General features: G+C 39.8%; 3 protein-coding genes across 12 annotated transcripts; 2 read left to right on the forward strand and 1 right to left on the reverse strand.

The window, feature by feature from the left end:
- The first annotated feature begins 1,194 nt into the window (after positions 1-1,194).
- Positions 1,195-61,246, forward strand: REV1 (REV1 DNA directed polymerase). 5 transcript variants are annotated; one of them, XM_063339588.1, is made up of 24 exons: positions 1,195-1,437; positions 2,248-2,508; positions 15,360-15,426; positions 16,253-16,385; positions 17,721-17,889; positions 24,040-24,189; positions 26,316-27,031; positions 27,758-27,865; positions 29,352-29,468; positions 34,178-34,310; positions 35,246-35,374; positions 36,050-36,204; positions 38,527-38,646; positions 40,916-41,136; positions 42,143-42,315; positions 46,680-46,782; positions 48,956-49,112; positions 49,476-49,678; positions 52,238-52,471; positions 56,543-56,651; positions 57,733-57,944; positions 58,123-58,279; positions 59,268-59,370; positions 60,824-61,246. In XM_063339588.1, the coding sequence occupies exons 3-24, from the start codon at positions 15,370-15,372 to the stop codon at positions 60,933-60,935; spliced, it is 3,771 nt and encodes a 1,256-aa protein (XP_063195658.1). In that variant the 5' UTR covers positions 1,195-1,437; positions 2,248-2,508; positions 15,360-15,369; the 3' UTR covers positions 60,936-61,246. The 5 variants fall into 5 exon arrangements, with proteins under 5 accessions (XP_063195658.1, XP_063195675.1, XP_063195666.1 ...); XM_063339605.1 differs by having other exon boundaries at positions 34,181-34,310; XM_063339596.1 differs by lacking the exon at positions 2,248-2,508.
- Positions 61,247-64,837: 3,591 nt separating this feature from the next.
- On the reverse strand, positions 64,838-103,336 carry EIF5B (eukaryotic translation initiation factor 5B). Of its 2 annotated transcripts, none has more exons than XM_063339641.1 (24): positions 103,179-103,336; positions 87,430-87,555; positions 87,257-87,341; positions 86,210-86,858; positions 85,536-85,756; positions 85,205-85,355; positions 83,564-83,659; positions 82,292-82,378; positions 80,747-80,830; positions 78,127-78,422; positions 77,382-77,489; positions 77,124-77,234; positions 76,182-76,249; positions 74,876-75,017; positions 74,058-74,189; positions 73,226-73,408; positions 72,937-73,098; positions 70,868-70,999; positions 69,382-69,513; positions 69,191-69,267; positions 68,905-69,069; positions 67,817-67,955; positions 66,546-66,707; positions 64,838-65,628 (listed from the first exon to the last, which is right to left on the reverse strand). In XM_063339641.1, exons 1-24 carry the CDS (start codon positions 103,211-103,213, stop codon positions 65,521-65,523), a joined length of 3,651 nt encoding a protein of 1,216 aa, XP_063195711.1. In that variant the 5' UTR covers positions 103,214-103,336; the 3' UTR covers positions 64,838-65,520. The 2 variants fall into 2 exon arrangements, with proteins under 2 accessions (XP_063195711.1, XP_063195706.1); XM_063339636.1 differs by having other exon boundaries at positions 82,292-82,384.
- A 191-nt stretch (positions 103,337-103,527) lies between these two features.
- On the forward strand, positions 103,528-114,786 carry TXNDC9 (thioredoxin domain containing 9). 5 transcript variants are annotated; one of them, XR_010071742.1, is made up of 6 exons: positions 104,432-104,599; positions 106,335-106,551; positions 108,651-108,769; positions 110,672-110,926; positions 112,560-112,699; positions 113,246-114,786. XR_010071742.1 is itself a non-coding variant. In XM_063339682.1 (5 exons), the coding sequence occupies exons 2-5, from the start codon at positions 106,363-106,365 to the stop codon at positions 113,361-113,363; spliced, it is 681 nt and encodes a 226-aa protein (XP_063195752.1). In that variant the 5' UTR covers positions 103,528-104,307; positions 106,335-106,362; the 3' UTR covers positions 113,364-114,786. The 5 variants fall into 5 exon arrangements, 4 of the variants coding, with proteins under 4 accessions (XP_063195752.1, XP_063195735.1, XP_063195761.1 ...); XM_063339682.1 differs by lacking the exons at positions 104,432-104,599; positions 112,560-112,699 and adding an exon at positions 103,528-104,307; XM_063339665.1 differs by lacking the exon at positions 112,560-112,699 and having other exon boundaries at positions 104,436-104,599.
- The last annotated feature ends 7,795 nt before the right edge of the window (positions 114,787-122,581 follow it).

Raw genomic sequence — 122,581 nt, forward strand, 5'->3', positions numbered from 1 at the left:
CTAATGAAACTCGTAAAGCTTCCTATTGCTGAGGCTGAGATCCCTTCGTCAAACGGGGCTGAAATGGCCACCAGATTTGAAAGTTACCAGGGAAGAGTGGGTAGCACCGCTGCACTTCTTTTAGAAACCTGGCTAATTAAAAATGCAGAATGGCAGGCAAGGAGCCAACGGGCATTCTTCCCTTACCCTGGCAGTGAGGGGCACAAGCAGGCCTTCTTCCTGCGGGAAAAATCCCTTCTACTGGGAGGTTGGCGAGGCCCAGACCTGGCTCAGCCCCACTTCAGCCGGGGCAGGGGCAGGGTCGGGGCTGGGCCATGACCCACCCCCGCCGACCCCCCATCCCCTCCAAGGGCACCGCTGGGGCGGGGAACACTGCAGCGTCGGCCTAGCGCTGGCCCGGCAGCGGCTCGGGGAGCGGACCCCGCCACAAGAGCCGCCGCCACGACCCAGCTCGGGCCTCCGCCGAGCGGCGGCCGCGGGAGCGACAACGGCGGGCGAAAGCGGAGGGGGAGCACCAGCCCGGCCCAAGGCAGGCCGGCCGGCCGGCTGTGCCTGTGCCGGGGGCAGCGGACCTGCTAGCCCCCGCCCCGCGGGCCGTCCGCCCTGACCGGGTCCTGCCCGCCGCCTGCCGCGCTTACGGGAGATGCGGCCGCACTGCGGGAAGGCGGGCGAGCGCGCTCGCCTCCGCCGGCCGCTCAGCCAGCCGACGGCTTCCGGCGGCCCCCTGAAGCGGGAGGGCCGGGCTAACCCTCGGCACAACGATCCTCTCCGCCCCCGTCCCGTCCCTGTGTGAAAACGCCGGCCCGCCCCGCCGCTGCAGCAGCAGCAGCAGAACCCGCATCCCCCCACCGGGCCCGCTTCCTGCGCCGCACCCCTCGGACCGCCAGGGGGCGCCGCCGCCCCGCGCCCTCCGCAGCCCACCCAAGGCGGAGCGGCTCGCGAGCCGCTCGCGCCGTGCCCCGCCCCGCCCGTCACGTGGCCGGGGTGAGCCGCTTCCCCGGCCCTCTCGGCGGCGGCGCCGCCGCCGCACGCGACTTTCCGCGGGGCGCCGACCGCTAGGGGGCGCCCCAGGGGCGCAGCGCGCGCCGCTTGTTGACCGAGCGGCGGTTGGTGGCGCGAGACTCTCGTGACGCGCTCGCAGGAAGGGCGGGGGGGGGGGGGGAGAGGGGGAGGGGCTGGCTGCTGGGGACACCGAGAGGGGGAGGAGAAGGAGGGGGGAGAAAAGGGAGGAAGGAAGGAAGGAAGGAGGGAAAGGGAAGGAGGGAGCGAGAGAGAGAGAGCGAGAGCGCGGCCGGCGCTGAGAGCTGAGGAGGAGGAAGGCGGGCAGGAGGCGGTGGTTGCCCGCGTCCGTACCGGGGGGGGAGCCGCCATGTGAAACACCCCCCCCTCCCCCCACGGCCCAGCAGGGCGGAATGTGCGCCTGGGACGCGACGAAAGGTGAGCGACGGCGGGGGGCTGCCGGAGCAGGCGCCTTCCCCCTCACGGCGCGACACCTTCCCCTTCCCCCATGGCCGCCCGGCGCTAGCGAGCGCGCCCCCGTGCGGGGGGCGGCTCGGGGTGGGGGGGCGAAGGAAGGAGCAGCCTGAGGCGGGGCGGCGGGGCCGGCGGCTCCTGCCCGGGGCCCGCGGCCCCTCCCAGGGCCCGCGGCCTGGCCCTGCGCCGCAGCCCTTCCCCGGCGCGGGGGCTCGGCGGGGCTCGGGGAGGGGAGTGGGGGGGGGAAGGGGAGAGGGAGGGTGGTGCGCAGGGTTATGTAACCGGCGCGGGGGGCCGGCGCGCGGGGGGTGGGGGCCGGGCCCCTCGGGCGGGCGCGCGCCGGCGGGCGGGCGCGAGTGCGCGCGCGCCCCGCAACTTGGCGCGGGTGTGCCAGGTATGTGCGTGTCTGGGTCAGCCCGGCCTTCACTGTTCCCCCCCGCGTCGCCCGCCCGCCGCACCGCTGCGTGCGTACGTCTGTCTGTCAGTCAGTCAGTCAGTCAGTCACATGGGGCCTTCGCCGCAGACACAACACGGCTCCCCAGGCAGAGCCGGAGCGGTGCCGCCGGTGCGTTGCCAGCCAAGGGGTCATTGCAGGGAAATGGGTTGGAGGAGGAGGAGGAGGGAGGGAGGGAGGGAGGGAGGGAGGGAAGCCCAAGCCCTGGTGCAGCCTTGCCCACTTTGGCACGCCGCGGGGCTGGGCTGTAGCAGCGTGTACAAAAAAAACCCTGCGGTTTTCCATCGTGTTTGTCACAACTTGTATTTGCTGAGCAATAGTGGCGGGTATAACCCGTGTGCGGGGAGGAGGAGGACCTGTGCGTGATAAGCGAGCCTGTGCGTTCAAACACCGAGGGATGAATGCGATCGACGATGCTGCTTCGCCTCTTCCCCATCGAATGTTGATGCGTTTCGCTGTATATTTACCATTGATTTGACCTGCGATACTGAGCAAAAAGCCCCTGATGGGAGATGCACGGTAATAGCGTGTTAACCTTAAGAAGGAAGAGAAAGATAATATCACAAGCACGCAATTTTTTGGTAAGAAACCCGTGTGTTGTATGCTGTAGTATTCTATTATTTCTGATGCTTTAAAATCAAAGTCCTCAGAATGACAGGGCTGTGAATACTCTGCTTGTGTTAATGAGAGATTTTCTTCTTGAAAAGCCAAGTTGATGTGTGTTCTGCATCTTGATTTAAAATCCAAGTCCAATCTCAAATCTGATGCTGTAGCCCAAAGAAGCAAAACCAAAGGATTGTAATTTTAAAGTCTGAATTTTTTATTCATTTAGATGCTATTGTTGCTCAGATAGAAATGTTTTAAACACTTGCCTAATTACCATTAGTTGCAAGAGGTTATAGTTAAAATTTATTTCTGGGATAGTTCTGTCGTACTGTTTATGACATTTAACACAGAAACCTAGATCTCTGACAAATTCTTTGCCATCTTATTTCAAGTGTGTAGCTATTACCCATTCCCACCATATTGGTCTTTCCATTTCTTCCACTGGACAAGGTACCAAATCCCTGTTAGTAAATAATCCCAAGCTGTCAGACTGGAGGTCATTGGTAGGACAGTATTAGTAGAGGCACAGTGCAGACACCTGCCTTGTGACTCCCTGATGTTTAACTAGAATATAGATGGTTTTAAAAGTAAAGCTCTAATAGAAAAAATACATTAGCATGTTTCAGCCCTTGATAGTAAACTGGTTGTACGTTTTTTTGTGTACAGTATACGTGTCTTCAGTACATTATTCAGCCATTGGCCTTTCAAACGTAGCACCAGTGCATCTTTCTGGATAGCATGTATGTACTCTTCCTTAGTCACAGCCTGTTCTGATGCAGTGATAGTGTGTTGGAACTGAGTGCTGGTTTTGATTAGTCTTTTCTGATCTCTTGACCCAGATGTCTTTTTATAAAGAAGTTTCATGGCAAATTTTCCATGTTTCTACCATCCCCTTTCAGGTACTAGAGAGATTTTAAAAAAGTAAGAATGATTCAAACACAGAAACCTGGATTTGAGTAGGTAGAAAAAAATAGTATGATTACACAGACCTTTTTTTTTTTTTTTTTTTAATAAATCAGTTGTTCAGGACAAGCAGGAAAAGAATGGCTTGCCTGACCCTGATGTTTCCCCATTTAATTTGTTAGCTAATGTTTTTATTTCATGAAGAGAAAATTTTTTTGTATTGAATATTTTTCTGTTTTAATTAAAGGTGTATATTATCACTGAGATCTCTGTCAGCTCTTAGCAACATCTTTGGCTGGTGTAGATATAACAAGGGAGCTAAATACCCAAATGTTGAAACCCTCCCTCAAGAATACAGTGTAGATTAATTTGGTGATAGTGCTATGTGTTTACCTAAGCACAGCGAAATGAGGAAAAACTGGAAGCAAATAGAAAGGAGAGTGGGCATAGAGTTACAAAGAAAGTTGAAAGTAAGGGAGCAAATCTAAATGGATGCAAAAAAGCATGTCTAATATAGTATACTTGTGCAAGTGCCTTTTTTTTTTTTTTTTTAAGAGATAAATTTGCCTAATGCTTCTTCCTGAGAGCAGCTTTCTGCTCTGTTGTGGAAACCAGACAGCGTTTTAATTGGAGACACAAATGTTTTTTAGGGAGGAGGGCCTCCTATGTCTGTGGTCCCCTGGCTTCTGTATTTCATTTGGAATAACTGGTGCTCGTAAGATAGAAGTCAGAATTAGGAAACCCTTCTTCTTTCTCATTTTTCAGTGGAAGAGAGGTGGATGTGTAGAACGACTTTAAGTTCTGGGCAGCGATGATAACTTCCATTCCTGTGGCTTGTATTTTCAAAACTAGCTGAAGGACTGCTGCTGCTGTAGTTAAGGAAATCTGTGACTGTTAAATTAATCTAGAAGATGCTTTTAGTTTGGTATACCCGTAGAAAGGATTGTTTCATCTTCTATATTCTTTGCTGTAAATGCCTAAGCAGACTATGGTCCCTGAAAGTCAGTGTTAGCTTTCAGGGAAAGTAATTATATTTTTGGGAACGGAGCGGGGGACACAGGCCTCTCTTCCTACCTCAAAGCTTCAGGTCTCCCAATTGGCATTCTACCTACTTAATAGTGCTGAAGCTGCTGTTTCAAAATTTAGTTGCTTGCATAAGTAAAGCTTAGCCATATTGTCGTTCACTCTTCTGTGTTGGTTTTGCTTTCTCTTCCTAGTTATTTATAAATACTTTAACCAAATCCCAACGTAAGGAAAATATCGCCTGTAACCTCCTTATTTGGTGTGCTTGATTTCATGCAGACCTTTTCAGCTTCTTGATTTCTAAGCAAATAATCCTGAAAAAGAGAAAGCTAATTTTGCTTAGGAGAAGACACTGCTCAGGTACGTTGCAGAGTCATTCTTGCAAATGCAGGTGAATTGGTTTGAATGCCAAAATGTGAAAGCAGTGCTGAAAATGCGCAGAGTAAGGCTGAGAACTGCTGTAAGCTTTTTCCATATTGACTTAGAGGCTGGCAGTATTCTGGCAGGGTGAGGTATGTGGTGTATTTTGGCAGGATTCTGGGGACTGTTGCTAATATTTTTGGTCATGTTCTAGTTGTCAGTGAATATCCAAAGTAAAATAAAGTTCTGTCCACCATGTCCATGACTTCATCTTTTTGAGGTGACTCAGATCAGCTGTTAGTCCAGAGCATGATGAGTCAGCACCTTGGACAAATGGTTGTACTCCACTTACATCACTTTGGAAACCTAGGAACTATTGCTGCTTAAAGGAAGTAATGAAATCGCTGGTAATTTTTAGGAATAGGAAAGCCAATGACCTTGTGGCATGTAAGGTAAATGATTAATGCCGTTTACCAAGTAAAGTAAACATATTTTACCATTTTGTGCTTTTGAATGCAATTCCCAGTTGAAGTAAAGAACTAAATTAATGGTCTGTATTGAAAGGATACTGTTCCTGGTTTCTGAATCTGCCTGTTGTTTTCAGGAAACATTAGAGCATTGGGAAACTGTAGCGAGGGGCTTTTCAGTTACTATTTCCTAGACTTCCATGCTGAAGTTGCATTATTTGGCAAGCAGTTCTGAGAATCCTCTTATAAAACAAACATCAGGGGGGAGGGGTAATGACTCTTCACTCTAATTTCTGGCTGATCAGGAATTTAAAGTTGAAGGGTTTCCCCTCCATGATGATTCCCATAATTTCTACGTCAATTTTTAACCTAAGTTCTACAAACATTATGTTTGCCTGGGGTAGGCCATTTTTCTTCTGTGGCCTTTTTTTATCAATCTGTCTCCACTAAGTAGCAGTGTAATGCTGTTTTTTCGATGTCAGAGGTACTTAAAATACTAACTTAAAACCACTTCAGGCCAAGAATGAAATTTAGATTTGAGTTCTATTTAGGGATCCTAAAGAATTAGAGCATTTCTGTTTTGTCCTAAGAACTTAAAACTATGTTTTTCCAGGAAGACACAGAAACACTGTACTCTGTCTTTTCACTCTCCTCTAAGTCTAGGAGGAAACGAGAATATATTGGAACAGATCAAAAGTTCACCTAGGTAATAGTAAAGAAACATACTGAGATGCTTTGCCTTTATATTCTGAGTTCCTGTAGTTTGTTACCAAGAAAAAAAAAAAAGAAAAAAAAAAAACCCAACCAGAACACAATCTTTAATGGCTTTTTATTGTATTCATGTGTCCAACCCATATGGACTTCTAGCATCCTTGGTGTCCTGTGTCAGAGAATCCACCAATAAACTAGGCAACAGATGAAAAAATATTTCCATTTGTTTTGATTTCTCCTTTTACTAGTTTCAGCTGATTCCTCCTAGTCTTGTTGATCAGAGTTGATGATAAAAGTAATATCCATGGACTAACGAAAGATGTAGAAAACTTGAGTAGAAATTTAAAACTTCAAGGCTAAGCATAGAAGGCATATCTTGTGAAGATTTTACTTCAAAAAAGATTTTGCAGCTTTGAGAGTTTCAAAGGCAAATCCAGAAAAACATTTGGGAACATGACTATGCAATGTCAGTTGGAATTAAGTAATGTCATTCAAAAGCTTCTATGAACAGAAAATCTACATCTGTAATCATCAGTACTTTTGCTAGTAAAGTTACTTGTGTTCTTAGAATTTTGCTGCCGTATATGTTCAGTGCTGCCTGTATGTGAATAGGGAGATGGTCCTCCTTAGTATCTGGCATCAACTACCACTTGAGATTTGCAAAGTGGATGTCTCGCTGCTTCTTTTTCCGCAAAAAGCCTGGCCTGATCAGAACCTGCTCAGTGTACACCAGTGACGTGGAGTTGAGCATAAAGCACAACTGCCTTGGGCACTTCTGAAAAAAAAAAACAACTTGTAGAGAAGTAGTGCCATCTCATTACATTAGGTAGAGCATTGGCTCAGAGAGCAGATTTGTTTCACATGTGTGCACACACAAACACACATATATACACGCACATGTATACAGAAACATATATATAAAATCAATTAAAAATATTTAGTCTCTTGACAAGATTTTGCCAGTCTGCTGGCCTGAAGTCTAGGGAATCTGGGGAAGCTGAAGGTAGTGTATGTGAGGTTTTCACCGACACAGTTCCTCTGAATTTGATGTTAAAAAATTCAGAGCATTTACAGATTCCTTGCTTTGATCACCTCATGAAAAATTTCCGGTTATTTATTTTGATCGATTATACCGCTACTTACCTACTTTTTCTGCCTTGTGAAGTTTTTCTTTAGCTTTACAAGGTCACTTCCTTCTGTTGTGCCTAGGAAGTCTTCGGAAGTCCTAAATCATTCAGCAGCAGCAACTCTTTCCATTATTTGGGAGGAGAGATGATGGTTTACTTATGCTACCTACCGACTGCTTAACCTGCACCTCAGCATAGGTTTCTTGTTTAAGACGCAAGTTGTGGGACTGGATTGTCATCAGACTGAGGATTGCACAAACTAAAAACTTCCTAAACAAATTCTTACTGATTTATTAGGTAGAAAAATGAACATCCCACTCTTCCTTCTCAAAGAAAAGAGTAATACAGTTCTCTGTTCTCAAATACTATAGACAGCTGAACATAGGGGCTTAAAGACTACCCAACTCATACGGTCATCTTGTTTATTGTTTCAGATACTCAAGTCCAAGAGAAAGTTTCCTTTTGGTGGTTTACAGTCCATTCACTGTGTTGCTATTGAGAATCCTAACTCCACAAGCTGTGCTTCTTATTCTGATTTTACTTAATGGATTTTATTCTGGAATCTAGGCATTTAGAAGCTGGCATAAAGATTGTGAGTGTGCCAAGTCCTCTTGAGGTTGAAGCCCCAAAAGAACATAAGTACAGAAGAGCAATAATGAAGCCGATTGCTGAAGTGTGCTGAAACTTGCCAGCGTGTTGTGGCAATAAGTATGGTTATATCAAACAGGTGATATTTGAACTAAAAAGTGAATTGAGCTACGTGGTTAAATATAACAATGAAAATTTATGAAGAAGAGCCACTCATCACTGAGGAACTCTGAAGGAGGCAAGGGGAAACTTTGCCAAAAAATGCAGAAATGTTGAAACTGAAGCCAGAGTCTTTTGTGAGCAGAAGAAAAATTCAACCAAGTTAAACCACTATTTGTGACAAGCTCTAAATGGACTGTAGCTGCTACTGAGTGTTATTCCTAGAGGGGAATGAAACATTGACAGTTGGTCTCGAATTGAATCTGGCTTGCTATTTTTCAAAGAACTAACCATCTCAAATGCCATGTATAAAAGCAAAAAGAGTATCTTCTTGAAAACAGATTGCTCAAAGTTGGTGCAGACTGTGCAGTGATGCTGTTTTCTGTACCTCGTGCTCATGGTTCCTTAAGTTGTGACAATTAAAACAATTGTCTGTCCCAGACTCCATGTCAGTTGTGAAAAGGTCTAAACACTTTTGTCCTGAACAGCTGTCATATAAATGGTCGCCTGCTGTACAACTGCTTTAGGTCATTGTGATGATTCACCAGCAAAAGAAATTTATATCTAAGTTGTTACTTGTATGTAAAGTCCTTGATGTTAAAGTAAACTGATCCGAAATAAAGACCATTTTGAGTTGCAAAAATAGTCAGTTTGGAAACTGTATTAGTTGAGCAAAGAGTTCCTGTGTCTTTCTGGGGGAGTGATTGAACTGAAGTTCAGAGTAGCATTTCTTTGCTGTCAAGCTCGAATGAAAGTATGCACGGAACATAGAATAGTCATCTACACATAAGGAGTTGATTCTAAAGGACTTGGATTCTTCCATGCTTTATGTGGGTCCTATGGTATTTCACCTTTCTAGCAAATGCCATGGATGTGCATATTTTAGAAGAATACTATTTCTGAATTTCTCACACGCACTTACAGGTTTGTGTATAATATTTAATTTGCCCAGGATTTTAATGATTGTTGTTTTCTAATTTATACTCTTAGGTTTACTCACAGAAGACGGGGGTTGTGTTGAGTGTTTTTGGGGACAAACTTTTTCAAGTGTCCTTCAGCTAATTTCATTTCTGTTGCTTTAAAATATCATCAAAGATTGAACTGCAAAACAGAACTTGCTGGTTGACCCTGTAAAATCAGGTGCTTGTAGTTAAAAGTAATTATCCTATGGGCACATGTGGCCTAAGATGGGGGGCTGTTTGATTGTAACTTTATCTGAAAACTCTTACCCTATGGAAAAGATGAAGTAGCCTACCCCTCTTGTTTATTGGGGGGGAGGGGAGGGGGACGGGACCATAAGCAGGGCCAGTTAGTGAAGAATAACTAGCTCATTGCAGCTCTGTATCCATATTTACACCACAGCTAGTTGGTTATAGCCATGACCCTGAAAGTCAGTTTCTACAAATGGCTAAGATAATCTTAAGATCTGACTGGTAATGAAAGGAATGGTCCCATACATTCTTTTTTTTTCTGGCCTGTCTGCTTTTTTTGGCTTTGTCTGCTGCTTTTGTGAGTCAGTTCAGCTTGCTGAACTGGCAGGAAACTAATCCATAAAATTATGGCAATTTTCTGTTGACTTAGTTAGCTGAATTGTACATAGCATCAGTATGAATATGGGGGTCATGTGAGTTCGGAGGTAGTGCAGAGGTTGGGAGGAAGGGATAAAGCCTGTGAGGCTGGCTGAGGTTGAAGAGCAGAACCATCCCTTTTGGTGGCAGTCAGCCATCACATTTACTCAACCATCTTATGAAACTTCACCCTGAGAGGTTTTTTCCCACCTAGAATAAAATTCAGTTGCTTTGCAACATACTAATAAGTTCATTTTAATATGGAATAGCGTTAACTCTGAAGTGTGTAAAATCACAGGAATTTAAAAATACAGTATCTTTAAAAAAGTTTTGAACTATCTTTTTATTTTTAAGTTCTTTTGCTGGGTTCTGAGCTTTTCAATACGTGGTAGAAAAAGGCTTTAGACACTGTAGCAGCAGCTCTTTTCCAGAAGACTCAGCCAAGGTCTCTTGTGCTGAGAAATGTGTAAACACGTAAGACAGTTCTTTCCTCAAAGAGCTTACAGACTGGTGCCCAGTAGGGCAGTGAGTTTCATGTGGGAGCTGGAATGTAGATTCATGAAACTCAAACAGGCCACAAAATACCCACTTGATGGAAACAACTTTTAAGCCCTGCTGAGCTGGGATGGATTCAATCTACAGTTCAAGCAAAAGATTCTGATACTCATTAGCAGTGGCCCAAGATATCATACTTCTGTTAGCAGTAGAGTTACACCTTCAAGAATAAGACTTGTGGTGTTTGAATATGGTAATTAAATCAAGTTCTTCTGCATTACAGGACATTGAGGGGAGTTTGTTCTGGTCAGAAATGCAAAATAGCTGCTACAATGTGTTACGCTTTCACTCAGCTTTCAGTTACCTGAAATTGGATTGTCTGGATTAGAAGTGATTTGTGCCATGTATTTAGACAGAAGTTTGGCAGGGTTTTTTGTTGAGTCACAGTGCAGCCTCATTTTGTCTATGGATATAGTTCATATGCTTTCCTGTTGTATAGAGCCATAAAGTGTATATTCTGCCAGATTCGAGTTGGCTACTTGAAGAGGCGGCAGAAATGTTTCTGCACCGTATACCTGATAAAGGGGATGCTGAAGAGTATGGAAGAGACAACTCAAGTTTGGGCAGGACTACTACTGACCCTGGAATTAAAAAAACCCACAAGGATCCATGTTCACTTCTTACAGAGTCATTGAGATATGAATTTCATGCTCCCAAGCATTTTTCCCCATAATACCTGTGGGTTTGGTCCGTGTTTGTCTGTTATCTGTGTTATCCCATCTGCCCAAGATAATGGAAAGCCACTTGCCTTACAAACACACCTTCCTGTATTTAAAGTATTTTAAAGAAATAACTGTCCTGCATCAGACTGTGTGTAACAGGTGAAATTAAAACAAATATTAACATCAACATTCACATGTACATTCCTTGTTTTGCCATCTGAAATCTCACAGTTGCTGTGCAGCTCTTTTATACGCACAGACATGTTTATAGAATTCATAAAATGTAGACTTAACATTTCATTACCTGATCTGTAGGCTCTGATTATCAGTCTTTAATAATAGGATTAAGTGTTTGCAGATTGCGAAGTATAATGCCAGGCCTATGAAGCAGTGTTACATATCTTTTTCCTAGTGGACTGTATTGAGTATTTCTGAGCTGCCAGTCACGTACAAAGCATCGGAACTCTTAGTTTCTCTTCAATTTTTAAAAGGATCGCCCAATAGAAATTTGAATTTTAGTTAAAGAACCTTATTTCGTAGAACAGTAAGATTTTACCATTCAAATGTGGTCTAGAAAGAGATGCAGGGACAAATTATGTTAATTTTGATCACTAGAGTTCTTACTTTTTTTTTTTCCCCCTTGAAATGTTGTTTCTCTTGCACTAAAAACTTGGATTCTGTTCCTAGGAATACTATTTCTACCTCTACAGGCTTTTGTGCAGTTCAGGGTTTGTTGGGATTTTTTTTTAATTATTGCAGAAGATTTCTTTGTGTTCAGAGGTCCAGAGTATGAGCATTTCAATGTATTTAAAAAGCTTTTCTCTGGGTGAAGGGTCACTTTATAGCTTGTCCTTCAGGCTCTAGAGATATCCTGAAAACTAGTAACTATAGTGGTTCACTTTCCCTGAGTCACTGTTCATTAGTGCTCTTGAATTTGTGAAAAAAAGAGAAGACTGTTCTGAAACAAGTTGGATACTATAATCATAAGAAAGATGAACTTTTGTCTGAAATTGGCGTGCTTGTGATGGGTGTTTAAGTCCCCTGTCTTGATTTCCTCCCCCCCTCTCTGGCCCCACTTCAAGGGTTCTTTACAAAGCATTTCTCTTTCTCATCCCTTCACCATGATTCCTATAGAGTGTCATATCATCCTTATATTTCTTATTTCATGAATCAGTGAGCATGTTTCAAATCTTGCTTAAATTCTCCTCTGATTTAATATATCCTGTGCAAGATGTCTCTCATGCTCATTTCTTCCTTAGGTTTCAGTAAGGCAGCTATAGAGGTTATCTTCCTTCTCAAGGAAAAATTCGCACTGTAAACACAATTCTTTAGAAGCGGGGATTCTCCTTAGTCCAGAAACCTCGGTTCATCATGCAGTTCCTGGAACGACAAAGGGAGAAATTAGTCTCCCAGGTTTTTCATATCAGCATTACGAAAATAATCCACAGCTCTCAAGACTTGAGCCAGAGGCATCTAGTAATCACTGAAGTACCATCTTCCTAACTTGTGTGTTTAGAATTTAAGTGGACTGTCTGAGTCAAAAATCACATCTGCCAAGGAAATGGTAAATCATTATCAGATGTTGTAAGTAGGCATTACAGACTAGCTTCTCTAGTTTTGCAGGCTCTGGGAAGACAACTTTTGAGCAGTTGATATGTTGTGGTTTTAACACACTAACCTAAAGTAGTTTTGGTTTTCTGATATCTAGTTCTAATCAAACTAGGCACATACCCATGATTCTGATTTTGGTTGGCCCCACTGTTTGTGGTGTTGTGATCTAGTGGCTTTTAGACTAGAAATCTTTCTTCCTCACATCCCCGTACCCTGAATAAAAACTAAACGTGTTTCAAGGTTTCAGAAAAGCTTACCCTCATAAAGGCAGTTCTCCAGTTTTTCAGGCATTAGGTATTTTAGTTTAAGCAAGAAGTTGTCTATATAGAAGTCAGAGTAACTACCAGTCAAATCCAATCTTCTCAAGAACTTGGTGATTGGAAGAAAAAACATCTTTCTTAGACTGTTGTTGTTGTGACTCATACTGTGCTTTTCATACAGTCTTGCAAGGTTGGTTTTTTTTTTCAGAGTAAGAGTTTCTTTTCATATGAGATTTTCTTTTTGATAGACTTAGAAACATAGAACAGTCTGGATTGGAAGGGATCTCAAAAGATTGTCCAGTCCAGGCTTTCATGGGTGGGGAAGCCTAGATGAGATTATCTAGCACCCAGTCCAATTGCAGTTTGAAAACCTCCATTGATGAGGGCTCTACCATGTCACTGGGGAGGTTGTTCCAGTGATTAATTGTTCTCATTGTAAAAAATTTCTTTCTTATCTCAAGATGAAACCTCTCCTGGTGCAACTTGTACCTGTTGTCTCTTGTCCTCTTTATGTGGCTCCTTGTGAAGAGAGAGCCTCTGTCCTTTTTGTAGCCACCCTTAAAGACTTTGTTATCCTCTATTAAGAAGGAGAAAGGGTAATCAATAGTTAAAATTCTGTTCTCTCTTTGATACCTATAATATCTAAAACCACCAGATGATGTTTTCATTACTTTTTTTTTCTTGAACTTATATTTTTCTGTTTTCTCCAAGAACTTCTTTGCCAGAAGTGGTAGTTTTGAATTACAGTTGACTTCAGCTGATGGAAAAATACATAGTTTCCATGTGAAAGAAATCATCTAACCATTTCCAGTATGTATTGTCCCCTACAGGAAAAAAGTCAGTTTTGTATTTCATGTGGTCATCTAGCTCATCTCCTCTCATTTTTCGCACTGCTCCTTAAGAGTTCTGTGGTATCTATTAGACATAATCCAAACCACTAAAAATTAATTTCATAAAGCCCAATGTCCTGGAAATTGGTCTCTGGGTAAGAAATGCAGGTACCTAGAGTGAAAATACAACATCCTGAGCAGGGGGTTGCTTTGTTTTGGTTGTTGTTGTAGAGCTCGTCTCCTTGACATGTGATTAATCTTCAAATGTGTGTAGGTTTTCTATCAAATATGTATCAAACAGCAAATATAAGAAGAATAGAATCGGGTGCATCATGATCTTCCTGTGTTTGCAGAGATCCTGAAACATATAACTGAAGCTTGTCTTTCCAAGGTAGTTATACCTGCTTTGACTAGAATTCTCTGGTTGCCTAATTTGGCATATTTGCGGTATTCCATGAAAATGACCATATTTATGAAAACTTCCCTGCAGCTGTATCTTGTTCTGCAATCAAACTGGCCTGCAATCCAGGGTGGTTTAACAGGATTTCAGGGTATGCCTGCATGATAGCTGTAGAACAAGAGGGATTTGAGACAAAAGCTGGAATTCAACTTTCAGCCAGGTTCAGAGGAAACAAAATTTCAGTGTGATAAATGAGGCAGTCTCCAGAACAGTGCAGTAGAAGAATAGAAAAATGACCAAAATGCATTGTTTACTCCATCCACAGCTGTATGCGTTTTCTGGTAGGCTGGAGACTGAGTGAAGCTTCTGTGCTCCATTACTGGACGATGCTATGGATAGTCCAGGGAATATGTGTCTTCTCAAAAGCAGACAAGGATGAAAACAACAGTTCACTTCCTTCTGTGAATTAACTGCAGTTTTGTGCATTTTTATGGAGGATAAAGGAATAGAAATTAGATAATTCATAAAATAAAGGTGACTGGCTTAAATCTTCTTCCTTTTAGTTTCAGAGTCCTGTCCTCACACTCTTAAGAGCTGATAGCCCTAAAAGACAGAACAGTGTTTTTATTTAGGGAACTGGCTAGAGTAGAAAGTGAGAGATGTAATAGCAGGCAGTGACCTCATGATCTTATTACATCATTAATCAATATTTTAAAATCATTGTTACAACTATAGTTAATGTGAATCACTTGGGTGCAGTGAACAGCTGGCCACAGTTCAAAACATTTCTTTTTCTCTCCACCAGTTCTGTCCTAGCCAAATAATAGCTCATCTGGGGACACTGCTATGTACAGCTCATGGTCCAGGGATAATTGTCTTGCATAAAGGAAAACTGCAGTTTGGCTGGTTGGGTATATTTGTTTATTATTAGGCAATACAAACAAACAAAAAAGAAAAACTCAAATCACAAATCTAGCTATAGATCATACTAGGTCATTTAAACAACTAGCTTTTCATTGAACATAAGATGCCTTTGGTGGTTTTGCTTTTATGTGATGTATGGCATTGGAGCAACAAGTGTTTGGACATTTTATGATTAGCTGTAAATCCATTGATGAAATTAATCCAGTCTCTAGTACCAGGAGATGTTTGCCTGCATCCTGCCGTATAGATAGTATCAAATAGGAAATAAAAGATTGTTCCTGACTCGGGCAATATTTTGCATGAACAGTAGCAATTGTATTTAAGAACCTTTTATTACTCCTTTTTGTAGGAGATGTATGATGAACAGGAAGAATTTAATAAATTGTAACGGAAACCGAACATTGTAATGAGTTTTTTGTGTTCTGTGTGAACAGAAAAAAATGTGCATGTGTGGTGTTTGGTACATAACAGGAGCTACAGTGTGCATTACTACAAAACTGAGCGACTGGGTTTTTATTTTTCATTTCTAGGTTAACTGTATAACTCATATACTTCAGTGAGGCCCTTTGAAAAATGTAATCTTTGTGATAATCTGTAGATGGTCTGTAATGTATCATTGAAATGCCACTGATGATGTTACTAAACATTTAATTGATCAAGCCTTTTTCTTCTATGCAGAAACTTCAGTATGAGGCAGGGTGGATGGCGGAAACGGGCTGGCGAGGGCGATGGCTGGGGAATATGGGTATGTTCAAAACCAAGTGGCTTTTTTGTTGTGGTTTATTTTTTTTATAGAGGTAGATGGCACTGTGGTTAAAAAGGGTTTACAATTTTGTTATATATGCTAAAGGCATGCTATACATTAACCCTTCTGCTTCATTTGAAAACACATAATTAAGTTCAAAAGACAAAAAGATGTTTTTAAAATTACCCAGTATTTAAGTCTTTGTTCACAGTAATCCACTAAGTTGCATTATTAATATGTGCAGACCCTTGAATAGCTTTACATCACCATTCAAAAACTAAACTAAATAGTTTTAAAAATATTTATAGTTGTCTCCAGTACATTCTATGTAGCCAGACAAGCAATAACTGAGGTGCCTAATTTACATAAATATTTACGATACTACTGTCTCATGTATATTTAAGAACTGGAAATACGTGGAGTTTAATTAATATTCTCTACATTGTTTCTTTAGGCAACGAGCCTCCAATTTAGCATCGAAACTTGCATCATTCCCTTATTTCTTTCTTCTTCTTTCTTTTTATTCTGTAAGAATTTTTATATAGATAGAATCTTTTTCTTATAGAATAAGATAAAAGAAGTATGAAATAAGTCTTGCCATGTTGGTAACAAGATGCAGTTATCTTGTACATAAGAAATTAGGTTGGGGGATTTGCTATTTTTTATTTGGAAGAAGAGTATGTCTTTTGTACGTCAACCAAAATCAATTTGAAGGAATGCTGCTTACCTTTCCAGTCTTATAATTGACCGGTTTCTCTCGGTAAACTTCAGAAAATAAGACTAACATCATGAGTTTTGTTTTGTTTTGTTTTAACTTAAAAACTAGGGTGGGTACATGTCAGCAAAGGTTAAGAAATTGGAGGATCAATTCCGGTCAGATTCAGCCATACAGCACCAGAGGGATGGAAATTCATCAAGTATCTTTAGTGGAGTCGCCATCTATGTCAATGGCTTTACAGGTGAAGCTTTTATTTTTTGAAGGATCTGTTCTGTTTTGTTCTAGAGTCTGTTTACCATCCTAAATGGAGTACGGAACTGTAAAACACATGAGTTTGCAGCTAAGTAAATAAATGGCAATTACTGTATATGTTTTGTATATTATGTTCCTTTGTATTTCATGATCAAGGTTTTAAATATAAAATCAGATTTAGGTTCTGAATATAAGTATTAGTTCACTATATCATTTACATGAATGGTCACTGATACAAATAGTAAAGTTTTCCACTTTTCCATGGTCTTTTTATTTGAAATGAAACCTTTTAACTTCCTCCGTACTCCTACATAAATTTTTAATTTTCCAAACTGCTGATGGTTGCATTGGAGTTGGAGTGTATGCATTAATTTTATGTTTGGGTGGATATGTTGGGGTTTTGTTGCTCAGAGTGGCGTAATGCTTGAGGCAGTGAATCCGTTAATAGTGGAAGGACGAACAAGAGAAGAGGTAAGACATACATACGCATTGTCTGCGATGGACTGACAGTGCGTGTTAACTGGAGTAAGATTTTTTAATCTGCTGTACTTACGTTCATATTTCTCCTGGGTTCTGTAAAGCAGCTTAATAACCTTTTTGAAACTTCCCAGAAGCCTTTTTCAGGGACGTATGCCAGGAATCTTGTGATTATTGCATAACTGATGCATACAGCTTCTGTGATACGGAGTAGTGCTGGCTTGAGCCAAGGGCTCAAACGGACTGAAAAAGTTTAAGGTGGACATGTTAAACTATTAATACATCTGAATCAGTTACTTAATACAGGCAGTTTATTTAGTGAGAATCTAGCATTTGTGTATTCTTCAAGGTTCTAGTTCCTAAATAGAGTGCTTTTTTTTTCCCCACCTCTGTTTGAAAAAGTTCCCGTTTTAACGTGATTGAGGGGATAAGATGTTAGTTTTTAAGGTATTCTCTGCTCCCTGTAACAACTGAAGAATAACGTGGTAAGGAATCAGTGAGTTAACTGCTTTAGTGAATCAGGAATTGTATAGTAGGAGTTCTGTGCTGTTACTAAACCCTGTTGATATTAATTCTTTTCTATTATTTCTGGGTATAAACTACTCTCCCAAGCTCTAGTGAGAAGATGAGTGAGTTAATCTAATACTTGATTTTTTTTCTACAGTTTTCTACATTACTTCAGAAATGCTTTTCAGATTTGTTCGCTGAAGAACTAGTAAGGTTTTTCAGGAGAAAAACAATGGTTTGCACTCTTTCTGATCATGGCATCGTATTTCTTAATTAAAGTTGTTTTTCTTGCTGTATTTGCTGACAGAAAACAGGAATATTTCTGGTTTTAATTTTATAGATCCCTCAGCTGATGAATTAAGAAGGCTAATGATGTTGCATGGAGGCCAATACCATGTGTATTATTCCAGATCAAAAACAACTCACATCATTGCCACAAATCTTCCAAATGCCAAAATAAAAGAATTGAAAGGAGAAAAAGTAGTTCGGCCAGAGTGGATCATGGAAAGGTAAGTTTAGGTCTATTGCTTTTGCAGATTTCTCCTTTTGGAAAAAAAAGAAGAAAAATCTGGAAAAACAGCTTTATAGAAGATTGCATTTTGAGATTATGGTTTAGTTTAAAATAAATCTACCCTTGCAACAGCTAAGTAAAAATACCACTGTTACACTGAAGATATTCTTCTTGGTGATTGTTTCTTAAGAAACTTCACTAAGGACATTCAGAAAGTCTCAGGCATATCAGGAAACTGAACATTATCCTGTTGATTACATTGAATATCCAATTAATTGACCACCCTTCATCTCAGTATGTTTAAATGAGTACCAGGTGATTGTTTTTTAACCTCTTGCCTTGTGCATTTCATTTCATCTGTAAATAATGACTGTAAATTGAAAATCATTTTCATAAAATTGAAATTAATCCATCTAAATATTTATCATGTTGTGACTTTGTCACAAAACAAAAACAAAATGAAAGAAAAACCGCAGAAGTTTTATTTACAAAGAATTTATATTCTTTGGTTCCTCCATGCACTGGAATATATAGTATCAACTGAAGTTGTCCTCAGGTCCTTGAAAAAGATGATAACTGGGCTGAGAGAAGTTAGTCTGGCTTTCTTCTATTTTCTTCTATCTGAGGAACCCCTGGGAAATAGAACAGGCAGGAATATGTTCTGGAAATGATTCTGTCAGTGTCATGCTATTCTTAACTAGCCTCTTTCCTAGATGACCAGCAGAATCAGGCAAGGAACTTTTCTGTATACATACTTGTAAAATCCGATTTGCAGTTCCTATTTTCAGTTTGCTGATTCTCAGTCCTTTGGATTCAGCTGTTTCATGTCATGTATGGTTAAGGTAAATTTTTTTAACTTTAGTCAGAAACACTTGAAAAAGACTTTTGCTACATTTTTAAAACAGTTTTAGGGCTTCTCCCATGAGTTTAAGGACTCGGAAAAGTGGTGATAGGTGTGTTTTTATTTTAAAGGTGTAGCTGTTTTCATTGGTGCTGTTAAAGCTTGTTATGATTTTAACCAAGTTGGAGAAATCAATTTGTATACATTCGGTAGAGAACTGCTAGAACCTAACATATGAAATCTCCTAAAGTTTTCCTTATGATGTCTTGTGTTTAGGTTCTGCATCTCCTGGTTCTGGAAGGTTGTACTGTAAAATAAGTCAGAAGAACTGAGTATAAACAGACACATGGGGTTGGCCACAAGGAGATAGGGAACTCATTGTCTCAGTAGAACAGGGTTCATGTCAGAATCTGGAATAAAAGCTAATTTCACAACAATCTCTCATTTTTCCCTTCCTCTCAACAGTATTGAAGAACGTTCATTGGTTAAATACTCTATCTCTGTGTATGGAATAACAAATTATGTTCTCCTCAGTAGATCTGTTGGTGGAAATCAGTGCAGTGGATGTAGAGGTTCCAAATTTGTTGAATATTCATGTGCACATCATCATGTTAGTGCAACATGATGGGTTTGGGTTTTTTTTTAGTTTGGTTAAGAATCAACCCTAAAATGTTACTGTCACAAATTGCTGGTAAAGCAGTGTTGTTAGATCTTTAGTCTTGTCATCCAAGGTTGCAAAATGAAAAGGTCGTTTGTCTGTGGAGCTTTGATTTATTTCTTTGTGTGCACACATTATGATTTAGTCCATAATTACATGATCACATGCTATCTTTTTTCACTATGGTACCTGCCACGTTTTCTTCACAGAAAAGATTGAATTCAGGTTGCAAATTGCTAATTCAGTGTCTTCTTTTTCGCTTCTTGTCTCTGTAACCCTGTTCCTTACTTACTGCATACGATTTGAATTCTTTGCTGATAATGGAATGAATAATTAATTCCTGTCTTTTATTGGTGCTTATCAGTATAGCATCTGTCTGCTTTCCAAAGATTAATGAACATACCACGGCACTTATTGCAATGGCTATTATTTTAATTTTTGCTTGAGAGTCACCAAAAAGTCTCTTTTTTTAGAAAAATAATCTTTTTTTACCAAAAAGATTTTTGGTAAAACACCAGAAATTTCAATAATTTGGAATATTCCATGTGAACTATCTAAGATAAGTTTTTTTCAGTTACTTACACGAGAACGGTAAGGCATTTGTTGAAGTTTATGCTGCCTTAAAAGCTTTGCATATTCTTAACTGTGAACATTCTGAACTATGGTCAAAAGTCAGACACTTATAAACCTGATGTTAAATGCAAGTAGCTCTAGAATTTTGCTTTAATTAGCATCACATAGAGATCCTGTGGTGACAGGAGTTGCAAAATCCAGTACTGCAGAGTAATGTGTGGTTGCTTTAGCGACGAAATCAGTCTTTCTGCACTCCTCTTGTTGCATGTTTTTGCTACCTCTCTATTTCTGCAACAAATGAAGGAAGAGACTTATTGGCAGACCTCCTTTCTAAATCTTTCTTCCTTTATTTGAAAAATACATGACACAATTATGTAGCTTGTAAAGGTGGTTGTGCTATGTCCAGTGGAAGCCAAATTAAGGTTACATAGGTGGTTTGACATAAACTGTTCTGAGAGCTTGACTTTCAAATTTGAATATTCTTTTAAGAAACATTCTTTGACATTTATAACAAAATCACGTTTCAGAGGTTGAGGATAACTAATGACTAAAACGAGCTACCAGTAGAATTTGTGGATTCCTTATTTTGATGAGAATTCAGAATGCAAAATACTTGAATAAATAAAAGCTGCCAGTCTTCACACAGTATAGCTTTCAGAAGAGATGCCGTATTAATTTAACACAGTAACCTTTTTTGGAAACTAGCAAAGCATTGAAGGGGAAGGCGATGGCTTTTATAGCTATATCAGAAGCAAATGAAGCAGGCCTGTAGTTGAATGGTGGGGCAACCTCATGACAAAGGATACGGAAAAAGCTGAGTTACTCAATACCGCGCTTTCTTCAGTGTTTAGTGGCAAGATCTACTTTCGTGCCTTGAAAGCCTGTGTGCCTAGTGGTGGCAGAGTTTGTAAAAAAGAAATACTAACAAAGGTATAAGAAGCATAAGTTATGGTTCACTTCAGGAAACATGACGTATACGACTCTACAGTACCAGATAGAATGCATCCAAGGGAGCTGAAGAAGCTGGCTGATATCAGTGCTACGCCACTCTCTGTCATCTTTGAAAATTTGTGGAACTCAGATTTTCCAGAAGACTAGATAAAAGGCAAATGTCATGCCTGTCTTCAGAAACGGAAAGAAGAAGGATCCAGGGAACTGCACTGTGATCAGCTTCACTACAGTTACTGAAGACTATGGAAGATACCTTCCTGGAAGCTATATCTAGGGTAGCAAATCATGCCTGACCAGAGTGGTTGTCTTGTATGGTGAGATGAGTGGACAACAGGAGAGCAGTAGATATCATTTGCTTTGACTACAGTAAGGCTTTTGACACAGTGCCCCATTGCATTCCTTTAGGCAAGTTGGGGAGATACAAATTGGATAGTGGGCTGTGCTAGCTGGGTGAAGAACTAGCTCAGCTGCCTGGCTCGGATAGTAGTGGTCAGCAGTTCAGAGTTGAACTAGCAAGTGGTTACAAGAGGCATTTCTGAAGGGTCCATACTGGGGCAGATGCAGTTTAATGTCTTCGTTAACAGCATGGACGTTAGTGATGCAATGGAAAGTGCCTTCAGCAAGTTTGTTGATGACAGGAAATAAGAGAACAGTTTATGTACTGAATAGCAGGGCTGCTCTTTGGAGAGTCTCAAAAGAGGGGAGGAATGGGATGACAGAAACGTCATGAAATTCAGCAGTCAACTGCAGAGTCCTGCACATGGGACAGAAGTAATTCCAGGCAACCAGACAGACTGGAGACTCACCGGCTAGGACACAACCTTGTAGGGAAGGACTTGAGGGTCTTACAAGTTGACCATGGAGTAGCAGTTGTGCCCTTGTGGAGATAAAGGCTAAAAGCATACTGGGTTGCATTAGCAAGACCATAGCCAGCAGGTCAAGTGAAGTGATTCTTCCAATCTATTTGGCACTTCTGAAGCTACATCTGGAGTTCTGTGTCTGATTTTGGGCTTCTCGAGTACAAGAAAGATACTGGCAAACTGGAGTGAGTTCAGAGGAGAACCACCAACATGAATAGGGGCCTGGAATATGTGATATGACGAGAGGCTGAGAAGGCTGGTTTTGCTCTGCTTAAGAGAGGTGGCTAGGAGGGGGTCTAATTGTTGTCTTTTGTTAACTTATATGGAGGTTACAGAGAGCATGGAGCCAGGTTTTTCTTCAAGATGCACAGCAAGAGGACAAGAGGCAATAATCACAAGTTGCAGCAAATAAAATTCTGGGTATAAGGAAAAGATTTTTCACAGTGCAAGAGAGTAAGCAGTGGAACAAGTGCCTAGAGAGGTTGTGGAATCTCTGTCGTGGGAGATACTCAAAATTTGGGTGGACTCAGCCCTCGGCAACCTGTTCTAACTTTAAAGATAACGCTGATTTGAGCAGTGTTTGGACTAGAGATCTCCAGAGGTCCTTTCCAACCTAGTTTTTTTAGTGATTATAAATTCTGTGATCCAGGGAGTGTGGAGTGGGGAAAGATGTTGCATGATGCATCTGAAATAGGATTCCTATTGCTGCATCTTAATACAGTTTGAAAAAACCAAACCAACTGTGTATTGATCTAATAGTGCAGTTACTCCAGTAGCTAAAATCTTAGCATGAACAAGTTCTTAAATAAGTGTGGGGTTTTATCATCTTGAAGTTGTGGTAATGATTTTGAAGTATTACTTGGGTGGTTATGCATCCAGGTTCACACAGTGATACGAGAAACAGTCTAACTAGGCTTAGTTGCCTAAAAAGCATAGTTGCTGCATCACCATTTTCTGTACAAGAAAGCTTTGGAACTCTACCGTGTGTATTTTTAACTCTGGCAATGTTTAATGTAAAGGATGTTCCTTTATGAATGCTATATATTCATGTATCAAACAATATTTAATTGATATATTTTTAAGGCTGTTTTTACTATCCCATTCCCATAGAAACCTTGCCAGATCTCTGTGTATCTGCCTAACTAGTTTTAGTTTATCTCATTGGGAAATGCAGTTCCCACTATGTTCTTCTCTAATTGCAGCAAGAAAGCTCCTGAGGGCTTTTGTTCCACTGTCCTGCTCCCTTGACAGTACTACAGATTTGAGCTAGTTAAAAAGCACATCTCCAAGAGAAAGCACTCAGGTGTTAAAGAACAGAAAACAGTATCTGTCACTCAGCTAAATTATCTTTAAAAATTTGAATCCCATTGTATCTTCAAAACTGAATGCTAATATTAAGCTGCTTTGATATGAGAGAGGTTCCTCTGCTGTAAGAAGTTTCAGCATCTCTGACTCAGTCCTCAATATGAAGAGTTGTATATGAAGAAGTGGTGAAGTATAGGCTGGGAAGGCTGTTATCTCTACTGCCAGCAACAGGCGTTGTGGTGGAGAGATGAAATCATCCTGTGGTGTATTTTTGAGAGGATTCCACTTCAGAGTCCATGACATCCCTAAGGAATTTAGCAGCTACTGAAGTATAATTGCAGTTTCAGTGGAAGAAGAAAGAGAAGAGCGAGACAGAGTGGAACATGTAGGACAGAACCGTAATGATTGTGGTAGATATTTATGGGAGGTCTATTTGGAAATTATTCTTCAGTGAATTTTCTCACAAGAAGGGGTAATTATCCTTTTGGAATGGAAAAAGTAGTTTTCTTTGTAAGAGTGAATTGTGTCCTAGCTAACTTCCTTCAAATTCTACCCAAATGTGCTTGGAACACATGCGTTTGCATTGTTCGAAGTTAAAGAGCTCAGTCAGCATTGTTCAGTTAGAATAACCTGGACCATTCATGTGGGGTTTTTGACTGGGCATTGTTTATTTTGTTTTGGGTTCTGTGTGAGTCAGTTGGAGAAGAGAAATGGATGTAGGCAACTGACCGACACAACTGTGCAAATACCTTTTGTAGTACCAGTCACCACATCACAAATGACTTTTCAGTTCAATCCAGTTAGTAGTGGGAAACGGTATGTAAGTACATGTAGCAGAACAGCAAAAGGTAATGACCAAAGTAATAGTTTATTGTACATGAGGTATTTTTTAGCATAGAAGGTTGGGTTTTTTTAAAAATGTCCTAAGTAGTAACTTGTTCTTTTTTTTTTTTATTTCAGCATTAAAGCTGGACGTCTTCTCTCGCACATTCCGTATCAGCTATACACCAAGCAGTCAAGTGTTCAAAAAGGTCTCAACTTTAATAGCATATGCAAACCTGAAGATGCCGTGCCAGGTCCAAGCAATATAGCTAAAGATCTCAACAGGGTGTAAGTGTTTCTGATCTCGTAATGCAGATGTTAATCATTCACCCATAATGGGTTTGCATTTATAACGATATAGCATTTTTAAAATTAATTTCAGCTTTATAAGAGGGAAGTTCTGAGGCACCGAAACTTAAAAATAAGTTATAGCTATATAAATAGTTGAGGACAGAACTACAGTTACCTTGACTCCAAGCCTTGTCTCTAGTCTTTGGACCACACTTTGTTTGATAACGTGACCTAGGAGTCCTAGGATGTAGCATATCTGTATGGAAGCAACAGGCATACATTAAAGGATTCTGACTAGTGACACTGAAAAGTAGGTCTTTATTTCAAAACCAAAAAACTTACATGATTTGATTATTGTGGTAAAGGTGCCTAGGAACAAAGGTAAATGCATACTAGCTGTTAAGTTCTTTCTTTAGCTTCTTTTAAAAAAAAGTCACAGCATACCTTATGTATGCTAACACCAAGGTTTAAGTCACGCTTGAGAGAGGAGTTGTATTAAAAAATCCAATTGCAGTATAAAAAATTCTCCTAAAAGAGCATAAGAAGGGAATAGAACAGAAAGCACCAGAGAAACTCTTAAGTGGCAGAGGAATTGGAATTTGGAAAGAAACCTTCCACTTGTGCTGTAGATTTTTTTAAGAGGATTCCTGCATCTTTTTCAGAAGCACGTGTTTGTTGTTTAGAGGCAAGAATCATAAAATTATAGAATTGAGGTTGGAAGAGACCTCTGGAGGTCATCTGGTCCAACACTACTGCTCAAGCAGGGCCCAGGACACTGTACGAGATGCTATAATTTTTGATTTGTTATGGTGATCTGTGTTCTTCCACAGTCCACTGATCTATTTAAAATCCAGTTCTGCATAATGGTGAAGGGACTTTACCACATGAGTGGGATTTGTCTATATTCAGGAAAAAAAACCAGTGCCACAAAATGGATATCCTAAGCAGTACTTCTTACCCGTATTTTAAAAAGAGTGATATAATCACCTTCATCTCTTATTATTGCATTGTTAATGTTTTTTAAAAGAGAAGAATATTCAGATTTCCAAAAATATCAATTTAGTCTGAAAAGCGTATGAATTTAAAAGCCTGCTCTATGCACTGATACTAAATAAGTACCACTGGATATACAACTTTAAGCCATGCAACTCCTCAAAAATATTATGTTTAATATAATTTATGGTTATGATAATCTTAACCAAATTGTTGTCTCACAGTTAATTGGCTTCCTGTTTTCACTGGTATACCGGGTAGCTAATTATTTCCTACCTGTGTTTTTGTGTACTTAAATTGCTAGCTTTGGGAGTTGGGAGTGATGGTTGGTTTTTTTTCAACAGATCAAGAGTATGCACAACTCTTGAGGGCTTTGGTTTTAATTCCACTTAGGGTTTGTTACAGAGTTAATTTTTTGAACGAAAGCTTTGCCTCTACACTGTCAGAGTAAAAGTAAATTGCCAGTGAACTTGCGGCAGAATACTTTGTTTTATGTGCTTAAGTGATGAAAAGTAGTTTGGGTTTTTGTCAAAAGCTAAGAATATATCTGATTTATAGAGCTTGAAAAGATTTTTCGTCAAGAGAAGATAAAATAAATCTTAACACATTAATCTAAAATAATTTTCTAAAAAATAGAAGTTTTCTATGTATAGTTTCTTTTTTTCTTTTTTTGTTTATTTGTTTGTAACTAGATAAGGAAAATGACATCTCTTGATAAAAAGATAAGTCCTTGTCATGATTTGCATATTGCTGCACCATTCATGCTGCCATGGTAGTACAGTTCTGCTAACAAATAAATAATTATTGTGATTTGATTGGAGACCGCTGGTCAAATTAAAGGCCTTAGAAATAGCTTCTCTAATGTGAGCATGATTTTGGTCGCTCCCATAAACTCCTAGTAGTGCTGCATTAATACACCGAATCTGTGAAATCTTTTGTACAGCAACACAACATTTTGTGACGTTGAGAGGACATGGCTCAGAGTTTGAGATAATTGTCTTGAGAATGTAAAAACTACTCAAGTATATACTGATAACAATTAGGAAGATAAATACATAGCACTTGAAATGACCTGTAAATGTGCCTTTTTAATAAAAGATAACATTATTATATAATCGTATCTGTTTCAGAAATCATATTAAAAAGTGTGAGATGGAAAATGAGATCACAACCAATGGAATAAGTAGCTGGAATGAAGACGAGGAAGAAGAAAGTGATGATTTTGGATTTACGGAGCTGGAGCAGATCCTTCCTGGACGGAAACAAAATGGGATTCAGTCTCATAAAGACAGCACTGCCATTTTTAACGGACACACACACACTTCTACCAGTGCCTTAAAGACGCAGGATTGCTTGGTGCCCTCTGGCAACGGTGTTGCAAGTAGGTTCTCTCCAGGCCCTGTGCAGGAGGAGGGGAAGACTGAAAAAGGCATGGTTGACTTTAGAGACTGCACAACGCAGCAGTTGCAGAAAAGCAACAAAAATACAGACTTTTCGTGGAATCCACATAGGACTATGAGTAACTCATCCTCATCTTCATCTTTGCACAGTAATGCTAAAATAAATGGTGCTCACCACTCCACTGTTCAGGGGCCTTCAAGCACAAAAAGCACTTCTGTACCTACTCCTCCTTGCAAGGCAGCTTCCTTACATGTGTCCAAACCTTCAGATTGTAGTTTTATTTCTGACTTTTATTCACGTTCAAGACTGCATCATATATCAACATGGAAGTGTGAATTGACAGAGTTTGTCAACAGTCTGCAGAGAAAAAACAGCGGTGTCTTTCCAGGAAGGGAAAAATTAAAAAAATGGAAAGCAGGCAGGTCTGCACTTAAAACTGACACAGGTAGATACTTGTTTAAGAGGGTTTTTGTTGAGGAGGTGCCTTATATCTTTCTTTGTACATTAAATGTTTAACCGAGACTAAGTAGGTTAGTATTGACATTACAGATAGTATTCACATTCACTTGAAGAGCTTGGTGATTTCGATGCACTGAAAATTAAGCGATGCAACTGCTTTTGGTTTTGTTTGGGTTTTTTAACTTAAAATGTGACATAATGTGATACTCTGGTTTATATTCAGTTTTTCCTTGCAGAAATAATATTCCTGACTTTACCAAGATGTGTGGACTGATCAAGGGGAAAAATAACACTATACGCAAGTCTGTAGTTGCTGCGTGAAAATCTAAAGGGAAAAAACAGAAGAAAAAACCTTGCTGCTTATAGTTCAGTGTGAAAATTTAGAAGATGAGTAACATTTAGAAGTGAACTAAAATCTAATTTTTTTTTTGTTAGTAAGAGTTTTATATACCTTGTTAGGTAGAAGGTGTTAATTATGAGAAAATAAAATAGAAACTTTAAGTTGATGCATTGTTTTAGGCTGTTTGTCTACTATTAACATTCACATTTCTCAGAATTTTGTAAATGTAAATATCTTCTTGGTGAGAAGAAACAAAAATCTTTATAATTTAAGGTGGTAAAAACTCGATAATAGTCCTTGATGACTACTGTGAGTTGTACCAAAGTATATAAATTAGGGTTCAAGTTTTCTATTGGTGTATCTTCATACTAGGTAATGTGTCTGTTGCGACCTCAGCCAAGCCACAGAGCTGTATAATGCACGTGGATATGGATTGCTTCTTTGTGTCTGTGGCTATCCGAAATAGACCAGATCTCAAAGGTCAGTATTTAATTCTACATGTTAAGCCTTTAAAAAAAAAAAAAAAAAAAAAAAACCAAAACCAAACTTGCACACTTACAAAATGAACTTTGCATGTTCATCTCTTTTTCTGGCATCTTTGGTAGACCATACAGCTTTCATATTCCTGCTTACTTTCTCAAAATCCAAAAGCAAGTGGAAGAAAAAAATGGAATTCTCCTTGCTGTCTCCTTTCAGTATCTAAAGTAAGAAGAGAGAAGTAAAATCTGGAGTAACCATTCTCTGTAACATTGCACATGTCTTACTGAGACTTAACATATTAGAAATCCAGAGATCAAATTCTCGTTGTACCAAAAGCGGGTTTTGATCACTCTTTGTTTAAAAAAAAAATAAAAATGAATGAGATATCCTAATAATATTCCTGAAGTAATGTAGGGAGATTTGTTTAACTAGAAAAGTGGAAAGGTTAAGTCTGAGAATTAATTGCCTCTTTGCCTGATTCATCTTTTTCAAGGGAAATTTGCTTTGCCTTCCATTTTCTATCTAAGCTCTTGCACATGAAGTGTAATAAGAGCTGTAAGATGAACATTGGCATTTAGAAGTCTGAGTTGTGTGATCATCCTTAGAGCATAGGAAGAGTTAGTGGAGCTCCTTAGCAAGTTTTGGTGTTTTTTTTCTGTAAGTATACCATTCAGAAATGGAGATGCTAGTTTTTCTGTGCTAACGCTGAATTCTGGTGATGCACAAGTCTGAAGATTTTGTGCAATGGGGACCATCTGACACCCAGCTATTGTAGACCTTGGGAAAGAAGAGTAAGCTGTATATAGGATTCCTTTGCTCTCTTCTGTTCAAAGGCAGGAGCAACTGTATCAAAGATACTGCTGGTACGTTTGGGTCTTTAAAACTTTATTTCCTGCCAAGTTTCAAATGCCATCACTGGAATATAAAGAACCTAAGGCTTTTCTGCAAATACTTTTTCTGTTCCACAGAAAAAGTTCCTCTAGAAAAAATACATAGGTGTTGATATTGCTAAAAAGTCAAAAATTTACTAAAGATTTTATTTTGTGCAGTTATTTAAACAAGTGAAACTTGAGTGTGTTCATATGTGTATACTCTTCTCATTTACTTAAGCTAATAAACATGATGAAGTATTTAAAATCAGTAGTGTTTGCTGTGTCTTAAACTAATGAATCATTAGGGCATTGGTGAAGTTTCACAGCTTCCATTTATACTTGTTATTGAAGACAAACAAGTGTGGCTGTATTTTCACTCTTAAAAAGCTTTACTTATTTACACTTGACTGCAATTAAGACAGCAAATTCATAGTCACAATGGAAAGTCACTTTCATAGCTGTTTCCGCCTTTATGCTATAAGAGCGTATAAGCTTGAAAGAAATTATAAAAAAAAAAAGCAGACATCTTTATGATCTTACCCTAGTTGTGCTATTATTAAAATGTAAGCTGTTATAGATGTTGACTTACAAGTACCTGCATTTCTTCTCCACAGGAAAACCAGTAGCTGTAACTAGTAACAGAGGTGCAGGAAAGGCACCGCTGCGCCCTGGTGCAAACCCCCAGCTTGAACAGCAATATTACCAGAATAAGCTATTGAATGGCAAAGCAGGTACAGATAAGTCTGTCTGTCTGTTTGTCTGTATGTTTTTAACTTTTGTTATGGAAGACTTTTTTCTTAAAATTATTAATAAAGTACATGGTGGATAAATTAGGTTTTTTTTTCATGCGGGGAATTTCAGAAAAGAAATAGCTTTGGAAAACACGGTGCTCTGTGGCCTCAGTAATAACATGCCAGTGTGACTTCTTGCTAACTTTGCTCAGTACAGGTGAATTACTTTAGAGTAATTTTAGGTTTTACTCACTTCCATTGAAGTTGAGTGTAAAGTATAATGTTAAGTAATTTTTTTAAAGTAAGAAATAAGTACAAATTCCATTCTGAATAAGTCTATTATAGAGAAGAAGGTACAAAATAAATTTTAAAATGCTACTAAAGTTTTTTTACTGTAAAATGACAGCACATGGCCAGTGAGAAATTGATTGTTCGAAGTTGGCTTTGGAATTGCATGTGTACAATATCTGTGTACAATGAGTTAATTTGGGTGGTACTTAGAGCATTTTAGGTTTCTGGAAAGTCTGTGCAACTTCATGAGTTCTGTCTCTCCAGTACTTTGTTTCCTCAAAACCAGAGCATCTGTCGTAGTCTGAGAATTCCTTACTTCCCTGCAGTAATTCAGAAATTGGTTACTTTCTGTGTCTTCAGGAAGTAGTATACTAATGTAAACAAAACCTACTTTTACTACCAAGTTTTATTATTATTATACTGCCTGAACTGCATTTAATATGAGAAAAGTATATTGCTAAACATTGGCGACTTGTTTCTCTTTTTTTCTCCAACAGTCTGATTAATCATCTTGAAACTTAGTTTTTACCACAAGGTTGGTAAAAAGTACATATACAAGGGACAAAGGAGAAACTCAACTTCCAAATCTAAACTGAAATAGCAGCTGTCCCTCATATACGCACTTTTTACCAACCTTGTGGTAGCAAGTACTATTGTTGTAAAGTTTACGCCTTGGTGAGATACAAGAGGTAGAAAAAGACAGGTTGTTCTTCCATGGTTATTTCTGAAAGGTTAGTACTTTATAGAAAAAATCAAACAAACCTCTAATAAATTGACATTTTTCAAAGACATTTGGAGACAATGTATTGCAGGAGTTGATGCTATCTTATTTTTATTTTTATTTTTGCTGTAGTTTAAGAACACTTCAAAACTGAGGTAGAACACATGTTTGTGAAACCCGCTGGCCTTTAACATTTTAAGGACTTTTCAGGATGCTCCAGACTTAGCTTCTGCTGTGTTGTTTGCAGTGTCATGTAGAAGTGCGTTACAAGGATAGCTGTGGCTTTTATGGAGTTGGATTTTCTGTAGTATAGCTTGTGTATGAACTAATTATTGGTAGTTCAGTTTTATACAGTGACTTTGTAACTTTTGTTAGGACCTTATACTGAATAAGGGTGGGACTTTATACAATCAAGTGATGTTTGGAGAGTGAGGCAGTTAAATTACAGAAGTTAAGCTGATATCTAGCACATTCTTTGCAATTCACAAACTCAGTAGTATCTCTTCCACTATATTTATTGCTTAAGGGTACAGCAGATTTCAGCCTTATTGTATAACAAACTCAGTTTCTTACTGCAGCAGCTGTTTCTGGATATCCTCACATTCATTTCTTTTACTTCAGCATCCAGTCTCACTGGCTTGCACGCAAGCAGGCAGCTAGCTCTTTCTTTCTTGATACTTAGTCTGATTGTGCAACCTGTTGTTTTGGTGAAAGGATTTTTTCCTAACACTCTTTTTATAGTCTCTATCTCATTAGCTGCAGTTCAAAAATTTTTTTTCAGTCTCTTTATTAATTTTTATCTCCATGTACAATGTTTTTATCAACACAAAATATAACCTATTGTTTCTGCTTGCATTCTCATAAGTACATGGCTTGTCTTCCTTTTGGGGAAAAGAAATTACAGTTAGTTATGGTCTTAGACAAAAAGATGGAATTGCAGGTTAGGCTTCTCTAACATCACAGTATCTTAGTGTATGTGAAACACTTCACAGCATGCGTTTAATTGTGTCATGCCAGAGGTAAATATGGTCCAGTAGGCACATGTATCACATGGAAAAGTACTTTTTTCTAAAATATAAAAAATACAGAATGCTAAATTGTGCTGTTAAACATATACTATTCTGTTTGGGGACATGTTACATAAATGAAATCAGAAGGTAGTTGGGACCAATTTTGAACGTGAGCATATTTTTACATCCATGCTTCAATGTGGAACCCACTTCATTTTTTGATGCTTCATGCTTTCTAGGCTGTTCTCTGATTTTGCCTTCTCCAGGTCTTGCTTATTAAGAAAAATGTTCCAAATTAAAAAAAGAACCAAACCAAACAAAACCAAACATAAGCAAACAAAACCAAACCCTTATGAATCATTTTGACCAAATACTGAATTCTGCTGCTTCAGCTACTTCTTTTTTTGCAAATTACTTCTTTAGTGATACTGGTTCCCACCTTTGATCTGCGTTGTAGGCAAATATCTAGTGTCAATAGAATCTTGAATCTTTTATGAAATACTTTCTTTTTCTTGTTTGAATTCATCCAAAAATGCATAACTTTTAAATTTAAAAACTTGCTATCATTCTCACCCTAAATCTCCAAATTGGAGATAGCCTTTCCAGGTAGTAGAAATTACTTCTCTACATACGTGCCATCTTTAACATTCATGTTCTAAAGATAGAAAATTAACATATGTTAATCAGGATTCATAGTCTGGGGTCTCTTTTCCATGGCCAGGATGCCCAAGTTGTGAATGTTTTCTAGGCTTCCTTTCCCTCAACCCTAGTATCTCCCTTTTTTCATTCTAAAGAGCAGCAGATTTTAACCATCATATTAGTCACAGATTTATTCTCAGCGATTTCTTTTTCACAGACTTGGGTCCTGGCCTCTGATTTCTCCATCCGTTGCTCCACATTCACCATGTGCCTGTCTAGTTTCCCAGCTTTTGATGAGAGGTTCTCTACCTTGCCTTCCATTGAGGACAATGTGTTCTGCATTGCCCTGAATTTCACATGAAGTGGCTCCATCAGCTCATGGGGGGATCTGCTCTGCTGCGATGTGGAAAAAGTCGACGAGTCCAGTGAAGATAGACAAGATGACAGCATCATCTCAGGCCAGGGCACAGGAAGGCATGGACGAAAGAAATTGTTCTTGTCATTCTTATCTTTATTTGGGGCATAATTTTGCTCTAATTTTCAGTTGCAGACATCTTAGGTAACTTACTGAGCTCATCATAAGTTAAAATATTTAAGACCTAAAAAGGTGCACAAATTTAGCAGAAATTCTGAATAAAAGCAGTTTTTCACATGAGTCAGGCTCTACTCCTGCTGTCTCCACTCACTCATTACAACACTTCCTCTGGTCTGATATGTGCACATAGCGCACCACGTTTCCTTTCAGTCAGATTGTCAGTGTGCAAGTTACCAGTACCATGAAATATGATTAGACATTGTGTCGCTCTGAAGAAAACTCCCTGTTCATTATATTACAGAGGTGTATGGTATTAAATAGACTACAGTAAAGAAAATAAGCTATAACATACATACTATATTTCATTTTAAGTAAATGGAAACCTTTGGTCTTTAATAATACCTTGTTGGTTTGATTCTGATGGGGAGTTTGGGAGGGCATAGTAGTTTTTGCATCTAGTCATGTTTTCAGGCTGATCTATATGTATCTTTCAAGGTTTAAGTACTGTGAAAACCCAAATAGAAAGGCACAGAAAATGCTTTACATGATTCCGGTATTCAGTGTCATGGAATTCTGCTTTAGTACCTAGTATGCACTGGGCCTGGAGGACACTTTAAAATTGATCTAAGAACATGCAGTAAAGTTGTATAGAATTAGGGAAGGTCTGTCTCATTTTAAGTCTGGGGTTGCAGTATTTATAGTTGTGTCATTTTGATCCAAGATAAATCTATGGTGATACTTGAAAGAATGTGACGTATCCTAGTAAAAGAATTACTCGGAAGTAACAGCAGTTGTTTTGTCAATTAATATCCCCATAAGAGCGTTAAAGGAAATATAAGTTTCTAGCTAGTGTTTTCTAATTTAAGCTAATTAGCATTCTGGTTATTTCACTTCTTAAAAATCACTTTGTAGTATCTAGATTATTAGAAAAATAGTTTTAAGTCAGAGGTTGTAAGTATGATAAAAAGTGGGTTTATATTCTGAATTTAATTTCTGTGTTCTTGTGGTGGTTGTGCTTTTTATAAAAAGGAATGTAGCAAAGTGTCCTCTTGTTCAGCCAAGCGGTTGATAATAAATTTTTGAGTGTCTTGCATCTGTTTGCAGGATATGGTTCTAGCAGTTAGCCTCAAGTGTTTGATCATTTTTATTGTCATTAAAGCTAACTGAGATCAGTCTTATTTTACAGTATGGTGTATGTAGTCACCAACAAGCTGTTGTCTATTTGGGAGGAAATAATATTTTTCTGTAGCTTAATATTCTTCTCAATAATACGTACAGACCTATCTGCAGAGAGAGATTCCAGGGAGGGAAGGGAGGTGTAGTGTGTCTGTTGTTTATGAGTTTTTTTCTGAACCATGTTGTGAATCAATATAGTTTTAAGAACCTCTTCATCAACAGGTAGCAGTATAGAAATTGTATAAAATAAAATCCATAGGTTTTTTTTTGTTCACGTTCATTCTGTTAAACTGTTAGGAAAAATAACATTAAAAAAATACAAATGTTATTTTCCAAGCAGAAATTAGAGTACCTGATAAGCTGGACTCATCAGGCTGGGAGCATCCGGATTCCACACATGTGAATGGAGCTGACTTTGATCTCACTGTTCTGTCCATGGCTGAAATAGCTTCTTGTAGTTATGAAGCCAGGTAAGTAAAAGTTACCTGTCAGGTTCCTTGAAAATCTCATACAGGTAGGCATAAAACGTCCAAAAGTAGCAGTTGTTAAGTCAGTTTCATTACATTTATTTAGAGAGGAGTTCTTTTTTATGATTTCAGAAGTTGTAATTGTTAGAATTTAACACAAGATCTTCCCTATAGATGCTGCTTTTATGGGATTAAGAACACTTTGTTACTGAAGGTTTTAGTTAAAATCAGACAGTAAGTGTGATTACTAAACTTAAAACCATTTCTTGGGCAGATTATGTTGAGCATCCCCAATAGCATAGATAAAAAATGTTCAGAATATGAAACAACTTCTTATAAATACAAGCACAGTGTTGGAAATACAGTTTTCTTACCTTATGGAAATAATACTCCAGAAATTATTCATAGAACCATAGAATGGTTCAGGTTGGAAGGGACCTTAAAGATCATCTAGCTCCAACCCGCCTGCCGTGGGCAGGGACACCTACCACTTCATTCATATTCAGAACCTTTTTCAAGCGTGCTAGGATAGGCAGGCTTATATTTGTATCTTAAAAAGTTACGAGTTTATTTATTGCGGGAGCATAATTCTGTAAGCTTGCACAGTGGAATGTAAGACCTTAGTCACTGTAATATATGTGTGTTTTAATTTGAAACAGAAGATAGCATGTAGTGCTTTCTGGAGACTTTGTCTTAAGCATGTTCTCAAAGGCAGGCTATCCATGGTGCATGCCTGAATATTATACAGCTAATTCAAATACTTTATTTGCAGTTAGGTTTCTTACCTATTACATTGCTAGCAGTTGGACTAAATTCCTTGTCATTGATAATTCATTTTTGTGGGAAAAGAGAATGACTTCATTTGGAAATACTCCATATTAATTTGTTGAAAAGTTGGTACTCTATTTATTTGGTGTTTTTTTATTAATTCATTTTAGACAAATCGGCATAAAGAATGGAATGTTTTTTGGACAAGCAAAAAAGTTGTGTCCAGATCTTCAAGCAGTTTCATATGATTTTGATGCATACAAAGAAGTTGCACGGACAGTATATGAAATATTAGCAAGGTAACATGTAATATTTGTTTACATGATCTTTCATGGTAAGGTTATCAAGCATATTTCACTTGGCACAGCTAAATGCCATTATTCAGTTTTTAGTATTTTCATCTCCGTGTTACTCTTTAGCTTCAATGAAGCCATTCCTATCTGAGATCTTCCTTTTGCAGTATTTTGGTTATTTTGAGCACTGTGCTGTTTCTGAGCATTCTCTTCTTTTAAAGACAAATCCTGTAAACAGTAAAGATTTGAGTTCCAAAGGAGTCATTGTTATTTTTTTTACTGATTACACTATGAGAAGCAGATCCCTGCTTATTAGTGAGATTCTTCCAAGAGGTTTTTTTGAGTAACTTAAGAATGGGTTATTGGTGTAACATCTATTAGAAACTACTTTCTGGTTTAAAATGCACTTGAACAAAACTGAAAATTTGTTATTGTCAATGATAAATAAGTATTCAACTACGCCAGTTGTTCCTTTATAATCATGATGCATGTTGAAATTAGTCCTACATTAGTAATGTTACTGTAATTCACTGGTTTAGCATTTTTAATATGTAAGTGATGTGTAATACAAAATAAGCAGGGAAATGCCACCACAAAAGGAAGACTTTATTTGCTACATATTTGTTTTAACAGATGGTGAGCTGTTGCTGGTGTTTCACCTCCTTTACTTTGTATTGATAGCTATACTCATAACATCGAAGCAGTCAGTTGTGATGAAGCACTAGTAGATATCACTGAAATCCTTACAGAGACCAGACTGACTCCTGATGAACTTGCAAATGCTATCCGCACCGAAATCAAAGCCCAAACTAAATGTACTGCTTCGGTTGGGATGGGTAAGTACTTTATTTCGTTTCTGATTACAAGCAGTGCCTGCTATTGTTAGGTGTATGAAAACTATGTAAGATAATAAAAATCTAAGTGCTTTTGCGATGTGGAATATTATTTCCATTTACATTAAATTAGTGTAAATAAAAACGAAAAAAAAACTTCATCAGTGGAAGGTTTTAAGCAAAAATTGCTGTCACTTCTCCTTTGTTGTCTGAACAGCATGCTAAAATTCCATCTATTATATTCTTACATTAATTTTTATGAAATGCTACCATATTTTTCCAGTGGAAAACTTCCGTTTTTCCAGATGGAAAATTGAGCACAGATTCTGTTCCTTATTGGAGATAACAGTAAGAGTTACAGGATGGCATGATTTAGGGTAATTATTAGAAAGTATTGAGAGCAAACAGTTGTGTGATTTGTAATAGGTATTGTATATGAAATCACACATCTGTAAGGACTTCCTTGATTTCTTTTCACTTAGCCCCTTCCTTTCTCCTTTGGTTTTGTCCCTAATTAATACTATTGTTGAGTATCTGTAAATAAATATACTGAGTTTATATAAGTGTGTGAAATCCACTTGTGAGACAAGCTGAAATCCATTACTGTAAGCAGAATTCTTTTATTTCTTATGATATCAGAGTACAGAGACTGTAATTGCCTGGATTCCTGTTTGTGTCTTGTTTTGACTTGAAACACGTTTGTAATCTCTTTTATATGCTTATTTAGGGTGTTTGTTTTTTCTATAGAAAGAGTGGGATTAGTTTTTAAACCATTATTTTCTAATCTGATATCATAATTCTCTTACTGATTGAAAGAGACAAATACCTATAAGCAATTTTTTTTTCTCTAATAATCAGTTTGTGTGAAATACTGGAAAATAATTTCAGTATCCTTTCTAGAAATTCATGTGGTAGGTACACAACAAGGACTTTGTCTCTTCACTCATAATTCATCATTAAGTAAAAAAATCAGAGGAAACAATTGTACTCTTACATTTGTAAGTACTGTACTATTACATGAATGTAGAGACCTTATTTCAAAAACATAGTCTGCCAGAAACATAAATCTTGTGTAAGTGATTTATATGTTGCCCAATGAGAAAGTTGTACTAGTATAATAAAATGTAAATTTGAATAGATACTGTTATACTGTTGAGATCTCGAGAGCTCTCAACACTGTTGTCTGATTAGAGATAAATTAAAGAAGGACATGCTTACGGCAGTTGAATAAATTTAAGTTTTACCCTAGAGATTTTAGTGGCTAAACTGGTTTAAAACAATGCTAGTGAAAGATTAAACGCTCATCAATAAACATCCTGTATCTTGGCTTCTCATTTGTTAGGTGAGGTGTTAGTTTTTTTCCTACTTTACTTCAATGTTGTGGGAATAATACGTTGCAGAAGGTAGATCACTGAGATTTCATGGTATTAGAGGCTATGTTGGTACGTTTGATAGATAAGAGGATCAAAACTCTTCAGTACTCTATAGACTAAACATGGATCCCCAAAGTTAAACAGGAAATTGAATGAGGAATCTGTCATTAATTGTTTCATCAATTTAACCTCTGAGGAGAAACAGTGCACATAAAACTCTGTTACTGTTCTTATTGACTAAAGTTTTAGAATAGACAAAAGAATGTGAATGTAGGTGGAGAACATAAGAAGAAGAGCAATAGTAACACACAGTGCTGTGAGTTGTCAATTCCTCTGACCTTTTATTAGTTTGCTTTATCTTAGAACGGGGTGTTTGGCAATAATGAATGTGTTTGGGTATCTTTTCAGAGGTCTTACTGGCTGGGCATGAATAAGCCTATGAACAGGGAAGAAAAAAAAGATTAAATAGATCTTGTTCCCACCACAGTTTGAGTGCATGTAATAATTTAATAAAGTCATTGGATCTTTTTAGTGACTACTCAGGCCCAAATATTAGCTTAATTCCAGTATTTTGCATATAATATACTCGATAGAATTGTCACCTAAGTATTATTCACATTGACCACAGTGGATTTTTTGAAGTTCCACAGTGTTAAAATATTACACTTCGAAATTTTTTATCCATTTGCACGTAAGTGTTTATCTGTGCCTCTGTATGTGTAGAACACAACCAAGACAAATAAATTCACTGTTCCTAGTGAAGTGTCTTGCACTTATTTAATGGTTGTTTTGGTGGGGTTTTTTGGTTGGTTGGTTACCACTACAGTTACACTGCTGTGAAAGATAAAGAATTTGACTGTACTTTCTGTATTTTTTCCTTGACTGTTGAACTGCAGCATTCTTTCTGAGAAGACAGAATTTACCACAGACATACTTTAATTTGATTTTACAGGTTCCAATATTCTGCTGGCCAGAATGGCAACTCGTAAAGCAAAACCAGATGGACAGTATCACTTAAAACCTGAAGAAGTGGATGATTTTATCAGAGGGCAACTTGTTACCAGTCTTCCAGGTACTGCTTTCTTTTAGAGGACACTAAAAGTTCAGCTACAAATCTGTGTTCTGGAATAAACATGATTAGATGCTAATCCATGGTTATGATCCGAAAAAAAGAAGATACACTGATTTCTCAAAACTACTGAAAAGAATTTCTGTGACCTTTTTGTACCTTTGAGAGACATCCTTTTTAGTAAAGAATTTTATAGATTCACACAGCATGATCTATGGAAGAAGCTCAAAGTTTAGTATGTTAGGCAGCCTTTTATTCTTTAATCAAATTATTTAGATGAGTCATTTTAACTGAGTACTAGCTTGCTGTATCATAATGAATTTAATAAAATGAGTAACATCAGGTACTTACCACTGAGAGAGGCAGGGTTTGCTTAGAACTATTTTTTTGTGTAAGGATCTTTAATTAATGGTATACTGCAAGCTGTGACAGAATGTGTTGATTCTTTTAAAGAACAACAACAGCTTTATGAGATTCCAACTGGTTTTTGCCTAGCTGTCTGAGGAACTTATTATAGCAATGATTATGATTTATAATTTTCAAATATGACAGTACTAATAATTTTATGAACTGTTTGGCAGTTTCAGCTAAATCTTAACTGAGAAATAGAAGTTCTAATGACATAATGTATCCACATGTTTTGTGAAGAATGATAGCTTGACAGAAGAGAGTGACCCAAATGAGTACATCCTTTGAGGGACAGGCAGGCAAAATTCAACTATTGTACATTTTGGCAATAGTTCCCACTCATTGTATGTATAGCCACAGTACATGGGTTTTGTCCTGCATTTCTTGGTCAGATGGGAGAGAGAAGGGTATTTCAGTACCGTTCTCAGTCATGCTCAATGGAATGATTGAGTAGGGTGCCTGTGGACGAGAAGACCTAAGAGAAAGCTTGAGGTGAGGAAAGAAGCATTTTTGGCCCACAGATTTTAGGGAGGTTCTTCAAGGCATAGCAGAATTCACAGAGACATGGCAGGGAACTGGAGTTACGGTGATGGGAGAGTGATAGACCGGGAGGACATACCAAATACACCTGTATGAAAACAGGCTTTATTGTATTTTTCTTATTGTTCCAGGAAAATACTTAAGAGTTCTAAGCTAAAGAGTTTTCTGGCATGTAACTCTGTATTATGTTGTCATTCAATACTTCAGTAGTATAATGTGACACAGACATAGTGCAAGAAGTGCTGGGTAAGCACTCATTTATGCTTTCTATGTTAGTCATCAGCTGAGCTCAGCCTGCCTGTGTACACACTTACTTAGTGTTAAATGTTCAAAATAGTATGCTTCCATGTTTAAGGGGGAAAAAAAAAGAGAAGGGAAACAAAAAATAGAGAGCAATAGATGCTGAAATGGAAAAGTGGTAGGAACAGCATACATAGAAAGGTGCTTCCATGGCCAAACATCATTTACAGCACAGCACCATTTCTTTTTGGCATAACTTATGGGAGATATTTTTCCTACAGAGAATTATTCATATAGTACTTTGCTATGACTTGAATATTTTAAAGTTTTCAGACTTCACTTGCATGTTCATAGTAAAAAACTTGTTAGTGTTTGTGTCAATAATACCACCTAGACAAAGAAACAGATTATGAAAGGTAGAAGCTGATTACCTGAGATTTCTAACTTTTGCTGACTTTGGTGTAGTGTAAACTCATAGGACTAATATTTTTCAGAAGTAACAGGCCACCTCTCCAAAACCCAGAAATACACTTAAGTTTATCACACTTATGGTATGTGCTGTTGCCATGGATACCTACAATTTCCAGTGCTTGGTAATTCAAAGCACAAGTGATACAGGTATGCTATCACTTCTACTTGAAATATTTTTCTACCTAGGAAGCAGTGGAACAGTAGTCAAAATATTTGTTGTTTTCTTTTAGATTAAATCACTTGTATCTGATGGCAAAACATATTACTTGCTGTACACTCTTTTTGGACTGAGTGTTGTGGTGTTCAGAGCTATGTACTCTGTAACAGGCAGTACCTTATATGTCATTCACATTTTACCCAGAAATAAAGAAACACGCTGCAGTATAACATCTTAAACTAAATATGTAGTACAGATTAAAGAAACAGAGGTGAAGACAGCAAAACTTTCTGTTTGAACCATGTTTCATTTAGTGGAATTTATTTTTTACAGTGTATATTTATTTATTAATTTGATATGACCTAATGTAAGTTTAAAATGACAAATTGTATTTGTTCAAAATGTGACTGGCTCAGAGTTGCGTAGAGCTAACAGAACTAATTGCTTTGTTGTTAGGAGTTGGCAGGACAATGGAATCTAAGCTGGCTTCTTTGGGAATTAAAACCTGTGGAGATCTGCAATGTGCTTCAATGTCAAAACTGCAAAAAGAATTTGGTCCAAAAACAGGACAGATGCTCTATAGATTTTGTCGTGGTTTGGATGATCGACCGGTTCGTACAGAAAAAGAAAGAAAATCTGTTTCAGCAGAAATCAACTATGGAATAAGGTTTACACAGGTAAATTCAAACTTACTTTCTTTTCTGCAGTGACTTCTTTCAGCTGTAGAAGAGTCTTCTCATATTCTGGTTATTTTCACTTACACTTTGATCTGTTAGAGCACCATCTTAGCCACCAAATAGAAATGAGGAAAATGAAGAAGTAGGAGACCAAACGATAAAATGGGAAGAGAGACTGCAAAAGTATTGGACTGAAAAGAAGCTTGCACAAACTTAGCTGGCTATTCTGCATGCATTATACAAGTCTGGTACAGAAAAAGAGAACTGCAGTAGGTTTGCACCTAGCATTCTCTTTCATTTAAATTCTGATTATTCAAAGATGGCAGTGCTTAAAACCATCACCAGGTGCTTCAGTACAACATTTTTATTAGACTTATTTCAAATAATGTAGGGGTAGAGTGTTGTTGATAAAATTGTATTAAAAAATAACTTGGCTCTTTGTTGAGAACTTAAGCGTTCATAGAAATTGTTGAAAAATCAGGTTGGGAGACACTGCGTGATGTTGTATAGTCTAGCCTTTTGCTCAAAGCAGGGGAGGCTATGAGATCAGACCAGTTGCTCAGGAATTTATCCAGTCTGGCATTGGAGACCTCCAAGAACAAAGACGGCACAAATTCTCTGAGCAACCTGTTCCACTTGCTTGACTACACTCATAGTGGAAAAGATCTTCCTTATAAGCCCTGTGCTTCTCATCTTCTAGGTGCACGCTTAAAGTTTGACTTGCAATTCTGTGTTGGTGTTTCTAAATACTTCTCAGTTTTTTTAAGACTTATTTCCAAAAGGACTTAGTATTTCCTACTTATTTCAGCATTAGGACAGGAATCTACCTTCTTGCCTAACTTCAGCAACCTACCATGTAAACGAAACACTTTAAGTAAGACAGTTGCCTCTGTGAGTCAGCTTGTTCTTTTCAGCTTACAAAATCTGGGTTGCGTTAACCCTTAATGATTTACCTTCGATATTTGAAAACTTGTAATTATCTAAACATGTTGATTTTCCCCTTCAGCCTAAGGAAGCAGAAGCTTTCCTTCTGAGCCTTTCAGAAGAAATCCAACGTAGACTTGAAGCTGCTGGTATGAAGGGTAAACGATTGACCCTTAAAATTATGGTCAGAAAGGCTGGGGCACCAGTAGAGCCTGCAAAATATGGAGGTCATGGAATCTGTGATAATATTGCAAGGTAACTATGCATGGGAAAAAGAATGATCAGTAGTAGGTGTAAGCACACTTTTGCAGGATGTTGAGCACCAAAACTTATAGGAAGACAGGACAGAAATTTTAAAGTCCTTAGTACCTCTTTGTCTACATATCAAACCTGTGCCAAAATCAGGAGTATTATTACCAAAAGTCCTCTGTGTTTGGGTACGTATGTGGTCTTTTGCTCATCAGCATGGAATGTAAATCCTCCAATGATAAAAAACATACTGGGAGGAGAAAGAAGGAAGAGACTAAGGTGTCCAAATAAGAGAGAGAACAATTTTAACAGTTGTCTTTTGCCTTTGAGTTTCTTCAAAGAGAAGGATGGGGAGGGAAAAGAAGATACATCAGAAGCTGAAAAGTTTTGGGGCATAGAAAAAACAATTTGTGGTTTTCGGAGGAAGCGGGAATGTGAAAGAAGACGACTGCACAAGTGCATTCTTTGTGGTTTGAAATTGCTTTCTTGAAGGAATGTACTCTTGTGTGTCTGTAGATGCTACTTAAAAATTAAAGTAATTTAGTGAAATATTTTCAATGATTTATTTTTTTTCTTCTTCCTTTTTGACTTTAATAATCTGTAGCTTAAGGTTGACCTAAACTTGATAGTAGTCTCATGAAATAACTAGCTAATAAAGGTGTTTGATCTTTTATAGGGTTTGTCTTCAAACAGTGATACACGTATATTGTTGGCATACATTTCTCCAGCTTGCACAATATCGGAGCTGGTTTTCCCTTTGCAGCACTTGTAGAAGACATTTTTACATCCTGCACTATGACATGCATGCAGCAGCATTTTAATTTCTTTCAGTGACCAGCTGAGTTGAAATGTTCTACTGCTGCAGACTGTTTTCTTTTTTTGGAGCTGTGTAGTGTTGTGTACTTTATTTTTGCTCGAGGGCCTTTCTGCTGTCCCTTGATAGTTTGTTGATCACATGCTGATTGTGACAGTTGGAGTCAGTTCTCAAAGAAAATTGCCTTTGTACTTATCAAGAAGCGTGTCTGATCACTACTGTTCTCCTACAAGTCTAGAGCACATGAGGACTATAGAATCATAGAATGTGTTGGGTTGGAAGGGACCTTTAAAGCTCATCTAGTCCAACCCCCTGCAGTAAGCAGGGGCATCTTCAACTAGATCAGATTGCTCAGAGCCTCATCAAGCCTGGCCTTGAATGTCTCCGGGGATGGGGCCTCCACCACCTCTCTGGGCAACCTGTTCCAGTGTCTCACCACCCTCATTGTAAAGAACTTCTTCCTAATGTTTAGTCTAAATCTGCCCTGCTCTAGTTTAAAACCATTGCCCCTCGTCCTATCACTACATGCCCTTGCAAACACCCCCTCCCCAGCTTTCTTGTAGGCCCCCTTTAGGTACTGGAAGGCCGCTATGAGGTCTCTGCAGATCCTTCTCTTCCTCAGGCTGAACAACCCCAACTCTCTCAGCCTGTCTTCATAGGAGAGGTCCTCCAGCCGTCGGATCATCTTCGTGGCCCTCCTCTGGACCTCCTCCAACAGGTCCATGTAATTCTTGTGCTGAGGGCTCCAGAGCTGGACACAGTACTGCAAATGGGGTCTCACAAGAGCAGAGTAGAGGGGGAGAATCACCTCTCCAGATCTGCTGGCCATGCTTCTTTTGATGCAGCCCAGGATGCAATTGGCCTTGTGGGCTGTAAGCACACATTGTTGGCTCATGTCCAGCTTTTCATCCACCAGTACCCCCAAGTCCTTTTCTGCAGGGCTGCTCTCTATCACGTCATCCCCCAGCCTGTATTGATAATGAGGATTGTCCCGACCCAAGTGTAGGACCTTGCACTTGGCCTCGTTGAACTTCATAAGGTTTGCTTGGGCCTACCTCTAGCTCATCTAGGTCCCTCTGGATGACATCCTGTCCCTCTGGCCTGTTGACCACACCACTCAGCTTGGTGTCATCATCAAACTTGCTGAGGGTGCACTTGATCCCACTGACTAGGGCAGTAGTTGCAGAATTACTTGCTGCAAAAGACTGAGAGGCCGCTCAGGATCCTGAAGATTGGAGCTGGCATCAAACACCTTGGGCTGCAGTTGTCCGGCTTAGCACAGACCTGTTTCTTTGTGTCAAATCTGTCTTTCCTGTTGTTTCACCACTAAGGCTGCAGAGATTTTTTTTGGTCCTAGAAGAGAAAAGACAATGAACATCCAAAGTGGAGCTAAGAAAGTTGAATCTCAAAAATCTCAAGGTCAGAGACTGTGTCCCATGTTTCAGCTGTTGAAGAACGCAACTTGTTCTTGTCTCGTGACCTTCACAGTTACGTTTCTTCATATAGTCATGAGTTCCTCATCAGAACTGCCTTTCTTTTCTTGTGGATCATTATCAATGTAATAAAGTCTCTACTTGGTCTCACTGCAGCCCTGTTGATCTCATGGAGATGCTACCTGTGGTTGGCTGCCCATCCCTGGTGAAATGGGATAACCCAATTACTCTGCCTGTGTAGTCAGTTGATAGGTCACTGTCAAAGGAGTAGGGCCTTCAGCTTCCACAAGCAGTCCTGTTACTTTTACCCATTATGTATTTCTGATTCTTCTTCATTTCCTATTGTTCGACTGGATGATGTTGACTAAAGGTTTTTTTATCTCAAATTTGTTTATACGCTTGCATACTGAAAACACAAGAATGAAATCTAGTCATAAAGCATCATGTAGTTATATGCTATTTCATATAAGTTTGTCTCAGAGCCTTCTAAATACGTGTTTATTCTTCAGGCAGACATTTCTGTGTCAAAGCAGTTGTTCCTTAGGCAAAGGGATGATCCTGGCTTTTGTATGACGGTGCATTTGGCATCTTTGAAGCTAGGACTTTTCTGCTGTTCCCTCCATGTCAGGTTGTTCTAACAGATGACTCTCTCCTGAACCAAAGGGTCATTTGCTCAGGGTGGCTGATAACTGAAGAGGTGGGTGCGTTCTTTCAGTAGGTTAGAGTTCAATGGTAGGACTTGCATGCACAGGGTCTGTCTCATACTTGTGAGCTTGTGACATACAATTCAGCTGTGTTAAAAACTGAAATTACAAAATTCACCTTTCACTATCAGAAGCTCATCACCTTTTGGGATTGGTACATCAAGAAGAAAATCTAGCAGTCTATGCTTTTGTCTTCTGGCTATCCTAAATTTTTTGAGCTGAAGATTTACTCTTAACAGACACTTCCAAAATCAAATTCAACTTCTGAGATATTAAGGTATTTTTACTGCATAATTGATATCAAGTCCTGATAACACAGCGTAGACCTTTGTAAAATATTCTTTTGAAATGGTGTGTACCTTTAGACTCAACCTGCATTTCTTCCTAATATTTTGCATAGCTGCATCTTAATTGTGATACTGATCTCCTTTTTCTTAAAAATGTAACCTGTAAAGCTCAGGGAGGTCTTCATATCATTCACAGCAGGAAGGTTTTTCCTTTTCATTTTGGCAGAGCCGGACCTTTCTGGAAACCACTTGGCTATTCATGTTGGTTTCTGACAGATTCAAAAACAGAGTAAGAGTTAAGGAGACACCACCAAAGTGTTTAGTAAGTTGTTAGGATGTCACCCTGTCAGAACACCAATGTGGAACTTCTTTTTTCTATCAGAGTTAAACCAGCATCGGTTACCTCTGTGAAAAGACTTTACATCACTCACATACTTTTGATTAGCTACCTGAAATTCTGTCCTTATCTGTCTCAAATGTACTATTAAAGAATCCAGATCTACCAAGCACTATTAGTGCCCTGCAAGCTCTCAGGCGGCAATTTGTAAAACTCACAACCAAGTAATTTTGTGAGAGAGCTGTTGCAGAAAATTGCCTAGAGCGTAAGATGTGGATTTGGAATGTTGTTTGTAGTTACCATTAAGACAGGTTATTTGTAATCCACATGCACGTGCCTATATCTGCTTCTCCCTCGGAGTTCATTCCAAAACTCTTGCTGTAGACATTTAACAATTGGCAACTGAAATAATACTGAGCAAAGTCTTTATGAACCAAGCTTGAGTGAAGGATAGTGCATGAGTGCATTTCTATGAGTACTATAAAGTGAGACATTTTTGTATTGCTTTAATATATATATGTATACGATATTTGACAAATTGATGTGTGGACCACACACTGAGAATGTTCAATTAGTAAGTAATCTGGGTTTTTTTCTGTAGAATGTGCCTAGTTCTAATTACCTTTGAAAAGAAACCACAGAACAAGAGAAAGAACAGTGTTCAATTTCTGTATGCCAAGAAATTATGATCTGTCTGTCTTTGAAGTCCTGTCTGGAATAAATGCAGAATTGTTGTTGTCTTTAGAAATTGTGCAACAGTTTCCTTTTTAACCATACCTTTTTATTCTTTATTAGGACTGTGACTCTAGACCATGCAACAGACAGTGCAAAAGTAATTGGGAAAGAAACACTAAACATGTTTCACACAATGAAACTGAACATATCCGATATGCGAGGGGTGAGTTAATGGGAAAACTGAAATTTTTTCTCTTTATCAGTCTTCTTTGTGGTCTTCCATAAATTTTCAGTTCTCCAGGGTAGACGATAACCAAACTTAAGCAAAAGTGTAGATAATACAAAGGTAATGTAAATTAGGCTGTGTAATCATACTAAGTTTTGCATGTTTACCGTTAAGAAACATGGTTACAAAGCCATAAATGTAAAAAAAAAAGATTTTATTGTGGTCTGGATTAATCGACAATTTAAAACAGACTGAGGTAACAAAGTTAGACTGATCTTTTACAGTTCTGTTAGCACGTGTAAGTTTTATTTTGTCTTAAAATTTTTCTGTAAACTGTTGCACAGTTATTAGTTAAGTAGCTAATATAAATGCTGCTTGTAATGCCAATCAAAGGAGTTTTTGCTCTTGTCTGCAAGTCTTGGAGCCAGAAAAGTTGCCAGCCCATGGTTTTGCCTTTGTTTGAAGGTGAATTGCTGGCTCTTTTGAATCATGGTTTATTTTAGAACACTCTTGCTCATTTCAGTGGTTTTGTCATAGCAGTGTGAACCCATGATAAGACTATTTTGACATCAGCCATTTGTTACAATGGAGCACAGAGGCTTTCTAAAACAAACCTGCATCTGTTGGTCATCTAGATGTAGAAGTAGGGGTTTGATTCACAATGTTGCCTTGCAAAGTCATCTCTGTGGCTTAGGTTTCTTCTTGGAGTTGAGGAAGTATTTATCATCCTCTTCCTGTCTTTTTCTAGTTTCTTGTCTGTCTGTCTCCTTTGCTGTCTTTCCTGACTTCTTGCTTCATTCTGTTTCACTTGATTTCTTTAGTTCTTGTTTTACAGGATTCTTCTTTAAAGTTAGTATTCCGTGGGTGCTGCATATGTTATTTTGCAAAACAATGTACTAGTTCTGACCATGTCGCTCTGTTCAGTTCTGGAAGGGCCATTCAGTTCTAGATTATGTAATAAAGTGCAGACATATCTAAGGTCCCTCAGTGGTACTCCTTTCAGCTGACTTTAGACACATCCAATGTCTGTGTCTATACTGGAGCTAGTCCCCTTAAGCTTTGCTTGTACATGAAGTGAGTCATGCTTTAAAGTGTCCTTTTTCTCACAATACCTAGAAAAGGTCCTGAAGTGATACACTTAGCTGTGCCAACACTTGGGCAGATGAATCCACTCACTTGTCCCGTAGACTTAACATTTAAATGCTTGTCCTAAAAGGCCAAAAAAACCAAGGCAAAGTTGTACAGTGCAACAAACACAACATTCCAAAGGCTTCTTATAAGTTCTAGAACTCAAATCTAGAAATATTTCAAAGCAAAAAAATTAAAATGCAAAGAAAACCTTTTTACAATGATGTTTTAATATCCCATTAATTGCAACTAAGAAACTGTTAACAAAATCCTTGCTATGTAATTATAGAAGACAAACTGGTGGAAATACATACACTCGCTCCTTCATGCTTTCTGAGTCCTGTATACAATTTTTTTTAAGTGTTGTTTTTTTTCTTAATAATTATGGAGGATTAGAAATAAACTCGCACAATGTACTAGTGCATTCTTAGCTGGACACAGTTTTTGAACCCCTGTTGATTTGGTATTTAAAAGTTAATGGAAAGTAAGGGTGTCGTTCAAAATGAGGAACACCTCATCTGATAAAGACTACTTTTACCAATGAGACTTTCATCCATTGAGACTTTGCAAGAGCCATGTCTAGAAGGGAAACAACATTATTTTTTCATTTGTAGACTGAAGTGATGGGTTTAGTATAGATTCTCCTCAGGAAAAACATTCCTTTCTTGTACAGGTAGCCAGATTTAATATTAGTCATTTCCTGGTCAGTACTTTTATATTCGTTAATGTCTAAGAAATTTCATAATAAACACATTGTTTCATGATACTGTTGACAGCAATTTTCTATATCAAATAAGTTAAAATGTTTTTATCTTTGTAATTTCTTAGTTGTTGGATTGTGGTGTATAATCCATGGATTTGTTTGGGATGCTTTTAGTGGCTATTTATGTATATTACAACATACTTTTATTCAGTCTCTCCCCACCCATAACAGGCAGCCAATTTCAGAGAAGGCAATGCTATTATGAAATAATTACAGGTATTTTTTTTTATTTTTTTTTTTTTACTTCATAAAATTAATGTATTCATGTTTTGGATTTAGGTTGGAATTCAGGTACAGCAGTTAGTTCCCATCAGTAAAACCACTTCGGCTTGCTCAACAGTGCAATCCGGACACTTACCTGGAGGATCACATTCAGTTATTGATCTTTTTCATGTTCAGAAAGCAAAAAAGTGCTCAGAAGAAGAACATAAGGAAGGTGAGTAAGCTTTGTGCTTCGCATGTGTGATAATGATGAGTTCTGAAAGGCTCCAACATAGATAACCTTATGGAATACTTATTTGATATTATACCATTACAAATTATTGAACATAAACTCTTTGAGAATGGATTTGGCTGCTGCAAATGAAAATGCTGCAAATAAAACCTTGCATAGGATTATTCCAATCATTTTGTAAAGTTAATAGTAATAAAAGATACTTTAAAATAGGAAGTGTTACAGTTATGCTGCATATTGATGAAATAGCAAGGAAAACTGGAAATTAGCTTCACTGTATCTTGACTCTTCAGAGTATTTTTAAGGATTAGATTATCATTCTGTATTTTGTTTTCCTATGTATAGTATTTGTCGCTGCTATGGATCTTGAAATATCTTCTGATTCAAGAACTTGCACTTTGCTTCCATCTCGCGGTACCCATCTTGCATCTGGTCTTAATTCTAATGTTAACAACACTGAGTCTGCTGTCAAATGGAATGGCGTACATTCTCCTATCAGCGTAAAATCCAGGCTTAATTTGAGTATTGAGGTTCCATCCGCTTCCCAGGTAAAATCTGAGAACATAAAACATATGCAATATATTGGAGTAACTTGGGATTGTTTGTCTTATTTGGATAGAGAAAAAAAAAGAAGTTACTTTACACTTTTTTTTTTTAAAGAAAAAGAGCTCTAGTAGAGTATGATGCAGAGCAGGAAACTGTTGTTGATGCAAAACTATTTTGCCTTAATAACAGGATTTTTACAGAGCAGTCATTTTTAGACTGACTTTAAAAAGTTTACATTTTTGCAAAGGAAAGAAATTTAATTTTCCAGTGTCTTTTTCCCTTCCTATCACTTGCCAAAGGATTGGGATGGAACAGGAATGGAAAAGATACCAAGGATAAAGTATTAAAAAACATTACCTTCCACCTTTCAGAACCAAAGCCCAGGCCCTAATTATAAAAACCATGAAATATACAGGAAAACTTCTGTCAGAGAAATTAGACATATTCTATAGTTAATGCTCAGTGTTCATATGACTATGATATGGTGCAGATTTGTAAATGTCCTTTTCTTATCGTGGCTCTTAAAAATTATTTCTGATTAGCTTAGTCACTGATGAGTGGCTCAAGAAGAATTTTGACTAGTACTTGGTGTCATTTTCATGAAGACAGAACTTCTGAATGTTTTCCATCCGTCTTTATGGCAGCAATATTCTTTGCCACAGATGCTAATAAATGATAATCAGGTGGTCTTCTCCACATAATTTCTTAAGTCATATGTTCTATAAGTCTTTAAATTGCACTATAAATCTGTCTTGAAGCTTTAGTCAGTGAGAAGGAACCGAACAGCAACTAATCTTATGCTATCCCATATACTTCTACAATGGCTGTGCTCTAAGTTGCTTTCTAAAAGAATGTCAAACTTGTATTTAGATTTAATTATTCATCTTCCTGTGTTTTTTCAAATTTTCTTCAATTGGGACTAAAATGCACATTTAACATTTGTACAGAACATCACCTTTTAGATGAGAGGAGGACAGTCTTTAAGTAAAATATTTCTGTGTGGTTTTGGGTGGGTTTTTTGTGTGTTTTAAGAAAGGAAGAGCCTCCGTATTTCCACCCCATATGTTATTTAAGCAGATATCTGTTACAAGGGTCTGCTGTGAGCAAGGTGCACTGAATTCTGTAGGTATCTTAGGTAAAAGTAGATTTACATGCTTTTCTGTAAAAATCTGTAATTTAAATTTTCGTAATTTAAATCTGTAAAAGCATTTGTTGATATTTTGTAAACAACTTTGACAAATAATTATACATTTTTAGAAGCCAGTTACGCTTTTGTCAGAAAACTTTTTTTTCCATAGTGTGATACCCAAGCTAGCTCAGGAGCTAAAAGCAGCTTGACTGAACAACGTGAAGCTTCATATACTCAGATTCTCCTATACAAGGAATATGTATGAACAAGCGAAAAACGCACTAACGGTGCAGTAGTTCCTAAAGCTTTGGTGGCCTTATGGCACAATTTGCTTATCTTTCCTTCTGCTTTATAAGCATATTATAATATGGAATATAATACAGAATTCAGTACAGGGACAGAGTGGTGCGAATTAGTCCCATACTGCTGTGTACTGTGTGCTAGGAAAGCAACGGCAAGATAATTTACACCCAGGATTTCCAGAAAACATTTATGGAGGTATATATGTAGCAAATTTGAAATGAGGGAACACAAACAGAATGTAGAGATTAATAATACAGACAGCTTTCATCAAAATGTTTCAGTTACCATAAGCCAAGTATCTTTTCGTAGATAATTTGTAGTTCTTCTCTGTAAATCCAGAATCTGGTCATAAACTCCGAATTTTCTTCTTAGAGGTAAAAGATAAAGTTTTCTAATAGTGCTATGAAGTCTTATTTAGCAGAACTTACAGGCAAATATTAGCATTTATCTACATAGTTTTACTCAAATTTTACTTGTGAGAAAAATGATGCTGTAAATCTGCTTGTCAGTTACATTCATTCTGTCACTTGTGCAGCTGTCATTGTATACAGCAACTTCTAGGTACCGAGGGGTTATTTCAGTTGTTTCAAGTCAATAATTGATGGTAAGTACCAATTACGGCAAGCAAAAATTTGAATCTGAAGCTTAATTCATTATCAAAATCTATGACAAGAGTCTGACAGTATGCAGACATACATGATACCATTAAGGTAAATTAGTAACATGTATCCTAGAACTATATAAAGAAAGAAATTAATTGCTTACTGCTCTGTACCAGGTAACAATTTAGTATTCGTATCAACATGTTGCCGATATAATTTGAACTCAGAATTTGGGTTTCCTTTTCATTAGGTAGTTGTAGAGGAAGCTTTATATATGATTTGTGATGAGAACACTGAGCATTGTGAAAAGGTAAAACTGAGCATCCATATTTACCAAACTGTCTAGTCTTGAATGATATTTTTACATTTTGCTGCTGCAGAGTGTAACTGTCAGGTTCATGTTTGCATACACTGATTAAAATGAATTATTTTTTTTCTAAAATTCAAGAACTGTAGAACTGTTTTTTGAGTAAAATACTCTGTTATCTATTCCTCAGAAAAATCTAAAAGCTTTTATCTATTTGCAGCTAGATAAGTCTGTGCTAGAAGCTCTGCCGCCTGATCTCCGAGAACAAGTAGAGCAAATATGCGCCATTCAGCAAGGAGAGAATTACGGCGATAGCAAGAAAGAGCCAGTAAATGGATGTAACACTGCACTTCTGTCACAACCAGTTGGAACAGTGCTTTTACAAATACCAGAGCTCCAAGAACCAAATACCAATACAGGAATTAACGTGATAGCCTTGCCAGCTTTCTCACAGGTAGGATGTTTGCAGGGTATCAATAAACATCAACTTTCTACCTATAGGAAGAGTTAACAGCTTTTTCTTGAGACAGCATTACTAGAATCTGTGACCAACATTATTTATGATCCTTTAATATCTTAAAAAGTCTGTGCTTTTAAATGTAACTTGATCTATCACAAACATAGTATGATAGTATTTATTAAAGATTTATAGTCATCAGTATGCCTACGTTTTTGCTGTTCTTTAATGTAAAACCTCCTCATTTACGCTCTGCTTTGCAATCCAGTGTGTAAATAGCCTTTTTTCTGCATTGCAGCTGAGTTACACTGCACCATCAGTCTGAAGCAGTCCTAAAATCTGTTTAGCTAGTCACAGGAGACTCACTCTGTTTAAGTGGATGTTTTGATGGTGTAAAGCCAGCCTCTACTAGCTTCGGTAGTTGTGATTGTTTATATCACATTTATGGAGAAATGTGGACATGGCTAAAGATTGTGCATATTTCCGTAATTTTTTAAATGAGCTCATATACAGCATGTCCAGGATGAGGAAAGTGCAAAGTTTTTTCTCAAAATAGAGGCCTTAAGGGGGAGCAGGTAGCAGTAACGATGCTTCTAATGATATTCTACCCTTCAATCCACAATGGTGCTAAGCAAATGTAGGGTTAAAAAAAAATATCAAAGATTGGGTTAACCAATGATGCATATGCATCATTTACAATAGAGAAGTATTTTTATTTTTCTATTTGCTATGCCCTTGCTCCACTGCTGTTCTCAAATGAAGTGATGTAACTTAATCAGATTTATAGAGAGATATTTGTTGCTGGTTCTAAAGTATAATGCTGCTTAGCTGACAAGGAATCCAAGAGAAAATTAGATAGAAATTCCTGACCAGTTTTCAGTAAATGGCAGTTAATGCATAATTGTTACTTAGAAGATGTGTAGTCTGTTCTGCTACTAAAATTTCTTCACCTTGGTTCAAGTTCATTGGTTCAAAAACAGTTGTGTCAGTTTTTATTCCTGAACTGCAAAGTTGAGTTTCCCTTATGGAGATATTGTGCAAATAGTATATGAACTCTCCATACCCAAGCTGTTCTAAATTCTGTAGTTACCTTCATTCATAGGCAAGAGTTTCTCTTGGACTTGTGTGTTAAATTATGCTGTGCTTTAAAGTACAGCCCTCCACACTTCCTTTACCACTCAGTACTCTTTTTCAGGGTAAATTTTAACTGCATATGACTTTCTATGAAAATTACATTTAGTTTGTGTTTATGCTATATCTGTCTATTAATTAGGTAGTTGAGAATGGATTGTTGGGTTTTTTATATAACAGCATTGCTCCTTGAAATTGTCTTAGAAATACCTAATTTACACATTCAAATGCACTGGCTTTCTGGTTTCTGTCTCCTAATGCATTTTGTGCCTCTGTTACTTGATCCAAAAATGTCGGCTTAGCAGAGCAGCCTTTTTGTTTGAAGATGTAGTTCAAGAAGAATTGGCTACTTCCTATTTATTTGTCGGGGATATCCATACTATCTATTTTAGAATGCCTTTTGCTTGTACTCCAGATTATCTCCTGAAAACCATTCACCTTTCTTTATTGGCAAAAAGAGAACTAAGATTTAAAATGTTCATTTTCTGAGTTAGGTCCAAGTTTAATACCTAGAATAATATGGTTGAATAGCTTCCTTAGGCTGGGAGAAAAAAATGCTAAAACCAGTTCATTAATACAGGAGGATGTTTTTTTGTGTTAAAGTCAAACGTGAACTCAATTCAAAACTATCATCTCTGTTTCACACAGTTTTTTTATTGTTAAAGTCTTTGTTGAAGTGTATATTGTATGAGTGCACACAAACACTTAAGATTACTTTCTTTCAAATGGTGCAGTGAACTTAGTAATAGGTTTCAGGTATAGAAGTATTGCAAGCTGCTCCAAATTGAGTAATTTAGCTACATTAACTCAGCAAATGTAAATGATGCCCTGCCATCTTTCTATAGAGTAATTAGGTTTGTTTTTCAACCCTTTATTCCTTTTGTCTGAACTGTGTTTTTATGACCAGGTGCCAAGTTAATTGCCTGATAGTGATTTATTCATTAGAAAATATGTGGAAAATGTCCTTTGTTGCGTGAGTTTCTCCCATAAAAAGGATCCTGATATGTTGCATTGATTTCCATCAGTAATCTTAAAATTTAGAAGAGTTGTACATCTCTGTAGCAGCTGAATCTTGTAAAAGCATAGGATGCAAGAAGATTACAGATGCTTAGAAACGAATGACATTTGTAGTAGTGGAGTTAATTACTGGTGCCATATTTGCATCTCGTCCTTAGACTGTCTTAACATGGTATAGATTCCTTATAAGGAAATTTATACAGCACATCAAAAAATACAGATAGCTGTATGCTGAGGTAATACATGAATCAATAAAATCAAGGTTCTCCATAACGTGAATGTGATACAGCTAGAAGAAAGCTATGTTAGGACGCTGTGGCTGTACAGTAAATTACCCAAAACACCAACTAATTAGTGTAGAATTGATATGAACTTGACTGATGGCTCTTCTAACTAAATTTTTACGTGTTACACTTTCAGAGGGAAATGATAGGGGGAATAACAAAATGATGTCCAGTTCCCCGTACTGCATTATTTCTGCATGAATTATAAGTGGTGTATACAAAAAACAGCGTAAATTCAGGGCCTCCCAAATTCCTGACTCTCGAATGCTTAACCAGAGAACACTAACCTTTTAAAAATAGTTTTATTAAATAAAATCTATATTTTAAAAAGTAACTTAAGCTGCTGGACTTAATTAGCTACATTCCACTACAATGCTTTGTTCTGCGCTGTGTATGCAGTCATTGAGGTCAGAGTCGTTCCCATTTCCTCCTTTAATTAGTGCATATTTTGGGTGCTGAAAAAATTGTGTTGGCACATGGAGTTCTAAAAAATGGAAAAAATGTTGTGGGACCATGTTCATGTTTATTATCTATGTAATTTAGGCATCATATGTGTGAATAACACAGCCTGCTTTCCTGACATAACATACATATTTTGATTTAAAAAAAAAAGATCAAATCTCTATTGAAAATAAGAGGTAACTTTTAAGATATATGCATACAGACATATAATAAATATAGTATCTCAGATAATGGTAGAAATTGTATTGCGCCCTTAGAATAGTAATACTAGTTTTGAATAAATTTTTTTGGTTTGTGAACATCTCTGAATTTTACCACTGAAATGAAGGGCACTCTCCCACTGAGCAGATTTAATCCTCTAAATGATAGGTTTGCTTTTTTGAATTAGATTTTGCAGATTATGAGCTGAAAACACTGTCAAATAATATTGGGAAACTCAGAATACAAGCCTAGTCTGTCGCTAATTTCTCACTTCAGGCACACAGTGAGTTAAGATAACTGATAATACATGAAATTTTATTTTGTCCATATGAGTGTGTATGGCAGTTGGGAACACATTGTTTCAAGCCCATAGGAGAGTTGGAAGGGACTGTGTTTTTATCAGTCAAACAAGGGGTGGACAACTGTGGAAGAAAGAAATGAAACCCTTTTGCACTAGTTCAAAATATGAGGTAGCTGGATTTGTATTTCCTGTCCTTTAAAGAAGCAAGACTATTTCCAAGGTTATTTTGTTTGAGGAGCATAGCAGCTTCCAGGAAATAGAAGCATCAAAAGAAAAGGAGGAACAAAAGTCCAGTTGCCACAGTGTTTGAGTTTGGAAATTTGAAGAGAGTGTTCTCTGAGTTAGGCTTAATTGTGCTGTTAATATAGCTGTACTATATACTGAATATAATGGTGAATAAAGTAGGTGAATAAGGATGGTTGGTGTATTATAGGCCCATAAATAGTAATTTTATAAAGTAATTAGGTAATATTAAATGGAAAATGCTATGGGTTTTACAAGCTAATGTAGATGAAGAAAACATACAGCATGTTTTACAGTGTTTCAGTTATATCTCGTTTATTTTTGCTTGGCATAAAATGTAAATACCTCTCTCATGTGAGTGATGTAGAGCAAAGCACGCAGTGTTGCTTACTGTTAGAATAATCAAATGAATCTTTTGTTACTGTTCAGGTGGACCCTGAGGTTTTTGCTGCACTACCTGCTGAGTTGCAAGCAGAGCTGAAAGATGCATATGATCAAAGGCAAAAGCAATCAGAGCAGCAACCTGCTAACACTTTTGGTGAGTATATATAGCTGTACAGTAGTTCTGTATAGGAGCTGTTTACTATTCAGAGTTATGCAACCCTAAATAACAAACTGGAAAATATAACTAAAGCTTCTGTGAAGATGCCGTATTAAATCGAATTTCTGTATTTATTTTTGACAGGCTGTCAGTTACAACCAGCTGTGGTATCATTTTGCAAACAGATGCCTAGCTTTACTTAAATGGGTAATTAATTCAATTCATGGGGACTGTGGCACTAAACTTACTCGTGTCCATATGTTTGCAGAATGGAATCTAAACTTGATATGTCTTGTGATTTAAGCATTGCATCTTCAGTACCTAAGTTAGTTAAACTGTGTTCAGATAGCGTTCTCATGGTTCCCTGAAATGCGTAGCACTGGTACGGATTTCAGGCAATTAGAGATATGATTCATCTCACCGTATGTCTGATAGTCAGGTGGTTTTATTCTGAGCTGATCGCCCAGGTCTCCTTTTTATAATCTGTAGAAAGAAATAAGATTAATTCCGTGTGAACGTGCTTCCTCATAAAATAAGTATGAAATATCATTGGGTTCATTGACAGTTAAGTACTGCATTATTATAATCAAACCTTGATTTCATAGTCAGTGGACTAATGCAGATATAGTTAGTATGATGGAAGGAGAGTGATTTCCTTGGTAAACTATGATAAAAGCAGGTTTGGAGGGGTGGCTTTTCACTGCTGTTTTGCTGATAACCACTGGTGGGAAGTCTTAGCAGGCATCTAGGCAGGACAGGGCTCTGACTGAGGCAAAGCAATTTGTGCAGTAGGCTTCAGATTTCACCAGCTGTTCATATTCCAGCACTGAAATGCTTGATATTTAAAGGCTTATGAATAGTTGAGTATCTTCTGAGCACACTAATGTCTAGCGGTGCTTTTCAAATACTAAAAACATTGACCATATCTGGAATGGCATTTGAGGGTAAAGTCGCTTTATCTAGGTTACGTTCTTCCAATTGATCCATAGATTTTTATGGAAGATACAGAGTCCCCCTTTCAATGGAAAAGTATTACATTTTAAATGTATCAACCACTGACTATTCCTGTGTTTTTCAGTTTCAAAAAATCCTTTCCTACACCTGAAGCATGCAACAATGAAAAATAAGAAAAAAATCAGAAAAAAAAATCCAGTCAGTCCTGTAAAAAAGAATCAGAGTCCTTTGAAAAACAGACTCATTGGAAGCCCTGCAAAAAACATGCCAGCTACATCTGGAAGCCCGCAGAAGCTAATAGATGGTTTCTTGAAACAAGAAGGAACAGCAGCTCAGGTAATTTTAACACTAACAGCTTTTGGTCAAGCTATGGGTGTTTCTTTAGACTTAGCCCATATTCACAAATGTAGCTTGTTTTCTTTACTGGATTCTTTATTAGACATTTAGCTATGTATATATGTGGTGTTACCATACTTGTCAGACTGAGCATTATCAACTTCTATTTTTGGAACAGTCGGAAGCAGTTCCATCAACTTCAGATTCTTCAGGCCCATCAGCTCTGCAGGCTGAACAGCCTGGTTCATTTAGGCCACAAGCACCCAACCTGGCTGGAGCTGTTGAATTCAATGATGTAAAGACATTGTTGAAAGAATGGATTACAACTATTTCAGGTACGGCACGTCATGCTAGTGGTGATTTTGCATGCATCACAAGGAAAACTGTTCGGTAGGCTTTTTGTACTTTCTTCCTTCACTCTACCTTTCACTGGTTATTTTTCACACTAATCTTGAAGTCTTACTTCCTTGCAGTCTTGGAGTAACTTGGTTCTTCCGTGTTTTTGCCAGCTCCTGTTTCTTGCTTAACATCATGAAAATCTACCTGCTCTCTCTTCAACCCATTTGTCAGGCCCTTGTCTTGGGCCTTGATGTTACTTGTATGGGAAGTTTTCCTTATTTTGTCCAACATGTTACAACCACTAGGATGAAAGCTATTGAAAGGGAATTCCTCTTTTATGAAGGTGCCATTTTAGAGACAAAGGAATGCAGGTTTTTTTCAAAATAACTGCGGGAAGAAATTACAGAATAAAGTGCAAAACTGTAACAGCATTGCTCAGTTGTGATTTGAATTTTAATGTTATGTCAAACAATTAGTAACACTTTAATATCTTGGGAAATCTGACCTGTGAGATCCTTTGTGCCCTGGATACTACTATTCTCCTTAGAGTTTCAAAGCAGCCATTCCATTCTAAATCCCCATCCCTGGAAGTGGTCAAGGCTGGATGGGGCTTTGAGTGACCTGGTCTAGTGGGAGGTGTCCCTGCCCATGGCAGGGGGCTTGGAACGAGATGATCTTTAAGGTCCCTTCCAACCCAAACCATTCTGTGATTCTTTTCCCTTTGGTTAATATTAGCTTTGCTGTCATTTGTTCTTACTAAATTAAAAGAAAAGGTCTGCGAGACAGATATTTTGCGACCTTGCAGTCCTTTTATGTATACAACTTTTGATGTTGGGGGGAGGTATGGGAATACAGCCATTGTCAGATCGGTCCCTGATGCACAAGAACTGTAGAATTTCTCTCTATTATTTTCCAATTATTCTATGATTATATTTGAAGTATACTTAGAGAAAAGTTCTCTTTTTTTTTATTTTTTTATTACAGATCCTATGGAAGAAGACATTCTACAGGTTGTGAAGTATTGTACTGATCTAATAGAAGAAAAAGATTTGGAAAAGTTAGATCTGGTTGTTAAGTACATGAAAAGGTAGCTTAATTGCTAGTATTTCTGACATGTAGACAATTTTTGATAGAATTTGTGCACTGGATGCTTCAAAGTGAGGCCACAAGCCCCATGAGAAATTCCATTGATGAATGAAAATTTTTAAGCTTAAATTTTATACAGAAGCTGGGGAGGGGAGAAGTTGGGCTGTTAAAATAGATGATTTGTGAAAAATTAAGAGTAGCATTTAATAGTATTTGCTACAAAGTCTTTTGTTTCTAGACAAAAGATTCAGATTTGTCAGCATTGTCCCTCCTCTTCATCCTGTTTTCATTCATTTTTTGTGGCATCTTAGATCTTTCCTTTGTTTCATCCGATTTCATCCTGCTGCTGTATCCAGATCCTCTCTCACCTCCAACCTATTAAATCCTTTCTTATTACTTAGCTATTGCGCTCCTATTATTTTTCCTGTGACTCAGGAGGCCCAAGTTCCATGTATGACTTGCTTACCAACTGATACTTAACTATGGAGCTCAGCTTTCCATGTCTTAGGTCTGGAAAATACTTATTTCACAGAATTAATCAATACCCAAAAAACCACAGCAATGTAAAAACTTCACTATGCTTTTGTATTATGGGATGTCTTTAGACCTCAGAAAATGCAAACCGCACAGTGCAGTTAACTGTTTCATAGAAGGCTGTATAGTAAATTCTTTATAAAACTCTTCAAAAAGGATCATGTCCTGGTCCCTGTATGTGAGATTTGCACCGACGGCACCGTGTCTATCCAAAGCCTGTTAACAAACGTAGGAGAAGGAAGCAGGAGTTGGATGGTTCTCACTTCTCCATATGATGCTGATGTCAGGTCTTCCAACGCTGTATGTGTAGGAACCCTCTGCTCTCCTGTAATAGTGATCTATAAGGGGATTTTGAGAGTACAAAGCTGCTTTGTTTTCCTTGGACATTTCCTTAAATTGCTTCTAGTAGCAGCTGAATGGTAGAGGTAACTCATACCTCTGTGCGGACCCCATGATTTGGTTACATTTTTAGCAATAAACACAATATAGTGCCCCGAAAACCTGTTACTTAAACGTCTTAATCACCCTTGGCATTCATGGGAAGAAAAAAGTAGCATGTATGTCTTGGGATGGGGAAGGAAAGATCAAGATCCAGAAGCTTGCCACTTTCATTCTTCAGTATGAGGTTGGTAGAAGGTCACCACTTCAATCACAGGCTTAAAACCACTGCAGAATGCTAACATTTACAAGTCGGTGTGGCACCGTTCAAATTGGAAATTTCACTACTGAATGGCAGATCAATCTGTGGCATTAGATAAGACTTGGTGTATTTGAAGAGGTGGGGCTTTACCAAGGTTGCATCAAAATACCATTCATAGTGAACTGTTGTGATCTTGTTTTCCAGTATGAAAACCAAAACTCAGTGTAAAAAGGACTGGTTCTGTAATGGTAATTTTCTCCCTCTTCCTTTTCCCCTTCAGGTTAATGCAGTCATCTGTGGAATCAGTTTGGAATATGGCATTTGACTTCATTCTTGACAATGTTCAGGTAGTTTTACAACAAACTTACGGAAGCACATTAAAAGTTATCTGAACTTGTAGTAAAGAGCTTGATGAGAGCCTGGAGCTCTCTGCTAGCTGTGCCATAAGTGCTTGTGAGGTATTTGCAAAGTGCATGATAGTAATGCCCTGAGTTTTTATAATTTCAGATTTCTTTTTAAACAACAAAGTGTTTTGTACATTTCTTTTCAGAAAGTGCCAAATTTGTCAGTATTGCATGTAAATAATTGTGTTAAAATTCTTTTATTGTAGTATAGAATCTATTTACAAAATGTTTGTTTATAAAGTTTTATGGATTTTTACAGTGAAGTGTTTACAGTTGTTTAATAAAGAACTGTATGTATATTTTTGTACGGATTCTATTTTGTGATGCTTCAGTTTGAATTTAGCTAACCCCTTTTATTAAAGCCACAGCTTTGATTCATTTCACAAAGTTTTACACAGTGACACTGCCTCAACATGCGTAGGAGACTGCTGTGCATTCACCTGGCTGCCTTCTGTTTCTCCTCCACAGACTTTATTACAGATTTTAAGCCAAGGGAAGAATATTAGCTCGTTTTCAGTGTCATCCTTCAAAGACAGAAACCAGTGTGGCCCAGCCACTTCCCAAAGCACACACGGTGTTAGCTGAAGCGTAGTTGCTCTCTGAGCTCTGTGTATTCAGATGTATTGTCACTTCTGGAGACGAATGCTGGGGGAGGAAAACAAATGGAGACCTTCAAACAGTTCCCAAAAGAAGGACTGTGCAGGCGCTCGGGGCACGCTGGCGTGGAGCACTGTTTAAGCCCGTATCAGTCCTCTGCGTTGCTCCTACTCAGGACAGAGCCACCTCCCACTCTGACAGTACCATAGTTCTCCCCAGCCTGTGACGCATTTCCTTTATGCAAGGTAACAAATTATGTTGTAGTGAGTAGCAGAAGTCTTTCAAATGTGGCTGTATACCTGAAATAAAGAGCCCTGTCTGTTTGTGTCCGTGGGGGTGGGGGGGGTACGCTTACATCTCTACAGTTTGTGTTTTGGGCAAGTTTTCTTTTTCCAGATGTGCACCAGCCTCATATAGTCATATTTGTCCCAATACATTGAAGCAAGGCTGTTCAGGTGACTGAAAGGACGAAGACCACTTCAAGAAAACTCAGGTGGTAAGAAAAATTTTTTCATTTTTCTGCAGACATGATGGAGGGGGAAGGAAATCAGAAGCACCCCACAGAACCCTGGGTGGGTTTGGAATGGAAAGCTGGAATGCAAACTGGAGCTAGCCTTGGAGCAGGATTTGCACCACCAGCTTAGCTGGCAGCATCTCCAGTAGTGCAGGACAGGAGGTGCAGCACAGCTAGAGCAATCACTTCACTGGCTGCAGCACAGGTTACAGCATGTTTTGGCTTCAGGTCGTGCCCTTGGCTTCCCTTGTAAGGCACGCTGGGAGAGGTGCCCACTTGGCAGCCTTCTACAGCAAGGCAAGGGATGAGGCAGGGGCAGTAGATGCTGTTGCCCTTGACTTCAGTAGAGCTTTTCATAATATCTCCTGTAACATCCTCATAGAGCAGCTGATGAAGTACAGGCTAGAGCAAGCGGCATGGATTGAAACCGAGCTGGGCAGGCAGGCCCCAAGCACGGTGATCAGTGGCACAGAGTCCTGTTAGAGGCCAGTCCTGAGTGGTGTAACCCCACAGTCAACACCAGGGCCCATTCTGTTCAACAGTTTTATTAATGACCTGGATGATGGGGCAGAGCACACCCTCAGGTAGGACTGGCTGATGCGGCAGAGGGCTGTGCTGCATCTGGAGACATGGGCTGGTGGGAACCTCATGCGGTTCAACAAGGAGAAGGGCAAAGCTCTGCACCCAGGGAGGAGCCACCCCAGGCCCTGAGGGCCAGCTGGCTGGAATGCAGCGCTGCTGATCAGGCTCTGAGGGTTGCTTGAGGCAGCAATACAGAGCAAGGCCAACACAGGGCCACTAAGTTGCTTAAGGGAGCAGAGCTTCTCTCATAACAAGGTGAGGCTGAGAGGGCTGAAGAGGAGAAGGTGGCAGGGGGACAGGGAGGGATCTTACTCATCCATATAAACACCTGATGGGGGAACAAGGAAAAGAGAGGCTCCTCTGTGGTCTCAAGTGAAAGGGCACAAACTGGTACAAAACATTCCTCCTTAACACCCAGCCAGCCAGCCCCAGAACAGGTTGTCCACAGGAGTTGTGGATCCTCCATCAGCAGAGATGCAGGGGACAGGGTTTGGACTTGGAGACTGCACGAGGCTCCTTCCAACCGTAACCAGGCTCAGGTTAGCTGCTTAGGGATCGGTCCGTGTAACTACAGCTAGGAGTAGGTGTATATCGACACAGCGGGAGGGAGAGGGACCTCATCTCAATCACCTTGTCTAGGTTTGCACTAGTTTCTAGTGTGGGTCTTTCAGAGCCTCTTCAGCTGCTGCTTTTGAAGTCGCCTTTTTCCCCATTTAAGAAAAGTGGCATGCTAACTGTTCACACAGAGGAATATATTTGCTGAAATTCAAGCAAGTATTTTACTAATTAGGTTGGGGTAAGCAGCTCAGTTTTGTGAATGCTGCTCAAGACATACTTGAAAGTAGCATTTTTAATTTTTATTCTGAAAAGAAAAAAGGACTCAAAGCATTACTTAACTAAGTGAGGCTATTTGTAATTATATTAATTATATTTTCATTGTCCCTTAGTGATCCCTACTTCAAGCCCGTTAACATACTATTCAATAGTTACCTGCTTCCTTAGAGCCTTTTAGCAAAGGTATTTTTAGACGTTCCACAATGGCAACCCACAAAAATAGCATCATCCTTTTCCCAGATTTTTGGGAAGGAAGAACATCCTTCCCCATTCAAGGAAATAATCAAGAATACGTCACAACCACAATGTTTGACAGCTGGGTTCTTAAACTTAAGAACTTCTTTTATTAGTGTAGTTTTCACAATTGCATAGTTTGCAAAAGAAAATTGTAACAGTTAAATGCAGTCTGCGCACTGGGACCATTCTACTCTAAACCAGTGACACACCCAGCCATGTGAATTTGTACCACACACCAACCATGCACTGAAAAGGTCCTTCTCAATGGCAAGTTTAAAGTCTAACAAACCAAAAAAATTCCGGTAAGTTATTAACATTCCATTGCCAAAGGAAGTTAGTTATTAAGTGTTCCTTTGTAATGGAGTCCACACAATTCCAATTTATTAAAATTCAGATTTTTCCAACAAAAAAAAAAAATAATGTGACAGAAGTAGTCTGATCAAACTGCTTATTGCAAGTTAAATTCTTGTAAATATTTTATATGCTAAAAATCCCGACTACATGAAAGATCAGTATCAATTTTGTCTCAGCTTGTGCTTTTGAAAAGTGTTTGTTGAGCTCCTCTCAACACGAGCTGTGAGTTACCAGGCGACTACCTGATGAGGGATGTGCACACTGTCATCCTAAGCAGGGCCCCACAGGGGAAGGAAGGGTAGGAGAACGCTGGGATTACAGACTGACTCCTGCTCATCACCAACATCATCAACCAAACGCCTTTTGAACTGGCTCAGTCCCGCGGTGTCAGATGACTCAGCAGCTCTGGTGCAGCATCCAGAGTCACCCCTCGCTTGCAGACAACCACTTTGCAGGTGCTTACCAGGACTCTGAGCAGCAGCTGGAGAAGAGATGCCGCCTCTAAACTCCTCCCAGCAGAGCCCATCTGGGAATTGCGACTCGCTAAACACCCGGCCTGCTGCTTCGGGAACACGGAGAGAGACATGAGCCACCAAGATCACCGCGTGCAGCACGAGGGGACGTGAAGCCAGAGGAAGAAACGCCTTTGTGAAACATGCCTACATTACTGTACCAAGCCCAGAGAGGGAAACCTCCACCTGGCATTTCCACGCCTGTCACAGCCCATGAAGTGACACTTTGTTTATTGAAGCAAACTGTAAAACAAATGGGCTACTATGTCCATCTCCTTTATTTGCGGCTCTGCGTTATAATGATTACAGGTCGACTTTCATGAACTGTACAAGCAGTAAAAGGCGGCCAACTATGCTTTACATCATTGTTTCACACAAAGCAAATACAGAAATATCCAATTGCCTACTTTTCTATTTAAAAAAATTTCTATAGGCACAAAGCAGAAGAATGTTGGAAAAGAGAATCAAGGGAAGAGGTATGCATAAATAAAGAAGTACTTCTTACATCAAAAACGTCCCAAGAATCACAAAGTCTGCAGAAGCTTGGTTAATCAAATACTGCAGTACTGATCTCATCAGTATAAAAGTGAAAGAGCTTTAGTTCTGTAATAAAAATTCAATTTATTTTATTTTATTTTGGAGAGAGGGAGGGCAAGAGGGTGGAAGGAAGGTGTAAGAGAAGGAAGGGCAAACTTTAAAACAGCAGCCAGTATTAGGAAGGGCAGTAGGAGAGGTGAACAGGCACATTGGAACCATGGGAACATGTAAATTGACCACTGTCAAACCAGTGTAAATTTCTTGGTTTCTCATGGAAAACATTTTATCCACATATTTTCCTCCCAAACATATATCCAACACTGTCTTCAATATAGGACTTTGTTGGTAACTTTTAGAACAGGAATAGCGCGTTTATTCCTGCCTCCCCATTGCTGTAAAGAATTATCTAGATGATTTCAAACACTTTCTTCAGCTCTACTATAAGCTGCCAGTCAGACTTCTGCATTTCATCCCTGAACCAGTCCTTCAGAGCGTCGATGGACTGACGGCTGATCTGTAACACACAAGACAAACCCATCAGGAACACACACGTGTGTATTAGTAATGGCAGCTTTTGGTGCGCTGGGTGCAATTTCTGAAGGAAGGGCACCGGTCTGCACAGTGGGGAAGCTCCTTCTAATCCCAGTTTTGCTACTGATCTGCTGCACAGCTCATCTCATCCGCTTCCCGTCCTTTCTCCTCACATCCCTTACCTGGTCTTCAGACACCGCAGCAGCACAGACTATCTCATGGCGAGGCAAGAGCCTGTGACCAGACAGGATCTCTCCCCTCCCCCAGGGCCCACGGCACCAGCACCACCTCCCAGTCCCTGTCACAGGCCCTGCATCTCTTCTGGAAAGCCCCTGTGGCTATTTGTCCCCCATTTGTGGGGACAAGCCCCCAGCACATGGGTAGCAGGGGGCATCTTACAACATGGTAACTAAAGCCACTGGGGATGTGGAGAGCTGTGGCTTTGCTTCTGACAGCAGAAAACTGAGCAAGAGATCATCTCCTCCTCCAAGCCCAGTGTTCCAGAATCGGAGCAACTGAAGTACTGCTATTTATTGCACAATTTCAAAACTAGGCAAACACAATCACGCCATAATGCCACGGAGGACTGCTAAGCTGCTCTGAGCACCAGCTCGTACATGCGTATGCAAATAGCTCATTTAGCATTTTACCCTCTCAGGTGCAGTAAGCTGCAAGGTATTTTTAGCTGCGATACATCATTCCTTCGGTCCTCGAGGGGCGCGACTACAAACCTCAAAACAAGGCTACGGAGAAACTCGGCTGAACAACGCCGCACACGAACCATGTCGAGCAGCTGTCAGTCTCCAACGGAAGGTTCCTAGTCTATGTTTTTCAGGCCTCATGCAACATTTCCTACCACTACATCATAAGCCCTCTCCAAAAAATGCAGGTTGCTCTTACCTTACTGACGAGGATATCTGTTGCTTCAAAATGTCGTCCATACATTTTCGGTGATTCACCAGGAATAGGTTCTATTTTAACGCATACTTCTTGGCCTTTCTTTGCAACCTCCACTGGCTTATGGTTTACTTCAATACTTGTAACTATTCCAATTTCAACAAACTGTAATAGAATGAAGCAGCTGTAATACACACCCACACCACCTCTGTGAACGCGCTCTTCTCCGAATTCCTGTTTCTATATACAGACTTGCTGGTAATGAAGTACTGCACTACGGGAGCGGCCACCTCAGAAAACACACTGCACTGTAAGCACATCGTACTGAAAACCGCTGCAACATCAACCCATCCCTAGCTCATCTGGGGAGCCACAGAGCCACAGCATGGCAGGGATTGGAAGGGACCTCTGGAGATCATCTAGTCCAACCCCCTGCCAGAGCAGGGTCACCTACAGCAGGTTACACAGGAACGCGTCCAGGCGGGTTTTGAATGTCTCCAGAGACAGAGACTCCACCACCTCTCTGGGCAGCCTCTTCCAGTGCTCTGCCACCCTCAAGGTAAAGAAGTTCCTCCTCATGGAAGTTCCATGGAACTTCCTATGCTCAAGTTTGTGCCCATTACCTCTTGTCCTGTCCCCGGGCACCACCGAAAGGAGCCTGGCCCCATCCCCCTGACACCCACCCTTTAAGTATTTATAAGTGTTGACAAGATCCCCCCTCATCTGTCTTTTTTCCAGACTGAAGAGACCCAAATCCCTCAGCCTTTCTTCATAACAGAGGTGTTCTAGTCCCCGCATCACCTTGGTAGCCCTTTGCTGTACCCTCTCCAGCAGTTCCCCATCCTTCTTGAACCGAGGAGCCCAGAACTGGACACAATACTCCAGGTGCAGCCTCACCAGGGCAGAGTAGAGGGGGAGGACAACCTCCCTCGACCTGCTTGCCAATTTGTTACCCTTTAAAATGTCAGGACTTGACTTCCCCCCTTATCAGCTACCAGGAGTGACAATTTTGCTCATTACTTCATATCACAATACAGAAATTGCAGGGCCCTGGGGCAGTCCGGAGGCTGTGCCCCATGGCAGGACTCAGCCCTGCTCCAGTGCAGAACAGGAAGATGGCTGATTACCAGGAAAGACACTCGATCTACAAGTCTGAATCCCATCTCCTACCAAAACTCAGTACACCAGGGAAAGGCATGCAAGCGTTTCCTGCTGCATCACCCCAGGAAGTAGCAGGTAGGTCAAACAGCCCCTGGGAAGAGGCGCTTACTTACGTTTTTGCTAGGTACACACATGGGCGTCCCCTGCTTCACCTGGCCAGCTTCCACCACTACACCCATCACTATTGGGTCACGAGAGTTGAAAATGAACTGAGGGAGTATTTTCATCTTGCAAGGAAATACTGCTATATGCCTGGAAGATGACAAAGAAAAGGCATTTTGAAATAGGTGTACACAACATTAACAGTTCCGCCTTCTCCCGCACTTCTTGGGCATTTATTCCAGGAGCGTCACGTGGGGAGAAATCGAGCAGGAAAAATCCTCTTTTCCCAGTCTCGCTAGTTCTAGTCAGTACTTGATTGTCAAGAAGTACAGGGAACAATAATCAGGCATGGCTGGCATGGATTTTATTTTGACTGGCTTGGCCAATCAACTAAGACCAAGACCAAAGGAATAATAATTTCACAGTATAATTATAGTCTCAGAAGAGCACAGGAATAGAAATATTATTGTCTCAACCCATCACAGGGACTCAAAAAATACAAGGCTTTTGTTGTAGAGTGAACAAATATGTTCAAACGCTGAGGCATACAGGCTCAAATTGGGATCAATATGAAATAAAATACATTTTCATTTATTTTGTCTGTCCTTACTTCATTGAGGATCAGCCAATGACACAGATTCCAAAAATTAATTTTGCGTCCCTATAAGTTCTTAAATGATTGCATATTCATGTTACTGCTGGCAGAATTAAGCCCTATACACTGGAATTGCATAAATATGAAGCAACGGAATCCAAATTATTTCAGTTTTGTTTTCTTCACTCTGCAAGACTAACCCCATCTGTCACAAACTAGGAACAGAAGCCAAGTGCACAAAGCAAACCATGGTGAGAACGCTCCATATGACACGATAGCTTTAGCTAAATCTTACAACTGCTCTCACCGTAGTGAGCCTAATCCCACATGTAAACAATTACACTGGAGTTATTGTCCTATCCTCTTTCTCCTTTCCTTCCTTCCCATCAGAACTACACGCTAAATAATAATATGGAAGCAAGAAGTTAAACGCAATTTCATTTATAATAAGGCAATTAAGACTGTTATTTGGGAAGCATCCAGAATGGGATCGCTCTTACTTACTTGAATTCCTCTTGTTTCTGCTTTTTGTAGTCTTGTCTATACTTTGTGAAGGCATCAAATAAATGATAAATTATTTCAGCACTAAAAATTCGAACTCCTAAACTATCGGCCATTTCCTGTGCATCCCGTTCAATCCTCACATCAAACGCTAGAATGACTGCGTATCTGTAAGTAAAAATAAGTCAAACAGTTTACGAGATGGCCCACAGAACCCGAGCTAAGGAGGGGGCCTCCCTGAAACACCCCTGCGTGTTTATCAACGTCGTTAAGCACAGAAGTTACTTACTGTGGGTCATGCTCCAACATCACTGATGCCTTCATAACGTCTTTTTTATGGACAGGACCTATATTAATTCCTGAATACTGTTGAAGAGGAAAGCCACACAAATCAGTCACTAATCTTTCTGAGTTGAAAGGAAACAGTTACCAACTAAACTGCAGAAACACCAGCATCAGATACAGCACAGAAGTACTTACTGGCACTTCTGATGTTTTAAGAAATTCAAGTAATGCTTCTAAAGAGCCTAACGTAGAAGCCTGGACATAAACACCTTTCTCTTCTAATTTGATTGCATTCAGTGTTTGCTTCAGTTCGTGTATTAGTTCATCCTTTATCAAAAATAAAAAGGAGAGAGGAAAAAAAGCAAGTTTTAGTTCTATTGCTATTTATGGCTCAAGGTACCAAGTATTTCTGTTCATGAGCTGCTGACAGGATGTGACGGCCACACTGGTAGGTACCAACTCACAGGCTTGCAGCACAGGTCATGCCCTGCCCCGGGAGACACTGCTGCTTGCGTCTGGCATTGGCAGAGTCTGAACTGAACCAGACTCAAGGATTTTGCAAGAAGGCGATCACGTAACAGAAAGCAGATGCCCATCTTGGGAATTAGTAACATTTCTCTACAGACTACACATTGCTCTCGCCAGCGCTCCAAGTTTCCACTGGTGAGACTGAGCGAACACACACACCCCACGGCATGTGGCAACAGCTTTGGTTGCCTAACTGAGGATCAGCAACAAAAAGCAGACACCCCTAAAAGGTGGTGGATCCTTAAAAACTGGAAAGGGCTCTGAACACTCTTTAGGTCTAGGTACAAAACACAGGATACAAGACAAGCAGGGCCATCTTCCTTCTTGCAGAGAATTTAAAAAAAAAACACCAAAACCAAGACCACTTTTTGAGATCCCATGCCTTTTAAACCCAAACACTCAGTCTTTGCCTCTGCCAGATGAATGGGTGCTGCCATTACTTTAAGCCATCACATATCTACTACTCGTACGCTTTACATAAATACTCATGTGTACCCAGAAACAAGGTCGGTATTTGGAGGACCTAAAAGGTTTACCTCCCTTTAGAGGCAAAGAGAAGTAGACAGAAGGGTAAGTAAAATTATGGTTACAAGTAAACTATCAACATATGAGTTTCCTTTTTAAACTAACTTCCTGACTTTGGAGAACAGGAGCATCTCGTCTCAATTTTGGTTTGAAGATAGCCATGTTCTTTCCTCTGCCATTTTTGAAGTCTAAGTCACAACAGAAGTTTACTACAGAGGCCTCAGATCAGCTTTGCAATTAAGACAGTTTGAAGAACTCCACTAGTAGATATTTGCCTAATATAATTTAATTGAAATATATGCATCAATTACTACAAGTACCAAATCACTAATTAACATATAGTCAAGCTACGCTATGATACTTGTTTTCAAGCCTTATTCTACCAGCGGGCACACCCCAGCAAAATATCAGGGAAAAGCTAAGGGCCAAGATACTAAAAACATCACCACACTAACACTTCATCGCATGGACACGCGGCTACAGCACGTTACTGTAACAGTTTTTAGAACACAACCAAAAAAAGCAAGTTACTTGCATACTGAGCTCTCAACATTTGAATGAGCTTCATCACCAGAGAACTCTGTTACCCTCTGTTTATGTGTCTTATTTCAAACATTAGCCATCTCACCTTGAGGACTGGGACTTCATCCTCCTTATAAGCTACAAGCAGCGGCAAACCAGCCAATGTTTTTTCCAAATCCTTCCCGAGAATCTTCACACCTTGAGCAGCAACGACCTCTTTGTGCTTTTCATACTGGTTCTGAAAAGGAGAACACACAGCAGCAGAGAGTTCATGGAGATGCTACGCAGCAACATGAAGCAGCGCTGAGCAGCTAAAGAACTCGCCACCAGCCAGCACAGCAGAGAGCACGACAGCAAAGTCCAGCAGCTCCCATCTTTCATCGGTGATTTTCTCTACTTTGCATTTGTACGTTTCAGTCTGCTCCTCCCCCTTCAGATACCCACCCCCACCGAGGGGGCAGGGCAGGGGGAATCATCTAAAAACAGAGGAGGCCAAAAAGGAACGCATTCTAAAAGAGAGCAAGCAGCATTAGGCAGCTGCTCACTAAAAAAAAAAAAAAGAAAACCACAAATTCAGGCCCATAGGGAAGTAAGGGGAAGATGCCAACAGCTCAACTAAAGCACTAAAGCTTGGCTGATACATCCCAAGGCTCTGTGCAGGGAAGAACTGTCTCGTTCTCCCACTGGAGACCTCCCATCCAGCCTTCTCATGTACACAGTTCCATGCTTGATTTCCCAGGTGCTCCTCCCCACCCAGGGGAACCTCAAAGATCTCTCCCCACCCAAGGCATCACAGAAGCAGTTATTTCTGAAGACCTTTAAATCAACGTTGGAGGGATTTTCTGGTTTGTTTCCTCATTTCTTTTGTTTAGGAGATGTCCCAGCCTTTTCTTGAAGCTGGAACGCAGCTTCGTTCCTCAGTAAGCACTTCGTTCCTGCAGGCCTCTCTTCTTTAGCCCTCCACCCCAAAATCTGGGTGTTATTTCAAGGCCTACAATTCCCCATGGACAGGCTGAATCAAAATGTATCCTCGTTGCCTGCTTCATAAAAACCAAACAGCTCCCCTAGATCCACTTCGCCAGCTAAAGGTTCCCAAATCCTGTGTCCATCATGGTGCTGGTACCCTATACCCCATCTCCCACCAAAGTGCAAAAACTCATCTGAAGATCTCATTGAGAGGAACCTGTGATCTGTTACGTTGCTATTCAGTCCCACAAAAAAAACCCTTCAGTCTCATAAGAGTTTCACACGCCGGTTTATCTGCTGCTTTAAATAACGGGAAGCAAATAGACGGAAATGCTTTCACTTCATTCCTCACGGTACCAGGATATATTCAACCCTGATTAGGACCCTGACACTAGTTTTCCACCTCTAAACCAAACATGTAAAGCTTGTCCTATTACATTCACCTAGTATGGTTTTCTTTGCCTTAAGCAAAACTGTGCAGAAACTTACTCCTTCCCCTTTTAACAGGAAAATCAGAGCAGGTCTTTTCATCACCTTTGAAATGTACGTTTTAATATTAATGTATGTATTAATGTATTTATAAGCCTTTCGTTTCTGTGGCTCTCCTCCTCCTTTCATAGAAAGCAATACAGGCAGGACCTCAAATTCAGTGTCTCTCCTTATTCTATCAAGACTAGGGCAGCAAAACCTCCAACGACGCTTGAAAATGACAAAAGGCTGCAAATTCTACGGACGTCTTGGTCATCACCACTTACCAACTACTATTAGAAACTCACTAGTTCACTTTTCTCATATCTAAGTGTATCTGATTTTTGTTATTAAAAAAACACTTTTACTAATAGTATACGCTTTAACTCAGGAGTCACTGTACTAGTACACTCCAATTTCCATTTAAGATGGGTATCTCCCTCTCACACATAGCCACACGTTTGAATCCCTTATTAAAGCGTACACATCTTAATCCTCACTGCAAGGCAACTCCTTCATCCTTTTTTTTTTTGCCACAGTTAGAACAGACACACCAATAGGTATAGACAAGTATGTTCACAAAAACACTAGATGTGCACCATTTTATCCTTTAAGTCATCCTCAGATACTGCTAATATAACTGCATTCCACTACGTTCTCTTTTTTTTTTTTTAAACTTGATTGTTTTTTTTCTGGTCCTCAATCTTCTCTAAGTGTCAATACACGAACCAGTTTCCATACCTTAACTCGTAGCTCCTTCATAGGAGGAGGCAGCAGAAGACCTCTAATCTGAGTTACTATAGGACCTTCTACCCCAGGAACAATGATCGTGTCTCCTTCTCTCAGGCGTCCATTGATCAGAATAACATCTATGGTAGTGCCCATGCCTGGCAGTGCTTTAACCTGAATGAACAGGAAAAGCAAGTTACTCCCTATTTAAGTACTTTAAACACACCTTTTTTATCAGGAAGAAGGGGGCAGGGAAGGGAGAAATTTCTAGGTGAATTTAAAAGAACAGCTGCTGAATTACCTCCATGACTTGAGCTCTCAGCTCCTGACACTCAGCCAGTCTCTTGGTCAGCATAGTTTGCGTTAGCTCAACGAGAAGAGCTATCAGACTTCCCATGCCATCCCCTGTGTGAGCAGAGGTAGGTACAAGAGAAACAAAAGTGCGGGGATCCTTATTCTCATAAAACAAGGCAGCGTTCAAGCCCTGGAATCAGGATTAATAGTTATACAGGGGAAAAAAAAAATATATATATATATACACGCATCAGTATTAACAATAACATTCAACCCCAGTCAATTACTATTGCATTTTTTAATTCCTGGTTGTAAAAAAAAAAAAAAATGCTGTTACTGACAGTATGCTATGGAACACGAAGCCTCAACCCACTCTTGGAAGCAGTACGGGATAACTCTACAATGCTAATTGCCACATCTAGCTTCTAGACAGCATTCTATGTCGCCAACAGAAGTTCCCAGAACCGATGTGATTCATGCCCTGCCAGCAGCCAAGGGAACAAGAGACAGATGGGATTCTCTCAGGCGATTCCCAAAAACAGAAAGAATAGGGATTAAAAACTTAATCTGCTATTCACGACTCCATTGACCACACACAGCAATTAGCTGCTACTTTTCTCCAAACTAGCACTCTAAGGATAGAGGAGTTAAAAGAGATTAATTTAACAACAACAAAGTTCGGTTTATGAGGGGTAAACACCGATGGGTCAGAAGAGACAGTTCTCTTGATATTTCAAGTGTTTTGTGGAAAGAAAAAAAAAAAAAACAAACAAAACCACCCACCCACCATCTTTACTATCACTTTTGTTAACCAAAGAACCATGAATATACCAACCTACCTGTTTCGCAAATTCCACTATGATAGCTTTTGCACGTTCTTCAAATTCATCTTTTGTATTCTTTTTCTGCTTCTTTAAAGTGACGGCTACGTCTGTATCTGGACTTTTTTTCCAGTCGTATAACCTATCAATCTTGAAAACACAGTAATATGTCATCTTACGCAGCTTACTAAAGGGCATCTTTATGCTTATGCCACATCATCCAAGAGAAATACTTTACCAGCCAATGTAGCTAGCCACCTATTTGCTCCAGTATCAAATTAAATCTTTTTATTTGCTTTAGCTGCTATATTTATCTCTGTTTATGTATTTACCCGATGTTGGCCAGTATTTCATGATAGCAATATTACTTCAGATTTTAAAAATTCAAGCTATAATAATCTAGGTTCGTATGGGAGAAGTTTATATACATTAATTACATCAAGTAAGACTTTTCAACATGAAGCTTGTCTTTTATCAGAAAATGCACACAAATCCATATTAGTAGGTGCCAGAAAAAAAAACCAAAAAACGAACAAAACCACACACACAACCCAAGTGCAACTTCCAGAAGCATGAACCATATCCAGAAGCTACATTAAGGTTAAGAAACTTATTAGTAAGGTCTCTGAGAAGAACTGACAGATTGTTCTGCAAAACTCCTGTAAAGCTGTTGGGATATCAAGGACACGAAAAAATGCAACAGAGGGGATGTAAGAACCCCCGCTTCAGACTTTACACAAACAATTCAAGTTCATGGAAGAAACCAGAAAGTTGTCAGATGCCAAATACGCTATCAGAGTAGAAAACCACACTATGAGAGTGAAAAGCTATCTTACCTTGTTGAGAGCTACTATAAAAGGGCATTTCTTAGATTTCAACAGATTTATTGATTCAATTGTCTGTGGCTCCAAACCATGCATGATGTCAACTACGAGTATAGCAATATCACAAAGTGAGCTTCCTCTATTTCTTAGATTGCTGTGGCATTAAAAGAGAAAAAATAAGTAAAAATCGCTCATGTAGCAACAGAACGTTAATGAAAACACCAAATACAATGTCATACAACATTTGACCAACAAAAAGCTAAAGCTGATCAAGTAATTATTTTTCCCTCAAAAATGTAAGCTATATCAAAAAAAAATATTCAAATCGCACTGTGTAAATTCCATTTAACAGAATACATTAGAGTATATGTAAGCAAAAATAAGAAAATATTATTATCCCGAGTTTCCCAATTATTATATATTTATACAAGTTAAGATATGTTCTGATTTTTTTCTGAGTGAGAACTGAGGTTACAGTGGAACACAGGAGTGCAAAATCTAAACAAGACATTTCATTATACAATACTACATAAACGCTAAGATATCCGACATCTTTGGTGCCAAACAAACCCTGGCTAGAAGATGAAGAGCTGTAAGTGGTATGATGCCAAGGAACTGATCAGAACATGACCTAGTGCCCTAAGACCTGTCATTTCAATGCTTGCAGAGGTTTATGTTTAAGAATGTCACATCAGAGTCTTAATCCTTCTGTTTGGGGATTCCACCCAAGCACTACCTCAGTGAATACAGATGCACATACCATGTTTTAAACTTAAAAGCTGATTTAGTGGCTTGCCTGTGTGCCGCTGGTGTTCCTAGACAGCATATGAGCTCTGCTAAGAACCAGCCGACTTGTGCAATTAGTAACTTCCAGTCTTATGAACTCAGTTATCTTAACTGGGACACTATGAACGGGAGGCCAGAACATAAGTTTTCTTTTTTTATAGCAGAGTACTTCGGTCACCTGAAATCCTCACCTTTTCTTCTCCAGCTACCTTCCTGCTTCCATCTTTCCTCTTACACTAACTAGTAAGAAAAAAGTTATTTACGTGCTTTTTCAGATACTCATGGCTCAATTGGCATGAAGACAGAAAATTAATCTGATACAAAAGGGCAGCAATTAACCAAATAAAAAGCACCCGCAAAGTAAGCAAATCCACTTATTCCCCTACTTTAGCTTTTGAGTTGCTGTTTGGGTTTTTTTTTAAAGGGAGAAGAAGCACAAAGGATTAGGCAAAGACCTAGCACTTCGTTAAAAATATATCCAGATGCTTTAGCCATCACTTCTGGGAAGTACTATATTGTGAGAAAACATTACCTGAAAGACTCATGTCCTGGAGTGTCGATTATCAGCATGCCTGGAATTTTTATGTTCTCTCTGTCAAACTAACATTCCAAAATATTAGCCATCTTGTAAAATTACACAAGAAGAAAAATAAAAAAACCCTCTAAGAGCTGGCAGCCTTCACCTCAAAAATCCAGATACATATTTTAAGAAATGCCAGCACCCTCCATAAACCAAATCAGTCAAAGCTCATTTCAATATAAAAAAAAAAAATGCGTCACATTCCCCTAGGTATCAAGTGGCCATAAGTTCAGCTAAAATTTGTAAGACAAGGCAGAGAAAAATGGGGGGAAAAAAAAAAAGAGGAAAAAATAGTTCAGACTAGTGAGATTTATCATCCCTGTCTTGAACATTTTCTCTTCTCCACTGACTTTACATTTTTAATAAATATAGTAAAATCTTGGAAAGAGCCATCACTACCAAGTTTTTTCAGTCAGATGCTGCTGCAAGCAAAACTGGATACAGTATCCAAAACAAGAAACACAGAACAGTTACTATTTCTGCAACACAAGAAAATTAATCACCAAGGAACTGGCCCAATTTCAGTGCACACAGTAAAAAGGTAAATTTTTAAACAGAAAACATACTCAGTAAGTTTCAAAAGTCTCAATTTACAATCAAAACATTGACAAATAAGCATTTTATGCACATATGTGCACTGTCCAGAACAGAGTATTTGTGTATTTTTTTGAAGAAGTGGCAATGCATTATCTGAAACCAAATGTGTATCAACTACGATTAAAAATGAGATGGCCTCCCCCTTTGGGGAGGGGAAGAGATTAGGAATTAAAAAACAATCAAGCCCAATATTAGAGATGGGAGGGGAAGTTCATCTGCTCATGTCAGGAAATCTACCTTAACTAGTTTACATTCTATATTTTTTTTAAAAACAGTCTTTGAAGTGCTCCAACTTACATTTTTCACCATCTTTGTTTGCTCATTAATAGCTTCAAGAGGAACATTAGTCGCACCAATCTGCTGAGTGATACCACCAGCTTCACTGTCCTGTACATGAGTATGGCGGAGCTAAAGACAAAAAAAGACCAGAAATACTTATGTGTAAGAGACCAAAATAATCTCTTTGGGTACACTTTAATTCTTTCTATTTTCAACCAAAACCCCCACATGCATAAACAAGACACACAAGCAGTGCCTGCACATTCTGCATCTTACCTTATCTAAAATTTTGGTCTTGCCTGTGTCTACATGCCCCAGGACACAGATAACTGGTGCTCTAAGCTTTTCAGTGTTCATATTTTTGCTGTTTTCAGCTCGTCGCTTCTATGGAAAAGACGCATAAAATTTGGTAAGTATAAACCATAAAAACACAGCTCGCGTCTTGACTTGATTACATACATAAAACATAGTTCAGACTATATTAGTTAGACTTAAATTTTCAAAGCAATTCAAGGTCTGTAATCCCTCTTTTGGTAAATCAAAAATTTACAATAGTTAAGGGCGGTTTTGTTTGGTTTTGGTTACAGTCTAGTAGGCTAAGTTATTATACCCACTAACATGTAGGTTTGTTGATGATTCTGAAGAAGCATCTTGGGTAAGGAAACCGAGGAGATTAGCAGCCACAAAAAAGCATTGAACAGTTTGGAAATACATCTTTGAGAAATCTGAAGTATCTATCTATAAAGGATAATACCCTCTTTCTCCAGAAGAGGCGGAGGGGAACGACACTGAAGCGCGCATTCTTTGTGATCAAGTGGCCTAAAACCAAATACTTCGGCTTCAGGCAAAAACAGGTCTTTTTTCTTAATTAACACAATTTCTGGGCCTGCCTAAATATTAGTTATGACACAGCCATCATTCTGACAAATATGGTTAAAAGGCCTTTCAATGAACAGAAGATCAAGTTGTTTCTTATGCAACACAAGAGTCCAGCTGTTCAAACAGAGCTATATCTTAATACCTCAATTCTCCGTTTAGCTTTGTCATAAGCACGCTCTTCCTTAGTACGGTCATCATCAGAGTCGTACTCAGAATCAGAGCTCATTTCCTTGCCGGGCTTTTTTTCCACAGATTGTTTTCCAATAGCTTGGGAGTCTGCCTCTCGCTCATCTGAAGTCTTTTCATCCTCATCTTCACTCCCTTCGCTATCTTCAAATTCTTCACTTTCTTCTTCCTCTTCCTCATCCTCTTCTTCCTCGTCCTCTTCCTCCTCTACTTCATTTTGTTCCTTGACTTCAATGTGGACAGGTTTGCTCTCTGTCAAAAAAAAAACCCAACAAAATCTAAAGTAAAAATTTTCTATTAAATTCACACTTGTGAGGGAAAGGGCAACAAAAAACCCAAGAGAAACTACTACAGAAGAGTGAGGACTGAGAGTAGGTTCCATTCAAGAAGTGCTAGTCAAGATCATTTTTCAACTTTCAATATAAAATAAAAAAAAGCATTTCATGTTCAGAGCTGCTGACATGTTTAGAATCTGTGCAAGCAGAGTGAGTTTGAGGAGAGGAATGATATTATCAGCACACTTACACTTGACATCATTTGTAAATACTTAGATAATGATATTCTTTAAAGCTCTGTGAGCTTCATAAATGAACGAATGTACTAACACCTTTAAACAGAAAGCCAAAAATGCTCCAAATTCACCACAATATGGATTCAGTGTATTACTGATCAAGAATGCACTTTTAAGCAGAAGTAACAATCAGAAAAAATGGTCTCTTCTACACCTTAGCACCTCTTCTACACCTTAAGGTTTTCCTAAACTGTTCAGAGAAGATTAATATTTTTCAGAGGAATTCTTCAGTCAACAAACAAAAAGAACTACCAAAAAGTAATTTTCTTTCTTTGAAAGCTTCCCATTTATCATACTTGCAAAATCACACAAGACAAGCTAACGGACACTTTAAAGCCATGCACTCTGTTTTTCACAGAGCTGCTAGGAGGCTCACTGCTCTTAGTTATGTTTCCTTGCCACGCGGGAAGTCCCTCAGCTTAGTAATACACTAAATCTAATTCCCAGGAAGGCTCTTTTTCTGGCAGGTCCTTCAAATCCAAGCTGCGAGAAGTGGGATGTGACATTCTTCCCAGGCAACAGACCGAAACAGACTTTCAAGAAGGCAGGCAGCCCTTAGTACTCCAAATAGAACAGTCCAGCACCACAGGAACACACACTTGTGCTGAAATAAAATCCACGCTGCTGTACCTACATGTAAATAAAGCATTACACTTGAAAGGACAGGTGCTGGAAGTATAGGGCTGAGCAAGTAAAAAAAATACTTGATGAATAGCCTTTGATCTTAAGAAACAATGAAGTCACATCATAGAAGCGTTAAGAACAGTAATCAACTGTTCAGGAAGACTCACAGCAATAGGGCTTCCTCCACCACTGGAGGAAAACACCTGAGAAGTTATCCCTGCATTCTTGCGCAGCTCTAACTTCCCCAGAAACATTGCTGTTGGCTGCAGACAGAATACGGGCTCTGGCATATACACACAGCAATGTGAATGTTCTGGCAATTCTTCCCTTTCCTTCCACACCTGCCTCTCAAAGAAGCAGATAAAGTATCTGGAACTTACACACATTAACCTTCACCCCGTCGTAGCCCCCCACTTGTTTGAGAACTTGTTCAAAGGTACTCTCCTAGACATTGCCAGATTTGTGTAGTAAAACTGTTACGGCTTTGTGATGGTTACCAGAAAAATACAGCATCAGGTAAAAAGTTTCCCTAAACTCCCAGAGGTGGTTTAAGCACATGTTAAAAGGAGGGGATCTTTACTCCCATAAAAAGAAACAAAAAAATCCAACTGATTTATTTTAGGTGATAACTGCACATATGAGTATTCTAAAGGGTCTTGTTGAACTGCATTAGCGCAGGTTCTGAAAGCTCTGCCTTTCTTATCACACTTGCCTCACAATTTATCTAATGGGGCAGAGGGAGAATCCAAATACAATATTGTTTTCTACACTGTCCTGGTTTCAACTGGGATAGAGTTAATTTTCTTTCTAGTAGTTGCTGCGTTTTGGATTTGGTATGAGAAGAATGTTGAGGAATGCTGATAACACACATTGTTTTAATGGTTGCTAGGTGATATTTACATTAGTCAAGGACTTTTTTGGCTTCCCATAAAAGCTGAGAGGGAGCATAGACAGGACAAGCTGGCAAAAAGAAATATTCCATACCATAGACGTCATGCTCAGTATATAAATGGGGGTTGGCCAGGGGCAGGGATCCAGAATCACAGCTCCAGAAAGGCTGAAAACTGGTTGAGTAACCAATCCACAGGTGGTGAGAGGATCTTGTGTTGTATTAGTTTACTTCATATGTTCTTTTACTGTTATTATTACTACTACTGTTATTTTCTCAACCCACGAGTTTGGGGATTTTTCCCTTTCCTTTCCTCCCTCTTCTCCCTACCCTACTGGGGGGGTACAAGACGGGGAGAGGAGATGCACTGGGGAGTGAGTGAGCAGTTGCGTGATCCTAGTTGCCAGCTGGGATTAAAAGACAACATACAGAAGACTCAGCCCAAAGAAACCTCTTAATCAGAAAGAGTATGTTTGGTATTTACATGCCCACCTTTCTCTCCATCTTCATCACTAACCATAGCTTCCCAGTCATCCAAACCCCCATCTTCTGTTTCTTCTTCTTCCTCCTTTTCTTCTGAAACCGAGAAATTCAACATTAAAGGACACAAAAGAAACAGCCCAGCAACATACAACATTTTTAGATGCCCCTTCCTTTGACATACTGACAACTGCAACTTACAAGTTTGATGCTACCATAGCTCTACCAAATTACCCCCATGTTCCCCAAACAGAAAATGTTGCATACTTAAGAAATAATCTTCAGTTCTGTCCACAAAATCTTATAGTGCTAGCATCTTTGCCTACCAAAACACATTTTTGGAAGACATAGCTAAACTACTCATCTAGTTCCTGTCCGCATATCATGCAAGTGCCTGCATAATGCATGCCACACAAACCTCTACCACAGCCACGTTCCTTGAAAGGAGCTGCCCAATTAACAGTTAGACATGTCTAACAAAGTGACAGAGAAGAAAACAAGTTACAGTATTATTTTTAATTACTGTGAAAATATAAAATTGTCTACGAAAAGTGCTATTTTAGGGCTCCAGGTGCCTTTAACATAATTATACCATGGATTCCAGAAACATTAAATACCTTCACTCCAGCAGAAATTAGATATATGAAAAGACTACAGCTCTCAATAACAGATAGATGGAAAAATGCAAGCCCTTAACCCTCTCCAAAAGAGGCATTAAGCAATATACATGTTGCAGCACATGGAGTGTCACAGAATTTCATCTCTGCAATCAAGTGTAAGTTGCAGATTGCTAGAATATTAGCTGGGAACTGATGTTCTACCAGTGAGCCCTTCTCTGCTATAGCAATGGAACTGCTCCTTCAAGAGATAAGTCAAACTAGAATTATAGTGCACACGCAGCTTTGTTGTCAAAAAGCTGGAAATTTTGTCAGTATTTGTCTGACTTAAGAATAAGGGTAAAAACTGAAACAGTTCAGGCTGAGGAAGAAGTCCAGTACAATGTGATTTTGCCAAAAGAAGTACTGTGTGTAGGCAAAAATGAGGGTGGCAATCACTTGGTATGCTGATACTCAGTTTCACAAGCTAACCTGCACCCACTGCATGCAGCACTTGTGAAAGTAAAACATTTGGAATCAAGAATACAATTGCTGTGAATATTGCAGCATCAATATTAGAGGCAGCATTTTTACTCCCTGTCCCTACCTAACCACTGACAAAACAGCCATTTAGAAAGCAAATGAAAAGTCAAGGGAGCTAATCGTAAGGCACCGACTGTACTTATTTGAGACAGTTGCCTAAGCCAATTGAACACTGGAGTCACCCAGAAAAAGGGACCTTTACAGTCTCATTCTGAAGCTTCATGCCTTTTTATTCCATAAAATTCCATCAGTTCCTCCCTTAGGAAAAGGAAAAGAAAAAAAAAAAACACACAAAACAGCAACTACCTCAAGAAAGGATGTCCACTCAGCCCCCACCCAACAAGGTATGATACCTACCATGCAGCACTGCCACACAGCCTTTATTATGTGTTTTAAATTTATTAGCATTTCTACTAACCTGGCTCTACTGGAAGAGGAATCTCTTCTTTTACTGGTGTTTCCAGTTCTACAGCATCTTCAGCTGGGGAAGTTACCTCCACACTTTCTGAAATTGCGAGAAAGCAAACTGGTTGTTACATTATTCCAAAGTGCAAACCAACTCAGTGACACACACAGCTTCACATTTAAGTTCTATTTTTAAGCTGTGCTGTTACAAGTAGAACGAAATCTGGACTTATTTAATACCAAACTAACTGAACTCCCACTTACTACGCTAAAACAAAAGTTAGAGCATGTGGCTTATTTGAAAAACATTTGGCTTTCTAAGCAGTTAAAACAGATTTATGTGATAGGTCAGTTATTGGCTAAGAGGATTACCATTGCTCTTGAACATTAAAAAACCCTCACTTTCTTTAAAAGACAAGAGAAAATGAATACTAATGAACTACCCATTCTTGCTCTACTCTTCCATATTAAAAAGTAAATCACTGATACAATTCAGACAAGCAATGTTCTCAGGCCTTTACACACACTCTGTAGGTGCCTTGTAGCCACATAACTCTCATTGTCAAATGTAAAAAAAAAACCAACCAAACCAACCCAGCTAAATAACAAAAGAAACCTGATGCAAGGGGGTTTTGTTTTGTTTAAACTAAGGAATAGTCTTGAGAAGAGCCACAGTAATACCCCCACAGACAAACCACAAAGCACAAAACTAAAAAATTCTGACACACTCACTCTTTGTCTAAACAATGCAATAAACTTTAAATTTTCAAAAATGCAAGCTCTCTGACCTACTCATGCCCTGGAAACTGAGAACTGGCTTTCTATACAAGAAAATAAATAAACGAAAAAACTGTCTCCAACTTAGAAGTACTAAAACCAGGATCAATCCCCTTTCATCCTGGGACATCAACTTAGACTTAATTACTAGTCACTGTTACTTACACTACACTGTATTTAACCTACATATGCACGCAAAGCATTCAACCTCACATTGGTAAAAGGCCTTTACATTCTGTACATCTCCAGCATTTAGAAATTCTAAAGAAAATACCCAGGTTAGGAAAAAAATAACAGTCAAGTAAATTGCAAAACAAAGGATTATGTGAGCAGTCTTCAAAACAACTTCAGGATCCAAATGCATCAGCACTTGCATGTGGGGGCAGGGGTTTCAAAAGAACCTCAGAAGCATCCTGAAGTGCAATTACTTTAGGATTAGCTGATTTATTCCACAAACACTTCCGGAAATGTGACTAATCTATTAAGTATCCCTATATGCAAACCACACCTTCTTTATTTTCCATCTGCTGCTGCTTCTTTTTCTTTTTGTCTTCATATATTGGCCTCTTCTTTGGCACAGAGTCTTTGGATGGCACTTCAACACCTGCAAAAAAAAAAATGTTAGAAAGAAAATCCACGTGACTAATCACTAAACATAAGCTTTGGTTTAAATGACAACATGTCTTCCAGAATTGCAAGGTGAAGGAAGGAAGAGAGTGGAAAGTAGGTTCAATGTGTATTTTATCTTTTCAGAAAGTCTGATTTTCAAAAGCTGCAAAACTTGAGCAAAGTATAGTTCTTCAGATACTCTGAATGCTCTCAAAAAGCAGTCAGATTACTAATGGGGGGGGGGTGGGGGTGGGAACCACAACAAAAAACCAATCTGATCCTAAGACTCCGGGTATAAAGCTATCACATACTTACACAGGATTTCATGAGCACACATACCTCAAGTTTAACAAGCATATGTCAGTTTAAGTCTGCTATGCTAAAACTCACTTAAAACCTGTCTGAAACTAGGATGACTGGCAGACTATCTGGAGCAGTTAAGAGGCACAGCTCTTCTTAAAAGCTTAAGGCTGGTCAGTAGATAGATTTTTGCTTTTTGCTCAGTGCTGCGGGTTTTTTGTCTTTTGGGTTTAACATAGATGGTTTTAGAAATTAAAATAATGCCAGGTTCAATTCATCAGCTTCATCTCCACCTAACCAGAAAGACCACACTGTAATGTTGGAAGGGATTCACTTAAAAACAGAAGTTTGGTGCAAAGACAATTTAATAATTCATGGCTGCACCTTCTGAAACACTCAATTCCTCAGGTACACTGTGTGATTTACAGTGTAGATGTGACAAAAATGCAGTTGTGGCAGCACACAACTAGAAGGATTCTAATTAACAGAAACGACTGAAGAGAAATGGCTTTTGTGTACGTTTAAGAGCTCCAAACATTTTACTAGCTACAGAGATTCTTACCCTTACACATCCACCTACCAGCAAAGTGTCAGACAGTTTTCCCTACAAATACAAAAAGAAGGATACTCGGCACCCAGGAATTAATTTATTTCCTTAGTCACAAACAAGTTACCAGGAACAAATTAGGACACGGGCTTACAATACATTGGGTACCTTTACTTCATTGCAATGGAAAAAGGATGTATTTGCCAGAAAAGCAAAGGAGATCCTATATACCCTTTTCCTGAAGCAAACGCAAGATAATATACTGTTCCCGTGGACTAGCTAACTTGAGGCAAAACAATGCACTTGCTTAAGCCAGCTCATCAATTAATTCAAGAGGATCCGGATCACTGGTCTTAGAAGACCTGCAGCACAACCCATCTGCTTTTCCTGGCCTTTGGACTAAGCAATGGAAAGAAGTGATTTTTCCTTGGTTTTATAACTGACATCTTTAAACCGCAAGTAAAATCTATTAAAAAGTTGGACATTTAAAGTGTAAGATGAAAATATACAGACATCTACACCTACTTAAAAAAAAGGGGGTGGGGGCACACACACTGCCTCCCCGACAACAGAGCAGCTTTAAATGGAATTACTCAGTATTTGCTCTCCGAGCTCCAGATAGAAAAAACAAACACAGAGCAGTAAGGGGTACGAATTATTTTTATTATTATTATTTTAAACTTTATTGCTTACCCTGAGCTTGGAGTAGTTTAAGAGTAGCCTCCGCTCTGGCTCTCGCTTCTCGTTGAGCTTTTGTTAAAAGTTTTCCCTCCTTCTTCAAACGCTCCTTCCTCTCTTTTTCCTTCTGTTTCTTTCTTTCTTTCCTCTCTTGCTCTAGCCTTTCCTAGAAAAAGGTTAAAAAACACGCAGAAATTTGAAAGCATGCTTTACACAAAAGCTGGCCAAGGGCACACTCTATTGATGAGAGACATATTAAGGACTAATCCACCAACTGCACCCACAAGGGTACCAGTTAAGATCACCCCTCTCCCCTATTCTGTCTTCAGAGCAAAATACACGTTACCTCCTCTTTGCGCTTCGCTTCTAGTTCCTCCAGTCTTCTTATGCGTTCTTCCTCCTCTCTTTTTGCCCGTTCCTCCTCCTCTTTCATTTTAGCCAAGGCTTCTTGCATAGCTTTAACTGTGGCTTTACTGGGACCCTTTTTCTTTTCTTTCTCTTTTTCTTCTTTCTCGCCCTTCTTTTTTTTCTTGTCTTTTTTCTTTTTGTCCCCCTCATTGTCATCAGCTATAGAAAGAAGAGGCATACATTCAAAGACCCCAGAAAATTTAAAGATATTCTAAATGCAATTAATGTTTCAAATGTGAAAAATAACACCAAACAAGGAACACTTTGACTAGCTACTACATAAGCACTTCATAAGGAAAAAAAAAAAAAACTGTCTCTTAAGTTAAAGTCAGGGCCTGAAGTCTTCATGTAACAGAATAACTGGGAAGTGAAAAAGTATGTTTGCAATACAGAACTATAAGTATATATTGTAATGAGAATTCGCCATCTGGCTTTTGTTCTCCCATGTACCTGAACAAACTACAGGCCAGAAAAAACAGCCACACGTGAGCCAACACAGAGAGGCACACAGGGCAACCCAATGCCAAGTGATCCTCACTGCCTGCCAGCTCTTTGGCCTTCTTGTAAAAGCTACAGTGTTTAAATTACAGTTTTAGAAACCACATTACACACCCTCTGTTCCTGCAGGAGGCTCTCCTTTTTCCCCAGGGCCAGAGGTTGCCGCGACTTCAGGAGAAGCCTTCTCTTCAGCTTTTTTTGGAGCTTCCTTAGGCTTTGCTAGTTCTTTACCACCACCTTCTAATTCTTCCTTCTCTTTCTGCTTCCTCAATTTGGCTTTTTCTTCCTCACGTTTTTTCCTTTCACGTTCTTTTTTTTCTGCCTTCTTCTGAGCCACTGTTTTTACTTTGAATGAAGGTTCTTCTTCATCATCCCCACTTTCAGCAGCGGGAGTGGACTTCGGTTTTTGGTTTTTCTTTTGTCCTTTTCTAGACTGGGAGACGTCATCTGATTCATCACCACTCCCACCTGTAGATGCTGCACGCTCTTTGCTTTTCTTAATGTTAGTTTCATCTTCTTCTGACAGATCGTGCTTTTTATTTGACCTCTGAGTTTTCCCTTTGCTTTTCTTAAGCTGTGTCTCATGATCATCATCATCACTGCCAGAAAGCATGTCTTGTTTTGCTTTCTGAGTTTTCTTAGATTTTTTATCTTTATCTTCCACTTCCTCACTGTCATAGTCATTTTCCTGATTGGCTTTTTTACTCTTTCCTTTCCTTTTTTTATCTTGTTTTGATAAGCTTTCTTCATTGTCATTTTCAACCTGGTAATTAAACCATTCAATAATTAGACATGAAAAATTACTTGCTATTGTGAGCTAGGAAGTAGCACTGAGAGATGTCAAGAAAAGCTTCTCTTATTGAAGACAAAGTTTGAAAGCAATAACTATTCCTGCTGAGTGTACTATACCTCGGCCCACAATTACAATTTATTCTGATTGACTTTGAATAATTATCAGCATGAAGACATGGCTTCAGGCAAAAGCTTTCACAATTGAATTTACTATGAAATTATGATCACATATAATTAAAAATACATGCTAGCTGCATGTTTCACATAGGATCTACAACTACACTGCACCACTAGAATTTTTCTGGGACAGAGGTGCCTTGTATTTCAATTATTTCCTATAAAATAGCCCACCTCCCTCTCAGCATTCACCTTTCCTGTAGAAGGTTCCCTGTCAACTTTCCCTCCTTGCGCCTCTATTGACAGTTCTTCCAGCTCCTTCAGGATATCATCTTCACTAAAAAAAGAAAGAAGTTATGGTACTTAAATAAATTAAGGTTTCTACAATGGAATGAAATAAGACAAATAGGAAAAAAAAAGCTTACTCAAAATCCTGTTTCTTCTTCTCTTTTTTCTTTTTGCCTTTGGATTTCTGAGGCTCTTGCTCCTTTGCGGCTCCTGCACCTTCTATCTCAGCAGCAAGGGCATCAATATCAATATCATCTTTTGCACTAAAATGCAAAAGGAAAGCAGGGTTATCAAGAGCTCAACCACTTAGTTTAAGTAAGTAGAAGCCATCTGCATAAACAAACAAAGGCTTCAAAATGTAAAATCAATCACAAAACATAAGCAATCCTGGGGAAAAAAACACATTTAACAAACCATTATGCACTATTACCTTATTCCACCCAGAAGGATGAAAAGGAAAAACCTTCACTTGTGTCATCTGCCTTGAAGGGAGGTGGAACAATAAAACCTGTTCAGTTCTTGCAACACTGACTCTCAAGCGTTTAGATGTGAGATTTGATTGAAGTTCTTGGAAGAATGTAACTAGACTGTTTCACTGTCATAGAATCATTTGGGTTGGAAAAGACCCTTGGGATCATCAAGTCCAGCCATCAACCCCACTCTACAAAGTTCTCCCTCACACCATATCCCTTAACACCACATCTAAACGAGTCTTAAACACATCGAGGGATGGTGACTCCACCACCTCCCTGGGCAGCCTATTCCAGTGTCTGACCGCTCTTTCTGTGAAGAAAAAACCTACCCTGATGCAGCTTGAACCCATTCCCTCTTGTTCTATCGCTAATTACCTGTGAGAAGAGACCAGCACCAACCTCTCTACAATGGCCTTTCAAGTAGTTGTAGAGAGTGATGAGGTCTCCCCTCAGCCTCCTCTTCCTCAAACTAAACAGTCCCACCTCCTTCAATCGCTCCTCATAAGATTTATTCTCCAGGCCCTTCACCAGCTTCGTTGCCCTCCTCTGCACTCGCTCCAGCACCTCGATCTCTCTCTGGTATTGGGGTGCCCAGAACTGGACACAATACTCAAGGTGCGGCCTCACCAGTGCTGAGTACAGGGGGACAATCACCTCCCTCCTTCTGCTGGTCACACTATTTCTAATACAAGCCAGGATGCCATTGGCTTTCTTGGCCACCTGGGCACACTGCTGGCTCATGTTCAGCTGCTTGTCAATTAGAACCCCCAGGTCCTTTTCCACCAGGCAGCTCTCCAGCCACACTGCCCCAAGCCTGTAGTGCTGCATGGGGTTGTTGTGGCCCAAGTGCAAGACCCAGCCCGTGGCCTTGTTGAAGCTCATACCGTTAGTGTTGGCCCATCGATCCAATCTATCCAAGTCTCTCTGTAGAGCCTCCCTATCCTCATGCAGATCAACACTCCCACTTAACTTGGTGTTATCTGCAAACTTACTGATGATACACTCTATGTCCTTATCAAGATCATCAATAAAGATGTTAAAGAGAAATGGTCCCAACACTAAGCCCTGAGGAACACCACTTGTGACTGGCCACCAGCTGGATTTAACTCCATTGAACTTTGTTCCTCAGAAAAATAAATTGTTTAGCCCTTCAGATAACAGTAGGTATCACTGATAGAAAAGCAGCCCTGACACTGAAGTGTAAAAATGGAGCACAAATAGAAGAAATTTTGCAATTTAGTAACCAGGAAGTTCTATTAACAAGTATTTATCTGCTCCTCTAAATATCTTTCAGCAAACAAAAAAAAGTTACTGTATTTTTATTTAGCAAATAAGTGGAAGTTCTTCACAGCTTTCAACTTTAGATAAGAGTTGCCGATGCTTTGTCATCAGACTGAAAAGTTTTGTCGTTATCTTCCACAAGAAATAGCACGGAGGAACACAATTCAGCCCCAGGCCAGACTCAAGAGCCGATCATAAAAAAAATACCAATGCAGTTGGCAAGCAATCCTTTCCACCAGTTGCCTTAGTATTACCTCTCCCAAGCCTAAAGGAAGCCAAAAGAAGTTTCACTAGGCATCTGAAATATGCATCCTTCCTCATTAGATCTCATTATATCAGGTTTCTCTTTCAAAAGCATTTTCTTCTCCTGCTACAAGTTAGTTCTCATCTGCAGCTAAGCAGAAGTGGCTTTTTTCCTGTCCTTTATCAATAGTTGTAATTCAGATGCACTTTTTTTCTTGACTTGTACCACAAGAATTGAGCAAAGACTCTAGTGTCCAGAGGTTTTTCCACCTCATCACGCTCACAATACAATTGTAAGAAAGGAGACTTACCTATTCCCCACTTCACGCCTAGAACTTCGGTACTCAGACCAAAACTGGTCTATTAAAGTAGCAAATATTAGGATGCTACTTTTATCACAGCTTGCAGTTTCAAAAACCATTTAATCAATATGCTATTAATATCTCATCTAACTCCTTCTTAAATACGTGGGCAGAAAACCATTCTTTGTTTCCCAATTTCACTATCTCAATTACTACCACCCACTTAGTACAGATCAGCCAGACATAGGTTGACCCACCAAATACCAGAATCTATATACAGAAAATAAGGGAAATAAATTTCTTCCAAATTCAGGACCTCCAAGGTATCAGCCAATTCTAAACTACCAGAGCTTCAGCCTTGCCAATTTACAAACCCAGAATATTAATGAAGAAAATCAAGTACTTAATTATTCCTTTAAAAATTCTGAAATAAATCTAAGTTGTATTTCCCTTTGCAAAAGGAGAGCACTGAGACAATCGTTTTACAAGTTTAAGTGAATGCTGACATTCACAAGCCCATTTTATCCCAAATATTGGGTATAAGCAAGTCACCAAACACTGTCTATATGTGAGAATAGCACAAGTAAGAACATATTTCCTTTTTTTTAAAAAAAAAAAAAAAGACCAAGATTATTTGTATTTTTAAGATCTTAGATTTTCTTCTATACAGACTGAACAAACCACGTAAAAAGTAGCAAAGTGAAGCACCTCACTGCACAGCATCTTTTATACCAGAGATACTTTCAGTCAAGAGAAAAAAAAAAAAACATGCCTTGAATATACCTAGTAGTACTTATGTGCTGACATGGTAAGTAATACATTTTTCAAAGTAATGTAACTCTTTAACAGTTAATGCAAGATTTCTAAACCAATCCCCACCTCTCTCAAGAGGAAAGAATAAACTTTTTGGCCATTGCCACCTTAAGAATAGCTGACGATGTTTCAGCAATGTATGAGCTGTTTTTATAAGCAGTTTAACTGGCTGTGCACCAGGGGTAGCATAGACAGCTGAAATAAAAATGTCAGCAATCATCTCTACACCTAGAGTTAAAGCCCAAATACCAGCCTATTTTACATCTAGCCCTACACATAGGCCCTCGGGCTTCCTTTTGCATTAAGTGCAGCATATCAGTTTATTAAGCACACTTGCTTACCTCCTTCTACTGTAAGAGTTAATGGAGGAGACTGAGTCAAATCCAGGCTTGAAATAGTTTGAAGAGACCAAAATATAAGCTCCACTACTACTTCTTCCATGGCTGTACTGCTCCTACTACTACAGGATCTTAACCATATGGTTGTACAGATATTAAAGAGCCAAGCCTTTAAACAGCTTATATTTTACATGGATATCCTCAAGGCTGACTTTTCACATTGCAACTTTGCAGAAAGTTATGTCCAAACATAAAACACATGGGATTTTATGCTACTAGCAAAGAGGATGCTTATGGCAGCTTATGTTTTCCAGGATACAGGCTTTAGGGTGGGTGTATTTATTTTTGGGGTGTATTTATTTTTTAAGTCACCTCACTTCAACTGAATCCCAAAGAAGAAAACATCTTCTTCGGGGGGGGGGGGAAAGAAAAGATCTTTCAAATAAAACACTGAAAAAAATTAATTCACAGACATTAAGCTTCAACACCCACCAGCAAGAAGAGTTTGGGAATAATAATGAGGACTGTTCAGCTGTCACAATAGTGGCATAAATATAGTACAAGAGCCATTCCAACCTTGGCTTCCACTGCTGTCAATGGCTTCCAAGAAATCTATACTTTTCACTACATTTCCATTTACTAAGAAGTGACGCAGCAGGCTTCAAACATTTGAGCCTCAATGAAGTAAAAGGTAAAATTAAGTCTGCGTGCACTTATATATACCCCAATATATGTAGTTATAATTCTTCTTAAGAACTGTAAAGCAATAATTTTGTTGGAAAGCCAAAGAATTCAAATATTGGCTTCCCTTACTAAGAATTTATTGCCATAATGACCTTGAACTTCCTTACTTTTTAAAACTCTAATAATATTCCACTCGGATTTCACAATAAAAGTTGAAAAGAAGATTGAGAAGGTGCCCTCCCCTCTCTTCCTGGGAGATTCTTATGTCACAAGGAATGCACTGCATTTAGATACATAGCACGAGAGATTCTTTCCTATTGGCATTGGAAGACACACCTAGGAAAACTTTTCTTGTAAACTTTTTTAAGCAGTCCCCAAACACGTGTTTCAGAAACTCAAACACTCTTGCAGGAACCTCCTCCTCCAAGACCTCCAGAAGGTCACCCATCCTCTCTTGCCTCTCCACTCAGCCTTTGTATGGGTCCTAACCCCAACACTAAGAGTGCCATATACAGGAAACTGAAAGCCCACCAGTATGCTCAGTTTTCAATTCTGACCTCGAATTGCTTTCACATGAAGACTTCATATATAGACTTCACTGCCTCACTACCTCAAGCCATTCAAGTTCATAATGCTTTGGACTCAAAGGAGGCTTGCTCTTGTTCACGTTCACACACTGAGATAACCCCATGTTTCCCCAGCAGAAGAGGCTCAAGGAGGTCAGGAAAGCTTGGAACTGAAAGCAAAGTGCTACTGCGCTCCTGATAAGGGGTTATTTCCCTGATTTTGTCTGTTTCAGAAATGAAGCCTGATCCACCTTTCTTATTCATGTATTTTTTGATTCCAGCCTCTATGTTTGTTGCCAGATATGAAAAGAGTTCTGATATTGCTAACAGAGCATTTCAATGCAGTAAACTACAGCAAGAGTTAGGTGTGTATATTTCACTCACAAACTAAATAAGCACTTTTCAAAACATTAAATGGCTGCAGACATTCCTCCATGGAGGTCTGTGCCTAACACGGGGCAGAACTATGCAGTGGAGAAGACACAGCAGCCAGACTAATTAAAGGAGATGGTAGTAATCATAACAACTAGAGAGATCACCACATTGCATATAACAAGAAAAATTATTTTTCTTTAGAATTACATCACTGATTAAAAAAAGTGTTCTACATTTCCCCTATGCAATCTCACTGCCTTTTGCCATTTAAGCAGGATTATAACAACGTAAGACTTCAAAATATTCCAAAGCATTTTAAAATAAGCACATAGAAACATTCACACACTTTATACTGAAAAATATTGACCTTACTGCCCTAGAAATGACAGTAAGAAATCATCTGTTGCCCAAAAGGGTTGCAGTACAAATTGTCTGCATAGACCACTGAAAATCTGCATTACACAGGGAAAGCCAGTTATGAATAGGCTCCTGAATATTCACTGAGTCACTAGTTAAATGCTGTGCTAGCACACCATTCTCTAACAAATCATGATCAAATATACCCAGATTATCCCAAGTAAGTGTTTGGAGATTTTTAAATCAGGCATGGACAACAAAGGAAATTCAACAACATCTCTCATGCAATCAAAGCACCAAATCAGGCCAGTAACAGAAAGCGACACTCCAAAATCCAACTTAAGCTACTTGTGTTACATGTTAGGCAAAACCTGTGACAAATAAAGCTAACAATCCCAAATCCTGCCTATAAAAGAAAGTATGAAACTTTTCCATTGTGAAGATTAAAGCAGAGTTAGAAAATAAATGAAGAGCTGTCACCTACCACTGCTCAGTCAGATGTAAAACGATGGCCAGTAGCTCTCCTACTTATAAGATCCCACACAGTTGCAAGCTATTGAGTCAGAAAAGTGGAAAAACCCCGTGACCTGATAACTGCATGGTCTGTAGAAAAAAACATTGCAGTGTTTGTCTTGCTAGTACAGCAAGGAAGCAGCATTTAAGATTAAAGCCCCAGTTAAACAAAAAAAAAAAAACACCACATAACAAACCACCACAAAAAAAAGCCCCTCAGCCATTACATAGTATCTGCTGAAAAAATACTAAAATAACAAATACCTTAAACTATTGGGTTTGTGGGTTTTTATCTGGGGGGGAGGGACAGTGTTTTTTAAAAACCATGAGAAACAAGCACAGTTTTGGAGCAAGTTCTTTTTCTGATGCAATGGCCTGCAACAGTCAGAACCTAGAAATTCCCTACGAAAGCCATCATGAGGCCAGAGTTCATCCTAACACAAGCTTTGATTTACAGATCGTCAAGCTTATGTTAATCCTAGGTTCCACATAACTAGGGTTTGCTTTAGTCTTTTAAGGGCATGCTTTGCCATTGTGCTTACGAAAACAGCAAAGTTTCATGGTTTCTAAAACTTGTGCACAATTAGAGAGATGTATTTTTGAAGTTGCAGTCCGAGATATTACAGGGGTTAATTACTGCACATCTCACCAAAACAGAAGTTGTCATGCTCCAAATCAAGATTTAAACTTACAATTCTGAAATAAGACAAAAACCACGAGAGCTTCCTAACGAAAGTATTTCAGAACAGTTACAAGTACATTTTAATTATCTATCACTTCTCTCTTACATGGAAGGTTAAAAAAAAATGACTCCCAAGTATTGGCATAGTAAACATATACATCACTAGGGATTTTCACTGCATGAAGCTTCCATACTAAAGACAGTTACTGCAATGCAATATAATCTCTAACAGACAAATCTAGGCACAGAAACTTGAAAGACTTCCTGGTCATTGCCCTGGAAAACAAGGCCAAATGTGGGGAAGACAAGACTGCAGCTATCGAAATAAGAGTCGACAGACTTCTAGCATTTTTCTTTGCTCAGTGAACTTCTGCAGCTGAAATGCGTAACTGCCCTTCCTTGCCGAACCAGCTCCTCCAGGTTTCCATGCAGGTTCTAGTGAAGGACAGCCTTGCAAGCCAACTGACACCAGCAGCATTTCACATATACTCTCTGATAACAGACAAACATATTATATTAGCAAGACCACCATCAAACATGTGTTTTCCTCATGCTCTTTCCTAAGACCACACACAATTATGACTTTGGGTACACTTACTATAGTACTTACAATACACATCCCCCAACACAGGGCAAAACTTCATTATAAACAGGCACCATGCATCTGCGTGTTGACAGAGACCGCATCCTGACTAGGCAGCAGTAAAATAAAGAGCAAAGGCAACTATTAATCCATACATGAACCAAAAGAGTGGAGCAATGTGATTAATTAGCAGTATACAAAGAAGCTAAGTTGCCCTCATTTATATCAATTTACCTCTACTGAAACTAGTTAAAACTGCAGAAATTAAATAGAAGAATTCAGTTTAAAATGAGAAGAAGCCCTTAACCACTGGAAATCCAACATTCAGCTTTGCAAACAAAGTCATCAGGATAACACTCTCCCACTGAAACTAAAACTGAAGGGTACACACAGACTCAAAGGTTACAAGTACTTTTTGATCCACTGCACTGACTGACACAAATATGATTACTAAAGCTTGACTTCACCTTGCAGCTGAGATAACAAGTCAAATTATGCTAAAAGTATTTTAGTTAGAAATGGGTTTAAGATGAAGTTCAAATGTTAGAAAACACAGCACAATTAAAAATAAACTTAAAAAAAAACATTCACATACATGGGACAGAAGAGTCAGTAAGTCAACACAGCAAGAAAGTTGCATCACTACTGTGAGCTCACTACCCACATTCCTGCATAATCAGAAGACTAATTTTTGCTGAGGCAACTCTGGAGATATTTCATCATTTACATGACACCAGCTCTTCTAACCACCTTCAAAAGGAACATCACTGTCATTAAATCATTTTCTTTTCCTTAAAAAAAAAAAAGCCCTTGAACTTCAAAAAGACTGAAAAGAAGCTGAACCATCTGTTTCCATCTATTTGATTTTGCAATAGTTTTAGACCAAATAAAACTAATACTTCTTAGACAGGTCTTTACCATCACTCCCCTGAAGCAGCTTACCCATTCTCTGTATATGTGTGTTGTAAGCCCAGTAATAAGGATAAATTTCTAAATACAAACTTATCCAAAATTAGCAAGTTACCAATGCTGATGGCATATTTGTAGCTGGGTTTACTTGTAAGTATTGAGATAAATTGGCATTCTCTCTTCCAAAAAAGTTCTTTTAGAGCAACTGGTTTAAAATGCTACAGAACATAAACCACTTTGGAAGTAATTATTTAATTGTTCAAAACCACGTACCACCAGCTTGTTCTTTAAGTGGGTTATGACATTGAAAATGCAAGCATCTGCTGGCTCAGCAAAGCCATTCAAAACATGAAAACAGAGCTGTGGCCTTTTTCTCATTCTTACCTATCAAAGAACGCGAACACCACAAACTTCTCTTTTTAGAGGAGAAGCAGCCACCTTGTCCTCCTGCTGAAAATATTTAAATTACGTATGCCTGAGACAGTTTGAAATTCAGGAAAGAACGAACTGCACTCCCACCTCAGCCTCAGAAGCAAAGGAGTGTCCAGGTGAGCACCAGCTATATGACCCACCACTGCAGCTGACGGTACTTCAAAAAAATAAATAAAAATCACAGCCCCAGAAGGCAGCCACCCTCCCCTCGCCTTTTCCTCAAACTATGGGGCAGGGGAGGGGAGAAGTGACTTCCTTCCCCATTCCTAGCCACGCTTTCTCCTCTTATCAGCTCGGGCAATCTTGTGGCGACAGGTCCTTGCAAAAAAACACGTTTTTGGCATTAGATGAAATCACACTCCTGAGCGCACGCAAGCATTGGCTCCAATGCAATGGAAGCAGTTACAGCACGCAGCTGGGGACAGGAAGAGGAAGACCACAAGGTTTGAAACGTCTGACAGCTCAAGTGAATTAAGTGTGATGTGAGACTACACCTTAGTTATTTTTCCCAAGTAAGATGAAGGAAGCTGGTGAAGCTACCTAATTACATGAGACAGCAAGGAAGTAAAATTTGACTAAAAGAGTAATTGCATTTTATTCAGGCTCCCAAGACAATGATTCCATTTTTAATATTAAAGATTCATGCCTTCTCTTTCAAGTTTGACCAGGGAAAAAGGAGAGTGGAATAACTATCAGCTAAGCAAAAGTTTCTAAAAAAAAGACATAGGAAACATAACTTTTAACCCCACCAGATCCTAGAAAAAACAGAAAGTGTCCTTTACACATCCCAGGTTTAAAAAAATAAAATAGAAATGAAAAAGGCTCACCACAACCTAAAATTCCCATTTAAACAAAGATATAGCAAAGCTCCAAGACAAAAAAAAAAAAAAAATCTGTTGTTGTGGCTAGTAGTTGACAACACAGAGCTCTCGAAGAAAGCAGTTCTTTCAAGGTTCAGTTTAAGTGTTTACATCGCAAGAGAACAAGATGACTAACAGCATGGAATATGAAACACTAAATAAAGAACTAGCATTTGGTCTTCCCTGAACCAGCTTTTTGGGGTTTTGTTTGTTCAGAAAGAGTGCAAAGATGACAGAAATTACCTCCAAGTCCAGTGTTTTACAACTTCCGTATTCTATGTATCCCTCATTACATAAAATCAAAATACAGCACAAAAAATACCATTTAGAATACTTCATGAAATACACTTTAGATTGTCTATAATCCTGAATATCAAAGGATGCCAGCCTACATTAACTACAATTAAAACCAATACTTCACCTAACAGCATGTATCTAAAGAAATGTATTTCAGCGTTAGATAGCAGGTTCATGTTTAAAATCTCTACTACACTATTGTAAAAGGAAAAAAAAAAAAAAAAGACATATGGGACGAACAAGTCATCAATGCTGCAAACACCAGGATCATCAAAACACGTATCTTCTGTAAGATACCAACTGCTTTCAGACAAGAACACCTACCAGAATGCACTGTACTTTTTTAGCAAGCCAAAATAATGACTGAATTAATTATGTGCACACATAATTTTGTGTGCAGAAAAATTATCTCCTCTACCAGTCCAGGGGATTATTTTTGTAGAGGCAGTCAGGAGGAGGACGAGAAATATTATGCAAGCATTAAAAGATACTAAATTGGGGGTTTTGTCCAGAACTGTAACCTTTACTCCTAGGCAGCTTTTAAGTGATGAACAGCACAGAATAAATGTACAGCATCACACATGAGCCCAGTCAGAAAAACACAACATTGTTAATGCAATTAAAATGAGCAAAGGTATGTAGAGTTGTCAGCTTGTCCAGCTTGATATTATGAGTGTCATCAACAACAACGGCAAAGTTTAACTTACCGTAAACCTCTCTATTTTGATTGAAGCTTTCCAGAGCTCCTCAGAGAACTGAAAGAACAGTTTCTACAATTCCTGATGGCTTGCCATGTACTATTTTCACATGTTTCATAAACAGTAGTTATATGTAAAGTTTAGGTGCCTTCATGAAGGTAACAGATGAAGAGAATCAAGATTTCAACAAGAAAAGCTGCTTCTAACAATCTACTTGGTGCACTGTAGTGCTTTTTGGTTTATGCTGCCATTACCAAATACCTGAAGATCCTTACAGTCTTTTTATAATGATGCTTTGCTTAAAAAAAAGATCCAACAAAACGTATAAAAATAGTTTTCTTATAAATATGAAATGCCTGTGTTAAAAACTATAGGTTTGGGGGGAACATAAATATACATTTGCATAGAACAGGCCAATACATTTCCATAATAAAGAAATTATTTTGCATTATTTTACTCCATCTTTCAGTACAAACTCCTGGCATCTTCCAGATGATATTTGCAAAACAAGGATTTCAAGGGTTTATCAGCTGTTGTCCTTGATAGAGGTGCAGAAAGCTTTGCTTATGAAAATATTTTGAGAAGCAGATAGAGTCAGTTATTGTAAATTTTCTGGTGTGCAGAACGTGTCTGAACTACAGGTGTTTGTAGGCTTTCTAGCCTTCACAGAACTTTCTTACACAACATTAAGAAGATTTTACTTAACATACTAATGAAAGAGCCAAAGAGAATTACTAGTAGACAATGCCAGCAATCTAATTTGCAGAAGAGAAAGCAATATATAGCATCAGCAACATCACTGTAAGTCTTATTTTAGCAGCAGTGTTCACTCTTGGCTGCAGAATCACAGCTGGCACCTGTAACTTCTAAAGCAATATGTATGAATTATCAGAGTGGTATGCCTAGGCAACATTTCACAAATATTAAAGGGCACAAGAATAAACACACCTAAAGACTGCCTACTGGAAGCTAAGGAAAACTACTAAGAGAAGAAAATTACTTAAAGCTGGGAGAACAGGAAAAACACATGAAAAGCTAACACCGTCAGGGGAAAGATCCCTATTCCAGGCAGGAAATAATTTGTAACGTAAAGCATATAGCACACTTACTTGGAAATCTACAGCAGCAGTTTAAGGCTTGAATTCAAAGCACATTTTTGTAGTTTACAACAGCCTTTCTTCCCACACATTGAAAAAAAGAAAAAAAAAAAAAGTCCTATACTAAATTCTCAAAGACAGCAGGGGAGAACCTTGACATACCTTCTGCCCTTACAGCTCTGTCCAAGAACGAAAGCATAGCCCATCACTCCCAGGAGGAGCTAGACTAGACATCAGAACACCCACTCTTCCATTAGGAAAGCCTGGAAATTCAGATACTTCATATTTCTATTGAAATGTTTGCTACGAAGTTTCATTTGAAAAAGACCTATCAACACAACCATAAAAATTCCAAAGAGAAAACAATTAAAGCAAGTTCTACATGGCTTAGGAGCTATTTATGACCCAAGACACTCTCCACCCTTACAAAGCACCTCTCTAACACACAGCACTGAGTTTTTCCTACAGCGACCATATATCTGACCGTTGCAGATAAGTATGTTCTCCGTGGACAGATGCACAGTGATCAAGTGGCAGGAGTCAGTGACCGTTCCAGAGGAATAACACAGGGATACGAGTATAGTAGAAATAGATTTGTAGGTATATTTTTTCAGGTAGCAATCTGTACTCAAAACAGGCTACAGTCCTCCATTCCCATTCTTTCCCTGCTCACCATACCTATCATCTCACTCATGGTTTTCTCCCTGTGTACTTAACAGCCTTCTCCCATGACGAAATTCATCCTCACCCTCATTTACCAGCACACCCCCAGCCATATATCAATACTCATCAGTATGACCTCTACTGCACTCAGCAGAAACAAGGGAGGGAGAGGGGGTGAGGGGAGAAAAGCAGAGTAAAGATGACTTGTACCTTCTATAACTTGTCTCAGTATGTCAGAAGACAAGCAGAAAATCTCCCTCCTGTCGCATCAATTCTCAAACCAATATTCACAACACAGACATACCACCTGCATCTTCCCACGTGCTTCCTCTGCACTGCAAGTTATGCCCTTGAGCTGCTGCATGCTTTGGGAGCAGCAGCCAAAAGGGACATAAGGGACTGTATCCGTAACATAGTCGTTGAGGAAGGAAAGAGAGGAAAAGGAGGAAACGAGTAACACTGCATAGCAGAGAATTGAAGATGCAAGAGACAAAACTGACTGGAAGCCTTTGATTCCACGGTGCCATTCCTCTCTCACTGCACTGGGAACAGAAGGGGGACTGGTGAGAGATGCTGAAGTCCAGCTTCAAGCTCCAGATTCAGATATGTGATGCAGCCTCTCCCTCGAGGGAACCTGACATTCACAGAGGTGTCAGCTAGAACAAACACCAGATACCCTCTGCAGAGAGAACCTATTCCAAAACATCACTGGCCTTCCAGGTCCCTCCTCACTCCCTTCCCCTCAAACTCTCTGCTATAAAATATACCCAGTCTAACTGTTCTGTCACAGAATCACAGCATGGTAGGGGTTGGAAGGGACCTCTGGAGATCATCTAGTCTAACCCCCTGCCAGAATAGGGTCACCTACAGCAGGTTGCACAGGAACACATCCAGGCAGGTTTTGAATGTCTCCGGAGATGGCGACTCCACAACCCCTCTGGGCAGCCTGTTCCAGTGCTCTGCCACCCCCAGGGTAAATAAGTTTTTCCTCCTGTTGAGATGGAATTTACTGTGTTCCAGTTTGTGCCCATTGCCCCTTGTCCTGTGACTGGCCACCACCAAGAAGAGTCCGGCCCCACCCTCTTGACACCCGCCCTACTTCTCAAACACATATCCATTTAAATTCTTCTTCCACATCATCCCTCCCCATTGCCATAAAACCGTGTAGCCCTGTAACACAGTATTGCCACTGCTAGTAGCAGTCCATAAGCTCTGTACTGCATTTGCAAGGCCTTAGGACTAAAGCCCATCAGGCTTACTTTGGCTGAACTTTTCTTGACCTGCCTGCAACTCTTACTTGATTTAGCTGTGACAGCAATTTCTCTAATTGACCAGGTGGCCTATGCCTAATTGGTTCTACTTTTGTTTACCCAGGCACGCTGCAACCATCGTTTCATATAGATAGCAGTTACTCTGTATAGAATGAGATATTCACAATGCTACAACAATGATGCAGTGCAGAGAAGTACAGGGCTGGTATGACAGCAGAGGCCTTGAGAAGTGGAGACACAGGACTCAGCAGAGAGGAGTGCAGGCATGGGATCAACAGAGATGGCTTGTACAAGACTTGGCACTGGACAGCCCACAACTCACCAGCAGCCAGCTAAGAGAAATGCAGACCTGGACAAAACTGGTTTTACAGGTAAACAAACAAGAAATAAATAGTATCTAATATATAGTCCCTTTTACGTATTTGGATGTAACAAGGAGCTGCAAATCAGTGAAGAGGAAAAGCATATAAAAATGGTCTCAAGTGGATCCTAGACTGAGGAAGATGAAACCACCAACATGAACGATCACATTCCTCCTTGCGAAGGACACCTGATGCTGACAACTCACTGTAACAGCCAGGATGAAGCCACTGACCTTAGCACTCAGAGCAGCAGTAAGATGGTAAGCATAACTACTTTAACAGCATTATTGCTCTTTCTTTTTTTTGTAACAATTAGAATCTGGATTAATGATCACTAGGCTCGTGAGATTTCACTTATTCTAACAATAAATTCTTGGCCTCCCTTAAGGTATGCTTCCTTTTTTTAGCCATAAATGAGATTTTGCACATAGCACCCAGTAGAGACCCATGCTCAGTAATTTACAGACACAGAAATACATGCGGCAATACACAAAGAGAACAAGGTATCCAGAAGGCACCAAGACTCTCAAAGTGTCCTTTGTACACCAGCCGCTGTCACTGGAAGCACCCCGAGCAGCAGTGCTTCAGTACCCGAAGGCTTCTGCGTGATTTTGTCATCTACCACACCAGGGACAAAGATGAGCGCTAGGCCTTCTTTCCTTTAGAGCACAAAGATCCAACCCATCCGTCTGCTTTCTGAAATCACACTTGACTCATCTCCTCGACAGAGCTGCTCCCAAGATATACCTGTGAAACATAGCCCATGAAACAAACTGATAACAACACACACTACAAAGCAGAATACGTGGTGTGGCAGAAGGTGCGAGGAAAATTAGTCAGACAAGCAAAATGCCTCACTAGCAAAATACTCATTACACAGAAAGAACTAGAGAAACTAGAACAGTTTACACCCTAACCTGGTAAAGGGTAACAGCCTTAAGTCATTAACATCAACATCTTCATGCACTACACATCTAGGTAGTAAAAACGCCTAGAGAGAAAATAATATTTTGTGAAAATCCTTCATAGGGAGTGCTTTCATAAGAGAGACACTTAATGACTCAAAAAGGATGTATCAAATGAGCAGTCTAGGTAAGGGGAAGAAGTTGTAGTTTCTAGTTCATACACATTTTAAGATGTCAGTTTTCATTTAGCTCCTTATCAGTATTAACAACTAAAAACACTCTCCAAATTGATTGTATTTTTGTATTTATTATTTATAGCAGCAGGTAACAATATGTTCTGTCCTGTTAGTGTATATATGCACAACGTTATTTGGTCAGCTTTCCATATGGTTAACGTAGCTGCCATTATAAGAACCTCTTACACAGAAAAAAAAGTTCACAGACGGGGCAGTATCCAAGATAATATGCTCATAACCATGGAAGTGATCATCCTACCCTTCAATCGCTAAAGTGCCTAATATCTGCATTTATTAAAGTTGCACAAATCTCTAAATCATAGCACAGTCTACAGCATTGTCTCCCACTAAAAAAAGAAACCCCAAAAAAATCCCAAAACCACTTCAGGCGCTGGAACTGAACCAAGCAGCTATTTTCACCCGACAATCGAGATCCGTGCTCACAACCAGTGGCCGCCTGTCACTGGCCCGTTCCCCGACAACCTTCCCGAGAGCCCGGGCCAGGCTGAGGGAAGCGCGTTTCAGAGGCAGCGCAACGACGGTGGCAGCAACGCAACCGCTCCAGCGCCGATGGCCAAACTTCCCCTGCCACAGCCGGCCTCAGGGACCGCCAGCCTCCTCCTCCACACCGCCGCCCGCGGGACACCCAGCCGCCCCCCGCCACCCTCTTGTCGGGCCTCCGCCACCGGCTGGGCCCGCACACACAGCTACTGCCGTTGCCCCGGGCGAGAGGCACGACCGGGCCTTCCGCCACGCCACCGCCACCCGGCCAAGGGCCGCCGGGCCGGGCCCGCCGAGCCCCGCCTGCCCGCCTCCTCCGACGAGGCCGCGATGCCCCGGCAGGGCCTGACTCAGCGACGCCGCACCGGCGCTCGCCACTGCTGTCAGCGGCCCGGGGAAGGCAGCGAAGAGACGGCGAGGAGTAGGTGGGGGTGGCCACCTTTACCTGTCCTCGCTCTTGTTCTTCTGCTTCTTGCCCATGGCGGCGGCCCCGGCGCTCGTCCCCCACCTCAGCGCTACCCGCCCGCCCGCGCGCAGCACCGCGCATATGGCAAAGCCGCCCCCGCCGCCCGCCCGGCCCCGCCCCGCCCCCGCCTTCCCGGCCTGCACCGCGCACGCACGCCACGAGCGGCGACCCGGGCAGCGCCTCCCCGCTCTAACGCCCCCTGCCGGGCCGGAGGGGGAAAACGGTCGGTGCTGCCCGGGGAGGGGCGGAGAAGCGGAGGGAGGGGAAGGGAGGGGAAGGGAGGGCCGGCGGCGGCCGCCTCGCTGGGGACACGGAGCGCTCGAACTCGGCTGCAGGGAGGGAGGTTCCCCTTTTGCGGGGAGTTTTGGCCCCGCTACAGTAATTCCTTCCGCGGGCAGAGCACGTCTCACGGTTCTCTTCAGCCTCAGGATCGCCACCTCCACCTCGCTTCGCTCCACGAAAATCCTCCCTTCTTCCCTCCGCCTTCACACGGCTACAGCTCCTTATCAGCCTCGCCCACCCCGGCTCCCGGCGGACGGCGGCGAAGGACAAGAGTTTATCTTCCCTCCCCACCTTCCCCATCAGCGTACTTCAGTACTGGGGAGACAGATTTCCAGGAAACAAGACAGCAGAACACTTCTCTTTTAAAAAAAAAAAACAGACTTTAATATCCCATTATTTAAATCCGCGGATCTTCTAGCGCGCTTCCAAGAGCAAAGAGACGACAAGCCCCGGCTACTCCAACACAGCCGTCTTCTCAACGAGACTGCCGGAACGGTCCGGCCGAGCCGCGCCGCCGCCCACCAGCCCCGCCTGCCCTCGCCGAGGCGCCCTTACCTCACGGCATCGCTCGAGGGGCCGGGCTCGGCCCGGCCCGGCCCGGCCCAGCCCAGCCCAGCCCCGCGCCTCCCGGCCGTTACTCCCCCGCCGCGCCCCGACTCCCTGCGGGGGCTCGGCCTTACACGCCCAACCCCGAGAAGAAGCTCCCCGCCCCCCCTCCCGCCCCCCCTCCCAAGAAACGCGGCGGGCGGCCCTCACAGCTCCCGCCGGCAGCCGTTACAGACGTTACAGCCGTCGCGCACCCGCCCCGCAGCGGCGGCACGCCGAGGTGAGGTGAGGGGCGGGGCAGGTCACGCCCCCCTCTCGCGGCCAAGCCCCGCCCCGAGCGCGGTCGTTAGGGAGACGGATGGGCTGTGCGTCCCGGCAGGGGTAGTCGCGGCGGGGCGGAGCTCTGGGTGTGTGCGTGCGTGCGTGCGTGCGTGCGCGCGCGCGCGCGGGGGCACGTGGCCGCGGCCCCGCCCCGGCTCTCGCGAGAGGCTGGCGGGGTGCTGCCGTCGGGCGGGGCGGGGCGGGGAGAGGCGGGGAGCGGAGCCGCCGCGGCGGAGGAGGAGGAGGACGGGGTGAGTGGCCGTGCCGTGTTGGGGCTTCGGCCGTTTTGCGGGCGGCGCGGCCGGTACCGTGGCCGGGGAAGGGTGATGTTTTCCTTGGAGAGCTCGTCTGGAGCTGGGTGGGTGGGTGCGCGCGCGGGCGACCGTTGTTTGTAACGGCCCGGTGGAGGCGCGCGGCGCCTGCGCGGTGTCCCGCAGCCGGCGTCGGCCCCCCGGCCCTGTTACGGGCGGTCTCCGGCGGGCGGTGCCGGCCCGGTCCCCGGTGCCCCTCCCTGGTGGGGCGGGCAGGACTCGTTGCCCCGTCAGCGGTGCGGAGCCAGCCGGGAACGGGCCGTGGGCGCAGGGCCCCCGCTGCGTAGCAAATGTTTGTTGGCACCCCGGCGTCCCCGGCTCGGGGAGCCCTCTGGGCGGAGGCTGGCTGGGGTTGACTTTACGTTTTCCTCCCTGTTTGCTTGGAGGGCGAGCCTCCCTTTGCCCTAGCTGAGCAGTGTTCCCTACCGCTCCTGAAGATCTCATGGCTTCTGACCCGCGCTAGCAAGGTTCTTATTTCCTCTGGAAACACAAGGGGGATAGAAAATACTAAACGGAGAGGCTTTGCAGTTAGCAGCTTCGGGGAGAGGGACTCCAGAGAAGGTGCCGCAGGTCAGAGCAAGCGTGGCTGTGAGACGTGCGGAGAGTGGCAGCAGGCTCAGCGCTGCTGATGTTGCATTGCACTTGGAGTGCTGCCGTGGTGTTGGTGTTTTGCCCATCGCTACTTAAAATGCTTTCTTGCCTCTCTGTGCAAGGTGTTTGCCAGTGCCGTTGGATTTGTAGTTTGGCTGTTCTGAAATACAGCCAAGAGTACTGTGGAGCCCGAATTCAGCACATCAAATCTGTGGCCTGCAGGTTGAGAATCTGGTTAGGGTGACTGTGCACTATCCCTGTTTCAAAACTGTCACTTTTTATAGTGATAGTTTTTTTTGTAGTGTTAATTTATTGAGGAGAACAATCGATTATGTTGCCACAGCTCTTCATGCACCCCAGTCTTAGTATTTTGTGCCTTTTGGAGTGTTAGGGCAGGGGGAATGTAACAGAAAATTATTTTAGTTTTGCTTTTTCATACAGCAATTAGGTAGCGGTTGTTGGGTTTTTTAAATCCTTTCGCTGGCTGCCATATGGTGGTGTTTGCAATAGCAGTTTTCTTGTACTAATTGAAGCAGTGTATTGGCCTAAAGCATTTGCTCTTTAGTGCCTTTTAGCTGAGGAGAGGAGCATTAATTCAGATTTAAATATGTTAATATGCATCGGGTACTTAAAGTAATTGTATTTAAACTACTGGTGGAAAGTTATATACTGAGCATTGCTTAGACTTACTCTGAGACATCTTGCAGCTTGGAGCTTTGTGATTGCATCTTCTACTTTCAGAATATGTATTAAATGTATATGGATCTGTCTCAGGATTAGTGTTCCTTTGGAACTGGTGAATTTTATGTCTTCGTATCGACAAGTAATTTCAGGTTCCTGTGCACTTTCAACAGCTACCTTTGGGATTGAGAGAATAGGATTTGACTGGTATCTTTGTTGCCATCTGTGTTCATTGTGAAAGTATTCTCCAAAGGGTGTTGCAATATAGAAAAGAACTATCTACTGCTATCTTCAAATTGCATAGCATTTTGTTTCTCTACAGTGTGAACTGCAAGTAAGAGAGGTCAGGCTTTTAATTAAGTGTTTATATAAATGTTAATTCCATGTATCACTATTTCCACAGCTTTGAAGAGATCACTTTATAGGTAAAGATGGCTGCTGATACTTCTGTTGAAATACTTCAAAAAGTTCTGGAGAATGAAATACTTCAGACTACCAAGGTTGTGGAAGAACATCTGGATGCTGAAATGCAGAAGCTGGACCAAATGGATGAAGATGAATTGGAACGCCTTAAACAAAGGAGGCTTGAGGCACTAAAAAAGGCCCAGCAGCAGAAACAAGTAATTCCTGTAGTTATATAGACTCTTGATGTGGATAGTGTAACAGACTTTTTGGTAATCCTAGGGAAACTGTGTATGTGAACCAAGTATTTGGTATGTGTCCGTATTCATTGAACATTGCTATCTGGAAGCATAAGCCTTGTAGGCATCCTAATCATAAGCCTTAAGGCTCCTTAAGCTTCTGAATTATGAAGATTGTTACTTATGGCATGTAAGTGATGCATGCTCTTCTCTTAAGGTATTTTGTAGAAGAATGATACAGGGTCTTTCCTTGTTCGTAGGGTGAATCGTTTGTCCCACTCCTAACCCAATGAAATGTCCGTGTATGACTGCTCATTTCTTCTTGCAGGAAAGAAATTCTGCTTTTGTCCCTGATATCTCATGCTAAATTGTGGTCCTTGTGTTCCCCAAAAAGTCTCTTTGAACATTGTTCTCACCAAAATTTTGGTAACACACAGTGTGAGACATGAATTATAAGTAGGGAAGCCGTAAGTTTCTTAACTTTCTCCATCGAAGAAAACCTCAACAAATAGACTGGGTTGGGGGTGAGGTGGCTGGGTTGAAAGGAGATGCTCTGACTGTGGTGGAACCCATAAAAGCTAATGCCATGCTTTGAAACGGGAATGCAGTAAAATGTTATGGCATGGTTGGGATGCTGGAGGATAGGCAGTGTTAGCAGCTTTGACTCTATAGACACGGAAGCAGAGAAAGTGGCACACCATTTGTTTGTTTTCAGAAGTTCGGTTTATATTTGATTCTAGTGTTTTCCTTTTTCTGAAGTCATAATGCTTAGATGTTCTTGGATGTGACGTGGTAGTTCTCATGCAAAAACTTGTTCATGTCAGTTGATCTTAAGTCACTGTTCTCATGCATTTTCAAATGCAAATTTAAAGTAGGGTAGTACTCAGTAAAAGGAGTAAGCTGCCACACTATTCTGGAATAGGATTGTGCAGAGGGAAATTAATGCATACCCACTGTTGAAGGGTAGGTCAGGTCTTGATTTACATCATGATGACTTCTCCATGTGCTCGTACTTCTATGCATTTTTAATGTGTACAATGTTCAGGAAATTCTTTGTTCTATCCTGATGTAGCTAATTTAGCTTACGGGATATTTTTGGTTTGCCTGGAAACCTTTTTTTTTTTATTTTCTTTTCACTCTGCTAAGATGAACGGCAAGATCAGGAGCAGTAATTTATGTAAATTCTTTCTGCCGCACTGGAAATTAAAGTTTTTTGTTGGGTTCTGTCATACTGTACTACTTCTAATCATTTAGCTTGGTCTGTACTTGTTTTAATACACCTACAATACTGAAAGGTAATTGTAATGCTTGGCTTAAATGCCTTTGAAAATCTGGAAGATTAGTTTTTTTCTAAACCGTATTTGCACACTTAAACAGGCAGTTCTTGAAGTTGCCTGTAAATTTTAGCTTGTGAAATTCTGTTTCTCCATACATTTTGTGACTAATAGTATGCATGTGTTTTCTGAATGGTTTTCTGGAAGCTGGCTCATATTAAGATACCTTCAGAGTATATTTGATAGATAGACGTCATCTGCTGCAGGTGAGTTAGTAGGCTTTTTTTCTGCCTGATTTTTTCAGAGGGTTAAATTAGAAGAAAATTATTTTAATACATACAATGACTTGAGTCAGTTTTAGACGAGTCCTTTGAGTGTTTGAAAACATTTTAGAGAGAGTATTCCAGGCTGTCGATTAGCAGTTTTCAAATCCTGAGAATTTTCTGTTGTTGGTGTTCTCTTTGAACTAGTCTAGTCTTACTGAGAGGCTGCACTGCAGAAATTTATGCAGCTCTGTATAAGATTTGTATTTCCAAATAAGTAAGGTAGCCTTACTGCTCAACCACCTACCTGTTGTTGAGAAAGAGACAATCCAAAAGTATTGTCTAACCTAGTGGCATTTGCGTATATTCAAAACAGAACTAAAGGGGGTGAAACAATTTTTTTTCTCCTTTTGTTACTGTATGGAATGGGCTTCCACTGCAGGCCCCCTCTTTTATTTTTCTTAAAAGCTGTAGAGCTTGCATGACAGGTGCAGGACTAACAAACTCCATACTAATTATTTCCTTTTATGTTTTCCAAAAGGAGTGGCTTTCAAAAGGACACGGAGAATACAGAGAAATCCCAAGTGAGAGAGACTTTTTCCAAGAAGTCAAAGAAAGTAAAAATGTGGTTTGCCATTTCTATAGAGATACAACATTCAGGTATAGTAAATAAGCTGTGCTTAAGAAACCTTTTGTTTATAGATGTCTACAAAAACGGATGTGTTCTTTTGTTCTTTCAAATCCCAGAAATAAATAAGCATTTTTAGAGGTATTGTATTTCCTTCATCTTCCAAATCTTCTCAAGATTTGATTTTTTTTTAATTTTTCTATTCCAGTTAATCTGAACAAGATTTGACAATAATTAATACTCTCTTACATAGTTGGTTAAACTATATATGTATAATTTCTTTGACAGTATTTGAAGAGTGCTGCATTTCATTATTGATTTAGTTTGAGGGAGCCAGCTCTGTAAAAGTAGTGACCATACAGGAGCAGCATTTCAAAAAGATCACTTTGGTTATTCCAGACAGATACTGTGGACAGTTCTGGCAAATAACAATAAAAATAAAAACTTGTTTAGGCATCTTCAGAATTGAACCTTTTATTTCGAAAGGATCTGTGGATACCAGTTACAGCCGCTTTCCCTTTGTGCTGGTGTGATTATGTCACTTCTTTCAGGTGTGAGAGACCTAGATCTGAGAATATGTCCTGCCTCAGAGTAGGAACCTAAAATAAGATCTCGCACTTCCTTGGAGGAATTTCAGAAGTTCTGGGTTGTAGGCTGTTCCTCAGTGGTTCTGTCTTAAGGTCTTTTGTTAAAATGCGGTTGCAAAGTAGAGTAGTTTGTTGAAGGGGAAGCCAGTTGTCCTGGTTTTGGTTGGTTGGTTGTTTTTTTCCCCCCAGGGTGTTATGTTCTCTCTAACTTACAGAATATAAACTGAAACAGCCTCAATGTGAGAAATGGAAAGAGGTCAAGGCTGGATTATGCAGTGAGGTATCTGTGTCCTACATTTTCTAAGTTAAATGTTTAAGTTTCAGAAGTATCCGAAACGTTTGTATTTGGCTAGCTTTTACTCAAAGAAGTTAAAAGACTGTCTCTGCAAATAAAGTAGCTTAGAACAGGTTTGAGTTGTTTGGTTCTTGTTTCTTGAACCAACAAAGTCTGTAGACTCAGACAGGAGAAAGAAGTTTAGAGAAAGTTCTTTGTAAAATGTGTCGTGCTGGCAACCAGCTTGAAGCTAGTGTGTCAGGTTTACCAACCACGATATCGAGTTGCTTTGATCCTTGCCCACTGCAGCTTTTTGATCTGTTCAGCTCTTCTCTTGAGTTAAAGGACAGTCACATCACAGAGTTCATGCAGCTAAGCCAAACCACTTAAAGAAGAAGTCCAGAAAGCTGAGATCGTAGGTGAAAAGTCCACAAATCTCTGCCATCTGACAAGTATTTTGAGCAGTTCACGTTACTGTCCCTTAGTGAGAAACAGTAATTGTATGCTTACTCCTATTCCATTGCAACAAAAAAGTGAAATATTTTTGCCTTTAGCCCTACTGAAGCAGTCTGTGGAAATAACTTTTTTTTTTTCCTGTAGTGAGTTACTGCATCTTGGTTTTGGTGGTAATGACTGAAAAAAACCAAAACCCTGTTACATGTTGAGAGTGCTTGGGATGTGAGTGTTAGTTATAGGGAAATTTTTCCAGCTGACAGGCAGCGAAGCTAGAGCGGGAAGAATGGAAGTCAGAGGGAAATTTCATCAATAAATGCAGGCCTCAAGAAATGAGAGAGGCTTTCAGGTGTATATGGGAGTAATTGGGAAGAAATTAGAGAAATGGATGGTGTAAGTACACAATAAAGGTGCTCCAAGCTGTTATTCTGCTAGTCATTAAATCCAGCTACCTTTGAAACACGTTTTCTCTTGAAACTAAATTCTTAATTACAAAGGTCATATCTGAGGAATTAATATGGTAGAACTAGCTCTACTGTTCCTTTTAAACTTTCTCTAAAATACATTTCTTCAGCATATTGATTCTAATACTTTATATATTTGGGGTTTTTTTTTCACAGGTGCCAAATAATGGATAAACATTTGACTGTATTGGCAAAAAAACATGTTGAGACAAAATTCTTGAAATTAAATGCTGAAAAATCTCCTTTTTTGTGCGAGAGACTGCGCATCAAAGTAATCCCCACTCTAGCACTAGTAAAAGATGGAAAAACACAAGACTATGTCGTGGGCTTTACTGATCTCGGCAACACTGATGACTTCACTACAGAGACCTTAGAATGGAGATTAGGCTGTGCAGACATAATTAATTACAGGTAATTAATTGTTTTGTGATTGTTTTATTTTCAGATACAGTGCAAGGAGAACATGCTTGCAGACAGGAGAATCTGTAAAACTTTGTAACTTTGACTGCTATGTTGGATGCTTAAGACACACCAGAGTTTAATCCAGTTATTTAATCTGTGTACTTTGGCAAGGGAAAGAGGAGAGTATCTCCTTGGCAAAGTATTGAGGCATTATAACGAGTGTTATAGTGTTCTCTTTGTACAGCGATAAAAATAGGAAGAGTTCTTGCTGTGAGGTGTATAGAGTAGCTACACTGCTTTGATAGGGCTTCTCAGAATCGTGCATCTAATGTAATCCTTTCTAAATGAGCTGTAGATGCTTAGATGTCACAGTAGCAATGCAGTAAAGTTTGAGCATTTTTAATCGCTTCAGAGAAAACTCAGCAAGTCGTCCTTAAACTGTATCATATTACATGCACAAATGTGTTGGGTTTTTTTCAAAGACAGTGAAAATAAGTTACAGAGGTGCAAATAAATTATTTGTGTAGTAGTACAATATAATCATGATAAATCCCACATTTAAGACTACAGGATAGAAGGCAGTAGAAAATAACTGTCACCACAATAGCCTGACTTTACAGGAGAATCATTTACCAGAACTTTCTGCTTTGCTTTCCAGTGTGGCTAAAACATTGTCTGTATCTTTTCAGGTTCATTTTGCTCTTCTGTTTGGAATGTTTTTGGCTTTTCTTTTTCTTTATTTTAAACTTCATTATCTGATTTTATTTCAATGTCTAGTTTCCAGATTTTGGCAAGAAGTATGGCTGTATCTTAAAGGCAAAGAAACTACTGTTCAATTTAGCTTAGTAGCTGTTGAACTTCAGATGAAATGACTGAAATTAAAATTTAAAATTCAAAACAAGTGGTAATACCCACTTTCCAGCTCAGAAACAAGCAAATATGCAAAGGAGTCAAAGGCAGCTTGGATATATATTCTAGACATTAACAGCTTTTTATGGGAGAAATATTTCATTGGAGTTGTACCAAGCTGTATTGAATTTGCCGAATGTTAGTACATTGGCTTACGGCATAATTTTACTTTCTACTTGAGTCTACTAGTACTGTATATTCTGCGCTTAGGTCCTTGTGGAGTGGGGATGTTGTTTCATTCTCTATTCATTTTACCAGATCCTGAGTTTGGTACCCTGGCTTTGCAAAGTGAGCCACAATATCTGCACAGCTCAGGAGATCCATTCCAGGAAACATCCATTTGTGTACAAGTGTTGCATTTCTGCCCTACTCTGAATGTAATGTCCTGCTCTCTGGAGTTCCGGAAAAGGAAGTAGTCCTCCTCAGAGCCTAGAAACTGTTCTTTACCTTCAACCTGTGAGATAGCACGTGGTGAAAGGATATACTGTATTTAGTGGAAAAACTGTTCAGGTCACATTGTTTGGCCAAAATCAGGATTCAAGCGGTGTATTGACTTACTACTGACATGTAATTAACTAGCAATCAGTCAACTGTACATTTAGGATCAATATCAGCAAAATATTATTTACAAAATGTTAATGTCTACAAATTCCTAAACACCCTTCTATAGCTAATTCCAGAAGGTTCTAATTGCTCACTAGCTCACTGACACTTAGATGCAAACCCCTCACAGGTCATGTGAGTGAAAGCACGCGCACCATTTTCTGAGCAAGGGGAGGATCTCCTACAGCGCACCCCTGCTGTAGAAGATGTGGGTGCTCCAGCTTTATGTGAACGCCTGCTGTTCCCAGCAACCTGTGGACCCACACTCTGGTGAGAAAGCTCCCAACAGGGTCATACATGCACACTGAGGCATGAGTCCCCCATAGTCCACTAGCTGGAATGCAGTGTACCACGGGGAAGCTGCTCTGTCTGGCCTAGGCAGAGGTAGTAGAAGGTGACTTCTGGCAGGACAAAACCCAGTTTTGACTCCAATGTCCCTGTTACAAAATTTTAGCTTCTTTCACACTTCTGGCTCCTCATTTGTTTTGAAAAGTCTCTCTGTAGTTCCCTGGTTACTGTTTAATCTGAGAGATGGTTTTCTTTAGCATGATCAGTTTGCAGCAAAAGCCCTTTCAGACAGTTTTTCTCTAGAGCTCCGCTCTCAGGTGCTGTTTACGCTCACACTCCCGTTTTAACTACAGTTATCCAGGCCATTTTGTCCAGGATGTGCTATGCTAGGAATGCCACAATGCTACTTAGGGTGGCTTTAGGGAGTAGGGGTTGTGTTCTCTTCTGGAGAAGCAGGTAATTAAAGGTGCTACTCAACGGTGTGCATGAATATGGCTTTAACCAACATGTCTTACTCTTTTTCTCTAGTGGAAACTTGATGGACCCACCTTTTCAAAGTCAAAAGAAATATGGAACAAGCTTTACAAAGTTGGATAAGAAGACCATCAGAGGAAAAAAATATGATTCAGATTCTGATGATGACTAGAAGAACAGCTAAATGTATTTGTAAATCATCTTTTGTTTATGCTTGGTACATTTCTAAGAATGTTTTTTATAAAGCTTACTGCTTTTCATTACATCTGCACATAATGCTCATTTTTCTATACAGTTTTATACAACTGAGTCATAGCAGAAAAAAGCTTAAATATTTTTTTTTCCTCTTTTGGAAGTCGTTTGTAATTCAAAAATCTGAGTCCCTCTAACTAAATAATGTGGCAAATTATGAACTTTGTCGTAAGCGTAAATGTATGAAGTGTTTGGAAGTAACTGTTAAGAAACAACTGTACCAAGTCAGACCAAAGGTCCCTCTGGCCCAGCATCCAGTCTCAGTGGCCAAAAGCAGATGCACAAGGAAGAGTAAAAACAGGGTGAGCAGATAGCAGTGCTTCCCCAGAAGATACTTTAAGAAATCTCGGGCTTGGGGAACTCTGTACCTGAGAGTGTTTGCTGGTTAAAATCATAGAAGAAAAATCTCTTTAAATCCTCATAGTATCCTAGCATCCACATTATATAGCAAGGAGTCCACAGTTTAACTGTGTTGTGTGAAGAACTGCTTCCTATTGTTTTCCTTGAATCTGAAAGTTCCTTTTTTTTTTTTTATTTTCTTAATTAAAGGCGATGATAGACAGTTTTTAAAAATATTTTTCCTTATCAGTTCTTCTTCTAGTAGTCTTTTCAAGTTTATTACTTATATTATCAGTAAAGCACCACAAAATGATTAGTAAAGGAATCGTGCATTTTAACAAATGATTGCTTATCTTATGGTGCCATATCATGATATTGAATAACTTAATTACATTGCACTATAAGTTGTAAAAACAGTCATAACTTCTGTGAATTCTGAAATAGATGGCCAAGAGAAATGCACTTTTACCATCTAAGTATGCTGCACGTTAAAGCTGATACAGCGGGTAATAGCACATAGCAACAAGCATACTGAAAACAGCCTTGTTCGCAGGTTTGTATAATTCTGTGGTTTTTGAATGTGTGGATTTTATAGCAGATGCTTTGTACAAGAGAGTAGAATAGAGAAAAGTATTTGGGAGAAACCTTGATCCGTTAAGTTTAGATATAGCGCCACATACTGTGTACTGTTCCTAAGTAACGGACAGAATTTTCAAGGGAGATCTTCCTTGGATCACAATGTAAAATTTCTGTCTAGGTGAAGAGTTGATGAGTTTTCCTTTCGTTTTCAAAAAAAATAGTTTGCTGTGTCCTGAACGACCCTTTTGAGGTGGTACTTTGAATCCAGTTGTCCCAAAAAGCAGTGAAGTGGGTCTTGTCAGTCTTGCTGCCTTGTAGCGGAGAACACTTGTGATTGGGCCAGCCCAGCAATATATCTCTACGTTTAAAAAAATTATATTTTATTTCTGTTCATGTACATTGAAATAAAATTATTTTAATTCTAATGTTGACTTTTGCATCCTTTCAAATAAGGTGGTCTAGGTGTTGTGGGTTACTTTCTTCTTTTGATAAGGTCCATCAGAAAGTTGCACGTGCTCTTTCTAGATTTCTGGCTTAAAGTTCTGTCTAACATTAAGACATCATTTTGAGAAGACAATCAGCTTAAGATGTACAAAGCTGCCCGTTAATCTACTAGAAGCATAAAGTAAGCTTGCCTCAAGTTGATCTCCTTTTTAATGCACAAACTCTTTAAATGCACTAGAAAGTGCTTTTTTTGTTGTTTGTTTTTCATACAGTTGCATGAAATTAGGAAACCAGTGGTCCAACAGCATTTTTACGAGTGCCTTAGCAGGACTCATCTGTGAGTCCTAATTATGTTGAATAGGCTGGGGAAATATAAAATCGTGTCTAACGTAGTTGCGTGCTGTGTGGAAACACCTGTGGGCTTGTCAGGATTCCAGCATGGTGCGTTGTTAGAAGTTATTCAGTTCCGTGTGTGAATAGCCTCATTACAAACTCAGTGCAAATCCTAGTCAGAGTCTGTGCTGTCACGTCACTTTAAGCTGCTGATTTTTTTCTAGGTTAATCTTCAGTTGGAGCTCTTCCTTCATCTGGCTTGTAATATGGCCACATGCACTCCCGTGCTGATAGAAGGAGTTTGCAGTAATGCGTGGTTTGCGTACAAGGGGAAGTTGAGGCTGTACTAATAAGTTTAAATTTATCTTGAAGTAACAGCCTCATAGATCTGTCTGCTTCAAGTCTTCACTTTCATGTCTGCTTTCTGCATTTTCTGTCTTGAATGAAGATTAAAACTCATTGAATGTTCCTCTTGGTAAGATCTCCATTCTTAATCTGCTTATTACTTTGAGATGCACAATCCAAATCCAAGAATTTTATTTTCACTGAAACTTTAAAATTCTCTAAGAACTGGAAAATTCTTCTAGTTTGAGTAGTGAGGAACAAATTATTCTTCTATGGTAAAGCTCAGTCATTGTGCAGCGCAGATTAAATAATGAAGTGTCCATGATAGGCCTGGGTCAGCAAGCTAGAAGTGTAAACGGTACAGAGAACACCAACTGTCATCTGTACAGTCTTGAAAAGCAGAAAGTTTAACTTTGTCAATAGCAGTCTAGTGGCAATGTGGCTCATAGATGAGAAAACGATGATGATATACAATGTCTAGAAAGGACACAGGTTGCATGTAATTAATTCCTTAAAGCAGATAGATCATATGTGTAAGGACATGACTAAATAAGGTTCCTCATCCTAGACTAATCACAAAATGGTACCTGGTCTGGCACGTGTTAGCCATGAAAGGGTATTACACAATAAAGAGATGAGAAACATTCACGCAGAGCTTTTGAAGTTATGGGGCTTATGTGTGAACTCAGCGTGTAACTTTAGCAATGATTAGCGCTTAAGTCTGCGCTTGATGCTTGCATGAAGTAATCACTAAAGAAATGCATGGAGACAATAACAGCCAAACAATATCTGTATTGTTCAGCTCTCAATGCTGAATTATTTGGACTTGAGTGGGCCCTCTTTGCTGATTGATCCCACATTATGCTTGTGATGGTCTGCCTAAGAAATCCACCTATAATTTAAGTGCTGAGTTGAGCTTTGGGATTTGGGAATTGTGAAGAAGTCTGTTCCCTGAAAGAGATGGGTTGAGAAACAAACTCTGGAGAGGGCAACAACTGAGGAGCTGCTGTCAGACCCTATTAGCAGGTTGGATTGCCTGCAAGTGTAATAGGGGTCGCTGAGGGAGGCGACTCGAAAGGTGAATTGATGCCTTCCAGTCCTCTGTTCCAAGTAATCCACATCATTGTGCTACTTCCTGTTTAGCAATCCTATAAGGAGTACTTTTCTACAGAAGTTGGGGAAGTTGAGCTTTGAACAGTACAGTTTCTAAAATGAGCCCTTTGTCTTCCAAGAGTAAAGTCACTGTCCTCAAACCAGTGTGAGGGATGCTTTTATTTTGTCTCTCATGTACACACGCACACATGCACAAGCACCAGCTGATGAAGAAATAATCTGGTTTTTGTACTCATTGCATATTCAATAGCTGTGTATTCCACTTCTTTATGGGAAAATTCTGTCAGTAGTGGGTTTGTCTGTCATTCTCTTTAGAACAGCTTTATGCGACAGTTCAAGAGTGAGGGTTATGCTCCAGAATTTAAGGAAAGCCTGTCTAGGAATCGGAAGTGGAGGGTACTTGATGCTACTGTAGAATATTTTGGAACTCTTCTGAGGGGGATGTTGCCCCTAAGCCCCCTTTACAGGATAAATAGATAGATAGGTTCTACCACATTTGAGAAAATTACTGTTCTGAAGAAACTGCTCCAATTGCCACTGTGATCTTTTGTTCTTGGATCATGCTTTGGAGCTTTCAGTGTTAAGCCTGACAAATATGATTGTGGTGATCCAAGACATTCCAATCTCCCAGATGCTCCTTGTTATCTGTCCCCCTGGAGAACACCATTTTGTATCGGGAACATATGCCGATACCTTTTTCATCAATTTAAGCGAGCACATCAAACTGGCGATAGTAGTACGTAAAAGACAAGAGCATCACCAAAAAAACTCTTGTTCAAATTCGGTTGGTTAATTTTAAGTGCATGCACACTGAGAGATATTTGATGCTTGTTGATAAAAGTGGGTAGTTAAAAAAATTTGCTTTTAGAGATCCAATGAGGTGCATAATCTAAGGCTACGTTTTTTGGATTAGCTGTTTGAGCCGTGGCTTGAGCTGCTTTAAGTGGACCACCACTGATGCAGGAGCCATGTAGCTGTGTCAGCTCAGTGTTCAATCTCTGTTAATATACTTTGCCTTTTTTGAACACAGCCTGTTCATATATCAGCCTGGTATGATTTCAACATGTGACTCTTATAAAAAAGGTTTAAAAATTAACATATCTGTTTCACAAATCATGCAATCTTCAGTAACCACTGGCTTTTCCCAGGATGACATTGTATGAAAATCAGGTGATTGTAATACACAAAACCACATTAATTCCCTTCCTGATCTTCTTCCTCCTTGCTAATTATTTCTGTTGGTAGTGTGCTGCCCTAGAAAAAAAGTCTGAAACTGTTTCCTGTTTGGTTTCTAAAATGTTGACAGGCCTCAGTGCTTTGTATCATGAATTCCAGGCACAAAGAAATTCTCTTAATAGTTATCATGATTAATGGATAAAGTTAATTAAGTATTAATGGTTGTTAGTTTGATATCCCTGTGAGTCATGAATGTACTATCCCCATTTTGTACGTGGGAAACCAAAACAAGACTAGCTCAACTGAGGGACCTAGGAGCATCAAGAATTAGGTGCTCCAGTATCTAATTTCAGTCTCTTCCTGGAATCCAGAATTTGGGTTTAGTTGTGTCGGTTTCCCCTCCAGCAGGTGGTGCCCTGGGGCAGGATCCAATGCATCCAGAAGGCTGTTGAGTGCTGCCCAAGTGAGTGACTACAAAATGTTTTACCCAAGCGTGCCATTCCTCTCCACCCTCCCTTCTGAAGCTTTGTACGGCACGGTGTCAGGCTTGTGGGGCTGGAAAGAGGGAGCAAGAGGAAATGTGACTTTGTAACATAGGGATTTGAGAGGAGGAGATAAGGTTCTCCTCCCTATTCCCAGTAGTTACTACTAAATATTATGTTGATTTTTCTTTTTTTCCCTGCCGTCTCCCTGTTCAATATGAAACACCAAGGCAGTCTCAGGAACATAAAGCTGATGCAACTGTGTCCCTACAGGGGCCATAGGGCCCTTCTCTTGTCTTCCCACCAACTTTCCCTGTGGCTCTGGTGTGCTCTGCTGTGCAGTAACACAACCTCAAGAATGAACACACGTGCACCCAATCTTGGTGGGGGGCGTACGTGCTTTACACAAAAGGGACATTAGTGTAGGTTTCTGCCTTCATGAGGTTATCGTCCAAGATTGGTCTTGCTTCTGCCATGGCTGGTTTAAACAAGGTGGGCATCGCAGCCACTTTTTGTGAGTAAATGCATGGGTGTGCACTGTAAACTCCCACTCATCCAGAGATTTTGGCACTGGGATGTCGAGTCCAGTGCCCAGACTTGGGGACGTAAGGGCTAAGCTCCTCCAGCTGGGTCACTTTAGGCTCAAACAGGAACAGAATTATGTCTCAGCCAAATACTTGGATCACAGTTTTGGAGCATGACAGTGCCTTGGCTCGTGCTTTGTGAGCATAAACCCTCTCCTGGCTCAAACTTCAAATGACTCACTTTAGGTGATAGATCTCTTTTTAAGCTGAGATATGTACTGAGGTCTCGTAAGATCTAGTCCAGTGACCTCTTTGCTAGAACACCTTTCCTACAGTAAAATTCAAAGTCTTGTTTTAGAGAACAGAAGGAAAAATATTTTTTTTTTCCCCCAGGTAACTTCTGGTCTTAGTTATCTTACATGATGGCTAGAGAGGTGCTCTGTGCACAGCAGGATGTCATCTCATAAAGACAACCTAAAGGAAGATATTGGGGCCCTCAGCACCCGTTCACTTCTGAGCACAGTGAAAACCGAGAGCCTCCTGTCTTACAAGTTTGAAGACTTTTGCTATCATTACTTACAGGTATACTAGATGTAGAAAAGAAAATCTGTGGAAATGTAATAATTAAACTGTCTGTATCCCTTTAAAAGTTGGGAAAACAACTCTAGAGGACTTGTTTGAAGTGATGCTACAGATGCATCTTTAACTGGCCAGTTAGTGGTAGGCATCCATGACATGCGTCAGCTGTGGTGCCCTATAAAGCAGTTATAAAGTCTGTGAATACCGGGTGTTACGTATAATTACATCCCAGACAAAAGGAACAACCTGAGAAATGCATCTGCCTGCTGATGTTATGAAACCAGAGCTGAAACTCACAACAGAGACAGTAATTAGTATGGGTATTGTTCCAGGTAATTTTAGATAGCGTTCCCACCGCCCAGTGAAATGTGATGATATCACCCTTGACCTGAAGGAGAACACCATGTGCCATACATAATGCTTTTCAAAATGATGCTCCATTTGGTCACATCTCTATTAAGTGGAATGAAAAAAAAATTTCACCCTGGTAGATCACTTGGCATTAGGGGAAAAAAAAATCAAACGTGAAAATCTGCGAGTAGGAAAGAACTGGTGGTATTGGACCATGGTGTGCTTTAGATCTCCGGTACACTCCTTTTGAGCTTATGTAAAACAGTGGAAAATGCATTCTGTCAGGTAGCATTTTATGTCCGCTCTGTACTCCCTTTAGCTCAGTGTAACTAATGGTGTCAGCAGAAGACCATGGGGAAGCCATGTCTGCAGTCGCTGACTGCAGCTTATTGCCAGGATGCCCCTGTGAACACCAGGAAGCTTTCCTGCTTCTTAAGCTTAAGAAAATGTAGATATCAAATGATAAGTGGACTTCTCCTCTTTCCTTGACCTTCCATCCCCTCCCTCGCAATCACACACTGTGCTGACCAAAATCCAGCAGTAGGGGAATAGGTACTGGCAATCTTTATGTTTAAAACTTAGACAACAGCAAAATGGTCTTAAAATTATAGTGTGGGATTTTTTTTATTTATAACCTTTGTGTCCTTTTTCTTTAATATTAATTTAATAATTATGTTGTATTTCCATGGCTTTCATGTATTTTCCCTACTATCAGCCATGAGAGCTAGAAACTTGCTGCCCTTTTAGAGTCTCGCAATATCATAGGAATCCAAAACCCTGTGCTTCTAAACAAAATGCCAAGAATAATAAAGAAAAATATAAAAAGAGGTACAGTGGTGTTATGAGAGAAGGTAACGTTTTTCAGGGACATCACTCCAGCGCGTTTCTGGATATCTGTTTATGAAGTTCCCACCATTTAGAAAGAGCTGCTTTAGTCATATACAGAAAGATGCCTTCTAACTCATCCCCTCTTCAGCCTATCAAAAGTAGCATCATATCACAGCTGTGTACACATCCCTTCTGTCGGGTCGTGGGCTATCAGAGGTAACTGACACTTGACATAATTTTTCCAAAGTAAATCTAGCATAGAAATCAAAAATGGTGCTGTAGTAGTGTCAGATGCAGCCCACTCATGAAGTGATTCACCTGAATTCAGTGCTCTGGGTTTACAGTCCCACAGAGATCTTTGAGCAGAAGACCATGTTTTCTAACGTCCTGCAGGTCCTTTTAGGTGGTGGTGCCTTGGGCAAGGCCTCTGGCTCAGAGCCCTGCCCGGTTCAATGTATGTCAGCATGACCTTGTTTCCGTAGATGCTGCCTGCTTTCAGCGCTCACTCTAAAAGGCAGCTGGTAAATTTTGTGAGGATAAAGAGTTTTTTAGCAAGAAAAAGTTCCATTTGTAATGCTGCTGAAAAAATATCCTCTTCTTTGGCCTTATACTGGAAATTATGTGAATACAAGGAATCTGCCCCAGGGACTTAAGAGCAGCAGCACAGATAATAATTTTACTTATAACATCCACCATTCAACGAGTAAATAAAGAGCAATGCAATGGAGAGCAGACATTAAGAATTCATGTGACAGTACTGTGAAACGTAGAAAATCTGTGATTACGTGAGTAATAAATGAGAGAGAAAATATACAGCAAAGACAGACAGTATGTAAATTGAAAACTTTATCTTAAGGACCATCAGCAAATGTCCAACACATTAGAAAAGAAATCTCACTGAAGGTCAGAGGCTACTTTTCAAAAAACTGTCCCAAATCATCAGCACGTTCATCAGCATGAACATAGGTTCAGTGGCAAAGGAACACTGGCTTGTTATCACTAACATGATACTGTTTTTATAAAAGCTGACTGGATGTTAATACTAAATTATTTTCATCTACTTAAGAGAACACATCTCTTTCTAATAGAGATTATCTTGTTCTATAGAAGGCAGATGAATATGTCTACTGGGTTTGTTGCCATTGAGCTGTGCACTCTGACCTTTTCCCAGCTCATTTCCTCTGGCTGTCCTCCTCTCCAGCATTTCTTTGGTCACTATTTCCTTTTGAAAGGATTAAAGCCACACTGTACATGTGATGTCTTTATTTTCTACCTGTTCTTTCCAAAGAAACCACATAGATTCTTACCTTGCATTATTTCAAATGTTACTTTTTACTATTTAAAATGTTAAACCCCAGGAAAAGAATGATTAAGTGATAGTCTAGTCTGAGACACCACCATAAGATATCAGGTTTGAAAATGAAGGATGAACGCCTAGCCTTTGTAATCTTTGGGAAGATGTTTTATTATTTCCATGTTTCACCCAAATAAATTAATTTTTTTACTTAAGACTCACCTTAACTCATATACCAACTCTCTTGTAACAACAGGGCTAAGTTCTCCAGTGAAGCTTCCCCCCTTCATACTATTTCAGGATCTAAGTCCGTGTAGTTTATTGGTTTTTAATGTAACAAGGCCTGCTTGATAATCTCCTGTGCTTTACAGACTAACAACCATCACCTGGTTTTGAACCCAGTAATTAATATTTGGCCAAAACAGTCTTTCCTACCCATCGTGTCTCAAGCCCAAAAGAGAGCAATGGGAATAGATGGATCTGTGGTATATGAAACAATGAAGAGAGAGCTATTGGAAGAAAATCTTGCTTTCCTAGCCTCCACGTGTGCTGGGCAGAGTCTGGGGAAGCGAAAAAATGTGGGGAAGGGAAGCCTTGGAGGCCATTGGCCTCCCAGACCACCTTTCAGTCTCCAAGCAACTCAGATGTTTTGCATACTTGAAAAGCGTCTCAGCCGCATGGTACAAATCTTTCCGAGACCCTCTGCGTGCCCCCACTGGCTTCAGGTGCTGAGAGACTAGTTCCCTTCCTC

Source organism: Chroicocephalus ridibundus, chromosome 1 (assembly GCF_963924245.1).
Source record: "Chroicocephalus ridibundus chromosome 1, bChrRid1.1, whole genome shotgun sequence".
NCBI classification, from domain to species: domain Eukaryota; kingdom Metazoa; phylum Chordata; class Aves; order Charadriiformes; family Laridae; genus Chroicocephalus; species Chroicocephalus ridibundus.

Bases quoted from the DNA above. Each gene is read 5' to 3' on its own strand.
- REV1 (XM_063339588.1), top strand. From the start codon at position 15,370: ATGAGGCAGGGTGGATGGCGGAAACGGGCTGGCGAGGGCGATGGCTGG. The intron at 16,386-17,720 runs GTGAAGCTTTTA...TTAATTTTATAG, and splicing joins CTATGTCAATGGCTTTACAG to ATCCCTCAGCTGATGAATTA. The intron at 36,205-38,526 runs GTAAGTACTTTA...TTGATTTTACAG, and splicing joins TACTGCTTCGGTTGGGATGG to GTTCCAATATTCTGCTGGCC.
- EIF5B (XM_063339636.1), bottom strand. From the start codon at position 103,213: ATGGGCAAGAAGCAGAAGAACAAGAGCGAGGACAG. The intron at 85,757-86,209 runs GTGTGTAATGTG...TTCTTTCTATAG, and splicing joins GCCTCCTGCAGGAACAGAGG to CTGATGACAATGAGGGGGAC. The intron at 77,235-77,381 runs GTAAGATGCAGA...TTTTGTCTTTAG, and splicing joins AGACCAAAATTTTAGATAAG to CTCCGCCATACTCATGTACA.
- TXNDC9 (XM_063339682.1), top strand. From the start codon at position 106,363: ATGGCTGCTGATACTTCTGTTGAAATACTTCAAAAAGTTCTGGAGAAT. The intron at 108,770-110,671 runs GTATAGTAAATA...TTTTTTTCACAG, and splicing joins TATAGAGATACAACATTCAG to GTGCCAAATAATGGATAAAC. The intron at 110,927-113,245 runs GTAATTAATTGT...CTTTTTCTCTAG, and splicing joins GCAGACATAATTAATTACAG to TGGAAACTTGATGGACCCAC.